The 121,155-nt window shown below is 40.3% G+C and overlaps 6 protein-coding genes and 1 long non-coding RNA gene across 9 annotated transcripts; 4 read left to right on the forward strand and 3 right to left on the reverse strand.

Annotated features, from left to right (window-relative positions):
- Positions 1 to 532: 532 nt before the first annotated feature.
- LOC109635385 (protein shisa-4-like) lies at positions 533 to 4,201 on the reverse strand. The gene is made up of 5 exons (XM_069535097.1): positions 3,853 to 4,201; positions 3,454 to 3,613; positions 2,982 to 3,115; positions 2,108 to 2,257; positions 533 to 1,475 (listed from the first exon to the last, which is right to left on the reverse strand). The coding sequence occupies exons 1-5, from the start codon at positions 3,917 to 3,919 to the stop codon at positions 1,312 to 1,314; spliced, it is 675 nt and encodes a 224-aa protein (XP_069391198.1). The 5' UTR covers positions 3,920 to 4,201; the 3' UTR covers positions 533 to 1,311.
- Positions 4,202 to 4,829: 628 nt separating this feature from the next.
- Positions 4,830 to 13,610, reverse strand: LOC109635623 (protein shisa-5-like). 2 transcript variants are annotated; one of them, XM_020096933.2, is made up of 6 exons: positions 13,305 to 13,610; positions 13,027 to 13,202; positions 11,745 to 11,901; positions 10,642 to 10,784; positions 7,813 to 8,067; positions 4,830 to 6,894 (listed from the first exon to the last, which is right to left on the reverse strand). In XM_020096933.2, the coding sequence occupies exons 2-6, from the start codon at positions 13,091 to 13,093 to the stop codon at positions 6,716 to 6,718; spliced, it is 801 nt and encodes a 266-aa protein (XP_019952492.2). In that variant the 5' UTR covers positions 13,094 to 13,202; positions 13,305 to 13,610; the 3' UTR covers positions 4,830 to 6,715. The 2 variants fall into 2 exon arrangements, with proteins under 2 accessions (XP_019952492.2, XP_069391206.1); XM_069535105.1 differs by lacking the exon at positions 10,642 to 10,784 and having other exon boundaries at positions 13,305 to 13,362.
- A 2,352-nt stretch (positions 13,611 to 15,962) lies between these two features.
- Positions 15,963 to 21,756, forward strand: alas1 (aminolevulinate, delta-, synthase 1). The gene is made up of 11 exons (XM_020096866.2): positions 15,963 to 16,337; positions 17,549 to 17,786; positions 17,946 to 18,128; positions 18,220 to 18,366; positions 18,568 to 18,787; positions 19,290 to 19,474; positions 19,647 to 19,826; positions 19,945 to 20,109; positions 20,665 to 20,933; positions 21,064 to 21,226; positions 21,428 to 21,756. Exons 2-11 carry the CDS (start codon positions 17,579 to 17,581, stop codon positions 21,586 to 21,588), a joined length of 1,881 nt encoding a protein of 626 aa, XP_019952425.1. The 5' UTR covers positions 15,963 to 16,337; positions 17,549 to 17,578; the 3' UTR covers positions 21,589 to 21,756.
- A 2,665-nt stretch (positions 21,757 to 24,421) lies between these two features.
- Positions 24,422 to 25,218, forward strand: LOC109635463 (uncharacterized). Its single transcript, XR_011244643.1, has 2 exons — positions 24,422 to 24,525; positions 25,013 to 25,218. It is a non-coding gene; the product is annotated as an uncharacterized lncRNA (long non-coding RNA).
- Positions 25,219 to 32,967: 7,749 nt separating this feature from the next.
- Positions 32,968 to 66,524, forward strand: poc1a (POC1 centriolar protein A). The gene is made up of 11 exons (XM_020096898.2): positions 32,968 to 33,155; positions 36,404 to 36,488; positions 36,587 to 36,758; positions 36,967 to 37,146; positions 37,358 to 37,465; positions 37,985 to 38,100; positions 40,548 to 40,681; positions 44,088 to 44,156; positions 44,346 to 44,495; positions 56,250 to 56,519; positions 64,651 to 66,524. Exons 1-11 carry the CDS (start codon positions 33,150 to 33,152, stop codon positions 64,780 to 64,782), a joined length of 1,422 nt encoding a protein of 473 aa, XP_019952457.2. The 5' UTR covers positions 32,968 to 33,149; the 3' UTR covers positions 64,783 to 66,524.
- Positions 34,605 to 35,445, reverse strand: b9d2 (B9 domain containing 2). Its single transcript, XM_020096899.2, has one exon. It carries the CDS (start codon positions 35,286 to 35,288, stop codon positions 34,761 to 34,763), a length of 528 nt encoding a protein of 175 aa, XP_019952458.1. The 5' UTR covers positions 35,289 to 35,445; the 3' UTR covers positions 34,605 to 34,760.
- Positions 66,525 to 79,221: 12,697 nt separating the features above from the next.
- dusp7 (dual specificity phosphatase 7) lies at positions 79,222 to 89,873 on the forward strand. 2 transcript variants are annotated; one of them, XM_069535148.1, is made up of 4 exons: positions 79,255 to 79,413; positions 79,715 to 80,152; positions 81,793 to 82,221; positions 85,024 to 89,862. In XM_069535148.1, the coding sequence occupies exons 2-4, from the start codon at positions 79,741 to 79,743 to the stop codon at positions 85,338 to 85,340; spliced, it is 1,158 nt and encodes a 385-aa protein (XP_069391249.1). In that variant the 5' UTR covers positions 79,255 to 79,413; positions 79,715 to 79,740; the 3' UTR covers positions 85,341 to 89,862. The 2 variants fall into 2 exon arrangements, with proteins under 2 accessions (XP_019952480.2, XP_069391249.1); XM_020096921.2 differs by having other exon boundaries at positions 79,222 to 80,152; positions 85,024 to 89,873.
- The last annotated feature ends 31,282 nt before the right edge of the window (positions 89,874 to 121,155 follow it).

Below are 121,155 nucleotides of genomic sequence, written 5' to 3' on the forward strand. Positions count from 1 at the left end.
GTATTGATTAATGGATATAGAGGGGGGATGCTATAAGAGGGAGTGGCCGGAGTTATTATGGAATTAAATGCAAGCATGGCCACTCTGGCTGTTCAACCGCACATGATCCCAGAGTGGCTTTTTGTGGGTAAAACTATACAACTTTATGGATCATATAACAAACACTGACTTCATTATAAGATGATTTATGAAGTAAGCTTATAGATTACAGAGTTTCTCCACTGCTTTGATGCACTGTTAGAAAATAAATTTGCTTTTACGGCGTGAAAAAAACTCTGTTTCCATGTGTCCAAAACTGCAAAGCTTCAATCGATGTTGTGTTCTGTTTATACATTTGTGTACATTTGTTGTATACATGAAATATCACAATACTGTTCAGTTCAAACTTGTACTTGTACAGTGGATGAAAACAAGAGAAAACACATGAATTACAATTGGACATTAAAAAGGAAGAAATCATTAAATATTTAAGTATTTATGAATAGAGGAAATATATCAGATGTTGAAGAGAATAAATGGAAACACCTCATTCTCACACTTATATATTTGTTCTTTATTCTCACAAGTTGCCATTCTAGTAAAACCTTTAACTTACTTTAACAGCAGCTTCACCAATGCTCAATTGGTAAAGAATATTCACTCTCAGTACCCTTTATCACCGATACATGCCAGCAGTGGGAAACACATTTCAGATGACTCAAGACTTAAACCTCTGTCATGTCTCTTGTATTGTGCACCCTGGCTCAGTGACGTCTCAGCAAATAAACTTGCAATCCTGTGTAGCGGCTTCTCTGTACAAAAGTGGGGTGGTGGCGACCTCTAGTGGTAGTTTGAGTTCATAAAAAAAAGGTGAAATGGAATCGTAGGTCAACTGAGAGAATCTATACTTCAGGGCATCACTTTTAATTATGATTCTAATAATATTTGTCAAGCAATATGAATGAATCTGGGTATTACTGATAAATAATTAGCTTGCCTTGACAATGCTCTTCATCTGACTTGAAGTGTGTGTTTGATACTTATATCTCTCTTGAAATATATATTTTTATACATTCAACACTAAAATACAAACATTATCATATTTTAAAATTGGACGCTGCTGAACAAATATAGTTTCTGAATAATTATAATAAGGGGTACACAGACAAAAAGGTGCAGCAATATGCAGCAAAGATTTCTGGTAGTTAAATTGCACTTTTACTCCAATTGAATATATTTAACTTGAATATGTTATCGCAGCTCTAATACACACATCCACTCACACACTCCCATGAGAAAGGTGCTGCAGTCCCCATGCGTCTGTTTATCTGGTTAACTCTTTGGTTCAGCTCCCGTTGGGCCGTACGATGGGTTGTAGGGTGGATGTGCCATGTCGTCTGAATATGGTGGCGGTGGTGGATAAGACTCGCCAGGAGAATAAAGGGGGTTCATCGGGTGTCCCAGAGGAGATGGAACTGGAAAGTGAGCTGGATGAGCTAAAGAGGCAAAAATACACAGTTGGTGAATTGTTAGCCTGCTAAAAATGGATTCATTTTTTTGTTCTGTAACAATCATGATAATAAAAAAATCATGAAAGGAGAAGGGTGTTGTTATTCTTTATTCTTGCTATTGTCAACATAGCCAATACTTCCCTACAGTGTCAGTAAACCTTCTATTCTCCTGTAGATGTTAATCTATAAATCAGTTTTAAAAATGACCCTAAACACCGGGGCACTGTAGTTTTTGGAAAATATTAGTCCATCAGCAATAAATAGTGAATTTGTTTGGGATTATTTTAAAATGCAGATTAATCATATTAGCATTAGTGAGTCTTTACAGTAGAATGTTTGAGTGAGATTGATTTAAAATAATCTACGGTGGTGATGGTGGAACATGGCACTGGTGTGTTTTTAATAGTTTTTGGATAATATTTAAAAAGGTGATAATGGATATAACAGGCTTAAGTTACACAGGCACTAGATGTTAGCTGGATCAATTTATTTCTGGTTGTGTGTGTGTGTGTTTGTGTGTGTGCGTGTGTGTTGACCGTGCAAAAATATACTATATTACCACGCCTTTATAAGCAACACCAACACTGACTCATTAATGGGAATCAAACAGCACTCACTTGCTTCCATGTATGAATGTGGTGGTGCTGTGGGTACAGGCAGGCCTCCATATCCATGCAGGGCAGGTACAGGCTGGTAGCCTGGGTAGTACTGATAAGGGGGGTGTGGCTGCCCAGGTACGTTGGCTACATAGGTGGTGGTTGCCACAGCTACAGGTGAAGTCATTGATTTAGTTTGACAATAGAGTAAACTGAGACACATTGTCATTTGTTGGAGAGATTCAACATTTTGGGAAACACACAACTATAACTGGTTTCTTGCCACTGAAAGTTTATTCATCCACACTGGTTGAGCAACTGATCCAAGTCAAGGATTGACATTAACCGCTTCTCCTAAAATAGGCAGCATGTAATGTTATCACCTACAGCCATTGGGTTAAACGTCATATTTAGCTTAGCATACAGGAAGTGGAATCAAACATTTCATGTAGTATTTCCAAAAATGTTGAACTTTTCCTTAACTGTAACTGTAGTCACCATAGACTCTATTCAAAGATGGATGACACCTCTCCCCTTCTGCTCACTATCCAGAAATAAAGCTAAAATAAGAAACGAATGCTGCCATCTTACTCATGTCTCATGCCAATAGACATCAAACATTTGAATAAAAAAGCTGAACATGCATTAGTGTGGTAAGAACTACCAAAATGACAGTTACCATCTTTGAGTAAAATGTATTTAACAACTCCATATTTAATCCACTAACATGGAGGAGGATTATGACATGTACCACAGCCAGCCACTTTTGGGGTGCAGTAATGTGACTCATCTTTAGATACAGTCTATAGTAAACAGCAGCACAGTCAGTACATTATAAAGTTTTACTGTGTAGTTGCCTGCACAGAGTAAACTCAAACAAAAAGAGTGGTCTTACTTTGGTTGCGTCTCTTTCGACACTTTTTGTAAATCAAGTAGATGATGAGAAACAAACACAGGACTCCAGCAAGACATGCAAAGGCGACTCCAAGGACTGCAGCAAGGTTGAGTGTTACTTTCACACTTCTAGAGCTGGGGGGGGGGGCAGAAACCTTTAGAAATGTTAATGAATGAATTTGATCTTTTTTTTAAACCTTTGACACATAGAGGTCACTTCAGAGGACAGCTATTGAAAAGATATTTTACAGCATATGCATGGGTATCCGTCCAGTTAAGTACATGTTTCTTCAAGTAAATACAAAAATGCATGGAAAAGCTGTTAAATGCCTAAAGAGGAGTAAAGATATAGAAAAAAATCCAGACTGAGGCTGTCATTATTCATGAAAGGGTTAATACTCAGAGTAGCCAGTGAACTGAAAAACTTTTAAAATCGTTTTATCAAAAAGAGACACTCATGTAAAATAACACACCTGCGGCTACAGCCTCCTTGTTGCTCTAGTGTGAGAAGGTTGCTTTCTAGTCCACTGCAGCAGTATCTTGTGGTACAGTCTCCACAACAGTACCACAAACCACATAGCTGAATTTTATGGTAGACACCATCCCTGTCCCAGTAGCTTCTGCACAAATCAGCTGAAAGATACACAGGTGTTGAGAGTGAGAGATTACATAGTTACAGAACAACAACTCCACAACTTTCATTTACATACAGTACATGTGAATACAAGCTCAAAACAGGTGTGATCACAAAAGTGTGGCACCCGATTATTATTTCACGTTGCTTCAATGGATCATTTTCACTTGGTGACTATCTATAAATGAAGAGTCCTAATACCTGACACAACCTGAATAAATATCAAAAGAGAACTCACCCCATACAGACGGGAGCAGGGTTAAACACAAAATACACACACGACTGGACAAGACAGTTGAAACCATAACTGCAATACTCTGACTGAGACAACCATGCAGCCTGTCTGCCTGTACCACCCTGTAGCAAGTGACCCAACAGCATTCCTCAGTTCATGTGAAAGACATGCTGGAGAGTTCGTTCCAACGGCCAATGTTGCAATAAAATAATGTACAACCGACCTAACCCTCTTGTTTTTTTATAGACTTTAATTTAATTTTAATTTAACTTTGTCCTTTTTGCTAAATAAAATGATCTGAAGACGTGAAACTGAAAGCAACTCATTCAGTGGAAACTCATTTGAATATTTCAGTTTCTCTTCCTGTGAAATGAAGCAATAGGGTGAAGTAACCCAACCCAAATGTCTCACCTGCCTCACCCACTCTCCTCTAATTCAAGCACTGAATCCCATGTGTCCGCTTTATTCTTCATATACTGTCTTAATAAATTAGAATACTTGATTAATCATTGCCTCTATAATTATCACTTAATTACAAAGTACTGTATGTTTGCTTTGTTTTCATATATATTCATGTTTCTCTTTTTTATTTACACAGTGTTTGCATATTTGTTTCTGGTTTTAAGTTTGTCTAATTTTTAGCTTTATGTTGGTTTATATTTTGTATTTTTAAGATAATATACATTATTTTATGTTTATGTTGCATTTCTTTGTAACAGTCCTAAAAGCAGCTGGATTCCTAAATCTGGATCAATAAAGTATCTACATGTACCCATCAATCAATGAATCTTAAACTACAGAGCCGTTAGATGAATCCTGGTCGAAAAGTTAATTCATGGCATTAATGTGAGAGTAATTAATTCCCTCAATTTCAGATCAAATCTCTCAGTTCAGTAGCGTCCTTTTATTTGTTATAGTGTTATACTTGACACAAATCTACTTTCTGTTATATGCTGAAAATTCAATGATCAAAGTTGGGGGAAGCAGAAAATATATATTTTATTGAACTCTGCAGGATAAGCAGTTTTTTTTAAACAAAATAAAAGTCATACATATATTCTCAAAGTTGCATCAATGGCAATTATTCTTCAGTGGGACACAGATGGAACAAGAATGGCTATAATTCACAAATACAAAAGAGTCAAATTGCAGAATCAACACTGGCCAAAGGACGAAGTTCACAGACTTGAAACAAAAGTTGAGTCTATGATGAAATACAGGCAAAATGATTGGTCGAGGAGGGAACAAGCACATTCTCCACAAATACTACTTTGGATATGTCTGGCCACAGCATAGATGTGACATTCTGAAGAAAAATACCTGTGATACGAACATATTATGGAATTCTACTACTTTCTTTGACCACAATCAAAAGTAAAAAGTTGAAAAGTCAGGCATCTGGTCTGTCACATGAGCTGTGACTTCTTACAAGAAAAAAGGTCACTTTAGTCAAAACTATTTTCAAGTCATTTCAGTAGGCAGAAAGCAGAAGAGGCGGCTTCACTGCAAAACACAAATGAAAACAAAGGGACAAAGCAAGAAAGGCCTTTTTTTAGATAGTTTTTTAGATCTAAACAATAAAAAAAATGACTCTAAAATCCTCACTGTAACATTGGTACTATAAAATAAAATCTATGGTGAGAAAACAGCTTAAAACTGATGTGACGTGGCTAAATAATAGAACACTAAATATAAAAAGTGATAAAAACAGTTTGGTTTGTAAGTAAAGGAGCAGAAAGGCTTCATGACTTTAAAGTACATGTTGAACATGATACACTGCAAAACATCGCCAGTTTTTTTAAATTGAAGCCTTTATGAGGACAATTAGGTACAAGTAACAGAACAGTAACAGAAAAAGCAAACCAAACACTCCAGAATAAATAGAAAATTTGACTTTTAACATGTTCTTTATGACATGCACACTGTTGTTTGATAAAGGTCATATGGCTAAGAAGGCACAGTTGCTGCTTGAGTTTCGCAGAATAGCTTTTATGAATGTTTGGTTGATTGAGTCAAAGCTGTCAAAGCATTTTACCTCAGTTAGACGTGCACGGCCGTAAGATGAGCAAACTAAAATGATTTAAAATAACTTGAGACATAAAAACACATAAGGGTTCAATGTAAAGATGACCTCCCTTGTGAGCAAGGCTTATTTTTGTATGATGAATGTTCCCTTTTGTGAAGCAGTTAAACAACAACCCTGAAACCTCTGAATATCGGTAATTGACAATGACATGTTTCTTTTCTACGTCCTCCAGTGAGAAATAATACATATTTTATGGTCAGTACGCTGTACTAACATATATAAAGCATTACACATCTACCAAACACCAGAGAAAGTACATGAGGAAAGAAAGGCTTAAAGCAATTTATCGGTCTGCAGTGAGGTCATGGCAAAAGACATAAAAACTTCTCCCATATTTGAATGTGACGGATATAACTGAGGATGTTGGATTAAAGAGGTTGAGCAGTTTCAGTCGGTGCACGTCACAGACGAGGGAGATGTTGAGGCCTGTTGAGAAGGCTGGAAAAATTACAAAGCACTTCATATACTTTTTTCAATCAGACTCAGTGGTTTTATGTTTAATTCATTAAGATGACTAAGTTGGAGCCATTGAGAAATAAAAAAAATAAAAGTAATCTCACCACTTCTCACCACTTCTATATCAAGTCCATGCAATACGAGGAAAGACGCGTCAACATTTTCACATTACTCTTCTACAACGACAAATTCCCATATTAACACATGGATGAAGACCCTCTGGAACAACTTTCATCTTGGTTCAGATCGCACATTTCAAATTATGCAAAGTTCCTAAATGCTGCAGCATGTTTAAAGTGGCTGAGATTGTGGCACTGTGGTCCGTTATCCAGTCCTGGGTGCGATATATTCTGGGTTGTATGCAGGCTGCATATGGAAGTCTGTGTTGGCGGGTGGAGCCGCGGGCCCCTGCGTGGCAGGAGGCTGTAGAGGGTACGCTGGCTGGCTGGGGGAGAACGCAGCCTGGCTGTAAGGCATCGGGTTGGGAGGGTATGTGGGACAGGCTGCACAGAAAAAGGAAACAAGACATAAGAATGAAGGGGTTGAAAATGCTTATATAGTAACCACAAGTTCAGTTTTGCCCAGAGAAGTCACCATAAATGTGTAATTTCCTATTTTACAAAGTCCAGACATGACTAACTGTAAACCAGCAGCAGTTATTCCACCTCTGCTTCCGAATTCAGCTATTTAGGAAACGAAATTGCAGAATGAGTTTACTGTAATGTGTAATTTCCTTGTGATAAAGACTGCTTTCCTATAGCATGCTGTGCGTTACTAAAACACTATACAATCACCAACTTTGTGTAATGAGAATTTTAATCCTAAAACTCTCTTTCTGTCCATTCCCCGTTTGAGAAAAACTGCCGTCTTAAAATCGCAAACAGACAGCGATCATAAAAAACAAATGTGTTTTAACTGAGGAACATGAGTTTCATTTTTTTCCCATCATTTGCAACATCAGAAAAGCCAGGATGTGGCCACCTCTAAAAGAGTTGAGGAGTAGGTCTTCATTCATACTGTAGGTGGAGCCTATGTATTGAGTCATTTCACAAAAAGGCCAATTTGCCACACCATGCCACTCTTCTCTGTAATCCAAAAACACTTTCATGTTGGGTAACATTACAGGCAGGGGAATTTTGTTACTGAATGCATGATGCTGCCCATTTATGTAGAAGGTTGAGCAGCTACTGAAGAAGAGGCCGTCTGTTTTTTTGTTTTGTTTTTTTAAATAGGAAAATGTATAACTTTTCACTTTTCTTCTTGTTTTCAAAGGTAATTTTTTTCTTTATCTTATCAATTAATAGTTTTCATCATTGTTTTTGCTTATGTTTAAACAGGACAACGTCTTTACCAGGACAACAGGCTGTTGTCACAATCATACCTGTCTCATTTTATCTAGGTCATCAAAAATAAACACTCACTGGCTTCCTGATATGTTGGAGGTGGCCCTGGTGTGAATGGCTGACCCTGGTAGGTTGTTGAGGGCATGGGTTGAGCTCCATACGCATGGGGCGTGGGCTGGCTGCCATATCCTGGCTGCACTGGTACGGGCTGGTAGGGCTGGTACTGGGGCCCCTGGTAGGACTGAGGATGGCTGGGTGTTGCAGTCTGCTGTTGAGGGTAATTCTGAGGAGTACTGGTGACCAGTGTTGTGTGGGTGGTAGTAGCTATCACAGCTGTAAGCAAAGTCAAAGCAGCAACAGGTGAGGACAAACATTTTGGAAATATATGCAGGCTTAAAAAGATCACTGGGGCTGACAGAATAAAACTATCCCCTAATAAAGAGTATGAACAACACTGTGATAAATGATGTCACTAGACTGACCAGCATTTGATTTTCAGATAATTACCCCCACTCCAACAGTGGTGGTCAGATCTACTCATACAAAATGGAAAGTACAAATATTTACAAGAAAATAAAGAGAACTTCAGCTGGGGAAACAAAACTATAACGCGGTTTCAGGTTTCAAGGTAGATTTAAAACTTTGAGACTTTTTAAGACCGTGATGAATGAATTTTAAGACCGATGTCAAGTACAACAGATATAAAGGAATATCAGTCCCAGAATTAGCCTAGTAGAGAATTGCCCCCAAAAACACCAAATTATCTTGCAAAGTACATGAAGTCAGTATGTATCCATGGTCTTTCCCACAGCCCAAATGGGTGCACTGAGATCAGTTCTGACCGGGGTATTTGTAGACTATTAGTTATTAGTTCCACGTGTTTAAATCTGTAGCTATGAGAAAGAAGTACACTTAAAAAAAACAACAGCTACAAATATTAAGGCCTTAAATTCAAATGATTGAGTTTTGGAATCTTAAGACCCCACAGAAGTCCTGTATTAAGCCAGCAAGAGAGTAAAAAAAACGAGTACTGTCCTATTAATGTTAACAAAATTCAGCATTTCTAAAATTATTGCACGCTTTTTCCGTTTCATTTAAATTTCTGCTCTAAAATTTCTCAACGTTTATCCAGTGCAAACTAGACAAGTGAGACAACAAAACGGAAAAGAGTGTGTTCAGATTTCATTTTGATTTATTAGTTCAACTGTCTTTTACTTTCATGTGAAATAGTCTCTCAGTTTGATAATCTATTCTCACAGTTTTTCTGTTATGTTATATACCACCAGTCAGAAAAAGGATGTTACTGCAGTCATAAACATATAAATAAACACACCACCAAAACAGAGCAGAGACACAGAGAGGGGGAGCCATTACGACCACTTCCTGTAAATGACGTGGGAGGTTTTCCCCTCTGCGGTTGTCATGGAATCAATGAGTCAAACGAGGTGGAGCTCTCACATTCCTAGATGTGATCCCAACATGCATGAGCCCAATTCAGGGAATCCACATACTTGCTTGTGTAGCATGTGCCAGAGCACAGTGTCTGCATGGCACAATGTGAACAAGCTGACAGGGGTTTACATGACAGAGAGCCAACACAAATACACACACCGTTCAAGTGCTTTAAATAACATAAAAGTTCATGTATGTCTTTCTTAATATCTTAAACTCTTCGAAAGAGATTTGATGGACAGAGACAAAATGAAGATATAAGATCTGCCTCAGAGATGTAGATGAAAGTAAGAAAGAGGCTTTGTTACAAACCTCGAGGGAGTAATTTTCCGATTTTTCAGTCACCCTTAATGATGGGGTAGGTTGACTAGTTTGATTCTGACGTCTTGTCTAAAAAATAAAAACCTTCTTGTGGGAACATGCAAGTTGCTCAAAAGCAGGAGTGGTCACAGCCAACAGCAGCAGTTGTTAAAACATAATGTCTGCTCAGATACTTCTTCACAGCCCTTGACTTGAATGAAAAACGTCTGCTTTGCAACTTTTGCTAGTGTCTCATTTAGTTGTGATTTAAGGAACGTTAGAGCCGTTTGTTCTCTGTGTACCCAAAGTCTGTGTTGTTAGTAAGACCTAGTTACTGCAGTAATAAAAGTCATGTGGTGGGTAGGCCAACAAACCTCAAATGAGTTCCCTCATGTTCCACAATGAGACAAATACTCATACGGACACACTGGAAACCAAGAGTCTGACTTGGAATGGAGGGGGAAAAAAAATCAGACACTGCATGTAGGATTGAGAAGCTCTCAACATCCAGACAGCAATTCAAGAGATATGTTGCTTGTGTGAACCAGCACGTGTGTAGCATCATTTCGCAGCTGCAGTAGCAGCACATGTCTACAAGCTGTCAATGTATTTCTTATAGCTGTGAGTGAGTATTAACTGCCTGTTAATCGTCATCATTTCAGTTTTGGCACATGGATGTTTGTCACTGACTCTAGTCTTTGAGTAAACACATGGTCAATGCTCAGACAACTTTCCCATTCAAATGAAAGTGAAGGGGCCTCACACCTTGGACTAAATTCTCTTAAAACAGATAAAAAAATGGAAATATTTACATTTGAGAAGCTGACAACCCTATTTTTTCAATATTTTGACTCAGCAGCTAGCTAACCACCAGTTAGCGATCAAGATACTTTGGCTTCACTTTTGAAGAGCAGCCATGTTGTCGATCTTTATATAATGTCTATAGCAGCATGCAAAATTATACCTTTCTTACATCCCTCTAGATAATTGGTTTTGGTGTTCACAGTAAATATCGACACTGCTAAGAAAATCAAAAGACAATTCATCAGCACCTCACTGAAAAATGTTTGTGCATGTATCAAAAAAAACCAAATAGAAAACAAGCATTCACTGTTGTCCATTTCAAGGCTGAATTGTTGGTGACGGGCTACTTACGTTGTGGCTTGCGGCACATTTTGTACAGGCAGCAGCAGGGACAGACACAGCAGCAGATGAGGGCGAGCAACGCGATGATGAGGCTGACAATACCGACGATCATGTGGACCGGTGAATAAAAATTCAAAATAGGCTCGACAGGACTGGAAAAAAACAAAACAGAAAAATGAATCACAGAAACATCCAAGTTGCCATTTCTTTACTGCTACAGATTGATGCTGAATGACGTCAATTCTACATCATCGGTATAAGCTACACAAGCTAGCACTCCATGCATCAGCTACGCCTGCTGCTGCACACTAGAGAATAGTCGGCCTGACACCGAGTCCCATTCAGCGCTCCTGACAATCGCAGGGGCGTCGCTGATTTGAGGCTGATCTGAGCAGAATATCTGGCCAAATGATCCTGAAGACTGACGGGTTGAGAGTCAGAATCTTCAAGTCATTGACTGAATCTGAGCCTCCCTGATTTCGAACATGTTTGATATAGATGACTTGAAACCAGGAAGACTCAAGTAGTTGTGAAAACAACAGCGACTGAGCGAGGGAGCTAAAGCCCACAATAGCCAATAAAGCAAGCTGATTGGGAAGCGTCACCAAACAGCTGTTGCGTTTGCATCCTTGTGTTTAGAACTAAAACATGGCTGCCTAAGACTGTGCCGGGTGCAGTGTAGACAAGGATGACAAAATTTGAGTGCTTGTTTTATGTGTCCTAATGTTGACACAGGACATTACACAAACAAACCCAGCTACCTGAGCAATCCGGCTTCATGTTTGTTTTTCAGTCACTGGAAACGTCACAGAAAACATTTGTATAAACACAAGTGACTGGTCATGCGTCTTGAAGAGATCCTCCGTGCATTCTCACCATAAAAAAATTAAAAATCAGTATGTTACTCTAGTGTGAAGCAAGCATTAGTTATAATGTGAAAGACTGCTGGTGCAAGGTTTAGCTGATTCACCCCAACTTCATGCTTGAAGACACTACTTCCTGTTTTTTAAGTGCATAACGAGCCGCAACAACACATCTCTACTATGATCACACAGTAACAGAGACACAATACAAAGACAATTCATAATAAAGAAGAGAATAAAATACAATACCAGTCTTCTTGTTGGTCCTCAGAAAGCTTCAAGTAACTGGTGTAACAACAGTATCTGTCGAGGCAGTTTCCACAGCAAAATCCAGAGTAGCATGATTTGTATGAGTGATACACGTTGTTCAAATCTCTGTAGGACAAGCAGTCTGAATCCCTGCTGGCTGTAACAGAACAGAGACAGAAAGAAGAGAAGGGCAAGAAAAGGTTATTGTCGTTACCACCAAGGAGATGTCAGAGATGGTAGAATACACACACACACACACACAGATTAATGAAGCACGCTCTTGCCCAAAGCTGTTCAATGCTCATTTAGGACTTTATTTGATTTTCAAGGACAATCCAATAAAGTTGAAATGAATAGTTGATTAAACGACTTCCTGATGGAGAGAAATTCATCGCCAAATATTTTTTCAGAGACATGCCGAATAAATGTTGTGGTTTTTTAGGAAGGATGTAGTTGTCAGTGCTGTCCACTGTATTGCATTATACACAGATGTTGATTTCCTGTACTAATACAGCAACCTGTTCACCCTGTTTACACTAAATTACAATTTCAACAAGCACAACAAGCTAAAACTCATAATAAGGCTCCCTTCTTGAAGCTTGATTTCCAGAGTCCACTCAGCTGGAAGCTTTAGTTTGTGGTATACCTTCAATACGAAATATATCACAGTAGAACCCAATGACCACACAGCTGAATCAACACAAAGAAAACTAAATAAAAATCAAACATTAGAACTTTCGTAAGGACAGGGTTTATTCCATGGCTGCTGCAGACGTTATAGGCTGTTTTCTATTATTGTTGTTCAATACACTTATCCCCTCTTTTTAACTCTTTTCTCTTCGTTCTTCAGTGATCATTGATTGATTAAAGTCTCGAGACATCATTAGTTCCACTTTAAGTGATGAGAGGTCTTTAAAAAAAGGTTTAAGATCATTTGAAATAACACAAACACTGATTGCCAGCGAGTTGATTGGTTTAAGGTTAACCCTGTAATGTTTTTCTTTCTCAACCTTCGTGTCACAAAAGAAGAGAACTGGGTTCGGTTGTTAATTAGTTGACAATCTAATATTTTTTTTAAAACAACCATTAGTTCCAGGTTATCTTCCCCCGGACAGCCCAGCTCAGCTCCGGAGCTAACGTCACTGACATCGCCCTGATTCTAAATATGGTGCGTTTGAATCCGCCACCGTTAAAGAAAAACACACAATGCCCGAGTTCACGAAGCAGCACCGACGAAACTGACGATAAATACATGTTTAAAGTTTCCTAAATCCTCACTTACCGAACACATGAGGGGCCAGACAGGCACAGAGGACCAGCACCACAACACCGCTCAGGCCTGACGCCATTTCTTCTCTTCGACAATCCCGGAATCAGGCTCAAAGGTGGGGGTCTCTCCGCGGAGAACCGAGAGGAGGAGCTCCGGTCCGTTGGGCTGCTCCGGAGGAAAACCTCTGCCTGAAAAAGAATATCGAATTAATTCTCTAACAAAAGCCAAACGCCACGTTTTCACCAAATACTGAAACATTCTTTCAAAAATATGATCAATAATAAACTTACCGATTTGTTGGTGAGAGAGCGATGACAAAAAAGGCGCAAGACTGATCACAGAAAGAGAAGTTTGTGTTCATGTCCTTTTGCATTTTCTGATTCGAAAGGTAACATTTATGAAGGACCCAGACTTTGTTTCAATATTCTCTTTTTCTTTAATTGAGCTTTACATTATACAACAATATACGGTGGCCGAGAGGCTCTGTGATTTAAGAAAACACGTGCAAATAGAAAAAAATAAGAAAACAGACAACAAATTTGCTGCAAAACGTCACAACACATGCAAGTTTAATGGAAATGTTTCCAGGGCACCCAAAAAAGTGATGAACTTGTCTGTAGTTCACTGCTTTGGGAAGTTATTGAAGTCTGCTGCTGGTCAGTGGTGAAGGAACTTCCAATCTATCTTTATTTATTAATTTACATTGTTAATTTATAATTATTTTGGTAAAAAAAATATACTCTATGCCTTACTGTGAGAAAGCTTTTTGGATGACACAAAAGATTTAGCAGGCCGATTATATACAAAGTTATATCATGTAAGCATGACTTTGTTGTCATTTTGCATTTCTTTGTTTTCTGTCTCTTTTTAGTCGTGTCTCCTTGTATTTTGTGTAGTAGCTAGTTGTGTCCCTGAACATTTCCCACACTTTATGTATGCATTACTAGTTTGAAGTTTGTAATTGAAAAGAAAAGAAAAACTATTTGTTTAGTCACAGAAACAGTAAATATGTAAGCACAATAATAATACTTTAAACCTACATTTTAAGTCAGTGTAGAAGAACAGGCCTCAAGGTAACAACGTGGCTGCCACTTCAAGATTCATGTTATAATTTATTTCAAACTAATTTCCACATAGTTAACCTGATGCCTACAGGTCCTTCAATGATTTAGGACCTGAGAATAGTTGCTCAGTTAGCCGACCCTGTCCAAAGGTGACTCTCTTTATATGTGTGCTTTACCTGACCGTCCAAAACACAAAGAGGTTATAGTTTTACTTTAAGTCTGTATATGAGCTCTTACACATTAAAACAGCAGTTAAAGACTTATGGCTCTCTGAGCAGTGAAGTCACACATGTAACTTGTAATCTGAGCTTCTGTCCTCTTTGTAACCGTTCCAGCCGTGCATGCATGTGAGAACCCTCATGTGACCTCTTTTTTAACTCGAAAAAGTTTTCATTTGTGCTTTTTGTTGTGTGTTTATTTTACTGGGCTTCACAACTTTTGTTCTATCGGGGCCCATTACAATTTTTACTACACATAGGGCCACACTACACATATAATCACAATAACTTCTGTTATCCTTCTCATTGGTGAGGTGTTTGTTTTAAGAAGATGGTGATGATGTTGCTCACAGCTGGTTCTTAAGTTTTTAGGTAAATTATAGATAGCACTTTTCCAGTCTTATCGACCACTCAGTGCAGTTTACAGTAGAAGTTGCATTCACCTATTCACAATATATTCATACAGCACTTCAGACACCACTCTTCCATGTTGTAACAGGCATCACTGGAATTTGAAGTTCAGTGTCTTGCCCAAGAACACATCAGAATGCAGACTGTACTTGCTGTGGATCTAACCACTGACCTTTCGGTTACTGGACGACCCCCAATACTTCCTGAACCACTCAAGACTGTGTGTTTGCAAGAGTCTGTTTTGAAAAGTCTGTTTTGAAAAGAACTGCTCACAGTAGTAGGTTGTCTCAGAGATGGAAGCTTCAGTGCTCGTCTCCTCAGTGTGGAGACATCAGCAGTTGAACCTTTGAACCTTTGACATGATCTGTGCAGACGGAGGTTGTTTTACTTTATTTGGAGATAGTTGTTGTTTTGGAGCCCGGTGATGTAGGTTATCAGGCAAATCAGCTCTTTCCACCTAAAATAGCTTAATAGACTTTTCATGTCTTGTCACCAGTTGCCTGAGAATAGTTTTGCATATCACCAGTTTATTTGGATGTCACAGTAGGCTATTGTTCTAGCAGAATTTGAAAATGATTCATAGTGTTGCCACACAATGCACAATTATAAGCAGCTGGGAGAAATTCTCCCTCTGACCTTGTATTTAACTTTAACCCCAAAAAAAGTATCTTGGATAGGACAACATTCTCCGTCTACTTTCTTCCTTGACAGTCGCTACAATGCACATCAGCAATGATATGTGTAGTTAGGGTTTTACTCACCCTGGCAATGCCCTGATAGGCTTGCTAGGGACCATCCTAAAGTCTACAACTTATTTTATCACAGAAAAAAAAAAACAATAACTCTCATCAATTTCTTGTTTTTCTGAGTGATTTAAAACATTTTGAAAAACGAAAAAATCAACTAGCCTACATGAGATTTGACATTAGATTCCCCCTATAGTGTATTAAAGGATACATGTATATAGTATGCAGTCTGACTGAAGTATTCTGGTGAATTTCAACAAAATACAATTTGCCACAGGTCGTCCAGGTAACATGGAGGCCAATTGTGCAAGTGTCTTAAGAGATCGGTAGGGGGCAGCAGAAGACAATGGCTGTCCATGTAAAGGAAGGAACTTGAAGGTGAAGTTCCAAACACACAAGACTCCGTGAACAGATTCAGAGAGATAAAGATACAAACAGAAAGACACATGAAATAGCAAGTCTATAAAAACGTGTTTCAAGAAGTGATTCATTCATGTGTTCTTCCGGAGGCGTTGCATACCTGTGAGGTCTTTATTTTGTTCTTTATTAATTCACCTGAACTGAAACGACCTTTAATCTGAATTGAACTGGAATGACCTTTAATCTTAATTGAACTGGAATGACCTGTCCTCCCCTGCGTGTGCCTGTGACGCGTTCGAACGAGAATCTCGCGAGACTCGAGTTTGGTAACGCAGCTGATATAAGCGCAGGCGCGTCCTCGTCCCCTTCGTTCGTCCTCAGTGCGGGATAACGAAGCTGCTGCTCCGGCTCCTTAGACCCACCACACCCGAGTCCGTGCTTTTAACACCTCCACACACTGCTGCTGCCTTGACCGCTGCACGACCGATAAGCAGCACTGTGAGGTTTTTTTTCTCTTTTTACCGGTAAGTTCCTTCTTAATCGCCGCTTCATCTCCACTTCTGGTTGTAGCTTCCGGAGCTAATGCTAGCAGACTAGTTAAGGTGAAGACGGGGGGGGACGGGTTAAGGCGAAGCCGGGGGAGACGGGCTGATCGCCGGCTCATCTTCCTCCAGGGTCTCCAGACAACAATAGAACTTTAAATGTGTGGGGTTTTTTTTATGCTTCTCGTTGTGATGAAACAGACGAGTCGTGACTCCAGTTCTCCTTGTGCGTAACAGCGCGTCAGAGCCAACTCGCTGGTGAACGTGACTGATACTTCTTTTTATAACCACAGAGACCGAGCTGCCTTTAAAGCTTCGGTTGTTGTTGTGAGGATGAAACGACACCTTTGATAATGAAGGTTACATAAAATGTGACAGGATACAGTCTAAAGCGAAACACATGGGTCGAATTAGAGGAAGGAAAATATGATTAAAATGAGCCTCGAGCTGTTTGGTTTTCTTATTGGCTCTAGTTTAAAGGGATCAAACTGGTTTGTGTCTACGTTTTATTTTTCATTACTAGTCCTCGAACATTGTCTTATAACTTGAAAAAGGGGGAAAAGTGCGTGTGTGATTAGTCTGTCGAGGAATGTGTGGACCTGGCTCCAACTGGGGGAAAGGGTAAAACACTACGTAAGCCTCGTAAATTTCCATTTTTACGCAATCAAACTTAATCTGTAACGTGCTTTTTACACCGTAATGATCAAACACTTGTTGCAGCAAGTAGTAATTCATGAACTCCATGTGTTAATGGATACGTGACCTCAACTGGTATTCACTAAGCCACAGAACTATTCTGAAAATGCATTAATCATGATTTCTTATTAATCCTTAGCAACACAATCTCTTTGTATAGTGTGTTTGGACTTAGATTAAAGTTCTCATATCAGTCGATATCGTTATTAATCATATGTTAATTTCTTCTAAAGTTAAAGAGGTTTTTTTAAGGTTGTAGTTTTTAACTCTTCTGTATGAGCAGGAATTTATACATCCCTGAGGTACATCATTCATGTGTAATGACTGTGCTTGCCCAATGCATAAGCATTATTTAAATATGTATTTGACTTGTGCTATTTTGCCTTTGGTGAAAAATTATTTTTTAAATAAAATTGTTTTATTGCCCCGTCCTTCATTTGAGCCCGTAGGAAAGTATTTTTTACTACTTGAAATAATCTTAAAACTATCTCATTCAGATCTCTGGACAATCATCACGACTGCCGACTATGGATGTTATTTTGCGCCGCTGTCCGTTCCTGGCTCGTGTGCCCCAGGCATTTCTCCAACAGTCCAAGACATCTCTGGTTGTGTATGCCCAGCGATGCCCTATCATGATGGAGCTGGCCTCAAAGCCTATGGCTCCTGCGATGGTACGGGCCCTCTGCTCATCCTCCTCCAACCACAGGACTGAGGACACCACATCTGCTGTCGAAGGTATTTAGCATTATTACAATGTAGTTGCATTATGTGTAAAGTAGTGAATTATCCAAGTTAATATAATAAATAGATTATTGCTGACTATTGTTTTTAGGTTGTAAGTTTAGATAAACCCTAAGTTTTATAAAGTTTTAACTTATTTTTGTCAATTTGCAGGCCCCAAACAAGAGGCGGAGCCCAACCGGCCTGCTGGTCACCCCATGCCACCCCCAGGCCAAGCTGTGGCCTCCAAATGCCCTTTCCTGGCTGCTGAGATGGGCCAGAAAAACAGCAGTGTGGTCCGCCAGGTTGGCATGGAGTTCCAGGAGGATGTTCAGGAAGTCCGCACTGTCCAGAAAGGTGAGAGTTGTTAAGAGATTTATTGGACTATGCTGTTTTACTCAATACTTTCGTCAGTATTTAATACTCTTCTGTTTTTTATTTTATTTAGAAGTTTCCCATAATCCGCTGAAGAAGCCATCCTTGGCCAGCACTATGCAGGGCACTGGAGGGGAGCCGACTGACATAATGAAGACCCTTTTGAAACAGAGACCTAAAAGGGTCTCCCACTTGCTCCAGGACAACTTGCCAGGAAGTTGTAAGTTCTATGTAGGGGTTTTACCATGTCATAATGGAAAGATATTGACACAGACCCGTTTGTTAGGCAGGGAGGTTTGTTTACCAAACCCACTCGTCCAAGGGCTATATTTTCTATTCAATATTTAAAATTGTTTCTATGTTTTGGTGCCTCTTGAATTAGATAAACAAAAATTGTCATCACTTTTTCCTGTTCTCACAGTGTCCCGCTTCCATTATGATGAATTTTTTGAGAAGAAGATCGATGAGAAGAAGAGTGACCACACATATCGCGTGTTTAAGACAGTGAATCGCCTGGCCAATGAGTTCCCCATGGCCGACGACTTCACTGGCTCTCTTGCGGAAAAGAGGGAGGTGTCTGTGTGGTGCAGCAACGACTACCTGGGCATGAGTCGACACCCTCGGGTCGTGCAGTCAATCATGTGAGTATTTGGGGTGGGGGCTTGTTTGTTTTTGTGATGCAGGGAAAAATACACCCGAAACAGTCCCTTGGGTTAAGATGGGTTGATATGTAATGGAAAAACCTGTTGCCTTTTACCTTTCGTCCCACTGAGAGTGCAGACAGGAAGAACCTGATAGGAGACACAACACCTAATAATTGAATACAACCTGACACCCAGTCTGTTGTTTGTGTGGTTTAGATCGTACGTGGCCATAGTTCACATCTACACCCCATAGGCCCCAGTGAGGGTGTTTTGTTTTTCTCACAGCTTGCTTGAGCTTGCTCAGATCATATTCCCTGTGCAGCAGTAACACCGTTTCTATAATCATGGTGTCAATTACTCAGCATCTCCTGTGCTTAATCTAAAAATTTCCACCAGGTACCCTTTCTCAAATCTACATCTGACTTTAAAGTGTAAACCATCTTCCAAGTGATGCCTCAGAAAAATGGGACAACAACAATGTTCTTTCCTCCTTTTCCAGGGACACTTTACGAAAACATGGGTCGGGGGCCGGAGGCACCAGAAACATTTCTGGGACCAGTAAATTCCATGTGGAGCTGGAACAAGAACTGGCCGACCTCCACAAGAAGGACGCTGCGCTGCTCTTCACCTCCTGCTTTGTGGCCAATGACTCTACCCTCTTCACCCTCGCCAAGATGTTGCCTGGTATAAAAACATTCCCATAAGTTTGCTGTACAATAAATCTGACATTTCCCTAAATATTTCTAGCTGTCACTAAATAATGGTGGTCCTTTATGATTGAAATGGTCACATTAATGCAAACCCTTTGAAAACATTTCCCATTCTCACCAGTTCTCTCAACTTTTAACTATTTTAGGTTGTGAGATCTACTCAGACGCAGGCAACCATGCCTCAATGATCCAGGGTATCAGGAACAGTGGTGCTAAGAAGTTTATTTTCCGCCACAATGATGTTGCCCATCTGCGAGAGCTCCTGCAGAAGGGAGATCCCAACAAACCGAAGATCGTAGCCTTTGAGACCGTCCACTCCATGGACGGTGAGTTACAGATGTTGACCCACACATTTTGTCAATAAAACCTGGTTGTTGATAAATGTAAGAGATGGGATTTTACTTTTTGTAACTTTTCTCTCTAACCGTCTCTCTTGTAACACAGGTGCTGTGTGTCCGCTGGAGGAGATGTGCGACGTGGCCCACGAGTTTGGTGCCATCACGTTCGTAGATGAGGTTCACGCTGTGGGCCTGTATGGCGCCAGAGGCGGGGGCATCGGAGACAGAGATGGTGTCATGCACAAGATGGATATCGTCTCAGGGACACTCGGTCAGCATTTAATCTCAAATAGATAACTCATGGTATTATATGAATCTTTTTGACCGTCAAGCCGAACTAAATGTTACAGAAACATTACTAGTTGTGTCAGTGAACGTGTCATGATCTAGGTTTTGAAGTGTTCTATATTTTTTATGAACCAAAGACAAATGCTCTGAGAAATCCAGTTGATAGTTCCCTCATTTGTTGCGACGCTGTTGCAGGCTTTAGCTGTGTCACACATTATGCCAGAGGGCTCAAAGAAGCTGGAGCAGCTCTGTCGTTGCTAGGAGACTGTGGGCTTTTGTTGTTCACTTATTGAATTACCCGCTGTCTCTGTGTGTCTTTCAAGCTGAGGGGACAATTATTTCTGACTGAGAGCTCCACAGCTCTTGTACTTCTGCAGCAGCCATTTCACAGATCTAGTGTAGGATCAGAGTGGGAGGTTGGACCACTACAGTGACCTCTTCAAGAATCGTAGTTCGAGGGATAGAAACCAATGTTTGTAGTGCTGTTCCATCAATTAGAATGAAATGATAACCACCTCTATGTCACGTCCTCTTCCAGGCAAGGCTTTTGGCTGTGTTGGCGGCTACATCGCAAGTACCTCCGCTCTGGTTGACATGGTGCGTTCCTACGCCGCTGGTTTCATCTTCACCACCTCTCTGCCTCCCATGCTGTTAGCGGGAGCCCGACAGTCCATCCAGGTCCTCAAAGGGGAAGAGGGTCGCACTCTGAGACGCAAACACCAGCGCAACGTCAAGCTGCTCAGACAGATGCTGATGGACTCAGGGCTGCCTGTGGTGCACTGTCCCAGCCACATCATCCCCGTTCGGGTAATTCTAAATCTAGAGCCCAATTGAGCTCGTAGACAAAGATTAATAAATCAAAAATTAGGAAGATTATATTTGTGTCTTCCAATTGCCTCCACCCTAATCATTCGATTTGTTTTATTGTAATTTTCAGGTGTCAGATGCAGAGAAAAATACAGAAGTGTGTGACATCATGATGAGTCGTCACAACATCTACGTGCAGGCCATCAACTATCCCACCGTTGCCAGGGGAGACGAGCTCTTGCGTATCGCGCCAACCCCTCACCATACTCCTGAGATGATGAAATACTTTGTTGGTAAGATGGTGTTCTCGTCTTATTAATATCAAACACGTTCAGAGAAATCTAACCACATGCTAATTTACAATGGCATTACATCTGCTTTTAAATGATGGTCCTGTTTGAACAGTGCACCTTTCAATAGAAGTAACTGTAGCTGTCTGTAGCTTTATCTTAGTAAATGTTAAATTAACCTTCTTCTCTGTCTCCCCTCCTCAGAGAGGCTGGTGCACACATGGAAGGAGGCAGGTCTGCAGTTGAAGCCCCACTCCTCGGCAGAGTGTACGTTCTGTCAGCAGCCGCTGCACTTTGAGGTTATGAGCGAGCGAGAAAAGTCTTACTTCAGTGGCCTCAGCCACCCTATCTCGGCCTGCGCATAACCCTGCTCACCACAGCTGGCTGGAGACAGCACATATACACACAATACCCATTCCTTTATCACTGTCATAGAATGTATTAACTATCTTTGGTAAGTCCTCCTACACATATTATTTAAGATATTCTATGTTCAGATGTTCTATATACTCCAAATAAAATATGAGAAGAAAGATTCTCTGTGTGATGTCTTTTCTTTTAAAAAGCAAATGTAACCTGGCAGAGTTGATGAGGAACCATGAAAAGAATATAGGACAAGATGGTGAATATCTCCTGTATGTGCTACTGTCTTAAAGGGGAAGTTCGGTTTTTTGTCAACCTGGTCCTTATGTTTGGAGTAACTTGGAGTCCTTCGGACGCTTTTAGATCCACACGCGATCGGCGTATATCCATACAACGCAAGTGTTCGGGGCATCCACAATACAGCCTCTAAATAACGCATTATCTGCTGTGAAACTCTTTAAGGACTATGAATCTCCAGCACTAGTCCCCTGTGAGTCTCGCCAGCCTCGGAGCTAGCGTTAGCTTAGCGAACCGAGAGCGAGTTGTCTTCCTGTTTAATCAACAAATCGGTTCGCTAAGCTAACGCTAGCTCCAAGGCTGCTCGTTAGCCCGCTGAAGTTAGCTAGCCTTTAACCGGGTGAATACGCCAAGTATTCTGCCATGTTGCGCAAAACTAGCAGCAGCAAACACCGTGTAAACAAACACAGCTGATCGTCAGCTGATCTGTGGCTGCACGCCTCGGTGACGTCACCCCAGTGAAAGCCCAGGATGTAAACAAAGCAACTCGCTAAGCTAACGCTAGCCCCGAGGCTGGCGAGACTCACAGGGGACTAGTGCTGGAGATTCATAGTAAATAAAGTCCTTAGAGAGAACTTCTCCTTTAAGTTCTTAATGCTACCACTGGTCGATGTTTTTGTATTTCTAATGTTGAATGGTAACATAGATGAGGCTTATTATAAAATGTGTTCAGATGATTGAAGATCATTGATGTAAGTATCTTCTCTATACTGGGTTAATGATGTTATGATCACGTCACAACAAGGTAGACAAAGTTACTGATGCTGACAGAAAGACCACTTACAGAAAAATAGGACACGACAATTTGTCTGATTCAACACAAACGGCAAAATCTTTGTCACTGATGTTCGTGACCTATTTATTTCGACCCCCTGGCCTACTTTTGTTTGTGGGAAATTTATTTAAAAAAAGAGTGTTTGCTAAAAAAAAAAATACTGTTTGTAACAAATTTGCACTGTGTCCATTTGGTAATAAAATTTCTGATACCCATTAGGAACTGTAATGGAAGAGGCTTGCATATTACGGCAAACCAACTTTAGGTTTGAATGGGACTGGCCCCTCTCAGAACAAATTAGTATAATATAGTTGTAAATTATTTTTAGATATATGTTTTATATACTACGGAAACACAACACAATATTAATCCAGAACAGACGGGTTATAATAGTTTAAAAGAATCATTTCTCTGAGTAAAACGCAGTGTTTGTGCATTTTTTTCTATCTAGTGAAATGACCTGTCTGAGGGAGACCTACTAACCCACCGACCTGTAAATTAAGACAGGAGTGACATAAATGCAGCTATGTCACTTAATATGACCCAGATCCACTGAATAAAAGGTTGCACTGGTAACAGCAAAGCAAACGCACATCCTCCAGATCCACTTAAGCCTCGCAGCGACTCAGGGGTCTTATGTTCACCATCGACCATGTGTTTGGACATAAAACCACACCAGCCTCTCCGTCCCTCACCACACAGACCAATTGCAATTGTTTGTCTCTCGCTTTTAACAGCTCTTATTCATTCAGATGAGACGCTGTTGTAGAGTTTGCATATTCCAGTTTCCCAAGAATGAAGTTCAGGTGTTGAAAAGCCACAGTTGCATCACAGAGAGTCAGAGCTACTGTGAAAACAGAAGTAAGACTACTTTTTGTAAATTAGGTGACTTCTGCTTTCAGGTTGACTCTTGCATGACCTGTCTGTAACATCACAACATTTAATGGGATTTTTATTATAGTGTAATAACAAATGAAGATGATGCCTCACCTGCATCATTACATTGTAGAATTTTATAATTATAATAATTATTTTATTTATAAAGCAGACTACTACACAAATACGTTTCATATCAAAGTAACATGCAAACACAACAACGAGGGAAACTATGAAGACCTCATTCTTCTCTCTGGTTCAATAGTAATGTTGTATAAATATTCAGATTCACTCCTGTCACAGTTGTAATTTTGAAATACAGCAGTGTGACTGTGTACAGTAGAGCCACACTAACACAGTATTTCAATATCTTCTGGTTAATTGACTCCTCAGCTATTTTTATGTTCTCAACCATGTGACTCACACCACTCCTCCTTCACACATGGATACATAAAAATAAACCCACGTGTCTAGTGCCAGCATTTAAAAATAAGATTCCAAACATTTAATTATACATGCATTCGCCATAAAATATTTGTTTGTTTGTGCAATAAACAGTCATAGAATTAGTGAAAGTAATATCAAATATCTTAAAAATGTGTTTGTGGCTGTGGTTCAGGAGGTAGAACGGGTCATCCACCAACCAGGAGGTCAGCAGTTTGATCCCAGTCCCAGTCTGCATACTGAACCCCGGTGTATACATGATAAAGTGTTGCACGTAGATGCACTGTATGAGTGAATGGGTGAATGGCAAAACTGTACTGAACGTCACCAACTAGAAAAGCTCTTACAAAGAACTGTCCATTGATCTGGTGGTGAGGATCCTTCACAATCCTTTATAATAATCCCATTTTCACCACTGTCCATTTGTTTGTTGGTTTGTCTGTAGGTAAAATTACACAAAAACTACTGGACAGAAGGATGGATGTGGTACATCATCAAAGAACCCATTATATTTTGGTGCGCATCTGGATTAGGTGGCAGGAGACTGGTAATATTTCATTTTCTTTAATATTCCAACATTTTCACTCATTTTTCTGAGAATAATTCATGGATCTTGATGAAAGAACTAGATTGAATTCAAAGGGTCTCTTTAGCTTTGGCTAATATGTCTCTATATGTCTCTGCTGAGTGTTAAGGTTTGTTGTTTGGTTTATATATTGTTGGTAAACAGGATTACGCGAAAATAAAAACTATTGATTTCAATGGAATTTTAAGGAGTGTTTGAAGATGACCAGTTTGGATGGTGTGGGTCCACGGTTTCTAATTTTTTTGGTGGAGGTACAATTACTGAGTGTTATTCTAGAACTGTTACCAAACTGAATCAACGTTTTCTGAGAGACAGTGTGGTTGAAGCATCTTCGTTAATTTGCAGCAGAGCAGGAACTGGCCTCAGGAGCCAACTGTTCTGGTCTGGCAATGTGACTGACAAAAATCTACATTTTGAATGGTAGCCTGTTGCCTCTCCTGTGTTGCAGGCAGGAGGAAACAGCCCCTGGCTACCGAGAAATGAACCGTGCAGCTCGACTGATTGAAAGATTTGTGTCTCTTCTACAAAGGTCACTTCCTCATTACACAGTGACAAACAGATGCCATTTAACTAGGCTCCACTGTACGTTTAGCAGATACACACACACACATTATGAATACACAATACATTAAACTTAGGAAATCTCTGTCTCTATCCTTGTCATCGTGTGTCTTTGTAGTTCTCTGGTATTGTATGAATCTGATGAAAAAAGAATTACATTTTTTTATCTCAAGGATTTAAACATTCCTCAGTAATTTTCACGGAGTCGCCCTGGTCCCAGCTGGGTTTGGAAAACAATACATTCCTTATGAGGATTGCAGAGTCATCTTTCCAAATGAATTGAGTTTGAAATGTAACATGAGCGTCTCTTCCCTCTGTGTTCCCCCTGGAATTCAAAGAAGTAAAGCGGAGGTGTTATACTTTATTGAGGTCAGTAACCTCAGCTCTACATTTGATAGCTTAAAAATAGCTGCAAACAGACAATACATAATAACATCAAATCCAAAAAGACAGTGATGCAGAGGGTAAACAACATATTTCAATGATTTAATAAAGTACCTCCATGGCTTTATTTAAATGGATATGACTGATGAATTAATATACTGCTGGTTATATGCTCTAGGTCTTATTTGAATAGGAGTGGTAATTCTATCCGGTCTCGTGCTTCAGTTGTCTATGGCACTGACCTCATCTCTCTTTATCTGCCTCAGTGCAGCTGTCAGGGTCCAGATAACTGCAGGTCCTTGAGGCCTCCTGGAAAGCTACCATGTCACTGATTAGTTTGGAAGGTGAGGAGGGCATGTGTCTGCACCTAATGCGTGCAGTCATGTGCATATTAGAAAATGTACCAGAAGGATACACGAAGACTTGGGACAAAAGTTGTGGAAATAATGTTTTTCTATGGAGGCCCAGGGAGTCTGATTGTGTTTGTAATGCACCACGTACATACAGCACAGAAACCATTCGAATCTTAACATGCTCACTTTTGCACAGTGACCAACTGTGTATGAGTTCAAAAATAATGTGCTATACAGTTTATGAGCTATAGAAGATCATTATCAGACCAAACAGTGCCTGTATACAGCACAAACTCCAATTATATTCAAATCTGAACTCTGATCAGCCATGAATAGGTGCATTGTGGTGACACACACAATGAGTTATATACACTGATGTAGGCCATTAAATGCTTATTTATGCAAATTGGCTGATTATCAAATAATCAACAAAATACATACAAATTAGACTTCAGTGTAAGGAAATGACATGGAAGCCCAGAGTAAAACTAAAAACACTCAATAATTCGTCCTTGTAGTGCAAATGTGTTGACATTGACCAACAAGGACAAGCGGTTATTGCACTGACGGTTGCACAATTGTTTTTTGAAACACTGCTGCAAAGAATGAAAAAACCCCAGGAGAGCTGTAATCAAGACTTCCTGTTAAGGAAACCAGAAAGTTTGATGCACTAGATGATAAAAGCAAGTTACAGCCACATCAGACATTCTTATTTTATAGCCTTGTTTCATCATTGCTTACTCGTCAAACAACTGATACCAAGTGCGTGCCACATGTAGTATTTACTGGGTGCAGCCATGGACTGTATGTGTGCAACACACAGCTACAATGATAAGCTTTGTTTATTTACTGCAGGTCTTTTTGTTTATGGCGGCAGAGGTCTCCTCTTTAGCATGAGACCCCAGAGGAATGAAACTCGGAATTCTGGCTGCTCAATGAACCCCACCCTGAGTGCATTGATTGAGGAATGAATGAGAATTATCTGTTTCACTTATTAAGTGAGGCCTTTTCCAAAGTTTACTGACAACTGGATCATTAATTCAAAGAAGAATTATATGCTTCAACTGACAGGTCCTCAATTAAAATGAAATGTAAATTGGACTGTGTTTATGTATATCAAATAGTTTTACAGTACAAGTCACATTCATGCACACATTCACACAGCACTTCTGTATGCAGCACACCATCTATACACTGTAAGCACAACAGTCAGGGGCATATATTTGGGATATAGTATCTTGTCCAAGGACACTTCAGAATGCAGACTGGAGGAGCAGGAGATCTTCTGGTCAGTTGACAACGTCCTTCCTCCAGTTTAAATGAGAGAGAACTATATAATTCAGTACATAGTACAGGAAAATTGAGATTTTCTGTGGAAGACCCGTATGGGTCAGAAAATAATCCATAACAATTTGGCATGGATTCAGATTAGAATTTTTCTACATGGGACATTGTTTTTTTATTTTGAAAATCAGACACATTTAGGGGACTGATCAACTGTGGGACTGTCAAATTAAGTGCAGATCCAAATAAAAATCCAAATATAGCAGATGTAAATGTGGTTTCTTGGAGCAATGTCCAAATTAACATGATAGTTTTAATGTGGAATTGACTGTTGGGGCTAAGCAGGCATTCAAGTTGGCAAACTCTGAACATGTTGGATCATATGTTGATTATAATATATGTCTATGTCTAGTATACAAATCAAAAGTTCTTGCATGTCAACTTATTAAAGATTATTATAAAAAAATATCAGAACTCCCCAGAACTGTTGATAATCTGTCACAGAGCATGAGATATAGGGGTTTGAGATTGAAGCTGGCCTCATTCCTCGCTCACAGATATGGACATAGATGGCCAGTGTCCAGAATCACCAGCTGGACATTCCTCTCCCTCTGTGGCCTTTCACGTCCACTGTCCTGGTTTAGAAACACCTCTACAGACACACAAGGTCATGTTACAGATGAGGGCAAAACAGAGCGAACCTGAGAAAAAGAAAAACTCGAAAAACTTGAATATTTTCCAGTACTAAGCAATCTGTCATTATTATCGTAGCATTAGTGGTCATTGCAGGTAGGAAAACCTTTTATTAAAAGTTTACCCTTGAGTTTTGTAAAAGTGAAATTGTATGTTAGTCATTTCGTGTTATTAATCATAATGGTAGTAGTTGTTGTTGTAGTATTTTGATATACTTCCTGTTTGGTTAAACAAGTCTGACCCTGGTGAACCCGAGTCAGACTTGTTTCACATCAGGAACAAGGATGTGTAAAAGTAATATAACTCTGGTAAAGGCCACACCTCCACAGTGCTGGTAACTTGTCAGTATTTAGTCCACACCTTCCTCTGCAGACTTCTGGTGTTCAATTCCAGTTCATTGTATTTTGGTTAACAAAAGGCAATAGTATTTACTCATGCACATAAAAAGTTTTGGAACTAATAATAAGTAAGTAATAGTAATTATGGAATTTGACATTTTACGCTTTAAAATCTTAAACCTTGAAAATTTAAGAGAAATGTCAGAGTCAAGACATTTCTCCTATTACACACAGTAAAGTGGTAAAACAAACACAAACACAAGTTGTGTATTCTATTGTGTGTTCTCAGTGACATAAAGAGCAGGAGTACAGTGTACTTGCATGTGCGTGACTCCAGTAGCCGAAGCTTGGATAAAGTCAGGCCAAGCAACATACCGGTCTTCCTGTGTTTTATTATTGCCCTGCTGATAAAAATCAGTTAATTGAACAAATCTGTCACGCAAGTAATGCCACTACAGCTAAACAAGAGGAGTTTGATTTCACAAAATGCCCTTTTAGGGGCAGTGTGGTCTGTGTTGGTCCTGTGATAACACTGTCATGACTTTGTTCTCATGACTGCTTCTCCGTGTTCCAACTTGTTTCAGATGAAAGGGTATCTGGCAAGAGACGCTGAACCTTTGCTACTATAACAAACAAGGCCACAGATGAGTGTGTTGGATCATTGACTGACTTTATTTTACTGCTTTGTTTTCCATGTATCCAACTGTTCTTCCGCCATTCCTTCACAGAAGTCTTAACAAAGATAAGAAGACACCCTTCCTGGAAAACAGACATGAAACTATGCCTGCCTGGTAAGGTGGTGACGCCCTCATGCTGCACTTTAATTGTCACGTTTAACGTTCCCACTGCCAGTATTTTCTTCTTTCATCAGCTCTCAGTGTGGGAAATGAGAAACTGCAAAATGTACCTTCAAAGAACAAATCATAATTCAGTTCTGTAAATTTAACATTATCATTTTTCAATTATGTTAAGAAGCTAATTATGCTAACTTAATATAACTGTGCTTCAAAGTTCAGAAATGATTCAGTGTGACTCTGCTGCAGCTGATGTGTTTTAGAGACAAAGATAAATCCTATTTTGTGGTTGTTTGTCATAGATTTCTTTTCTCCTTACTTTCATAAAGCAGAATCACTAAAACAGGATCAAAAGCACATTAAAATTCACTAGTTCCAGATTTTTATTTGGATCTACACACATAAATATCGTAAATATCAGTCCCCTAAACATGCCCGATTTTCTTCATCAAGATCCATGACGTCCCCGACTCATACTGCATTCATCCACCAAGTTTCATGGAAGAGGGGATGATCCTGTGTAATTATCACTTAACACTGGTAACAAAAGTGAGGCTCCTTTTCTTCCTAGTTTTCTTGAATTTCAAAAATGTTACAATTGTTCACCTTATTGCTTGTTGGAGTCACACATCCTTCAAACAAAAAGCTCGGTTTGAATTTCATGAGCCCGGAAAAAGAAAAAGAAAACATTATTTCCTAACTTAGACAATGCAAACTGTGTTTTTGACACTGCAACCACAGTTATAGAAGGTCATACACTGAGCAGGTGTGCTGTGTGTCTGTAGGGAATACCCACATTATATATTGTATTTTCAAGTTATTTCCTTTTGTGCACAACTACTGAAGAAAACCGTGTTGTGACAGTGCAGGTCAGGAGCAGTTTAGTGCGTCTGTGAGTGTTGACATTTCCTCATTCTTGAGTTGTTTTACTTTTGTATCTGAAAAATGAAGCTAAAATAGATCACATTGTTGTGCCTTTAGACTGACACTCATGATTTAACATGTGGAACAATGGAGTGAAATACCCTCTTTGCGTTTGTCAGGCTCTAAAGCAGCTGACAGCGTGCCTTTGAGCAAACGAGGAAGACGGATGTTGTGGAATGTTTCTCTCACGTAACTTATTCATTATCCAAATCTATTGTTAGAGACAAAGCAGCTGTCAAACATGGCAGATCTGTACTTTTCCACAAGAAGCCACCATGGGTGTGAGTCACAATTTGTTTTGTTAGAATCCAACACACCTCATCCCCAACATGCTGTCATCAGCAGACACTCATCTGACAAACAAGGTTTCACACTAATTATTACGGAGTGAGATGAGTTGCTGTTTGAAGAACTACCAGTTAATAACATTTCCTCAGTCGCAGCTTCTATTTTAATGTCATTTTGTCTTCTGTAGCAAAATAACACCAGGGACTGATGATCCCAGGCAACATTGGGTGAGAGTCTGTGCTCAAGAGAGAAAAATGATAACGTGTACAATCTCCTGCCTTACTACGTTTGGCCATGCTATCAGAATTTCATTTTTTTTCAAGATCAATTGCTTGTCTAATGTTGTCTAAGGTTATCGAGACGTACAGTTGTATATCATCAATGGTAGAAAACCTTGAGGGAGCATGTATTGATTAAATTATTTTAGGTTTGTAGCCTATATCCTACACTCTGGCCATTTAAAACAAGATGTTGACACAGGGTCCTGCTACAAGACAAGTCCACGAGATGGGGGAATGAGGACCCATCATAGTTGATACTGGACTCCATTGGTGTTAATTTCTGACAACTTTGTGTTTCATAAAAATATTTTGACCTGAATTCATTTAGCTTTACTCTACATCATAATATGGAGCAAAGCTGAGATCTGGGTGTGTTCGCAGAATGTGAATGATTAAATTGTGGCTGACAAGATTCCAGTTACTTTATCTGCTCTTCCTCCCTCCTCCTGCTCTTCCTCATTCCATTCATCATCTACTGGAAATTAATTATTTATAGTCATCAATAAAAAATATTTTCATATAACAGGTGTTGATTTATTGACTCGAATCATTTTGAAAGTTTCACTTCATGTTTATTGACATGAAAGTGATGATAACAAAAACAACAGCCTGATATTCAAATCACGTTCTGCAAATCTCACGAGACCAGGTACCACCAGGTACGGTATAACAACTGTGTATAACAGCGTTGTATTGCACAATGTTGTTTTCTACTGTAGTGTATCAAAAGTATTTATACTGCTTAACTATGACTGTAACGATGAAACAACAGAACGTAAAGACATGGCTCAGGCAGAGTGTAAAGCGTCCACTGTCCATTTCAATTATCTGTGTGAGGCTGTTATAACTTTTCTTTTAATTATTATAATAGTTTTTCTTCCAGGCAATTGTATTGATTAAAGCCAAAACCGGTTGTGATTATATGTTTTAAAATGTCTGACAGTTGGGTTGAATTTGAATAAACACCTTCAACAAACAGGGAATATTTTCAATGGAGATTAGGGTAAGGAAGTACTTATGATTCAGAGAAAATTATGTGAACAAAAAGTTGTACGACTCATTAGATCAGAACAAGTCCGTTAGGTTTGGTTAACATAAATTGCTGAATGCCTGACGTACTCTGAAGGAAATATGTTAGAACGTAGAATGAGTTTTTTAGATTGATAGCAGATGCAGCTTGTTTCTGTAAATCTATCCTAAAATCAGATATGGGTTAGTGTGAAGATAACATGAAAACAACCTGTTAGCCCACAGTCTGTCATAATACACAAATACGAGCGAAGGAGGTTGACGTATTTGTGGTGGGTGAACTGCTGGATATGTGACATAACATTCTCACAATGGAAAAGGCCCACAGGGGATTTAGTTAAAGAAAGGGGTTGACATTGGACATGCAGCTAGTTAACTTGTGAAAACATTGTGTAACTCCTGTAAAGTAATAATAAATTATTTTTAAATTCAAAGTTAACAATGAGAGCAAAATATCAGCATGGAATGAGAAATCCAACTAACTGATGTTGACGCCGACTGTATGTAGGGTGTGATTTCCAAAGTATATGTATTAACCATGCAACCTCACAGCAATTCTGGTGTGGGAGGTTTTCAAGCATAGAAAACTATACCAATGCACAAAGAGTGTGAGGGATAGGGATTTCATTGGGGCTCAGCTGCTAAAAATTTTTGTGTCTTACCTTTCTATGTATGTATTCTATATGAATGCTGAATTGCTGGAATGTAATCTTTCAGCAGAGGATGAACTTATAGGGACTGTGGAGAAAATACTAATGCATCATCATCATATCTTATCACACCAGGGCCGTATCCATTATAGGGCACTGTTATATGTCTCCTTTAGGGCCAAATATGGGACCCAGTGGGCGCCCACAGAGGATCAGGGAGTCTCGCCAGAGGAATACTGAACACTTCCCTGTCAATTCCCTACTTTTGTACGTTGTCTCTGGTTTTGCCTTCTTTCGGCCTTCGGGGGCAAGTAGCAAGCATTCTCACGTTGCCCCTGTTAATTTCTACCGGAGACCAGTTGCTACAACACGCACTGCGCCATATCCAAACAGGGGCGGTGAAGGTCAAACCCTCGGCCCCTGGACAAGATGTTAAAGTTAAAGCAAAGTAGAAAAACCACACGAGTACTTTGATCCAGATAAACATATCAGTTGTGCAATACTAGAATCAAAGCAAACAGTACAAAGGAAAGGTCACTGTCAGTTTGACATGATGTTACTGGAACTTTCCCAACCAAGAGCCTGACGTCAGTGCACTCCTGACATCTGGCGGTGAGAGTTTGTCACTGCACTTTGAAAAAATGGCCTGCACGAGGAACTTTAATCGATTATCTAGATCGATCGACTGATTCGATCATCTCTTTAATGGCCGTGGAGCATCTTCGTGCCACCACGCGTGTACACAGTTGACATGCGTTGTTTCTGTCGTCGGGGACGCTAAAGGTGCAGCGTCCCCTTTAAGAAGTCTGTCAGCTGCTCAGCGCGTGATCGCGGCGCGTAAACTGAACTGTGTTGTCGGCGGCTAGCTGTTAGCTGTTTGCAGTTAGCTTACATTAGCGCTGCTCTCGTTCTTTAGCGTTAACGAAGTAGGACGCCGTTAAATTTCGGTTGTGACGATCGGAGGAAACAACAAGAGGCTGCCTCTCCGGGTCTGTCTGCAGGAAACATGACGGTGAGTGTGTCCACGGAGCTGAAGCTGGTTTGTGACCGGTAGTTTCACTACTTCAGTTCTAATGAAGAGTTAAAATCACTGAGAGTTAATATACATATGTGAGCTTCCTGTTCAGCATGATCTTCCTGAGTGCTAGCCTCGGTTATTCACTAATAGACTGATTATATCATATATGATCATTCTATTATATTATAGCAATTATAGAAATTACAATTATTTATCTTTTTCCCGGAGCTGCAGTTTCTTTTCTGTTGAACAACAAAAACACAAATAGAGTCCAGCTGTGAAATTCAGAACTTGCCATTCAAAACAAAAACAACCGAAACAGTTTGAATCAACCTCTACTGCAAATACAAATCCTGTTCAGATGAAAAGCATCACATATTAGGAGCCTTTCTATTAGGTACATTATAAATGGACCTTTAATCACTCTTGGGTGCAATGTTTGTTAGAAATGAGGTTGTTGTTGATGATGTGTCTATGGAGTTGATTGCATATTAATAATCATGTTATAAGTTTTCATACAGTTTCCATAAGTGCTCCACATGAATCATAGACGAACTGAACAAAACCATGTGCAGGTGCTGAGCAACAGAACTGTCACAGAAATCAGTCCTTTGTTTCATGAAAAACCTTGTCTACTGTGTCACAAGTGAATTTCTACTTTTCAGCTGCACATTCACTGCAGTTGACGCATTTAATAAAACACTGCTTGTGTAGTTGTGAATTTCACACAGGTTGTATGTTCAAACGTTATTTCATAAATTGTGCTTTTGAGAAAAGTCTCACACGTCATGTATGCTGATCAGTTAAGTCATTTTTTACTGATGGAGCGTTTCCAGCCCTTGGAAGCACATACACCTGCTACTGCCAAGTTGTCAGTGCAAAAGTAGATACAGATAAATACAATCTGAAAAAAAGGGAAAGACATAAGATTGTGTTTAACAAACTGTAGGAAACAACTTTAAAGAACCAGCTAACTGCAGCAGAAATCCTGTTGTCCATGAAGATTATCTTTGTGCAAATTAATCAACACTGTAATCAGCTTAGATCAGATTGTTACCAGGTTTTAATCAGTTGTCTCCATAACGTATGTTTGCTTCAGTTTGTTAAGGTCCAAGTGTAATTTACGATCAAAACGTTTTTTTTATATTGATCAATTGTTTTGTAATGCTCACAAATAATGATTAATTTCCCACAGAATCCAAATGTGTAAAGTTAAATGTGATGTGTTATAAAAAGCATTTACTTCTCATTTCTAAGAACATAAAAACATTAAATACTTGATCAATTTCATTTTAGAAATGCATTTAGATCAGAATTCAATCATCAGTATAATTGCTTTTATTTTCTGTGGAATGATTGATCATTGCACTTCATTCTGGTCATCTAGTGGTGTGATAGTTATTTTTAGGTAATGGACTGAAATGATATGAACGTGGAATCAAGTTGGTGGTTTACAATAGTTGTATTTAATGTTTTGGAATATAAAAACACAAAAGCATTTTAGAAAACAGTACAAAACTCTGATATAAACAACATGGCCCTCTCCCTTCACAACTCAGTTCATAACAACTCTCCGAGGGTCCCTTTCATTTCACTGCATTAACTCTCGACGCCATATTTGTCAAAGTGTCTCATGATGACTCCGAGCTCCAGCTCCACGGTCCCCATGGCTTCGGTGTGCAGTCTGTATCTATCCGCTCCGCTGTACACGAGCTCCGGACTGCGGAGCTGGGCTCCTCCGCCCACGAACATTTGTGCGACCTGCTCCTGCCAGGAGCCGAGCGGCCTCCAGGTCACACAGCTGACCCGGTGGTGTCCGGGGCTGGACGGGACGTGGCAGTACCCGTACCCGAACAACTGGCAGCGTCCGAACGAGTCCTGGTGCCACACCTGGAGATGAACCTTCGGCCAGCCTTGGATTCCCTTGGTCGCGTAGTGCAGATCGATCGGGTGGCTCCAGTACGCCATGTCTCCGGTTTGGGGGACATCCACCTGGGTCTGACCCTCCTTCAGCCCGGACAGAAGCCGCCATGCTCCTCCCGTGTGAACTCCCCATTTGCAAAACAGGCTGTTCTGTGGGAAACCACTTGCCCCCACGATCTGGCCGATAACATGCAGCTCCGCCATGTCACAAGCGTCCCTTCGCACAAAAACATGCGGCGACAGAGAGCCTCTTGTCCCGGCTTTAACAGCTAACTGAGATTAGCAGCCTGCTAGCAACACAGCTCGCGTCTCCTTGGCAACTCTGATATCCTTGTACCCTCAGTTTGGTCTGTCAGGCAACACTTCCTGTCAGGCTGTTTTCACTGCAGGTAGTCTGAAGTAGGGTATAAAAGACACGAAGCCAAATTTGTGCCATATAAAGTCACAAACATAGTATATTTGGATGTTGGTATTCGTTTGGAGCAGTTGAAATTTTTATATTTTTTTTGTATTGTGCCTGACAGGCATTTGGCAGGGCACATTGATCTCTATATATGTTGTCCTTGTTATGCACCGTTTCTAAAACATCACGTGGTCTGGAGACAAAACGACACATCACAATATGTTATTTCTTTATAATCAAACACTGACTTTGGCTTCAGTAGAAAATTAGAGCCAGGTTGTTGGTTTCGTTTAAACAGCCTTTAATAGAGCATAAGAACAAATACACTGCGAAACAGCGCCCCCCCCGCGGCTTCCCAGCTTCAACCAATGCTCTGCAGCAGAAAATGGCCAATACATTTGAATGCAAAAGTTTAAATGAATTATAAATGTTCCTCATTTCTAAGAAAAATTATGCACTGGTCCTTTTTTATTTTACAAACTTACATTACATTTAGCTGATGCTTTTATCCAAAGTGACTCACAATTACAATTAGTGCATCTGACAAAGGCTGGGATTCAAGCTGCTGACCTTCTGGTTGGAGGACAACTGCTCAAGCCCCTCAGCCACAGCTGCCCAGATTACTTTAAAACATGTAAACATGGATTGTTTCACATGCAAAAGTTTGTTCAACCTTCTAAGTCAGTTTTTTAAACAACAAACATTAGAGGAAAACTTATGTCCAAACATAAGGGCATGAAGAATCCAGGTCCAGGCCCTCAACGTGGTCTGAAAAATGTAAAAGGCCTTTATTGAAACAGGCTTGAAGCACCACCTCTCTCTTTAAGTCAGTACTTAGTTGGAACAAAGCTTTCTTTCTCTGTCTGGCTTTAATATCTCACGACTGCAGTCTCTTTGTCTCTCTTTTCCCACATAGTCGGATCCGACACTCGAGAGACATTTCAAGGGTCACAGGGACAATGTGACAAGTGTGGACTTCAGCTGCAACATGAAACAGATTGGTAACTGTTACCTCCGTCTTCTTGTTTTATTTTCTTCAGTGCTTTCTCTGGTCACACACTGTGTTCTGCTCCCTCACCTGTGCCTCCTGCTCCAACAGCCACAGGCTCCATGGACTCCTGTGTGATGATCTGGAACATGAAGCCTCAGATGCGAGCGTATCGCTTTGATGGACACAAAGATGCTGTGACTTCTGTTCAGTTTTCTCCCTCTGGCCACCTTGTAGCGTCCGCCTCCAGAGACAAGACCGTACGTCTTTGGGTGCCCAGCAGGTAAGTTTTTATTTTGAACTTTTTCTGTTAGAAAACTGCCACGAATGACAATTCCTCTAACTCATAAAAGCAACAAAATGAGATGGTCTTGCAAAATTACAGTTCCCCTCTTGCTTCTACCAGCACAGAGGAAGGCTCGCGTTGCAGAACACTCACTGCTTTTTATTGTTGTCTTAAACTTTAATGTTGTTTTGGTGTTTGTGCACAGGAAAGCTGAGTCGACAGCTTTCAGGGCTCACACAGCTACTGTGCGCAGCGTTAACTTCTCTGGTGATGGACAGACTTTGGTGACAGCCTCTGACGACAAGACTATTAAAGTGTGGACGGTCCACAGGCAAAAGTTCCTGTTTTCTCTCAACCAGCACATCAACTGGGTCCGCTGTGCCAAGTAGGATACAAACACACATACACACTGTTTTCACAATTAGCCATCAACTGCTGCTCCAGATAATTCGACTTTAGTTTACATATATTAAGATTCTATACATGTCTGAATTGTTTTAAATCTTAAGTTAATAGGCCTACATGTAATTACTACAATTGTAGCTGGACACTTAGCTGAAAGTGAGTTTTTGATTTCTAAAATGTATTTCTTGCAGGTTTTCTCCAGATGATCGTTTGATTGTGTCATCCAGCGATGACAAGACTATTAAGTTGTGGGACAAGAACAGCAGAGAGTGTATTCATTCTTTCTATGAACATGCCGGGTGAGCACTTAAGACCAGGCTGATGTGTATCTGTGTGGGTGAAAGAGATGCCCTAACGAAAGAGACCAAGGAGACCTTATATTCTGTGTTTATAAATGAACAGGATGTATAGGAATATATTATGTACTGTAGATCATCTATGTTTGATGTGGTGGATGGTTAGGGAGTCCATCATGTTAGATGATTTCATAGTATTTGCTTTTTTAGTTGCAACCAGGAATGTAATTTTAAATTGACTTGCATTTTTTAGCAAAAACAAGGACCAGAGTTGACTCATGATCAAACGTCCTCATTAAATACTCAGAATCACTCACAACATATTTCTGTTGGTATTGGTTTTAATTAGATTGGGTTAAAAAATATTGCCAGTCAAAATGTCCTCTGCTGGTGTTTTCCATCAACATTTCAGAACAGATGGTTTACGTTAGTTGAATGAACCTTCTGGAATGATTAATGTTAGATCTGTAAAAGTTTGACCAAATGCCTCACTACATTATATCTTGTGTTTTCTTCCTCAAGTTATGCAAACCATGTGGACTTCCATCCCGGTGGAACTTGCGTTGCTGCTGCCAGTACTGACAACTCTGTTAAGGTGTGGGACATCAGATCCCATAAGATGCTACAACACTACCAAGGTAAAGACAATGAAGAAAAAACATATCTAGGTAGTATGTAGTTTATATAGTGGAGTCCTTTGCTACAGCAAAACCACAATTAGCATCCAATCAAAGCATTTTTGTAGTTTTGATTTGAAGTTATTATTTGTTTTAGCTAGTGCCCTTTTTTTAAACCTGTCTGTTTGGAATGGGCTGTGGTTATGCTGCTTGCAGCTTTCTTTCTGAAACTGCAGTAACTGAGCCGTGACAAATAAAGACCGACTGCTGGATTCACTTCAGAGAACCCTGATACCTCTGCCGCACAAAGAGCTGCTCACCTGTGTATTCAGTTTGGTGAAGCTTCATTCAGTACACAGGGCCTGCACTGGAGAATCAATGGTGCCTGTCCAAATTGCACCAAATTCCACACTGCACTTTCTTTGACCTTTAACAAAACACATGTCAGGTGAGAAACTGATAAGATGAACTGTTCTCGAGATATGCGAGCTACAGACAGACCAAGAGATTTTTAAAACTTTTTAGATGGATTAGATAGATCAATGAAAAACCACATCAACCTCAAGTTTATTTAACTCTGTTGCCTTATACTCAATACATCAGTGAAACCACACGTGCCTATTTCAGATTGCTATTATTTGCTGGATCACTATCACTGTAAAGAAGGGAGATGTCTCTTTGATGGTGTCTCCTTTTCCCAACCCCACTGGAAAAGCTTATGTGCAAATGAATAACTGAAATAACAGCAAGATAAAATAAAGATTAAAGCTCACGACTAAAAGTGGTAATCGATCAATCAATCAATTCATTTTGTCCTGCATATTCAATGAGGTAAATGTTGATGCCTTTTCTAACCTGCTGCCCGGCCTGATTGTTCTAATCAGCTCTTTTAAATGGATTTAAGCAGCGAGATCTAATAATGCGTAATCACATCTGTCTGAGGAGATGGAGCATGATGTTAAGAGCTTTTCCTCTGCTCTCCCCTGCACCGAGCTGCACTTCACATGCTGTACTTAATTATCTGTTTAACCAGCCTCAAGTGTTAAACTGTGGATTAGATGTGGTGTGGTTACTGTTGGATACCCATGGGAATTATAACTCATAGTGGTAATGGCAAATGAATGTGTATAATGTAAGGTTAAAACCTCCTGATTGGAAAAGCCTTGGAAATACGGCCTCTTTCAGGAGTCATGTACAAATAGTCTGTGTGGTGTTCAGTCCTCTTTGTCCTCCATCTGGTTTGGGTTAGTTGACTTTGCAAGGAAAATTTATTTTTGTAGTGAAATCATACACAGAGGTTATTCAGTGTGTACTACAGAAATGAAAGAAGCATAAAATGGAAAGAAAATTAAAAAAAACAGTAAAAACAATAAAAAGCAAAAATTATAAAACAGATTATATCTAATGTAAGTGTAAGATTAAGTGAAGGCACCACAGAATTAGTCATATCATAGACTTTTCAGCCTTTTAAGCCTTTTCTTGCAACTAGAGGAACCAGGATGGTTTTTTTTGTCGTGGCACGTTGCAGCCAGCAGAGGGACCGTGTCGCTTGTTGAATGTATTTATTTTGTCTCCTTCAAGAGGTCGTTCACCACATGTTCGAACAACCTCAAGTCTGGGGAAGTTTTCCTCACTTTCAACAGGCTACTATAGCTGTTGTAATTTGTGCTAATGTAAACTTAATGATAAATCATTCTCTTGTTACACAGCAACTGGGGCTGCGGAATGTGCAGCACTGGGATCAGGGCAGCCATGTTAGCAAGCATCTGGCCTTGGCTGCTTTTGTGTCCTTGAGCAAAGCATTTACCTCTCAGTGCCTGAAGGGCTGGATATGACTTGGTCCTCAGATTTCCTGGAAAAAAGCATGAAACAGAAGCAAAGTACTCTGTGAGAATTAATTAAGTAGCTTAAGGTTGAATATGACCAACACTATATTATATATCATAATATTTTAAAGGATATTTATGGGATGATAATAACAACAATAACAATAATAACCTTTTTGATACTGCACATTTCGAAATCCACATTACAGAGTGCTTTACAATGGGAGCAAAATAAAACAGACCAGTCATCAGATCCTCATTAGTGATTACATGATATAATACTCCCTGTAATTATAATCTGTAATGATTAGAGCTGCAATGAAAAATTGATTAAGTACTTTGATGTATTCTAACTTTTTTTAAATACCAAACATTTGATTATTCCATGTTACTAAATGTTTTGGAGTGTTGCTGGACTAAAAAACTGAAGACTGTAAATTGAGACTAATATTTGTTATTAATCAATTATTAATGAAAACTTTTTTTTAAAGTAGCGCAAGTAAATATAACTGACCATGATTCAGCAACAATTGTCATTAATAATGATGTTTAAAATTCTAGGACTAGGTTTCTTTCTCAAAATGTGAGTCTGATGTGGTTTTATATATATATCATATAGATTGTGTGTGTGTGTTTTTCCAGTGCACAGTGGTGTGATGAACAGCTTGTCTTTCCACTCAAGTGGTAATTTCCTCATCACTGCATCCAACGATTCCACCATGAAGATACTGGACCTTGTAGAGGGCAAGCTGCTGTACACACTGCACGGACACCAGGTAGATACATACACAGACACACATGTGAAGACTGTTGTTATCCTACAGGATCAACTGCTGATGACCCAGTCGTGATCATGATAGTTCATGTCTGAAGTCTGTTCTCTCCTTCTGTTCCTGTGTATTTCTGTTTTCGTGTGTAGACAGTTTTGTGTGTTATGAGTGTGTTTGACATCTCCTTTGTGCATGTTTGAGTCCCTGAAGTTTGTGTGTGACTGTGTGCATATGATGCCTTTTTTGTAAGAGGTGTATTTTAGTACTTGCCAGGCGAGCGGGCGGCCCACTCATGATGACTCATCTCAGGGTTGTTGGAAGGAAGCAGCACTGTTTGTGCCTCTGTTCTTCTGGATCTTCTCCTCCTCCTCCTCCTTCTCTTCATCCTCCTCTCTGTTTCTGTCCCAGGCTTTTAACATACCTCCCTTTCTGTCCTCGTGTTTTCTGGGGATGTTTTATTGTTGCCACCTTGATTTTCCTCTTCATCGTCGTATATTTGCACCTACAGTACATCCTCGCTTTCGCCTACATCTGATGTTAATGTTTGGCCCCCTTGGAGTAATTGTCTGGACGGCTCACTGACGGTGCCAGTTTGTTTGAACAGCTGATGAACTGGCTCGTTGGCTAGTTTTGGAAACTGGTAGCTTGCCAGTACCACATGTGGTCCGTCTGTTTATCTATCCCTCTCTACATGTCGCCTGTCTCTCATTGTTGTTCAGTCTTTTTTTTTTATTTGTCTGTGTCACCTGTGTTTCTCTCCATTTGCCAAGACTCTTTGTCAGATAAAAAAAAAAAGAAGCTCTTTTCCCCTTCTTTCTTCACACTTCCAAATTTGCCATCTCCTGCATCGTGTCTCCGTTTCTGTTTTTGGCCAAGTGGTGACTCCGCCAATCTGTTGGTGCTGGGAGCACACAGGGTGTTAATTGTCTCTCCAGTCGCATAGCTAGAGATGGAAGAGACCCCCATCTGTTCAATGCGGGTATGTGGGTTTATGTGTATTTATTTGTCGGCTTGTACGTGTTCTACTGTGTTTGTGTGGTGGCCTATGTGCATGAAATTTCCACAAAAACACACAACGGCTCTGGGGGAGTGTTTTGCTGTTGGATCTGACAAATGTGTTGTTTACGGAGCCTCAGGAGGACCTTACCTGGCTGAATACAATCATGTTAATCTGGGTTTATTTGTCTCTCTGCCCCTCAGTCTCACAAGTATCTTTGCAGTATGATCCAGATCTTTTCAGGAAACTTCAAACATAAGTACACTTTAGCTTTGAATTAAAATGGAGATGCTAGTTTTTCATAATAAATGTGGTGATAGGATGGGAGATAAGACAATTAGGCATGACAAAAATAAAACTGACAGTCTTTATCTAGCTACATATAGGAAGAAAAGTTTGTTAGAAGCACTATAGACTAACGGTTTTTAAAGTGGGACCCATTTTTGTGTCATTCACATGTTTTCATGCTCTTTTTACCACCACGGACTTATTAACATGCTAAAAATACAATGTAATGCACAAATAAAGGTAAAGTGAAACTTCTACTGTGGCTCAGGGGGTAGAGCAGGTTGTCCGCTAACCGGAATATTGGCGGTTCGATCACAATCTTCCCCATTCCAATGCTGACGTGTCCAAGATACTGAACCCCACACTCTTTGTTCTTCTCTGCACATCTCTATTTCCAATGTAAATGGAGACTTAAATAATCATTTGTTTTTACACTTCTCTAAAATTTAAATCAATTACTTTCCAAGCATTAAAGGTCTCCATCATTGCAGCATAATCGCAACATTGGCGACGAAAGAGTTCTTCATGTGGATCAGTGATAAATCTGAAGTATTTCTGACTTTTCTTAGAAGTATATTATACATGAATAAAACAACTTGTTATTGTTTGTGTTAGTCACATTTTTATGGAGAACAGCATGTAGGGCCTGTCTGGTTATTGCAAAGTCTTTTCATTTATCAGTACATGAAATGTGCCAGTTAAGTTCACTGCCCTGTCAGACTGTGTGTGTGTGTCTGTTTGTCTGGCCATGGTGAGTGCCAGCCTGGCAGCAGGCATTAGTCAGAGCAGAGACAGAACATGCTGTCTGTCAGGCCGTCACGTTGCCATAGTGACACTGTCTGCTTCTCTCAGGTGCTTCTGGGAAACCATTCCTCACCCAAACCAGTCTGTCTGGGTGCCAGCCACAGGACACGGCTCCTTTTTCCTTTCCTGCAGAGTCTCTATCCATTTCTTTCCCCTCCTTTTGTTTGCTCTCTTCTTCATCTTCTCTTTGAACACAGTCAGAGAGCTCCGGCTGTAACAGTTGACCCCGTTGTACACTGTGAACCAGAGAAAAGAAGAAACCTCAAGAGAGTGCGATTTCTGAGTTCTTAAAGCCCAATCCTGTTTACGCTGCAGGTTAGAGCGCGCACATTCAACCACACGCGAGCAGCATGCCAAACTCCTGACATCCCCAGGTGATCCTTTTTGGCTCTGACCAAGTGTGACCTTACCCCACCTGAGTCTCTACCGTCTGTTATTGATTGCTCTGCTACAGTCTAGCACAGACAAACACACACAGGCACCTTTCTCTTTAGAGCAAGTTCACTTCCCTCACATATTACAAGCGTTCATTTTATTTCACAAGACCACAGATTCAGAAAACCTACCCTCTTAAAAATGTTTGTATGATGTATTTTGTGAAATTATGTAATGTCTATTGTCTTGTATGTTTTACATTAGCACATACACTTGAGCATCAGCTCTTGTAAATTACTTAGCAGGAAAATACATTTTATTATTCATATGAATCAAGGTCACTGTGTAGAGGTTGAAAATATTGAATTCTTGAATTCAACACGTTTATGGCACAACTTTCATGGATGTTTCATTTCATAGAACTGCAGTTAATCATTAAGCCCATAAGATCTTAAAAACCTGCAATATAAAGAATGTTCATCACCATTTTCTAAAGGTCAAGGTGATGTTTTTAAGGTCTGTGTTTTTTTCTTACCAACGGTTCAAAAGCCCCAAAGATATTCAGATCACTTTCACAGACAAAGGCAAGCAGCCAATATCCAGCATTAATTTGTAGCACAAGTTTTCTAATTAGTTTCTGATTAATGAGTCTGTCGATTGACTCATCAGTTATTTTAGAAATTGTTAAACCTCCCATTTGTACTGGCGTGGTACGAATGAGGTGCAGATCTGCCCATGTTATGCTTTTGCTCCTCACGATCTATTTGACATTGATCTGGAACTCAAGGCATTGCAACAGTGAGATTGCTTTTTATCTTCAACTTGAATATTGAGCAGCGCAGCATTTCAAGGTACGTGTCTTTGTAAGAAAGATAATGCAGAACTTGAGTATAATTCTATTTTTCTCCTCCATTCTCCATCTCTTTATTTCTCTTACCCTCACTTCAGGGTCCCGTCACCTGTGTGGCCTTCTCCGGGACCGGAGAGTACTTTGCCTCTGGAGGCTCTGATGAACAGGTTAATGACTGATTCTTTTTTCTAACTGATCCTAAAATATTTAACTTCATATTCCCAGAGTGATTTGCCTGCTTGTGTCTTGGTCGACATAGTTCCTGTGCCTTCCTCATAATGCTTGTGTTGATATTTACAATCTCTGAAACAAGAATAAAAGGAGTTGTTAAATAACATTTTATATTCACCCAACAGGTAATGGTGTGGAAAAGCAACTTTGACAGCAGCGACTGTGGTGACACCGTCAGGCTACAACATAAAACTACCTCCAGAATTCAGGCACCGCCGGCCAGCTCCACGGGTCAGCCAGACTTTAGCATGCAGCCACGTGTGCTCCACGGCCAGGTAAGTTCAGACAGCTGGAGACAAACACAATGAACTACTTTAAATTTGGTTCCAGCATATTATGCATCCCTCTTGATCTTTTACATAAAAAAATGTTTTATCCCAGATTCCAACACATACCTGCACATAACACATATCCATTCCTTTCCCTTACATACCTAACCCATTTATTATCACAATACTAATGTCCTCAGTAAAATATCTTCATTCACTCTATTTAGAGTTTATCTTGCCATGTTTATGTTTATTGAAAATTCAGTTTTGATTGTTTACCAATTTAAAGATGAGGTTTGTCAAATTTTGACTTTTGTTGAGCAGAATCATTCATATTATATCAGGAAGTATTTATGTATTTTTAACACTTCGTACTTCATCGGATACTTGGGCAGTGAAGATACAGTACAGACTGTAGGTTGCTGTGGACCTCTTATGCAGACTTTATACTCATACAGCTTTGAAACGCTCTCTTCCACACCTTTCCAACATCGGATATAGGAGGTCTGTGTCTGACCATCTCTGTGACTTTCAACTACAGACGTTTCGACAGTCACATCCACTTCACTCAGTGACTGGTTATCTGTGTGAATGTGATAAAGGAGTAAATGATTGGACTTTTTTAATTTGCTCCAAAACTATTTGTGGCGCATGTGAACAACCAAATGCAACAATATGGTCTTCCTTTATTCCTGCTTTCAGGCTGTTTTCATAAAAACTTAATTTCTGGTGCAGTCTGACATCATGTCTTTAAAACTAGTTCTGAGAGACCACGAAGTTGCCTTTTACAACATATTGTCTCATATTTCAGTTGATTTAGTACTTTCGAAAATGTTCAGTGTTGAACTTTCTGATTTCTAGGATTTCCATAAATGCAGCTGTTCTGAGACCAGTTTAGACCAGACACTTCAGTATGTGTCTACAATAACAACCAACAGTTTGGCGGTAATGAACAACACACTGATGATTTACATATTACGTCTTAGTGTTGATTATAGTGCAGCCAAAATGTAAACCATGAAAATCTCTCATAAAGACTTCAAAATGTTGTGTGAGGGTCATTTAGTTGTTTGTTCTATTTTGTATGTTCAAACAAATGTACACAGAATACTGTACGTATGAAAGTACTCACTTCAGCGCAAAAAAGACTAATTGATTCATTATGTACACATATTTCCATGCCTGTGTGCCAGCTTGGCTGAAAAACAAACATAAAGAGGCACGTGCACAGATGCCCTTCAGTATTTCATGCTGCCAGTGTGACTGGCTTATTTCCTCGTGCATTTCCTTCATTTGAAGTCTGCAGTGTAGCCCGAAGCTACATTCTTATCTCACATGCAGAGCTAAAACATGCCTACTTTATTCTATCTACACTTTGATACAGAGGAAGTTTTATTTCTACAAGTACTCGTTACTGGTGCTAAGTTACTCCTTATATTCATGTATGAAATGATTTTAGATTATTGATTTATTGTCCCATACAATCTCATCTGATCGTCTCTTTTTAGGGATTTGTAAGTTAATAATAGATTGTTCTTATTCCTAATGTCACTGTAGCACATGTGAAACTGCACTATCCTTAATCATACGGTTTTTATTACATTTGACAACTAAAAGGTTGGGGTAATATCATGTGGGTTAATAAATGCCAAACTCAGTTAAATTTGAAAAATATTCCGATGGAAATCAAACCTTCCGGACAACAAAGTCCATTAAGGGGCAGCATCTCCTCGATTTTCATGGCAGTAATTTAATCAAACATCATTCTCTGTTTGTTTTTTGAAGAGTCTGTTTCACTCACTACTGTGTTAATGTGTCCAGGGAGAAAGAGTAGTTAATATACTGTCAAACAACTTTCTCCGGATCCATTAAAGATAATATAACTTCTCAAACAAGAACATTTGAATGAATATACAGTTTCAAAAACATGGGTTGAAGAAGTTGTACACTTTTTTACTTGATGATTGGTGATTCAGCCCATTTCTTTGGGTTTACTTCAGCTCTCTTCAAGCTGAATGTAATGCCAGAGTTAGATCTGATAGAGATAGAGCATGGTTACAACCACTAAAGCTAGCTCAACACGCACTCGGTACACTAACATGCAAATCCGATACAGAGCTGCTGAGAACTGAGAACGATACTTGCCGTATCAACAAGCGCAGTGAAAGCATTATAAGTGATAAAAATTAATTGATGGTTTGATGTGCCATGGCAAAGTGTATTTTGTCCACATAATAATACAAAAGCATGTATTCAAACACACACACACACACACACACACACACACACACTTGACATACTTACAAACAAACACACACACTCAGGGTTTCAGAGGCTAAGTGGGAAACCTCAAGGAAAAGTTTCAATTTCAACCTCTTTGACATCTAGAGTTCTACTTACATCAGCAAGGACAGAGCCAAGGTCCTCATACACACACACACACACACACATACACATACACACACACACACACACACACACACACATGCACACACTCATCCTGTCTCTCCTTTCTGTTATTGATCGCGCTGTTAGAAGTATGCATCCACCCGCTGCCTTTCCTGATCACTTTATCGGAGATCCAGACAAGCCCCATAATGACTCATAATCAAGTAATTTAGGGTGGTGTGATATTAAACTGGCACTGAATCTTAATTTCTCTCAACTCCTTCAGGTTAGTTTAAGCCTCGAAAACGTCTGACTTATCAGCAAATCTTAAAGACCATAGTACATGGTGCAGAGGATTAATCAATATATAAACAAAAGATGAATTTGATTGATGTGGATGGAAATTCCTCTTCGTCAGACTCATGAATTGTTGTGGTTGTTGAAGCTGCATAACAGCAGTAAAATGTTGCGTATACATCTACTAAGAAATTACAACATTTTCTCGCAGAAAACAGAAGTAGATATTCCTCATTACGTTCAAAAACAAAATCATTTGCATCAGAAATCGTCATCAGTTTTTTGGAAGCATGTGTTGAAACAGCATCAACTACGTGATTATGTCTAGCATCTACTTATGATGTACTTGTTTTCTTAAAGCCGTCTGTGGAGCCTGTGGGTTTCGTCTTTTTCTCGCTGCTGTGATACAGGATTGTAAATGGATTTTATTAGCTCCTGCACTTGACAGCGTTTATTACAGCCTTGCCTCAAAGGGTGATTATCAAAGGGGCAACTGAACCATGTGGAGAGAGATGATGAATGCAATGTATGAAACGTATTCTCTTATTCTGAGAACTACCGTTCTTGTAAAAACCCCACTGAACCCTAACAGCAGTCTGAACCTTCAATACTAATGGAAAAAAACCAGCACTTTACATCTGCCGTCGTCGGCTGTCTGTCTTCTAAAAAAGATATGCATGGATGAGACATGTGCTCCAGATATATTTTTACTGTATTTGATGTTTTTGAGTTTCACCCTAAGCACCAAATAATCACATTCAATGTTTTTGGCAGAGCAGATTCAGAAACCAATATTCTTTAAAGCCTGCCAGACAGAGAATGTTACTACCAAAGATAAAATTGCTATTAAATTGCTGCCATATTCAAGGCTATATCGTAGAAATATAGTCCTCCAGAGTCCTTGTATGTCTACTACTGTAAATAAATGAGAACACACTCAGACAGGTATAAATGAAAATGAAACATTAAAAGGAAATTATGCTTCTGTAAATGGGGAAACAAAGTTCTTTGAACCGAGCCACAAAATCCCCATTTCTGTATTTAGACAACAGGGGGCGTTCCTGCTTGTTTGCAAGAAAGGCTGATGGAACCAGATGTGCCTCTCAGCTTCTTCCTCTGGTTCTGCTGGCTGCTCTCCCTCTTCTTGATTCTCGCCCCTGAGCTACACCATGATAGTAATAAAACATAAAAAACATCGAAAAAACATTTTATTTTGCCAACTTCGTATAATAATATTTTTCTTGTTTTCCGTCGAAATTACATGTCTTCTTCAGTATAATTTACTCGTTCCACTTTTCCATTACAGCTACACCACAGTAATAAGTAATTCTTAACGTCAGAGATATAATGGAGAAATATTGCCAATATTCTTCCTATCTAAATTAGCAAAACACAGTGTTGCTCCTTGTATCACTTGTGGTGTAGTGTTTATTACTTTTACTTATTGACGTTACTTTCCACAATGTTACAGATACAGACTATTTAAATTTAAAAGGCTTATTGTTACTTTCTACATTAGAACAGTAACTCATAGTACCCTCAGGCTATAGACGCTCTGGATATTTCACACCATATTTCATGTTTGGTCAGCTAGCCCTGTTTTTAGTGTTGTTGGCAATATGTGTTCATGAATTTGGAGGTTCATTTGGTGTCTAACTTCAGATATTAACAATATTTCTCCTGATTCAATTACTTACTGTCAGTAAATGTGCCCATGTGGGTTTTCTGTAGGTTGATCAATTCTTTCATGGCGACATCATTTCTTAAATACATCATCTCATTCTGGCAGATGTTTTTTTCTTTCTGAGATGGATATTTTTTGCAATGTTGAAGTTACACTTAACAGTTTAATTAATCAGTTTTTTGTGGATTTTGTTTTCTGTGTCAAGTTTAAACATTGATTATGATATACTGTATTGTATATATATATATAATGTGTATATACATAATGTGTATTGCACCAAAAATTGTCAAGTCACATCTATTTTCAATCGTGATAGACAGGAAAACTTGCAGTTACACAATAGCTTAAGAAATTTGGTCTCATGTCTGTGATGAATGGTGTAGTGTCTCTTCCATGTGGATAAGACAAATGCACGGTGTGAAGTAAACAGACACACAGAGCTATGAATGCATAATGTAGAAAATTAATGAATGCGAAAGCCACGTGTAAACAAAGTGTTTGTTTTCGATTCCATAACCATTTGAAGTTAATCAAATTTCTGCATAGAGCATTCCCTTTTGGTGGACCTTTTCAGTGTGTTGTGTGATTTAATGTGTAACATTACTATGACTAATGTTCCTGTCACCCTGAAACCTTTCTTACTCAGTGGCAGGCAATATCCAAACACATCCTTCAGCTTTAACTGAAACAACAACATCATAAAATATATGTTCAAATGATTGATACAGCAATAATAGTTCCAGCTTCCTGACCAAGACCAAAAAATACATGAACTCCTACTAGAACTACTCGCATAATGTTTCAATAATACTGTATTTACTAAAATGACTGATTGTATACACACACACTGAGATAAACATCAACTTAAGTTACTATTGACATTTGTTTCATCCTCTTCTATAAATTGTTATGTGCAACTTGTTACAGATTAGATTATGTTGGCAGCGGCACGTGGAAGTGGCAGCTTCCCAGATTTGTCTTTTCATGTATAATTTATCCATCCATAATTAATTATTAATACAGCCCCTTTCATCTCTCATTAAGTCACACACACGTCTCACACATGTGTTGCCTGAGAAGAAAATGCTACCAGCTCATATAAACATGTTCATTTTCTGTGTTAGAAACAGGATTCAATGGCATTTATTGGGAGAGAAAAAAGAGGAGAGGTTGTCTAGTATAGGAAAACTGGAACTAATGTGCTGTTGTAAAGAAGCAGAATAAAGTTAACAGGATGTTCTTTGGTGAAATGGAACCAAGAGTTGTGGGACACGGCTGCCACATATACAACTGAACACCACCCTGATGTGGCCTGATTAAAGAGACACACAAAAGTGAATATTAGTCTGTTTACTCTCAAGATTGAGCTTTATATCAGAAATCTGTAACCCTATTCTGTATTCTGTAATCCTGTACTGTCTAAAATAAGCATTATTTCGATACCTTCACCACGTATTTGAAATCTGAAATGTTACTCTCTCACAAGGAAACACAAATATAAAATTGACCAGAGAGACAGTGATGCTGCGTCTATTCATACAGAAGCAAAGGCCACCCATGTCTGCTGCCCTGTCAGAACCATATCTACAGGGAATTCATAAGTAGCTAATTTGATGTGCTGATCCTTTAACGTACTTGGAAGCTCACTAATAAGTTGCCGATGATGGACACTATGTCAGGAACATGTTGTTAAACACAATAAGCCTGCTTCAAAATGAGGTCTTTCTAGCTAAAGACTGAGTATGTGTGGTTCAGTCAGGCTCTACCTGCTCAACAGAACCAAGCAAATCTGTATTTGCCCATTTTTCATGGAGTGCAAATAGACACATCGGCATGTATACGTGTATTTGTGTTCATGCGCTTGATTGCCAACCATTGCTGACAGGCAGTTCAGCTCTCTCTGATCACATCCGCCCTAATCCCTCCATCCGCCCACCCACCCCCATGCCCTCCTCCCTTCCTGTCTCTAGCTTCACATCTGGGTCTTTCTCCCACTCACGTGTGCAGACAGACGAGCTGCACACTCGCAGCAGGCATCCCTTCACAGCTCAAAACACACACACACACACACACACACCACTGCACTGCACCTCTCAGCTTTAGGATGTGGATTGGTGAGAGGGGAGGGGATTCGGGGACTGCAGTAGCTGTATGAACTTCTAACTCCTTTACATTTATTTTATTTAATTACAACAATATGCTTCCATCACGACGCTAAACATAACAGACACTTTCCTTAATTAAAGATGGAAGCAATTACACCAATTATGAATGTATTAAGGACCAAATTGCATTTGACTGTAAACTGCATCTTTAAGATGCTGGTATGGAAGGGCAGGTGGTATTGTTGGAACAGCAGGAGTTGAATCCATGACAATAGGGGATAGAAAGCGAGCAAGAGAGGGAAAGGCAGGGGGTGTGACAAGGGAGTGTTGAAGACGAGATAGAAATGGAGTTAAAGAGAGCCTAATGGTCTAGTGGAGCGAGAGAGCATCAGGGAGGATCAGGGAGAAAGAGTGAAAGGTAGTGAAAGTGGAAAACAGGGTGAACACGTGAGTGAGCATGAGCACACCGAGCCATGAAAAAAATCAAGATGGGAAGCAGAAGAAAGGGAATAATAAAAAGAGTAATCTGAAAGCCATTATTGCCATTATAAGTGCTACATCTGTTCAGTATGACAAGCTAAAGAAGGAGAGATAACTATGGCCTGTACCAATTAGTCATATAAAGACTGGTACAACTGGGAGATAGATGCAACGTGTTCTGAGATACATAGCTGCTGATTAAACTTGGCACCTAGATTTTTTATAATTTTGGTTGGGGTGAGACAATAAAAGGCTTTTTTGATGTTGAAAGTTTGATGGAGAGATTGGTCAGGATGAACGAGTTCATTCCTCGAGAGGTTTATTTTAAGGTGGCTTTATTTCTACGTGAAAGACAAGCCCCAATCTGTGAGTGAGATCGGAGGGTCATCTGGCTGGAATGATGGGACAGTTGGGTGTCATCTGCGTAGCAGTGAATTGAGAAACCATTAAGGCAAAGGAAGTAGTGTATGCTGCAAAGAGAGGGGAAAACCAGCACAGAGCCTTGGGGCACCCCTGCAGGAAAGGGATGGAACCATCACCTGATTACTGTATTTTAACAAATTATAACTTTATAATGCTTTTCCTCACTTGCTCAGAAATTGCTTTTTACACAGTGCACAGTAGATTGACAGAGCAACGAGCTCTGTTATCGCCAACTTTACTATCTGTCCAGCTATGTTATCTGTGTAATGCAGAGGAGGCGGGCCTGGATAATTGACATCAATTTATAGTAAAACACAGACATTTATCTTAAACGGCCAATTAAAGGTCCTGGTTCAGTTGAATAGCCACAGCTGGTGTGGACACACTTGATCCTACTGTGTTCATATCGTTGTTTCTTTCGAAATTCTTCTTCTTACTATCTATAAGTGAGTGCAACAGCACATTTAAATATATTTACTGATGCTTTGGGAATAATATGAGGGAAATATCCAAGAAATATAATTCTGGCCAACACTGTGAAACAAACTAAATATCTATATTTGTGGTCCACGTATTATTTGTATTTGTTTTCAGTTGAGGACTTCCAGTGGTTCAGACAGAAAATCAGCCAAATGACCAATTTACCTTATACTTTATTGAAACATAGGATGTTTCTTATGTGTTTACTTCAGTCCTTAATATTCAAATATAATGATGATATTCAAATGTGACACCATATCCATTTATAACATCTATAAATGATATGGTGTCTATGGTCATGATTACAAACCTCTGGTAAGCCACTGTTGCAGTGTAAGCTAGCTGTGTATGCTAGCTGTGTGAGTTAACAAAACTTAACAGATTGACAGGACAGAGAGTTTTGCATGTCACATTTCATAGTTTTGGGGGGGGGGGGGGGGACAAAGCGATTGAGTGCCAAATAAACTGAACTTTGGGGGGGGAGAACACGATCAAGCAGAAAAAAACACATATAAGCTTGGCACGTAACAAGCTTCAAAGTGTGATAAAGAAACAGGCCATTAGATCCTGTAAACATTAAACATGTTATAAGAAGAATGCACTATAACCTGAAACTGAAACAGCTAAATGGAATTCAGCCATTATTCATTTTATTATTTACACCTGTGTTTTTCATCCTGTGATATTTCAAATACACAAGGGCACCTCTGAACCTGGAAGGGTTTCAGGATGGATTCAAGAAAAGAATGTAAGCTTGCCAGATGGTTGCTGTTACATGAGGTTGAACTTGGCCCTTCAACTATTAGCACATCACCCTGCTGCTTCTGTAATGTGCCTCTGTGCCTCTGTAGTGTCCTCAAGTCTAATCAGTCCTATATTACCTTAATATTCTTAATTGTCTTGAAGGTGCACGAAGTGTTTAAGGTGAATTTCTCTTCAATCTGGTTCAGATACAACCAATGTTCTCTCATACTCAGAATAAACCTTGATGAATACATTAGCTGCTGAAGCACATTAAGAAAATTTCATTCCACACATGTCTGTCTCTCCATGTGCATATTTCACTTCTCTTCACTTTCCTGCTCAGAGGGTAGGGGGGCCTACTCCGTATAAAAGTGTGTAGTTAGGTGAATGGTTTTTCATGCAGCTTGCAGGATGTATTGACGGCGGGCTGTGTCTGACCAAGAGTTTAATTTGGGCCTCAGGAAATTTTCCACTGTTGGTTTTTCCACTCCAGGTGATTCATTAGGAGGGTGGTTACAGTGTGTGCTGTGTTTGCTTGAGCATGTGTGGACGCTTAAGCATATCAGGGTTTTCCCTGGCCCCACGTAACACTACAACGGGACAGGATGTGTTGAGTTTGCAGAGCAATTTATTGTTTTATCGTCATTGTCACATTATCAAAGATGCTATGTAATAAGACAAATTAGACGCTCAATGGTATAGTCAGTGTATTTTACTGCATAATTGCTGATGACAGCTAGAAAAGATTACATTTTATGACTAATCTGGAATATTTAGTCATGATGATAACATTTAATTTTGATTGTTAAAATTTAAAAAAATCTTGTCGACTTGTGGAAAAGTTGGAATCTAACAGTGTAAATCAGGTGAATAACCTTCTTTCTATCAGGAAACAGTTTTTATGACATCCTTCATGGTTCATACAAAATTATTGAAAACATACCAAACTAATCTCTCTAACGTGATAGCTGGGAGTGAAACACTGATCATTGGTGAGGGGTCTGATGTCAGATGGTAGTGATGGTGCAACTGATGGTGCAACTGATGGCTGGATTTAGCCAAAAATAACTTCCTTAAACAAATCCTCAACTTTGGTTGTGCCATGCATGGTTATAGAGCTGTTAACCTAGAACTTTTGTTTTGTACTTTTGAATAAAGTAATTTATTTATATATTTTGAATCTTGATGAATTGCGAATTACAGTGTTTCGATATTGTTATTACACTGTTCTATTAAATGTGTATGATTGTATTATTTTCTGTTTTACAAAGTGGCATGATGGAACACACATTGTTTGCAAAAATCTCATGTTGTTGGACATTCAGGTGTGAAATTGTCTGACACTCCACCTATTTAATGCACTTATTGAATTGTCTGAGATATTTCCTCACTAAATTTATTCAAAGTCTATTCTATCAGGGTTTTTTTTAACAGTTTCAGCATGAAAAATAATTAAAATAAAGGCCATGAGGGGTGAAGTGCTATTAGTTATTATGCTGTAATTATTCCATTTAAGGACTTTTCATGAAAAAGTATGCTAACACACAGATGTACAAAGACACACAAACACAGATGCTAAAAAAGAAAATTCCCAGTAAATACTCAGAATTCAGGTCTGGTAACACAGCTGAGACACTGGTGACAGCTAGATAATAACTGATGTCACACACAATGTCATGGACACATTTTGATTTTGAGTTAAAAACTCTTGCTGAGTGTTTGGACAATTTCTTTCCTCTTAGAAAGTTAGAGCTAAGTCCTCTGTTTGCTTAGTCTAGGCATGCACCGTGCACTGAGACAATATTGAGCGCTGGACCGATTGCAACTTGGCTGCAACATATTTGAGGGCAATGAGTTCAGGTTCTGCCATTTTCTGCTTCAGAATACTATTGATTCTGGCCCTGTCATCTCCTTTTCCCATTTTACACATTCTGGCAGAGTTTGCCTTCCTACAACCAACCTTTATTATTATTCTTTGTTGCTTTCATGCAATATCCAAAGGCTACGGTTTTATCCTTTTTTTGGTTGTGTATGTTATTAAAGTTTCAGTCACTGAATGCCATATTTAGTCAAATGTATTTTCATTAATAGTATATTCTGTTTATTTTGTTATTTTGCCAAAAATCACAAACAAATACTGTGATCAACCAAGAAACATGTCACAGCTCACTGTATGTAGCTGCTGGGAACCCTGGACCCTGTTATTGTGTATTTATTACTTATTGTCTGTGGCGACCGCTGATGGCTCCGCTCATCTACCTTTATAAGGAACAGCACAGTTTGACACTTCGTCCTTAAACATGTTTCGCCGACTATAGATAGATTTGAACTTGTGTGGTGAAGTAAAATAGTTATTCTCTCCCAACTTAGGATGCAGAAGATATGTTGCCTTGGAGAGATGTGGTCACTGACGCTCATGTGTTTATGTCTCATTGAATTAATCACAACACAAGCAGACAAGTGGCAACTGTGTGTGTCACGTGTGGGTGTTTGTGTGAGACTGATTCAAAATGTTGCCTTCTTTAGATTCCATATACTTTCTAAAATCAGATTAACAAGCGCCTTTACTGAAACAAAATTCATCCAAGCAATTAGATTGGTTTCCATTTGCTGGAAACATTTTAGGTTTTATAAGAAAAGTATAAAATAGAATATTAGGTTTGAAATCAATTCAGCACCAGGTCCAGCTTCTCAAGTGTTAAACATCCGTGTCTTATCTTTATGACAGAAAGGCAACTGCATTATAATTTGGTGAAAGTTATTATTATTCAATCGTCATTCTGATACAATTATAATGGCATTAGACATTTTCCATATTGGACATATCGACATTTCCTCTCCATATTATGCTTATTGAACATTAAAGCCAGTCCTTTGGCAGATAGTCAGCAGAGTTCCCAAACACTGACACGTTCCAGAATTACCATTTTGTTTGTTTATTGGTTTATGTTGTTGATGAAAAATAAAGTGAACATGCATTTGAAGAAAAACACAAACTAAGTTAATTTGCACAGGGCTGGTCAAACTTTGACAACTATGTTGATGACTCACTGCTCTACAATTGAGATGTTCTTCTATTGATAGCATTTTGTGTGAGAAGCTCTTCAGACACCATCTGAATTTGAACAGCTCTTAACCTTTCTTTCTCTCTGTTTTCAGACCTCTGACCCATCAGAAGATTTTAACAGACAGGATTTCCAAACCGCCGTCCACCCCCAGAGCAGCAGTCGCAGCGGCATCCAGAACAGAGCGACTCAATCCCACACCTACAGAGATCCCACTTCTTCCTCCACTCATCAGACACAGACCCAGGGTTTAAAGCATTCATCACATGTTCAAGCACAGTCCCAGGCCTCAGAAGGAGGGGTCCCCCCTGGTCTGGCCAGCACTCTGGAACACATCATAGGTCAACTGGATATTCTCACACAGGTGAGCGGAATATTAACAGCACACACTGTACTTTTCCTCTGCCTCCCGCCCACACTGTTGAGAACACAAGCTTCCTTTTGTTTTCAACCTGTAGGCCAGAGATGCACAGAGACCCACAAATACTAAAACAGAACAACCTTTTCTCTGCTGTTTTTACTACATCAGACGGACACAACAAAGTCCTGGGCATGTGTGTGTATCTCTCTACTATATTCTACTCTTCATGTTTATAATAAATTATTTTAGTTCATCAGGAACAATTTCTACAGATGGTAATAAACATTAATATAAAATGTCCATCTTATCTAAACAGGGACACTGTTTCGCTGAAGCTACTTTAAGCTGCTGAATGGTAAATCTATATCATCTCCCTCTGTAATCTGAAGTAAAAACTGAACTGAAAAAACACAAATTAAACTTTCTGCATGGAAGGATCCACAGATTGAGGTAACTCCTTTGTAATTATGTTGAACTGAAGCAGCTAAGTATTCATTGTAACACTAAATTGCACTGAAACAAACACTTCATTCATTTATTCATTTATTACGTGACATAAAGGTAGTCCTTTTCTTTTCTTATTGAATCCCAAATAATTTTATTGTATCTTGCCTGTAATAACGTGCATAATTGCTAACTATATTAATGTCATGATTCAAGTTGAGACATTACACTTGTTGACATGATCTAATCTGAATTTATTTATATTCTTAATCTTGATCTAATCTTATAAACCTAAATAGGATATTGACACACTTGGGACAGAAACAACTATGATTGTCTTTATCCATCATGGATTTCATAATACACACACACACACACACACACACACACACGTTTGTGGATGCTTTACTCGCAGTGTGACTGTAATTTCAATATCGCAATGTCACCTCAGGCCTTAAGATGACCGATCTATCAAGAATATGCAATTTAATGATTTGCAAATTTTATTAATCAATCAATACAGTGGATTCACTACATGCAACACTTTCTGCAGATGTTTAAAAGCCACGAAAGAATCGCCCAATTATTTTATACTTGTTGCAGTCACTGGCATTCCTGATTGAAACACATAAACTTATTTTTTGACGCCAATTCAAAGTTATATACCAGCTGGAGGAGGGCAACATTATCATGTAATTGCTGCATTTTATGTCCCAAGTATTAAGTTTAAGCTTGTTAAAGGAATCACCAAAAAATGAATCACAAGATGTGTGATGTTTTGCCAGGAACAGTTCTTAGATGTCTAATCTCAGGGCAGCATCCAAGATCCAGTTCTCACCAAATACCACAGAAGGCTTCTTGCACAATTCTTTATTCTTTATTGAACTGAGGATCTGCATATTTTTAGTGTGTGCTGTTTGTTCATTCAAAATTAAAACCTCAATTTAAAGGTATACCAATACACATTCACTGCTTTTTATTCTCTCTTAGTATGAATACCACAGCAGTAAAGACTCTTTCGGAGATACGCTTAGCGTAAAAGAACATTTCGCTCTGCCCAGGCTCAGCAAATAATACATTTACATCCTTAATGTACAGTGATAGTAAATATAAATGGTTAATGGCGTTGCAGAGATACATACGGAGATACAGTCTTGATCATGCTGCAGTCCAGCATGTGGGAGCATTCAGCACTGGCCCTGGGCAGCCAGGCATCTAACTAACCTCTCCCAGAGTGGTTGTGCCAGCCTTTTCCTTTCAAGCCCCACGTACCCCAACCCTGATCCCAGATGGACAATCTGACAGTCCTTGATTAATAGGTTTCATTCTTCGGTGGTAGATTCATGCATGATATCTTTTTTAGATCAGGTTGATAGCCTGAGAAAACAGGTAGAAAACTATGTGAATGCAAACTTCTGATTTAATCTGCAGGCTGTCATTGATAAAGCACTGTACTCCCCTTGTAGTTGTTTCATACCTGTGTGTCATATCTTTTGTGGCTGTCATCAATTCTCTCTGTTGCACATTTGCTCCAAGTATTTAATTTGCTCTTGTTGGTAAAACCCCTGACTATCCGCTGAGTAATACTGTGCTAGAAACATCTATCCTCAGTGGGAAGTCTAAGATACATTTTCCTTAGAATTACCCACAGCTTAGTTTGCCTTGCCTCATTTAAATACACCTTGCCTCTGTTTCTGCCTTTTTGTCCCACCTGTGCACTTTGCACTCTGACATTAGCGTCAAAATACCACACAAACAAGCAAAGTGTATTTCAAGGTCGTGAAATCATACAAGGAAACAGTTAAAGTGCTTCTAGCGCTGGTTGTTGCAGAAATATGTCCCGCAGACATAAAACGATAAGGGAGAAAAAATAATAATAATAATCAGAGAGATACTATAAAAATACTGGAAAATGAAAGTCTCTATCTTAAAGGTTACCTTGTGGAGTTTTTTAATCTCTTGAGTATGAATGAGTTCACATCTGTTTGACTTGTGCACACGTGTGTGACGCAATTTACAGTTTTGGCAACGACTGCACATTATTCCGCTGAACTACAGGTGGTGGATGATGCAAGAATCATAGTAATGCATCCAAAAATAACAGAAAAATACAACTACAAGCTACTACAAGGAAATACATTTAGAAGGTTTATGTATGGAAAGAGTTTTGGTGCTTGTCACTAGAAAAGGGCCTTTAATTCGTATACCTATCTAAAGAGTGTGACATTAAAAAATATCCAAGCAAGAAATCCTGTAAAAATCAATAATCAGTACAAATTCAGTAAATAACAAAGCAGGTACTGGATTTGACACCTTAGTACTGGCAGGTCAATCACCAGCAGCACTTGATCTGTTTCCTACAGTATGAAGAATACTTAGTAAAATGGTTCCTATTGAACACAATTTGGTTTGGATCCCTGTTAGTTACATTTTATCTGTATTATCATATGGGAATCAGCAAATAACAACTTATTTAGACAACTAGAATTTGAAATTGTTATGTAATATAGCATACTACCTAAGAAACTGTGCTTGATGAAGCACTTAGTTGTTATTCTGAAATCCAAATCTTTAATAGTCTGGAATACTAAGTTGTTTTGTGCTTTATTGAGCTTTCCAGGCAAAGTGTACCCCATGATATAGTATATCCCCTAAAATACAGACTCCATAAAACACTTACTTTAAATGCAACCCTGTAGAAGCATTTGTCAGACTTTATTTTGCACTCGTGCAGGTTTTTAATGCACAACAGTGTGAAGAGACTCAAGCTAAAACTTTTGTTCTAATTTCTGGCTAATATGGAGGCTTAAATTACTGCTGCCCATTCTCTGGAGATTAGGCTGACTAAGGAACGTTATTTATTTCTGCACTATATTCCTGCTCCTTTAATGTGTCTTTTCCGCAGCATTATTTTTCAGTTTTATAGCTCTTTGTAACTCTAATAGTCGAGGAGACTGAGAGGTGAGGGGATGAATTATTCAACGTTTAAACTGAGTCTTCCAAAGCCACAGTTTGCTGTGTTAGCTTCTTTTCATTTCTCTAACTCCCTAACCCTCACCCACCCATACCTGTTTCTTTCATGTTATTATACCTTGCTCTTACATAAAAGCCTGAAGTCCCGACACCTATCCCCTTCTTTCACACCCCCACCCTCAATTATGAAGAATATTAAGTAAAGAATGGCTCTCCTCAGTTGAATTTCCTAATTCAAGTGCAGTAGCCCCCTTTCTTCCTCAATGAGACATGAGTTTACTGAAGGAGAGTTTGTGATTTTTCTCTGTGACATAGGTCATAAGAGAAACTGTAACAGAGCAAAAGCAAACGTGTTAGATTTGAACTCACTGCTCTGAAGCAGCATTGTTTTCTAACTGCCAAATTATGCAGCAGCAGCTCAGCCCTTTGTGCTTCAACCATGTTTTTGTGACAATAGATATGATGGATAGAGACTAGTCCACTGAACTCATCTTCCTGATAGAACAGTCTTATGTGGCATTTCAAGGAACGTGGCAGAAAGTGAAAGAAACATATTTCAGTACATTGATGAGGAGTGAAGGTGTTAATGATTTTAGGAAACTTGAAGAGGAAAAACAGAAGCTCAGACATTAATCACCAACTATTTCAAATATCAATTTGCAAAACTAATAGAAATATGAGGAGTTGCTGCTGTTACTGTTTAATGACTTTAAACTGACTATGTTTGGATTTTGGACAATTAGTCAGACAAAAAACAAATTTGCATTCGTCAACTTGGACTCGTAATTTGCTTCTTTTTTTTTTTACCATTTACTGACCAACTATTAAACAAATGATTAATCAGTTAATATGGAAATAATGCTGAATTCAATCCATAAAAAGATCATTATTAGCTGCAGCTCTACCAGTATTTGCAGTAATTGGAAACAGTGATGTTACTACTTAGTTACCAGAGTACCAATAATGGAAAATTAACCTGAACACCAGACCAATCAGAGAACATCAAAATCAAATCAAATCCCAAATGCATTTAAGACAGGGCGGGTTTGATACAATGACTGACAGAGGAGCACGAGATGAGAGAAAGTGTTTGGCCTTTTATCGGCTATCTTCATATGTAATGGATTTAAAGCTGGTTATGGATGTTAAAATGAACGGGTAGTACGACTCGTTCTACACATTTGCAGGTTCTAAGTATTTATAGTCTGTCTAGGTTTCTGTTTTTCTAATTGGTAAATTAGTTGGATTGATCGGATCACCCTTTCCACAGTGATGATCGGTTTAATAAAGACCTGCTTAATAACTCAGATCACTTAAGATGCAAGATTTGATGTGACGAAAAAAGAACTGACAGTGCCACCCATCGTCAGCATCACTTTGTCGTCCTCTGACGTTTTACGCTATTGTAGCAAGGGTCATACCAAAGCTATGAGACTTTGTAACACAGGCCAGTAATGCTCAGGGCAGTGGAGGGTATAATGTGTTCTGGAGACAAAAGAAAAACAGCTCACTCTATTTTTAGGAGCATAAAGGTTTGGTTTCTACTCCAGATGAAAACTATAGGCCCGTATAATGTTGCCGTTGCCTGGGGACACGTGCAGAATCAGACACACACCAACACCAATAGCTGGCTGAGCTGAGGACTGGGCAGCCATATCAGGTTGGTAAGACAAACAGGGTAGTATTGATCTAGAGAATGGAGACAGGCCGAGAGAAGGAGGGAAAGAGGAAATATAAGACTTTTCTTTCCCATGATGCACGAAATAGCAGGAGATGTTATCTGGCTTGGTGACTCAAAAGAAAACACCACTCACTCATACGTTATTTGGTTGTGTGGTGTGTATGTTGGAATATGAGGTTATCTGATTCAAAGATTGGCGTCACTTCCTGCTTGATTACATGTTTGTAGAAGTGCAGCGTGGTTGAATCATTTACACTCACTTCTGATTTCTTGATCTGGGAGATAATCTGTTGAGGGCTGAAGTGAAAGCAGAATTTCTTCCCAGAAGTAAGAAAATTACTTTCAAAATCCGACTGACATATGTAGCATGTCTTATGTTTTCAATATGGAGGATGTTTTTATTTAAAACTTGTGTGGTTGATTTGATATTTCTGCTTTTTCGTGGACTCTCACAAACACAATGTCCCCCAAGGCCTAAATGTATGTCTGCTGGTTGAGTATCACATCTCGATGGATGTGAAGAGTCTACGAGCGAGCGGAGGGGTCGTGGTTTGTTCAGACATGTCTGTAAGAACAAGACAGAGAGGCGTGAACACTGTGAGACAGACAGAGACACAGATTACAAGATGGACTGATGAGAGACATAAAAGATAGAATAGTAAAGATAGTTTGCATGTCACAAAAGTTTGATCTCTGTTAAACATTCAAATGGATCTTAAATAGTGAAACGTTGATGGTTTAGTGGTTCTGGAATGGATGAATTTGGTCCACCAACTATAATACATCTGTACTGAACTGAAACTGAAGTATTGACAAAATACTTAAAATAACCAACTGAGATGTAAAAGAAGTCATTTAACCTGACTTTCCAGAGCTTGTACAGTTTGTTTTCTTGCTCCACTTCCTTATTCTACTTTGTCTCTTGCTCTGTCTTTTCAAATGATCAAAACTATGGAATTTGAGGAAAGTATTTCTTGGCATGATGATGTAAACATGAACTTCATTCTTCGCCTCGTCAAACAATAGATCTTGATATAGATCTAGAGTTTTGTTCGTTGAATCGGCTAATCAAGCCGCCTTAAGAAAAACAACAATAAGATGATAGATGATATGATAATAAGCGCTGGCCTGATTGTATCAAGTGGCCATTAAATTATCATAAACGGAGACGTTCCTGGAATAGAAAGGAAACAAGAGTACCATCAAGATCATATCATAAGACGTGCATATCATATAATAGTGTTGAGTTACCCACCATGTTGTTGACATATCAATGGGTTGTTTTTCAATGAAACGATGTAAACCTGAAAGCTTGTGAGAGTTGATTATTTGTGAGGTAAACTCATGTGTCCGCACAGGGCTGGTTATGTTTTAAGGAATGCTCGGTGCTTTTCAAAGTGCTTTACATAAACATACAAGAAGCATCAGTAATTTATAAAAGAGAGGAAAGAAACAAACAGAGACAAACTGTTTAAATCATTTTCAAAACAACAAAGTGGCACCAGGAAACACAATGGAAAGCATTTTAATGTTTTAAGCCTCGATTTAAAAGTGAGGAGGGACATAAACTGTACAGGTCAAGACACCGGCTCAAATCTATCATGATTTGAGATTTTACCATTTGGTTGTTCTAGTCGTAGACGAAATATTTTTTGCCACGACCAAGTATCCTAAACTGCTCACAGGCTGGAACTGAGTTTGTCACGACACAATATTAGCTCAATATTAAGCAATTTTTTTTTTGTCAGAGATGCAGAGGGAACTGTTGCCACTTGAGTGTCTGCAGAAGAAGACTCATTGAAATTACTGCCTATTCCCCTGAGGATGCAGCGGTGTAGAAATATTCTCTCTGGTTAATAAAACTATTAGACTGCCAGGAGGCGCATGCAGAGTAGAAATGTTACCTCCAGATTCTTTCATCTGTTTTCTATCACGTTGGAGAAATTCTGTCCCAAACTTAAGCAGTAAACAACGAATCCTCTCATATTATTCAGGTGAAGGCGGAGCAGCCAGGTGAAGCAGACAGAGGCAGGAAGTGACATATAAATAGATTTTGTTTACAACACATCGACACTGAAGTCAGCTCCCATCACCACAAACTCTCGAGAAATCTTCATCGGTGTCTTCTGTGTGTATGACTCCGCTTTTCAACCAGACATAATTATAAATACAAGCCTACATCTAACTCTATAAAGTGCTGCTGTTCATTTACATATCAGTCTCACAGAATTCTTTGCACCAAAGAAGAACTGTATGCTTGCATTTTGGTGATAAGTCAGTCCGGTCACATTTCTTTTATTGCTGCCAAGGGTTTGTCTTTTTAAAACTATTATGCTGCCGATACAATTAACATGCTCAACCCTCCTGCTTGTTTTCAGTGATGAAAGGCTCATTTATTTGTCCTCTTGTTGTGGCTGCTGAAGCGTTGCTGGAATCAAAGCCAGAACATTCGGCTCAGTCCTCAGTGGTCGGTTCATTCAGACGGCGACAACACGAAAATTACACCTGGAGGCTCCTCTGATAAACAGCCAGAGATGACACGGCTGCTCAAATGTACAAGCACAAGTAACATAACAAACGCTGTACTGTAGGAGGATGCTGTGAGGAAAAGTATGTCGCACTGTGATCTCACTACCCACACACGCCGGTCCTGTGTCGCAAAGTGACTTTCTTGTACTCTTTGTGTGCGTAAGTGTGTTTATGCAACTGTGTGAGAGAGAGAACAAGGAGAACAAGAGAGGGTGCGTGCCAGACACAGAGACTCTGCTGTTTTCAGCTCAGGCAGCAGATCTCGCTACGATAATCAGCTGGATTGTATTGCACGCACAACATCTGTCCCAAACACACACTAACTGCCTCTTTCACACACACAAACACGGCCATTATGTAGTCATTACTGTCAGGCTGATGCTGTGCAGCCCTCTCTAACATGCTCTGTCTCTCTCATCCATCTCCTTCCTTCCCCCTTCTCTCTCTCTCTTTTTGTCTTGTTCCTCTCCTCAATTGTCGCCCCCCCCCCCCTCTTTTCTCACCCAGACGGTTTCAATCTTGGAGCAGCGGCTGACGCTGACTGAGGACAAGCTCAAGGAGTGTTTGGAGAATCAGATGGAGATCGGTCTGCATCTCCAGAGACAACGGGAGGAGGAGGAGGAGGAGGAGGAGGTCTAAAGATGGCGGCATCCCAGTAAAAGAAACAGGGTCGCATCAACACCAGAAACTAACATCACTGTTGTTAGATCACAGTAAAATGTGAGATCAAAGTCCACAGAAGAAGTGCAGGGACTTGACGTGAATAGTTTTCCTGACTGGACCTTAAACGCACCTTGAGCCTGACTGCTGATTTACCCTGTCTGGTTATTTTGCTAAGAGATATCAGGAGTGAAGGAGGTGAATATTAGAGAAGTTGTTCCTCTACTACAGTGCTGAGAGCGCAGTCCCTTTTCTGCTGACGAAGGACCTGCTGCAACCAGCCACTGTGTGTGTGTGTGTGTGTGTGTGTGTGTGTGTGTGTGTGTGTGTGTGTGTGTGTGTGTGTGTGTGTGTGTGTGTGTGTGTGTGTGTGTGTGTGTGTGTGTGTGTGTGTGAGAGAGATGGCTGCCTGTACAAAAGTGTAGACACACACAAGAGACTTTGTTACTTGCCTATGCACCGCACATGCTCGTTTTTCTCTCTCTCTCTCTCTCTCTCTCTCTGTGTGTGTTTGTGTGTGTGTGCAGGCTGGCTCAGGACATCAGCTAAATGATTTCGTTGCACTCAGGCCACTACATTGATTTTTGAATCGTGACAGAAACTCAAAGCTTTTTTTTAATCCGCCCGATATTGACCTTAGTCACTTTGTTGCCTACAGATACTTTTTTAGATTTTTGTTGATTCTCCTCAAAAGTAAAAGTTGTGACAGTTTCAGATGAAGTGAAGCATCACTGCAGAGGCCACACGGTGCCTTTACTTTGTCGTACACGAGGAAACTTCTCTGTTCAATGAACTTTCAGGTCGTTTGTTGAAGGATTGAGCTGCTGATGTTCTATATTTTTCTTATTGTCAACAAATCTCAAAGACCAACACCAACATTTTATTTGTCAAGTCCTGATGTATCAGTCAGCGAAACATTTGCCCTCCACAAAAACAATTTAAAGCACTCTTCACCATTTATGACACGTTCCTACATGACAGTAGTTCATTTTCAGTCATTAATATTCACCAGTAAATACCAGGGATGAACAGATTCCATTTGTGTTGCTGGTGACACTGAGCGTATTACACACCATGGTTGTGACATAATTAATCCACATTAAATACAATATTTTTATCCATGTCATTTTAAATATTGTGATTCAGTTTTGTCTTCACCTCAAGCCATTATATAAGTTTTAGTGCAACAGTCATCCCTGGCCTCATGATGCATTACATGGAAATAAAGATTTTACAGGAACAATTTTAAATTGGGGAAAAGGGGCCACTTTTTAGGATTTAAGGCTCATTTCTGATTTCATGGTTCATCAGTAAAGACAAATTGGAATCAGTGCATCCCAAATTGATATTGTATAATATACTTTACTTTGATTAATGTTTGTTAAGTGTTGTTGTATGTAAAATAATATATAGAAGACCCTATATATGTATTTGTGTCAGTAGGAGCGACAGAAGGGCGCAGACAAAGTCATTGTTGGTTTTGCTCTCTTATGATTTGTTGACAGGGAAAATATTAAGTTAAATACCAGTCTTATACTTGAAATTCAAATAATGGTACTTTTTGTATTGGCTCCAAGTTTTTTTAAACTGTAAACTCCTGATTGTAGTAAGAGCTGTCTGAAAGTTTAGAGTCTTCTTATGTCCCTTTCATATCCTGTGTCTTCAACTTTTATACTCCGACAGTAAGTTATTGTGTCCTTTCTTAATAAATGTTTTCACCCTTATCTCTGACTTGACATTAGTTGATGAAACCATTCCTCTTCCTCTTTCATAACTCTGAGGTTGGTTCGTGTTTCTAGTGAAAGTCGGTTTATTTTCATAATCGCTGCCAAAAACAATGAGGTCACCCTTTAATTTTAAGAGAACAGTTTCCACTCTGATTGGTCCACAGAGCCCGAGCGGTTCCAGAGAAACCGGGACTTTCCTGTCTTCATTGTCCTCGGCAGAGACGTTGCGATCAAGAGACGGGAGCTGTGTCATCCATCGATTACAGCGAGTCACTTTCAACCCGTTCTCTGCCAGATTCTGATGGATTTGTTACAAAAGCATGGGGGCGGCAGCGAAATATTCCTGCTCCGCTCATGTTCAAAATCCTCATGTTTCACCCCCTGAGTATTTACGCAACCTGACCACTGATGCTGGATCAGTAACTATTATTTTTAGAATCTTCAATGAAAATGAACCCGAGGCTGCGCTCAGCCGCTCGCTGGGATTTCTCGAGGAGCAGAAACATTTGAGCCATGAAAGAGCTACACATTCATTTGAGTTTTTCTTTTATTGGGCAAAGTGGTTATATGTTTACATACTGAAGTAATGAGTCACACTGAGGCCTGTTGCAGAGGACTCAGTCACTCTCACAGAACAGTGTGGCGTCATTAAGAGGGGGAAAAATATTAATGACTGTTTCTTTAAGACCCGGCGCAGGCTCCGCACTGATGGAAAAAGAAGAAAAACAAAACCGGAATTCTGGAGCTGTACGGCCGGGCCCACGCTCTTCCTTCCTGTCTGGGGCCCATGGACACGCACATGCACACACATACACACACACACACACACACACACACACACACACACACACACACACACACACACACACACACACACACACAGAGACAGACACTCATGCCAGAAAAAAAACGGTTCCCTTTACTATGGGCCTCAACCAGACAGCCTGCCAGGAGCTCTAGTGTGTGTGTGTGTGTGTGTGTGTGTGTGTGTGTGTGTGTGTGTGTGTGTGTGTGTTAAACTAAAGGGTAAATCTTATGCTTATGTTTGGTTCGGTTAAATACTGGAATAATCAGTCACTGGAGGATTGTAACTAACTTTTATCAAGTAGTTTAATTACAATTTCAAAGTAACTATATGTTGTAACTATGTTTATACTTTGTTTATACTTCTACACTACATATTGTATATTTGAAACTATGTATACATAATAAACACGCTAAAGTACTTACAATTATCCCCAGCTCCTACTTCATATTTAATGCTCACACTTAAAAACACTTAAAAACAGTTATTAGTGAATAGCAGCATAGATCATATATATCATCCTGAAGGGGTTCTGCATAATTAATACTCTTACTTTTGGTACTTAGAGAATATTTTGATGTCAGTACTTTTACACTTTCAAGATAAAGTATTTATTTGTATTGTATTTCTACACCGTTAAACTTATAAACTCAAACGTCCTGAATCCTTTGTTGTTGTCTTAAACACGCCTCCGACAGAGCAACCTGCTAATGGCTGTCCTCAGTGATTTCCATGTGGTGGTCCTGTCCTCACAAGTATAGCTGTGTAAGAGCGTGTGTCTCGTTGTGATCATGACAAAGAAAGAAAAGAGAAGTTGGAGAGCGGGCCTCTGTAATATGTAGCCCATGTGTGGCCTACAAGTGTGTCTGTGCGTGTGCGTGTGTGTGGGAGGGGGTTACTAATCCTATGCGGAGAACATCTGGATATGTTTTTCCTGGTGCGCTGTGGTTGCAGCCTGTGTGTGTGTGTGTGTGTGTGTGTGTGTGTGTTAGTGTGTTAGTATTTTACTAGTTCAGTGTGTCAGGCCTTTGTACTCTGGCTCGTCTTGGCTTTTTGTTTCCTCAAACATTTCGTCATAATCTGTCAGATTTATGAGGTTGAGTTGATACCCAGCCGCTGCTGTGCCCTGGTGCCACAGGTGGAGGTTACACATCGTTTCACCGTGGCTGAAAAACAAGCAGTTTTCCCCGAAACATTCACTGCCAGTGTGTATTCTTAGAAGTACGAGTTGTACCAGCCTGCGTTATAAACTGTCTCTGCTGACCTAAACACTGCAATGATCACTTCATCAGCGTGGTCAAAGTACTTTTTGTTGTCTTTGGAAGTAAATCAGACGCAGTGTGAGGACAGGAAATACACAGCACAGCTTTTGAGGAAACTATAGGGTGGGATGTACAAGAGTTTCCAGTGAGTCATTGCAAAGTCAGACACGGTTGCGTAAGTCAACTAACACATCCCCAGAGAAACCTCAAGATGTTTGTCCAGCATGTTTAAAAAATGTAAAATTAATTCAGCTGTTAGTTGCAAAGCTCCAAACATGACTCTGATTCTGGTGATTTTTAAGCAGTCGTATCATGTCCAACAATGCTCTCGACCTTTTTACATTAAAAACATTCAACATCTGAGGAAAGATGCAGAGATGCTAATTCAAACATCAAATTGATTGTATTCACTGGGTGTGGCTACTTTAGACCATGTACGCTGTGAATGCATAGTTGAGAAAGATGTTTGACGTGTTTGACTTTTTAGTTTGGGCCATGTCCCATCCACTAACATGCAGGAGGAGGCGGGGTCTATGATGCATAACGCAGCCAGCGTTGGGGATTGGGGATCGAGATGGTCTGGCTTCACTTAGGGAGCTGTCATGTCGTCCATCTTAATTACAGTCTATGGTCCCCACACAGATTTGGTGCGCAGCTGAATGAGGAAAGGTGACGGACTGGAGACCTCACATACTGAAACAAAACAATGTGCTGGGAGTTTGATGTAATGAGTCAGAGAAGACTGAAGAAGGAAGTAAAAAATACTTTTAGCTCTTTTGCAATGTTGTATGGTTTCCCCTCTGGCCATCTACAAACTGAATCATGAAACACGGTGTGTCTTTATGTGAACGGCCTCGACTGCCAAACCATTTTCAGGCAGAAAGCCCAATGTGGTGTTTACATCATGTTGTCTATCATCTGTCTTTCACTAGATATTAGAGGATGATCCAATGTAAATCAATAGATATGTGTATAAAATCACATTAGCATGAACCAGTCCATGTGTTTAACTCTACACAAAGTTTTGTGTTTGAGCCTCCGTCCCGTCACCTCCTCTCTGACCACTGCTGGATTTTGGCGAAACTCCCCCATGCCTCATTTCCTGCTTCACCCCTCATCTCCCCTCCTTTCTATCTTCTCATCGCCTCCCCCCTCTGAGACTGCGCCGTGGTTGTCGGCAGTGGCTGAGGTTTGGCGCTCTGCTCCTCCAACCCACGCCTCGGCTTCTGCTCCAAAACCAGCTTTTCCATTCGATCCCAATGGGAGTGAATGGATGGAGGGAGTGAGCTTTCTTTTTTTTTTCCCCCTCTAAGACGATACAACAAGAAAAGGATTTTAATCTTGTTGACCAAGATGAATGGCAAAAAAGAAGAAGCTCCCTCTGTTCTACATTAGATATCTGGGTTTAAATCTGTGGTAACGTAACTTTGCTCACAGGCGTCTCATAAAATAATTTCATTCGAAACACATCTGTAATTTGTTGTTTGATTCACTAAATATATCTTTAGTTCTGAGAATATAAAGTAGAGCATGAGACTTAAGTGTCAGTGCTCCAAGGTCAGTTCTAAATCACACACGACTGCAGAGCCACTGCTCAGGTAACACAAATAAACCAGCTCACACGCTTCGAGGTGTGTAAATGTGTGCTGATGGTTTCAAATTGATGACCTACTTTACAACGGGCCAACCCATAAAACAAACGTGGCGATAAGTCGAGAACACCCGCACCCTTCGCAAACCCTCGTGTAGCCTCAACCTCACCTGTGTCCGACTCACCCCCCCCCCCGCAATTTAAAGTGACCTCCATCCGGAAATTTGAGCTGGTGGCTGAAAGCGAGACGCTGTGTTCACTATAGGTCTACTTCTAATTTCTGTGGCAAAATTTTTATTACTTAACAACGTGTCAGTGATAACTTGAAAACAGGAAATAATATTAGGTTTGTGTGTGGTTGCGTTCAATGAGCTGTTGAATGCAGGATTTCAGAAAACTTTGAGCTTTGAGGATGTTGAACCAGGTTAAGCTGGTGGCAGATTGTGATTTGTGAGTATTGGTTACACACAAATCAAATTTAATGATCAATTTCAATTTCCAAGAAAATAACTATGTCAGATTCAGTATTCACAGTTCCATATTCTCAGTTGTGAGGATTTTTGTTCTTATGAAACAGGAAATCAATGCTTTTGGGGATTTTTAGACATTTGAAGAAATACATTTTTGGACTCACATTCAGATATAACACGCCTAAACCTTCCTCTGATGTTTTACTGTAATCCTGAAGCGGCAGTGGTTATGTAGTCACTGATACTTTAACTCTGGTTCATTAATGTGTCGACATTGTGTGAGTCAACTCCTGCTCGTCTGGAACAAGCTGAACTGAAACTGAACACAAGTAAAAACTCCTCAGGAGATCTTTAGTGTTATTTCACCACCTTTGACCATCTGCCTTCGTGGCCCCACCCATTAGCCATCATAGTGATATAATGGGGTTAGAAAGAAGGTGTGTGTGTGTCTGTGTGTGTGTGAGTGAGTTAACACACAGTGACTCACCTTGATGCTTTTACAATCTGACCGTACGTGGATACAGCTTGTTTGCTCGACAGGTTATTACAGTAGGCAGGGTGAGGATTACAGATGCTTTTAAAAGAAAAAGATTTCACCTTTCAAATCAAGAGTTAAACAGAATTAGGTTTTTGTCTTGTCGGTCCGTTGATTTGTTCGATCATCACTTGGACTGAGAACCAGTCAGATGTGTTTCCAGGAGCTGATCCAAACTCAGAGCAGCAGCGCAGTGATTTTCAGACGACAGTGGGGTGACTTGGTTTAGTTTGGATTTCTACCGTTGACTCAAAGAGCACATCCAAACCCTGATACCATCATATCGGCTGATATTAAACCTCCCCCAAGATCCAACAGTCCTCTTACATTCAAACCAGCTGCACCAAATTGTAAACACTCATAAATATCAGTTTCTTAAATATGCCTGATTTTTTTTTCATCAAAATCTGTGAATTTATCTGGGAAGTAAGTGAAAACATTTCCTTGCAATTCATTTTGAAATTCTTGCGTAATCTTGCAAACCAACCAACAAACAAACAGACAGGGGTGAAAACATAATCTATTGGCAGAGGTTCAAAATAAATTGTCAATGATTCCTAAGATGACGTTATCAGACCCTCACACACAAATACAACCACATATATACAACCTGAATTAAGAAAATATTACATCACAATCATTAATGTTTCATGTCATTGTTCTTTTCTTCCATTTCATCCGGACGTACATTATCTGTCTCTCAGGATTCTCATCTCTCTCTCTCATTCCGATCTGTTATCTTAGTCTCTCTATCTCTTTCTATCTTTCTTGTTTGGTCTTGAATAATGAATCTAGCCGAGAGAGATTCACAGCGCAAGCACGTGTTCGCTTCTCTACAATAGATAGACACGCACACACACACTGTATTAAACCTATCCACTCACTGCCACACCTGGACAATCTCTGAGATTCCTGAAAGATTCATGGCCCCCAGTGTTTGCACGCTTCCACTGAAGACCCCAGCGATAACACTGGCTTTTCTTTCCACTGGTGTGAAACAGTGAGCGCTGCACCAGTTCACCCCATGATCTCATCCCAGATGTTTCACGCTGTTTCAGCAGCTGTCTTTGAGAGAGAGCGTTCTGTCCTTCCATCACATTTGTGCAGAATAAAAGCATCAGGTCCATGATGTTAGCTGCCTCCGGGTAATTTAGACCAATACCTAGGCACACGTGAAAGCGTCAAATTCCCAATTTTATTGTTTTGCCTTAAACATCCTTGTACAAATTTGAGTATAATAATTCTAAAATCTTGAGTAAATCTAGAATGGCAAGCAGAGAGTACATACTTCTACCAATAGTCCCCACATGAACCCACATGTTAATTTACTAGATCCAAATTCAGGCTCAAAGATATCATCCACAAAAATGAATGGCTTCTTCTCTAACCCATAATGCATCTCTCCACTAAGATTTGTGGCAATCCTTCCTGTAGTTTTTGTTTTATCTTGCTCACAAACAAACAAATGAACAGACAAGGATGAAAACCTCCTTGGCGGACATAATAATGTCAAAGAGAGGAAATCTGCACATCCTTATATTTTAGAAATAAAATTAGGATTCTTTTTTTTGATTAATGAAAAATAATGAATTTTCATTGACATTTGATTTTCTGTAAACTGCCTAGTTCCTGGAAAGTGAAATTGTTATTAATGATCCGATTACAGCCACTCTATATTTTCATAAACTGATTCTGTGTGTGTTGGAGTAGATTGTGAGATTTTAATGATCACGTTTCTCTTAAAATAACCCGACACATGCACAAACTGGAGATCTTATGGTGGGTCTCTCTATTAATAAAGCGCAGACTGAGGTTAAAAACCAGAGAAGCTTTTTCCGTCCTCTCTGGAACCACACAGACTCGGTCTTTATCTTTCATTTCATTTCATTAATTTTTACCAGTAAGCTTTATCACTATCAGTCTTGGTGCCTGCACACAGTACGTCTGGCATATTACTGAAGAGATACAAAGCACAGAACAGCCGAGCAGAGACGGAGGCAGATTTTCCTGATACGTTTTCCAGGCCTGGTTTTTTTTTTATGTGTTGTCGACCTGCGTGTTTGGGGGCAAAGGAAACAGCAGAGGAAATGCCAGTGTTAGCGTGGGAGAGGGGTGGCCACCTCGCTCCATCACTGAGGTGAGTGGGTTTAAACCACAGTCGGCCTTAAAGAGACATCAGACACAAACAGAAACGAGAAGAGGTGCTCAATGCCAAGTTGGTATTTTTCCCAATTTTCTTTAGAAGACAAGGGAAAGAACTTACATTGTAGTGGTGCGATACATGCAACACATTTGTATAAAAGACATTGTTTAATTGGTAACATTGTTGTACCAGGATAAAGCACAACAGATCCTGTCTAATCAGAATTCATTTGAGCTACAAATGTCAAACTGAACAAACACAGTTCAGTCTTGTGAACATGAAGTTGAAATCTCTGCGGAAGCCTGAAACGAGAACATTTTAATCTCTGAAAAAAAAAGGGTTTTGGATCCGTTCCACTGACAATGAATGGGAGACTTTTTCTGAACACTGGATACAACCCAGGGTGATTTTCCAGGGATATGGGCAGATCTTCTGCTTCAGAAATCATCAATTTACTGCCTTTCATAGGGAAGAAAAACCCCAGACGAGTCCACAAAGAAATATAATTCCCTCGTTAACCAATCGGAAATGACCATTATTTCCAGAGACATTCATCAAGGCAGAGCTGAAAGTTTAATTCTCCTCACTTTTTTGCGTAAGGGAATGTAAATTATTAAAATGCTGCAGTTATCACGCATACTCCAGGCGTGCTGCTGCCTGGAGCACATCAGAGCATTCACACACAAAAATCTTCAACTGGTTTAATATAGTCACACTGCAGATATTCAGCTGTTTCATATGGAACATGGAAAGGTGCAGTGGATACCAAAGCACCTTTTTTTTTTTGGCCTTAAAAGAAGGGCTTACAGGACGGAACAAATTGTTGCAATGCTCTGTTTAATAAGCACCATATGTCGGGTGTAAACGTGTGCAGCCGTCAGGTGCTTATCAAACCCTGCTTTCAACAGAAAGGCTGTAAGGAGCCAGGTGAGGTGATGTAAAGAGTGACACAGTGTGAACGTGGAAAAGGTCATGGTGGATTTATGGTTCATGCACTGGACCTTTTCTGAGGAGGCTGCACTCACTGTCACCAGTATTTCTGTTCCTGAAAGGATCAAAGCAAATATGTAAATATTTCCTGTGATTTGCGTCGATGATCCTGCAGAGAGCAGAAGCATTTGGATCTCTCCACGATCTTCAATCGAACTTGAGCCCAAGTTTTTGTCGAGTTTCAGCGAGAAGTAGATTTGCTCTGTTTGTTGACCATGCAGCACCAAGACATTGTGGCGTGCCTCAGAGCCGAACTCCTCCAAGCCAAGGGTGAGATTATGGCTCTCAAAGAGGGAAAGGCGTCTCTACAGGAGCAGGTCGAGCAGCTCCAGGAGCAGCTGAAAGTTAGTGATGATCTCTTGCGAAAAAAGAACAAGAAACTTAGAGCTCGCCTCAGGGCCTACATAGACTGCCTGGCCCAGCTCACTGAGTATCAGGTCAAGTGTGAGGCTCCGGAGGCCAGTGTGCACCAGGAGCCAGCTCAGCCTGAAACAAGCTGGAGCAGAGAGTTGGGGGTCGACGAGGAAAATGAGGCTCTGAAGGAGCAGGTCAACGTGCTCAAGACCGGACAGAGGAGGCTCGAAGATGAGCTGAAAAAGAAAGACGAGCTCATTGTGACCACAACCAAGAGGAGGGGTATTCAAACCAACACCTACCTTGACTCCCTGGTCATGCTCACGGTCAAAGAAAACTAGGTCAAAAGGAGTCAGGCAGAGACGCAGGAAGCGAAGCTGCAGCGGCAGACAACTCCTACTGAGGGAGTGAGCAGCAGAAAGGTGGACGCCGTCGAAAAAGAAAACAAGACTATGAAGGAGCAAGTTCACAAACTAAAATGTGAACAGACAAAGCTCCAGGAGGAGGTCAGACATAAAGAGGAGCTGGTGAAAAAGGAAAGCAGGAAAAGAGCAGCTTCTGTCAAGTTGTACCTCGGCTGCCTGAACAGGCTCAGTGACATGGAGAACAAGCTAGAACATAGAGAGATCAGGAGGAGGAGACGAGTGGCGCAGCTGGAGACTGTAAAGGTGGAGGACCAAGATGAACTCCTGAACCAGGAGACAGATTATCCTCCAAAGACGAGAGGAACGAGAGGACGTTTGCCCTGAAACCTCTCAGCATTCACCCCTTCCCCCCTTCTGACCCCGTACACTCCCTACTCCTCCCTCCTACTCTCCCACCCCTCAACCCATTCCTACTCCCCAAAACAAACCCCTCCAAACCAATAATGTAAACAATGTATATCATAATATAATATAATAGCCTATGTATAACCTCTACCTGTGTGTGTTTTCTGAATATTAATAAATGATTTATGGTTGTAATCAAATACTACAGTGTTGGTTTTGTTTCTTTTTGTATTTAAATACGTCACAAGTCGACAATAGGAGTTCACATATTGCTGTGAATCATTGATGTGATGAGTTGAGTCTGCATGCTCGTAAAGAGCAGTGGGTCAACACGCTTCACACAAAATTAAATATCATCAACGCATCTGATGTCGAACTCGCTTTTCAGAATGTGTGTGTCAGGTTGTCGTCTTTTACCCCGGCCGTGATCCAGCTTCACTATCTGCTCCTCCTCTTAAAGCACTGCCAGCGCCAAAGCTTGATCGTTGTTTTGCTGTAGGTTTTTGAAACACGAGAGAAATGCAGATGAATAATGGCAGTGGATGAAATGTGTGTGTGTGCATCAGTTTTACTGATATATCGTAGCACAATAACAAGGTTCACCCTGCATTCATCTCACATAGCCCCAAAATTTATATCGTGCACATCCGACACAGATGGCGACTGACACTTTATCGTCCTGTCTGCTGGTGCCTTTAAAGCGACAGGTTGTCTTCATCCGATGAATTCTGATGGAGTGTCACCGTGAAGAAAGTCACAGTCCTCCGTTGTGAAAGTTTTAGAATAAGTAATGATAGTTTTTTTTACCACTGGGTAGTAGACAAATACAAACACACACAGTGTCTACACACACTCTCAGAGAGCCTGTTGTTGTCCATGAAGGGAGCTGAAACACAAGAGGCCTAAAGTCGGTGTGTACCCGTTTGTGTACGCGTGTATGTGTGCGTCTGCATTTTGTCAGTAATGTGTGTATGTGTGTGTTTGCGCGTAAGTCACTGGGGGGATAAAGAGCCATTGTCTGCAGCTGGTGCATCCCCCGCTCCTCCTCTCTGCAGCTGTGAGGAAATCAAACACTCCTCTTTTCCTCGTTTCCCCCTCTCTGCCTCTGTCACAACCTGCTGATGTCCCATTAGGTCATTCATGGTGAAACATAGCGATGACCCAGTGATGGGTTGTGTTGTGCAGCAGCTACACAACTACCACTGAGCTGTGACAAATAGACAGAGGATCCTGCAAAACATCACCGTACAATATAAATATCATTTGTCTGGTTGGGGACTTAGGACTGAGGATTCACAGCTATTAACTAATTCAAAAATCGTTGGTAGAATTAACTGATTGACAGAAAAATAATTAGCAACAGTTTGTACGATTTCTGAATCGATCAGAATATATCATCAAGTAGAAAACATAGTTTCAAATCTGAACAATCGCTGTAACAATATTGTTTATATAGTTGAGAATAATTTTCCTGATTATGATTAAATTAACAAATAATGCGACAAAAATAAATAATACAGAAGCAAAAATAAGTTTTGATAATCAAATAATTCAGTTAATTCAATTAATCTTGTGTAACATCATTATAAACAGATTATATTGTGGTGTCCTGTGTGGTGACTGTTGTTCGGGTAAACCAGCAATGTAAAGACACCACTTAGAAGATAAATACGTTGTTGCACTGGTACTTTCAGCTCCATGACCCTGAACTAGGATGATACTTCAAAATCAAGCTTACAAGGACAACTGAGCTGCATTATGCATTTCCCCCAAATGTGTTTCTAAATAATTAATGTTTTTATTTCATGCGGCTCTGATTTGGAAAGAATTTTGTTCAAATAAGAAAAAAACCTACTTCCACTGAATGGCTTTTACGTGATCGTTTCTTTTTTCCTTTTCCTTTGCCATTCATTTCAAATGAAGTTTTATTTGAGATCTTGTATCATATGATTTACTGTCATTGATTCTAAACGCTATCGTGTTATTGTGCTTCCTCTCTTTTTTTTGTATTCTTGATTTTATTTGTCGTCTTTTTAAAAGCACTTTACAAATAAAGTTACTATTTTATCATTATTACTAATATGAACACAATTCCAACAAAACCCCTTAAAGTGTGATGCAGCAGCTGTTGTGTCACCAAGAAAAAAAAAACAGGAGGAAAGATTTGGCTGAGGTTTTGCTGCGCGATAGAGACATCAGAGTTTGTGCGGACAGAGATGAGTGTCGATTTGTGTCACTGTGTTAGTTCTGTGTGGTTTGCAGCAAAAAGCAATTTTCAGTTGGGAACGTGTCCAGTAATTGATTCGTAAGTGAGTGTGTGGAGGTGTGGATGAGATGTAGGTGTTCAACTGAGTGAGGCTTGTGTAGACGAGAGGAAAATGTACTTTGCACTCCTGCTATATGAGCCAAGAATTCTGTGTTACACCACTAAAACAGTATTACATTTAATGACTGAACATTAAGGTAAAAATCCCTGATAAACTACTGCTCAGTGAATGTTAGTAAACACTGAGTTGTGATCACCACTAAATACCTTTAAAGATGCTGAGAAACAATCAGTTTCACATCCCAACAGCAAATATCACACATTTTCCAGAGAGGCCTTGACAATCTGAAGATTATACAACACTCCGACCTTTGACCCTCAGTCCAGATAAGGAAACGCACCAGAGGACATATCCCTCGTCCAGTGAAGACACCACACTGTACTGCCCATAGGAACAGCATTGGTCCCTATATGTGCTGTCAGCTTGTTGCATGGGTTCTATGGATGTGGCCTCATGTGGCATCATGGCCCAGTGCAGGAGCATATAGGAGCTGATCATTGTAATTATTCAAATAGACTGCTTGGCTCAGGGGGTAGAGCGGTAGTCATCTGTCCAGTAGCTCGTGGATTGAGTCCAGTCTTCACCATTTCACATGCCAAAGTGTCCATGGACCCCAAATTGCCCCAAAGTGCTGCACATAGATGCACTGTATTAATGTTAACGGCAAAAACTGTTCTGTGAAGCCCTTTGAGTGGTCATCTACACTAGGAAAGCACAATACCTACACAATTTTCATTCAGTCGAATATACCAGGCTCATATTCACATTTTGATGATATTGTTGTGTGTAACTGTGATTGTACTGAGGTGAGTCTATGTTGGTTTTTTCCAAACATGAAACTGCAGACCTCAATGCTGACACACATGATTTCATGATCACCTCTATGACGGTGTCAACAAAGACTGAACATTATAAACATCATACAAGTGGAGTTGATGGCAGTCGTGTTGGGTCATGTTGAACTGTACAGGTGAACCTGATCCATCCATTATCTTGACTGCTTTTCCTTTGAGGGTCGTCGGGGGAGATGGGGCCCGTCCCACCTGACATTGGGCGAGGGACAGGGTTCACCCAGGACAGGACACCAACGTATCACAGGGCAAATATCAATTTGCTAATATCCATTTTTTTAATTATTTTTCATTATTATTATATTACTATTATATATTGTACTGCTGTCTGGTCAATCAATGAATGGACTGAATAAATGGACGTGTCTGAGACAGGCAACATGATTGAATTCTGACTTTGATTTGCAGATTTGACCATTTCTGATCATTTGAATTATCATCATTTATTATCGTCAGTGTTATTATTGCATCTTTATTATGTGATCATTATCACTATATCACTAATAGACTGCTGTGTGCTCAGTCAATGAATGGGCAGCAGCAGTAATGTCATGAAAACACTGTGTTCATGTGACTGACTGCTCTGCGCCTTTAACCGTGTGCGCTCCTCCCTCCTCGCAGCGGCTCAGCCTCCTGGACGCATCCAGAGTCGGGCACAGACCACAGAGGCTCCCCGGGCCAGCGAGTGGGAGAACAACCGAAGTCATGGACTTTAACGGCGGCAGCTCATCCCGCACACCGAGCTCCTGAGACGCTATCGAGGCTTCTTCGGGGCCGTGTCGTTGGTCTGCGGGACGCCTCGGAGCCGGACGCCTGGATGGACGTCGATGGGCTGGAGTGACAACTCCGCTTCTCCTGGTGGACTGAAGGAGGGAGAGAGGAAACCTCTGCATGTTGGAGCCTCCTGCTCCGGCCAGAGGGGCATCGGTGCGCGCGTGTTGGATGTGTGTGGCAGCGTGTGCTGGGTGCGTGTGTGTGTGTGTGTGTGTGTGCGCGCCCTCAGAGAAGCGGCGGTGTCCGGGAGGGAAGTTTAGCGCCGTGATTTCCTCCTCTTCTCGCTGTGCGCGGTTCTTCATGTCACGGCAGCGGAGCGGCGGAGTCACGTTTCCCCGATGGTCATTACTCACCAGTGGAGCGGCTCCGTGATCGCGACCACGACGATGATGCTGTCCGGTAAGAGCGTGGAGTGGCTGCAGGAGGAGCTGGAGTCCGGGGCCGGCGCGCTGCTGCTGCTGGACTGCAGAGCCCACGAGCTGTACGAGTCCTCGCACATCGAGTCCGCCATCAACCTGGCCATCCCGGGCCTCATGCTCCGCAGGCTGAAGAAGGGCAACCTGCCCATCCGCTCCATCATCCCCAACAACGAGGACAAGGAGAAATTCGTCAAGCGCTGCAAAACGGACGTGGTGGTGCTGTACGACGAGGCGACCTCCGAGCGGCAGGAGTCCGGGCTGGGGAGCTCGGTGCTGGGGCTTCTGCTGCACAAGCTGCGGGACGACGGGTGCAAGGCTTTCTACCTGGAGGGTAAGACTGTTTTTATTTAGTGACTATGAGGAGCTGGATGTTTGTTATTGTCCATTTAATGACATATGGTGTCCGAATACTGTCCCAATTAGAGGACACATGTAGATCATGTTAGTGTCACTTCACCTTGAGAACATGGGGTTATGATCATCTAGTTTTGATTATTTATAATGAAATGAATGGATATATGTATTGGGTTTTATCTGCAGATGTTTGCTGTGTGGGACAGAACACTTAAAAATGTGTCTGCTTCATCAAAAATAGAATAAAGCCTCTGATATTAGATATTCAAAAGTGCTGTCACAGATGATAACATACATTAGATAAATCCAGGTGTTTCCTCCAGAGCTGTTCGTTGTTATTACTGTGTCCTAATGAGGTCTGTTTATAATCAAGAATGATTATATCATCACAGACACACTGTAACTGTGTGAAGTCAAAATGAACTTTCATGTTCCACAGGATCACTTCTCTTATCATACAAACTGCTTTATTCTCACTGTTAATTATCAGAGAGAAACACCGAACAGTTTTTATAGAGCTGGGTCAAAGATGTTTTCAATTAAATGCTGCAACAGAAAAAAAGCAATGGCCCCGCCATGTTGTGTGTTCCTTTAGGAGAAGACAGCCTCTTTTTTTTCTTCATGAATGAACAGGGAAACATAGACACACTCTGAAACAATCCACCAGCGTGTGAAGAAGAATGAGTTATGAAAACACGACACACACGTTACAGGGAGCCGGAGCAGCAGATTGATTCTAGAGTATCACAGCAATGTTTGAGTGTTGTCACAATTCCTGCTGCCATTCACAAAAAGTCCACAGCGCAGAGCTGTGATGAAGCAGAGCTGACTGTCTGTCTGACTGTCTGACTGTCTGACTGACTGATTCCCTCCGGGCCTCAGCTTTTCTCAATGGAGCACATCTGTCCAGCCTGTTTATTCAGAATGACATAAATGTCACGTTATTTTAAAATCATGTGCCACATCAGTGTGTGATGTAGTGCTACATTAAACAGTGGTAGACTAAGAGGAATACGACTGAGGCTGGGTGATGAAACAATCATTATCGCAAGATGTTTTTCATTAATCGCGATGTATCAAAGGTTCGGTCTGTATCGATATGATTATTATTATTATGCATTGGGAGGAGGTGAATCAACTCACTGATCTCCCTCAGATTGGTCAATTTCACCTAAAATAAATAATAATGTGATGTTTAACGTGATGATCATCAATATCAACTCAAATGAAATGTTTTATCTTGATATTATTTTGTCCATAACGTCCACTCCTGAATAAGAGTTCATTCTAATTGTGAACTTCATTTGACCTCCACTTATCTGGTTACAGTTAAAACACAATGTTATTAGAAAATGAATTTATTTGTAGTAAAATGTGTGTCTACTTAAAATGTGAGTACGTAGTTTTTAAGTATGTATCTCATTGTTTTATAATTATGTTATTTACTAGTATAGCTTCTTTTCCATGGTTTCGCCTCGTGTAATGTGCAGCTGACATTTTTAACACGTTCAATTGTGCATTTTACCACAAACAATACAACTGGCGGTATTCACTGATCATTTTCTTTACACTATCTGAATGTTGACCCTCTCCTCTGGTCCTCTCCTTGTTCTCCAGGGGGCTTCAACAAGTTCCAGTCCGAGTACCCTGAGCACTGTGAGACCAACTTGGACTGCTCCTGTCCCAGCAGCTCCCCGCCGACCTCCGTCCTAGGTCTTGGGGGACTTCGCATCAGCTCCGACTGCTCCGACGGGGAATCGGACCGCGAGCCGGGCAGCGCCACGGAGTCGGAGGGCAGCCCCCTCCCCAACAACCAGCCGGCATTTCCCGTCCAGATCCTGCCCTACCTTTACCTGGGCTGTGCCAAAGACTCCACCAACCTGGATGTGCTCAGCAAGTACAATATCAAGTACATCCTCAACGTGACGCCCAACCTGCCCAACATGTTCGAACACGAAGGCGACTTCAAGTACAAACAGATCCCCATCTCCGATCACTGGAGCCAGAACCTCTCGCAGTTTTTCCCAGAGGCCATTTCATTCATTGGTGAGTAAAGGTGGAGCGTGCTCCAGTTAATGTTGTGTACGTCAGATCCTTTTGTTCACAGCAGCTGCTCAGAGGAATTTTCCCGCCTATAAAAAGGCAGAAGTCAACAATAAACATACTTTAGGGTTAAACAACATAAGAACTTTCATGAGCTCTATCTGGATTTTTTATTTTCAATATTATGTAATGTTATATAATTACAATATAATGGTTGTTTCACTGGTTTACAACTTTAAAACAAAACCTGATGTATTGATGATCTCTCATCAGCACCCGTTTACCGGCTGTGACCAGTTCACCCAAAGAAATATAAGATAATAATGAAAAGAAATTATACAGTAATTTACACGACAAATGTAAAACATGTGAGAGTTTAAAAATCAGTATAATTTTGTGCATAATATAATTAATATGTTCTGCCTTTTTTCACCGTCTCAAAGGTTCAAAGCAAATGTTCAAACATCAGAAGCAGAAACCAGTGAATATTTAGTATTTTTCCACCAAAAATTATAAAAATGTCAAATAAATTTGCAGTGACTTTAGAGACGCAGTCAATGATCATTTTCTATCGATTCGTCGTTAGGTTTATAAAAATGTCATAAAAGGGTGAAAATGCACAAAGCTGTTTTTGCAAAGCTTATGTTCACATCTTAAAATTGCTGTTTTGTTCGACCAACAGTCCAAAACACAAACACAGAGAACGAAAAAACAACAGCAAACATTCACAGCACTTTCTGTTTCGACACTAGTTGTGTTAGATTATATTTCTCCTTTATAAAATCTATATAAACCAAGAAAATGTTGATCATGTTTTCAAGCTTCAGACAGAATTTTGTGCAGTTCTAAGTTGCTCTTTTGTGAGAAAATATGCAAATTTAAAATCACAAAACATAAAACAAAGTCCTGAATAAAACATGAAAATTGATTTTTTTTTCGGGAGGATGAGGCCACACTGAAGCCTCGTGACTTTCATCCGCTGCCTACCATGCTTCTCTGCACCATTTTCGGCGTTTCCCATCATTCCCTGTGACTTAACTCCTCGGGAATGAGTGAATTCCGTCTCTGATGACTCAGAGCCAGAGCTTTTATGTTTGTCTTAGATTGTCCAGACCCCTGACCTTTCTTCTTTTGGGGGGGGGGGGGGGGGGGGGTAATGTTTCTGCGTAGGTGTGAGGAAGTGTGACATATGCCAGAGCCAGAGGTCGTGGCAGATTGGGTTCATGCTGATGTTAAATGGCGCTGCCTGATTGGCTGTAATGTGCAGGAATTACGTCACATCTTAACAGCAGGGTAATTATGTGTAAAGGAGAGAAGCTCGGGTTTAAAGAGATGTGACCTGACTCTGCGCTGCTGTAAACTACGGATTCCTTAAATGTCTGAAATGATTATCGAAGCATGTTTTCAATGTATAGAGGGAGGGATTTAATACACTCTGTTATTTTCACCGCTTGACAAATGGAAGGATGTTGCATTTTCAGTACAGTGACGTAATGCTGAAGACCAGCTCACTGCAGATGAACTCCTGGTTACTTATTTGACTTCTGGGCCTCGTGTTGTTTGGTTCAAGTCTCCCGATGAGGATTTTTGGCCACTTTCTTTTATTGTGGAAAGCGAGAACACATCACATATGAATTTAATTTGGCTTCCGCTCGGCAGCCCGAGCTCGTGAGCCGTCTGACCCCAATCCTGCAACAAGAGATGCAGGCGGAGAGAGAGTGAGGAGAGGCAGAGAGCGATAAAGGAGAGGATGAAAGAGAGTGAGTGAAGGAAGAAAGAAAGGAAAGAAGCACTTAACTCTCACCCTAATGGCCTTTGGTGATGCAAGTGCGAGGGCTCAAAAAGGTGGATGGATGTAGCCTGTTAATAATGTAAGATGGTTTTTTTTTATTCATGTTTTTATACAGACTGAGAGCTAGAAAGCACAATGAAGCACGACTTGCTGCTGTCATTGAAAAAAGACACTGTGAATTGAACTTGTTTTTAAATGACTCTTCTTTTCCTTTTGAAAAAAATCCGTTCAGATTTTCTTTTTTTCATATTTTGCATTGGAGTTAATGTGTTATACAATAGATGTGTTGAATCAGGGCTGGATGATCAGTGTCAGTCTTCAGTGACCTTCTGTGGAACTGTAACTCATCTTTCTTTTTTTGACTTAAAAACCAAAAAGAGAAGAAATTGTTGAGTGATATTTAAAGTGATTGTAAAACATACAGATCATTTTCTCATAAATAATAATTGTCTGTGAGATCATTTCAGCTTGTTATCATACAGGAAGAGAAAAGCAGAAAATATTTTAATGATCAACTGTCAAAATAGTTGCCATTTAAATATTGGTCACATTGCTCCTTGTCATGACTTTGCGTGTGACCACATTTGGGATGCAGCTAACAAATCATTTTAGCGTACAGATGATTTTGTCTTCATTAATCATTTGATCTTCAATATCTCAAGAAAAAAAGGAAGCAGAACATCCATCATGGTTTCACAGAATGCAATTATATGTCTATTGTCATCCTGTTTTAGTACAAAGTACAAAACCAAAAAGTATTTTCACTTTTTTATGATATAAAATGGAGAAAATAATCACATTTAAGAAACTGGAACGACAAATATTTGACGTTTTTTGCCTGAAAAGTGACTCAAAGCAATGAATCAGTGAAACAATCAATTAATGGTGGATGAATCAATGAATAATTAAAAGGCTTGGGTGTATGATACATGAAACATGGGTTTTAACAGTTGTCTCATCATCTTTATCATGTTTTCTTCTGTTCTCATGCCCCCCCCCCCCCCCATCTTCAGACGAGGCACGTTCGAAAAAGTGTGGCATCCTGGTCCACTGCCTGGCCGGGATCAGCCGCTCGGTGACCGTCACGGTGGCCTATCTGATGCAGAAGCTCAACCTGTCGCTCAACGACGCCTACGACTTCGTCAAGCGGAAAAAGTCGAACATTTCCCCAAACTTTAACTTCATGGGCCAGCTCCTGGACTTTGAGCGGACGCTGGGCCTCAACAGCCCCTGCGACAACCACTCGACCTCCCCGCCGCACGACCAGCTCTTCTTCACCACCCCGACCAATCACAATGTGTTTCAACTGGACACACTGGAGTCCACATGAAAATCAGAGGAGGGGGGGGCGGGTCAAGCTGGTGTTGTTAACATGGTATCAAGTGGCTGCACTTGAGCCTGCTTAACGCAGCCAGTTTTAATGAATGTTTTAGCCTCCTGAGGCTCGTTGTCCGAGAGCCTGGCCACGGAGCAACGTTGGACGTTGCGGAGGTCACAGATGCCACGTTAACAGGGGGAAGGCGAGTGATTTTTATTTTAAACCTAGAGCGAGGAACTGAAAGACAGAGGCGTCCTCCTCAGAGTTGACTGAATCTTGAGGAAGAGCTCAGAGACGAGGAGACTGAACTGACTGAGAAACTGAGCGACGGGTGACAGCTTCATACAAAGACGGGAACACGGGAAGGTCTGCGGCACTCGATTTGTGAGGGGACAGCGTCCTCTGGTCCTGTCGTTGTTTCTGTCTCGGCCTTTGAGCCGAGCTGACTGGTGCCAAGTGGAGAATATGGGATTTGCTCGTAGGAAATCTCGCTCTACTGAATGTAGAGTTTTTAAAAACCAAGGAATTAAAACACACGCATAAACAGAAGTATGTATGTTTGTACTGTATGTATGTTAACGTACATAGCAGAAATTGTATGGGCAGTCCTTAACAAGTATGTCTATATGCATTTTTGTATATTTTTGTGTACATTTATGCACAAATCTATACGATATATAAATATTTACACAGAAATTTTATCTTTGTCCAAAAAAAAACAAAGTAATCCAATCCAATAATGGCTTAAGAGATTGTAAAACTAAAGAAGAGTGGGTGTGGCGACGCCATCAAAGGAACATTTTGTGAGTTGTCTTCGTTTGTTTAGTTTAGTTTTTCTTTTAGGTTCGTAATGACCTAATGCAGTTTGCACAGTGGTGTAGCCATTGACTTGTTGGCACTTGGAGCCGGTGCTGGAAGCAGGCAGATAAAGAGACATTCAGAGGGGAGGAGGGGAAAGAGGAGAGGAGAGGCCAGTCCCAGGCTGCGACGAGTCCAGACAGCTGCACCGTGCAGTGGGGAAGGAGCAGGAGCTGGGTCCAGGGCAAAGGACCAGGGTTCAGGGTTCAGGGATGAGTGAGTCACACTGTGGGTTAGACCAGACACAGGGTCAGGAGTTGCCAGTTGAATAGTGGTCAGGTGTGGGACCAGATTTGACGTTGCCAAGCGTTTTCAAGTGCAACTTCCCAGTTTCTACTTCCTTCCCCCACATGACTGTTCAACCAGTTGCCTAAGTTGTTTTGATTGTTTCACTCGTTTGTTTCATTTCAGTCTGAAACCAGACTCCAACCAAACTTCCTTAGTTATTTCATCATATCGTATTGTCTTACTATGTTTTTGCCAAACTGGTTTTCAAACCGCCGGGACTCTTGTACTTTGAGGCAGGGACTTGGGCGAGAGCTCAAAGTTGGCTTCAGAGAATCTTGGGTAGTGTTAACATTTCTGGGCAGCTTACTTCAGCAACGTCGGGCAAAGAAGTGCCTCAACTCTCTTGTATTACCTACATAGCAAACTTCTTCTTGCCCAAGAAGAGCTGGTTTGATTTGTTGGTCTATCTTCGGTTCCTTTCAGGTACCAAATAGATGCCAAAAAAAGGGACTCGTGGACAAGGGACTGTGATTGTAACTTAGTTTCTGTGTCAGGGTTGTGGACGGGGACTGGCCTCAGCTTAAGACTGCACTTAACCTACTTAATAGCTTCATGTCCCTTAGCTGCATTGGAGAAAATGGAAAGGAAGGTCTTTCTGGCGGGGGAATCACCTATTTCATCAAAAAAAATGTCATCAGTTGATTCACCCTTAAGCCTCCAGTATATTAAATGAAATAAATGATTAATGGGATGATACAGGTTGGATGTTGATTTACCAAGTTGGAAAATGAGCGCTGAGGACTGTTTTTTTAACTGCTGTTGCTGCTGAACATGGCGGCGACAGCATGTGGTCAGGGAGTTTTCTGAGACCCGGTCCACATTAGTAGCACTTCTTAAATAAGATTTGAAAAACAAATGACAGAATCCTGCAGTGACTTCAAGAAAAATATCCCAAAAAAGTTCAGATTTCCATCCGCTGCATAATTGTGCAAAAGTGTAAAGTAGGTTCCGTTTTATAGTTGCAGCACTTTGACTTAAGGCAACACCTGTAGATACACCTGGGCTCATGCAAGAACATTTTCTTATCCAAATTTTTTCCATAAAGTCAGATTTAGAAACCTTTAACAAAGAGGTACATTTTCAGAGAATTGTGGCCATTAACTTAATGGTCACCCCAAAGTAACCACGTAAGGCAACTTGTCTCACTCCATTTGTAAAAAAGTTTAATTCACAAGTATGTCAATGCGATTTAAAAAGCAGAAGTTCATACCGAGGACCATATCAGAGATCAGGAGACCAAAAGACATCAGTCAGTCGTGCTTAGGGACCCACAAATAGAGAGAAGGTAGTTTATTACTGTGTTTATTCTACACTGTCATTGTTATGACACCAAGTTTGATCCTAAAAAGCATCTTGCTGCAGCAAAAGAGGTTGCTGATGTTTAAAAGAGAGACAGGGAACACCATCAGGCTACAGGTGAAGTTCTGTGCCAGGTGGAACGGTGGATGTTTGGCTCTGTGAACAGCAGAAAGATGCTGAGGCAGCTGAGTGTGAACTCTTCCGCCAAAAACACTCATGCCAGTCAAAACTTGAAGTCAAGCATTTATGTAAGTCTGGAACACATTCAAACCTTCAACTCATTAACATTTATATTTCAAACGTGTCTCTCTCCGCCTGGGGAGAAAAGCAGACTGTTAGTGACTCACACGACAGGTCCAGACTACTCATGAGTTTGGTTTGTATTGAAGAGGAAACAGGAGGTGAATGTAACGAGTTAGAGACGTCGTTAGCAAATCCAGGAAAACCTCAGTGGGATAAGTGCTGGATTAAAACACTACAATTGAAGAATTACAGCTGGTATTACAGCTACAGCATTAGTGACAAGACCTCTTCAGACCTAAATCCAACTTAATTCTCATAAGTTACTCACACCTGATAATAACGGATCTGTTTGTGCGGGTGGTTTTTGCATGAGGTCCAGTGTCTTACAGCAAACTACAGAAAGTTAGTTTGAAAGTGAAAATGTGGACGGGGTCAAAGCAGAAACAAAGAACTGGGTTTCAGAGGGGACAGCAGCAGAACAGGGTTGGTTTCAGCTGGCCTTATATAATCTTTCTAACTTGTTTCTAATGCTGACTGTTCAATACTCTTTGTATCTCACTTTAGAAGAAAGCATTGTGTAAAAAAAAAAAAAAAAAGAGAAATGTTTGTTAACTGTTATTTGAATCAGAACATGGTAATAACAGACAGCCAGCTGTCGTTTTACTGTAACGGGTCACACGAGGTCGTGTTTGTTACTCTGCAATATATCAAAACACCTTTTTTGCAGTATTTTGTAGACTCAAGACCTCAAAAATTTTTAAATTCTTCTTCTTTTATACTATATATATCTCTTCTATATGATTATACAACATCCAGTTCGATTATGGCTTGTGGACTGAAGTAACATTTCTCCTGGGGTGTCCAAAAATGTAGGGCGGCTGTGCCCAGTATTAACCTGAAAGTGGCCCTCTGTGACACAAAAACACACAAACACACACACACACAGACAAACAAACACATACACACACACACTGCTTCACACAGCCAGAGCTGTGGTTCAGCATGCCAGTTATATTTCACAATAGAAGATTACACCACCTGGCTTAAATAATTACAAGGTCTTTTTCCGTCTTGTTTTGATATAATGTGCTCTATGCTATTCCTGTGGCCTTTCTATATGAATATATATATAAGTATATATATGTTATGAATTTATATGCAAAAGTTCCTCTCTCATTATAGCATCAGAGATGAAAATAATACTACCATGCTTGAATGGACTTCCCTCATCCGGAGTCATGTCCCATTTACAATAAGAAAAAAAACACTGAGGACTTGATCACTTGCACCCTAGGATTGAAATATATTTCAGTACGGAGCTTTTCTATTTAAAAAAAGGAAATGGTGGATTTCAAGCTGCTTTCTTGAGTTTTTGTGTCTTTGTAACAATGAAAGAGAAATCGAGTCTTTTTCTCTGTTTGTAAATTTGCCAGATCACAGGAACGGCAGTTTCTGTGTCCTTAAACTTGTAGCTACATCTCGGTAAGAATGTGCTCGGGAGGTAAAGACATGAGCGAGAGGGAGCGGCGGCGTAAAAACACAAAGTGAAAGAAAAAGTGAATGATTTAAAAACGTTACCTCAGTGAGGAATTTTTCAGGGATTTTTTTGACAATGCATCTTGCATCGTGTTACAGCTTCAAACACATGTTGAATAGCTGTTTTGTATTGTGCTGTAAACAGTTTTTAAAAAAGATGCAATCTCTGTGTATAAAAACAAGGGTGCGTGTTAACCGAGGCAGCTTCACCTTTCTGTCCTCTGAAGGAAATACGACTGACCCTATGTATTGTACAGTGTATGGAAACAACATGACACATGTTTATACCGCAAATAAATATTGAAATATTTTTTTCTTTAATATGTGCTTTCTTCTTATTTCTTACGACAAAGAGCTAAATCCAGTTAAAGTCAGTGAATTTGTCATCTGTTTACCAACATATCGACAGTGTCTATGGTGCAGTATTGATCAGGTCATTGTTGGGGTGATTTATCAACATGCCATTCTGTAAAACAATGCTTCCCAACCTCAGGCTCAAGTTAAATCTGATGATTTAGCAAGAAACAGGAAATTGAGAAGAAAAAAATATTGCTACACAAAGTTGTTCACATCCTCTAACACTGACCTGCAGTTTGTTGCGCAACTGTATTCATTCAGTTCTGTATAATTATTTGAACAACACAAAAAACAGATAAAAATCACTTCCAACACACAGAAAGACAAATGTTAACAATGTCTATCAGTGATTAATAAGTTAACTGCTTATAGCTACATTCTAATAATGGAATAAGTAACGTGTAGTGGTATTATCTGTATTATTTCTAATACAAGTTTGTTTGGTTTTGCTTTGTTTAAGACTTCCTCTTAGCTTCTCGAACACACACACACACACACGCAGACAGACAAAGAGTCATTGTCTGGTTGCGTCTTTACTGTGGAGTTTAAGGTTTCTGACACACGTTTGATTGCTTAAACTGAAACTTTGTCACTTCCCGTCTCATGCACTTCTGTGAGTTAACGTGCAGTAAACAAGGAACATGTTAGTGTTTGTCGTAAAAGACAAGAAATACTTAATAGATCTATTCCGTTATGTTTATGTTCTTAAATATGAAGCTATGGCCTGGGAACACGGGGAAGCTGCTACTGCCTGGCTGAATTCAATGCTGAGTTCTAATGCTCCATATTTGAAACATTATACTGAATCTCATTTGTTTAATTTGGGTGTAAGGTAAGAGTTACCCTTACTCATGACTGGAGTCGGGGATTGTAATTATTTCCATGAACAAGGAATTCCCAGTAAGGAGGGGTTCTACATTTGTGTTGATTGGGTGGGAGCGGTGTATGTTTAACAAAATAAAATGAGCTGTTTCCATTTAGTTTGCTAAGCTAAGCTAAAAGGCTTCCCACCCCAGCTGCATATTTCCCGTACAGCAGTCAGAGTGGTATCGATCTTCTCATTTAACTGTTGGTGAATTAGCTCACTCTTATATTGTGATTCTTCTTTTCCAAGAAACAGTGGTTCTCTCCCTGATTTCCATGTGTCAATCAACTGTGCTCCAACATAACCTCTCGTGTCGTTTCCCTCTTCTCAACTAGTGTGGGGTAATGGTACATATGCAGATGAGCCGACAGTGAAGGAGCGGAAGAGAATCAGCAAAGTAAGGAATCGAGAAGGAGGGTTGATACAAAAAGAAGAGCGTCTTAAAGACAGCGCCATGAGCCGAGCGGAGCTGAGCCGGCTATAAATATCTCCCTGTCTCCTCCAGTGTTGTTCTCGCTTCTCGTCCTAACCTTGAACAAAAGCTCTCCTTCATTTCTGCTACAACTTTCACCGCAGTCATGTGAGCCGTTCACCTCAGTGTAATCCAGACAGGAGAGTAGCTCAGTTTGTGTCGTTACTCACATGTAGGTGCACACTGGGTCGACAGTACAAGGAAACGTTGTTGGAAGAGATAACAGGTCAGATCAATGACTAGAGCACTGTTAGTATGAAATATAGAATATAGGATGACAAGATAACATATGAATACAACATAATACTGTGACTATATAGGGATTTATGTTGAAATGTACAGGTTGAGGATATAGGGGTCCTGGTTCAATGGCAGCAGTAATAGTTGCTCCACCCTCTCTGGTGCCCATTAAACACAATGAAAGGGTTTCCCGCATGACAATCATCATCATGATATTTCAAGTATCACTCAAAAGCTGAGGGTTTAACAAGAGCTGGGATAGTTGAAGGAATAAATTGATGGCACTGTGCCACTTTCTGTTTTGTCTACTGAAGCACGTCTGGGGGTTTGAAGAGATGCAGACACAACACGCTAATGGAGATACTTCACCCTGGTGTCCAGAAAGATGTATCTAAGATCTGAAGACTAAAGGTTTTATCATAGAATACATCCGCAGGTGTGGAGTCAGAAAGATGTTAAGTTCCTGTCATCTTCCTTTGGGAATACGTTAGCCAATGAAAGACTAAAGTTGTGTCTGAAATCACTCACTCATTCAAAGCTTCATACTCAGTCTGGGGCGATCCATGTAGAGGACTTTATCTTTATCTGTATATAAAGATGGACAAAGCGTCTCTACTTCTTCTCACTGTCCAGAAATCAAGTTAATATATCCTGGATACGAACGCTGCCATCTTGCTAATTTGGAGCCAGAGTCTGCAGAGCATAGACTGTATGCTGCAGAGTAGTGATCAGGGGAAGGAGCCGCTGGAGTGAGATCCCATTAAAGCTTGTGCTCTACCATCGTGAGTCAGTCTCAGCTGTCAATCATGATGTTTCACCCTGTTATTTACAACATCATATAACTAATTAAAACCACATTTACCAGAGTCAAAGTGTAAATGTATTTTCCAAAATCAATATTAGTAAGTAAATGAAACATGGCAGCAGGAAAAAAAACTAAATCATCTACCTGTCAGTCAATAATGAGCTTTTGGTAAAAAAAAAAAAAAAAAAAGAAAAAAGAAAGGGGTGGAAAGTGAAACTTGGTCTTTGTCTGTTCAGGAATGTGTTTGATTTGCACCAGTTGTTCTAGACGTAATCCTGGGGGGTGACTGAAGGGTCACAGCAGAAGGGGCAGAAGCTGCAGGTGTCGACATGCCCTCCAAAAAATGTGTGCTTTTGAAGAAAGATCTGTGAATATATGTAGGTGTGTGTGTGTGTGTGTGTGTTCTGCTGGCTGCCATTTTCACGCCTCTAAAGCATCTTTGTCTCTTATAAGATTCTCCTCGTGTTCTCTGTGTGATTGACAAGAGCTGAAATTCTAACAGCTAAATCACATAAGCTGCTCTGATGCTGGCTCTTTGATTGGCTCAAATAATTACAGAGAGACGTTGCTGCTGCTGCTGCTGCTGCTGCTGCTGCTGCTGCAGTACTGAGGCAAACACTGTCCTCCCACTGTGAGTGCTTCTGTTACTGATGCACTGGACTCTCTCTGTACACACTTACATAAAGGACCAGTGCAGCACAGTCTCCAGCTACTCACCACTTCAAGAGCATAATAAGAGGGGGATCTGGGAGAGAGACGGGACGGGAGGAGCGAGGGAGCGGAATGACGCAGATGTTCATGTTTCATCATGTTGAGATCCACATACCTGTCGAGTGGAAACTTTGACAAAGGACAAAGGAAGCTGACGCAGATGCCTCGCTCGTGCCTTCATCACATCGACATCATCATCATCATCTTGGATTCTGAGCGATGTTGTCTTTGTATCAGTAGATTGAGATTGTTTTCTAACCAAAGCACCATCAAGTCTGTGTCAGATGCTTGGAGAGCTCTCTGTGAAGCTGCGGCTCAGGGGGAAAAGAGAGTCGACCACTAACCGGAAGGTCCTGTGGTGCTGATAATGTGTCATAGAAACAAATCTGTATGAAAGTGTGTGTGATGGGTGAACACCAGTTGTGCAGTAAAGAGCTTTGAGAAGTCGATATTATTACAGTTTATTTACACATCGTCAGTGATGACTCTTCAGCAAATCTGCTTCATGTGTTGCTGTTATGTACACTACTGTTTGTTGTGTCGTTTCTCTGGTGTGATAATTATTGACGACAGATTACATTTTGATTTGACAGACTTCACAAATTATGAATTTATTGGTTCAGACCAGAGACTTTATTAAAAGATGAATGATGACAGCTTCCCAAGAGCCAAAGCATCTTGATTCTTGTTCATTTTTCTGCTGCGTTTAGTTAGAATAGTTATTTTATTTTATTTTTATAAAAACAGGGTGTGACAGCTGGCCTGAGCTGTCAGGGACCTCACTGCCACGTCTTCATCCCCACAATCGCTACTGCTCAGACTCCATCTCCAAATATGCAAGATGGCAGTGTCCGTGATATTTTGGAGTCATTTCTGGACAGTGGGAGAAAGTATATAGTTTATGTTTCTCTTTCATTTATCCTCATAAAACAAAAAGCCAAAATATTGAGCAGATAATAAGCAAAAGAAAGAAAAAGGCAAAAACAATCCGAACATCTTTACTGAGTGAACGTAGTAAAAATACGTGATGAAATTGTGAATCGTCACATTGTGGATCCATCTAACCTCCACTGTTCACAGATTTAGTCCAAATCACCCAAAACAATCGTCGCGATTCTTATTTGTCACTTGAATGTTTTGCGGCATTTGCTGAAAAGCCTGAAGCATTTCTCAGGGGATCAGTCTCATTACCTCTCAGCAGGAGATAACAAAGTGCTGCCAGGTGTAGTGTTTTCTCTCTGCTGCCTCTCACACTGAAATAGTTCGGCCTCAAGTTCAGACGGTTAAACGCCAACTGTGTGTGGAAGAATTAATTTCTGATGACAAACTATTGTATTTGTCTGATCATTGAAATATTCGATATTATCAACCACATGGAAAGATTTGACCTTTATCCTCATGTCTACCATTGGTTCAGAAAACAGTAAATCAAGTTCATTGGAGCTAATAGATCTCAATTAGTATTTTATATAAATTCTTTAAAGTGACACTATTTGTTTTTACCAGAAATCGTAAATGTGCAGAATTGTATTTATGCATTTCCAATAAAAACACATATGGAGGGAGTTGTCACTGTTATTGTTTATGTTCACAGAAGCCAATAGTGCCCAATGCCAGATTTGTCCATAGCAGCTCAACATGGAACGCCATGATGACGGCCTATTTTCAGTTGTGGGGGATTTCTCACCACCAGCTTCGCCTGCACCTGCGGATTGTTTGTTCTCAAATTGTTTTTGAAATGTTGCTATTAGAAGTTCAAGGCGATATCCAAAACCATACATTTTCATCTGAGCCAAAATGAGTGCAGGATGAGTCACCAAACACTTGAAAGCATTTTACAGGGAAAGAAAAGAAAGAGGTTTTGACATGAAGATACTATGATCTTGAAAACTGAAGAAAAAAATGTTTTATTTCTTCAGGCTTTTAACATTTCAATCCCAATCAGACACAAACCCTGAGACTTTCCAAAGCGGTTCTCAACCTTTTCTTTCCAATCAAGCATCAAAATAGAACAATCCAATTACTGTCATCTCCACACCTCTCAACATATATGAGGACAAGTTGTGAAATAAGTAATTATATGCAGGTCAGTGGTATATTGTGAAAAACCACTGGTTTGACAAAGAGTATCTGGAGAATACACACACAGTCAGTTCATCTGTGTCAGCTGATGGACTTCCTATAATCACAAACACACACAGACACACACACACACACACACACACACACACACACACACACGCCTGAACAAAGTCCTGACAGGTCACTGACATCATCTTTAACAGTGATTGGCATCATAAAAGCATAACATTACTTGAACTAGTCTGTCCTTCAGGGAATTTTGATCAGTTGTCACCTGGACTCAAATGAACATTACTTTTAGGCAGAATACAGATAATAACAGACATTCTTTTACACTATACTCTCAGCTGTTATTACATCGTGTGTGTGTGTGTGTGTGTGTGTGTGTGTGTCTATCCCAGGTGTTACTTCCTCACTAACATCAGACCAGCATTGACCCAAGTGATTGAAAGTCTTGTTGAAGATCTTTCTGGGTTTTGTTCCGTCCTCGTCACAATCACTGAATTTTAAATCCCACAATCAGCGATCAAATGACTCAGGGTGCTCGATGACGGCCGTGTTGTTCAGTCGTTTCAGATGAAGGTGCAGTCACTAGCGTGGTGGGATTGTTTGTGGTTGTAAGGTGCACGTTCAAGTTCAAATCCTGTCTGGGATTTTTAGCACTTGCGACTTCATTACGAGTCTTGCTGCGGGGGCGTCTGGTGCCTGTGGGTGTGTTCATGTGCCCATGTGATTGTTTGACTTTGACCCCGTCTGTGCAGAGCAAACACAGTCTGGACTCGTCCCTTTGCCCTGTTTGACACAACCTCAGAGGCCACTGCTGTGTTTGCTTGTGTTTCTGACCATGATGTTTAATGGCAACAAATGTACTTTTACTTCTAGGGGGCATTTATTTATTTTTTTTGTCTCACTTCTAATTACTTTCAGCTGAAATCATTCCATGTTTCTAACGTTCAGTGTAACGTCTCTCCAGTATCTCATGACCTGGTGTGATATGGCTGCTGATAGAGTGAGGCGATCAGCAGGATATAATAAAGTACATTATGCTGGTGCTTCAAAGTTAAACAGTAACAATAGGTGATTACCACATTACAGTCAGTGACCATCATGTGTACAGTATGTGTGTGAATAGGTTTACACAAGTCACGTATAAAATATATTATGATTATTTATTATTCAAGTGATTTTGAATAATGGGCTTAATGGAGCTTTGGAAGTTTTTCAGGAGTGCTCAAAAACTGCTGAACCGATTTCCATGAAATTGTGGGGGGGGGGTGGTGAGGCCTGATCCATTAAAAACCCCAGATCCAGATAAATGATTTTCACTTTACTTTTTCACTGTGTGTAATAAAAACTATGTTCAGTGCAGAAAGTAATCCTGCATGTTGCTCATCACTATACTTTCCTATTACTTTCATAATAATGGCCCCATGTTTGACTGTTACCACTCGTATGGCTGAAAATGTGCCTGTTTATTTTAGATTGAGATATTATGATCAATGTCCATGGAGTATTTTTTGCTGTGAGTTGAACTTGACTTAATTCTGAGTGATTGCTTGTTCATGTTCCCTGTTGTGAACATGTAACTGTGACATGAACAAAACTTACACTGCTTTATGTGACATTAAAGGGACAGTGTGTAGAATTTAGTGATATCAAGTGTTGAAGTTGCATGTTGCAGCTGAACACCCCTCATCTCACCTTCTCCTTCCAAACATGAAAAATAACCTGTGGTAGCTTCAGTTGTTATAAAAACTCAAAAGGTGTTTAGTTTGTCCAGTCTGGACTAATGTAAAAAACATGGCTGCCTCCGTAGAGAGGGTCCCCTCCATGTAAATATAAAGTATTTAAATATAAAGAGCCTTGTAAAGAAAACTACAATTAATACAATTTAGATGAACTAGTGAAAACATCATGAGGATTATTCTCCATTAAATTTCTGCCAATAGATCCCTTTCAGCTAAATCTTACACACTGGAGCTTTAACTGATAATCAGAAGTCTCTCCTGCCAGTTTCTCCTTTATTTTTACACAGAAACCCTGAACATCCTTTTAAATGTGCAGTAAATCACACCTTTCATTCACATCTAGTCACTCATGTATATCCAGTCATTTTCCAGCCAACAGGTGACATGAACCCATAAAATAATCAGTGATTAGACCTGCTCTCTACTCTTCATGAATGATGAATGAAACACTGTGGCATGATCCCCAGAGTCGGATTAGAGATCCATTAGCACGTTGACTCCTTCAAATTGCCTGATCTCGTCTCAGGCCACACCTCGCTGGCATGAGATCAGCTCGCAGCATTGCTCTTTCATCCCGGCGGCTCCTCAGAGACAAACGATAAGATTAGAAGTGACTGTCGGATGTGAACCAGATATATCGTAGGTACGAGCCTCTGCATCAGGATCATCTTTACTACCACAGCAGCATTTATATGCAGCTCACACATCGGCTGTGATGCCCCATGAAGCACATTTTAAATCTGTATCAGTTCTTTTATTTCACATCTTGCACTGAACTCTGGAGACCCTCCAGACATTCTCCGGAGGTTTTGTATGTATGAATGCAAATGTCAATTGAGAGCCTTCGCAGTTTCTGCAGATTTTCTCCATCTGGCCTAAAGTCTGCGGAAAGATGTTTGGGGGGAAAGAAAAATAAAAAATAACATCTCAGGTAGTGCCACACATGTAGAAGACAGAAGATGTCAAGAGAGTTTTGGGTGATAAGAGACAATGAACACATCACGTCCTGCCTCTGTCTGCTGCGCCCCCCCTCACCTGAACACTGCGGAGATGTCTGTGCTGCTGTAAACACGTCTGAATGGAGAATCTGCTGCTGCGTTGTGTGAAGGGAAAACTCCACAGAAAGTCCAGACCCGATTCTCTGGACTGTGACTTATGTTTTCAGCAATAGCTGCTCAATGCACAGTATTTGAAGTTAGAAGTACCTTAAATATAATTAAGGGGGGGCTGCATCTGCACTGGACTCTCACTACCTGTTTACTTAGTTTTTCACTCACTCTGTTCATAGACTCCAGCTCTACAGGGATTTCGTTTCTCGCCACTGCGCTAACCACACCTCACCACGGATCCAGTAAATACACACACCCCTTCCCTACCACATTGTCTCTGTGCTTCATGTCGCACTGTCCAGTGTTCATTCCTCGTGACATCTTTATTACACACTCGAGAAAACACAGAGCACAGAACACTTCCTGTCAACATTTGTCCTTTTGCTCTGTGTGTGTGTACAATTGGTTATTTGTGAATATCAGAAGCTTTCAATAAACATTCACAAAATATACAATATATAAATGTTAACATGCATCTAGCTTCCGCCCGACCGTCTCTCTGTTATCTCATTTCAAACTCCTCTCACTTTATTGTTTGAAATGGCTGCGCATACTCCAGCCGTAGTGTGAAACCTGCGAGGACACTCAGTCCCCTGGCTATATGAGGCAGAGAGATGGGGAAGTGGAGATAAAAATAATTTGTGCGGCCCGATCCATCTGATGATAAGAGTTCTCCTTTGCTGTTGCCATGGTAACCGGGCACAGGAAGGAAGTGGATTTGTTGCCGAGCTCAGCAGGTCCGGGTGACAGAACCTTGAATAAGTGATTACAGGTGGTAAACGACCCTGTGTGTATGCGGCGGATTAAAACGCTGCACAACTGTCGGAGCAGCTGCAAAGTGGAAAGCCTCCTATTCCTGGATCCTTTTTATAAGTGTGTATAGGATGTTGTGGTTGTGGTGGTGAGCTCTTATCATCATGCCCTGGACTCTAGCCACAGTCTTATCTGACCCCATTAGATTATCTATCAGCTTGCATAATCAGCCTCTGCAAACTCCCGCTGACCTAAACTGCACTGTACTGAACCCACATTAACTGAGACTGTGCAGCCGCCTGTGCAATGGTTATAGAAGTGGTCAGCAGGGGGGCACAGCAGTTCAGTATCTCTTCACAGTCAAAATGCCCCCCACCGATGTTTACGTGAGAAACAAAGTTAGCTTTTCCCTCATGTGATGCAGTTCTGTGTCGGATGTACTTTGATCACAAGGTAGAGATTAATATCTCTTTCAGGGATCAATAGTGGAGCATGAAATATCTTTTTAGAGTATTTACTGAGGAAAGAGGTCCCATAAGGTCACATCCACCAGAGATTCACTTTCTAGTAAAAGTGCAGAATAATAAAATAACAAAAAACACTAGACCTCCAATAATGATAATGACTGCTTTAAAAATTCTATTTTTCAAGAGAAAAAAAAGAATCTCATGTGATGTAGGAAGTATGATTTCACTAATATGTTGCTGTGACAGATGTGACTGTTCCTTTGAGGGCTTGATCTCTCTGACTGAACTTCAGGAATGTGTCTGGAGCTGAAGTCAAGGAGAATGAAAGCACTGGTAGTGTAACTGTCTGCCCACTGAAAGATGGAAGCATAAAACCCTGATCATAAAACCACTGGCAGATGAAAACTCACAAAAAAACATGTATTTTTGAGACCATTTATTTTTCTTAAACAGTTAAAATCTTAATATCAGATTGGAAAATCTGGGTAGAGTTAAGGCCAAAGTGCTGAAAAAGTACAATAAAAAATCGATGGATTCACAACAGTAGTTGGTATCTCTAAAACCATTTAACTTCTCCAAACAAAGCAACGACATCAAGTCTCCAAGAGAAACAAATCACATCAGCACAAGTTACATCAGCGCAACAGTAAAATGGTAGTGAAAATTGCCGAGGCAGCACAACAGCCTCAGACAGGGAGTACGATGTCTACATTTTATTTATCGGCCCATCGGTCATCACAGCAAAACATAATATGGAAAAATAGAAAAATCTGATCCTCATCATCCTGTGGGTGTATGACTCTGTCAACCAGTGCAGTACAAAGATTATTTGAGTCCAGGTGACAACTGATCAAAATTCCCTGAAGGACAGACTAGTTCATATTCAAGAGGCCAAAAACATCTTTTGTGAGGCCGACCTTGAACTTTGACCTTCGATCACTCAAATGTCAAAAGTTAATCTTTGGAGAGCAGATAAAGCCTCTGTCAATATGTCTAAGAAATCTTGTTTCATAATAAAGATAATGATGCTAATGTGTTTTTTAAGATACTTAAAAATGCTATGATACCATTCTGTCTAAAAGAATCTTTGGAAATAAAAGGCCTGTTTCCCCTCCAGTTTCCTGTCTCTATGTTGAGCCATAGGCTCGTCGCTTTATTACAGTTCCATTTGTTATCGTCCATTATCAATCTTGTCATCGATCTAAGAAAGAAAGAAGATAAACATATTTCCCAAAATGTTGAACCGTGGAAGAGTTTAACTGACACTGCATCCATCGTTATAGGCTTAACTTCTGCTGAGGTGCTCTTGAGCAACAGCCAGACTCTTATTGACGGAGTTAATTTGCCCCTGGGCAGCTCCATTTGTCTGGGCTAGAAAGAGCTCACGGTGTCCACTGCTCCCTGAGTGATTAAGATTTAAGAAACTACTCTTAAATCCTCCGATAAGAGCTTCTCCCTCTTGTGCTGAAGCTGAGAAACGATTCCTCTCGTGGCCTAAATTTTCAACTCCACGTTCTCTTCTTTGTGTGAAAGCTTGAACTACATCAGGTTGTGTTACATAATGTGAATGGATTCCCAGTAGAGTAGACAAAATAAAATGAATGCATATTAAAACAGCCTCCACTAATTATTCTGATTTTTTACATTTCAGTTGTATGTTCTGTTCCTCTCTTATTTAAATTGATTCAAATACCAGAGGTCGAGATTCATGCTTGTAGAATAAATGCATTTCTTTTGCATAATATCGGAAAACACTGAAATCATTGCTCCTGTTTAAAAACCCTTCAGCAAAAGTGAAGCAAACCAGCACAGTAATTCAGATGTCTTTATTTACATTAGATGTGTTTCAGTGATCACACCATGCAGCTAAAAGCAACAACACTGAATGAAAAGCTCATCCTCAGCCATGTGGACTCATTGAAGGCTGTTTATTCATAGTGCTGTTTTAAAAATAACACCTCGGATGAAAAGAAAAAATGTTGCGTAATCAGCGCTCTCTCAGCTCCACTCCACTCCAGCTCCGCTCAATGTTTGCTGCATATACAGAAACGGACAGAGGCTTCTGTGCTCATATTATCCGTATTTGTATATATCTGCTGAAAGCTTAAGGATACAGATGAAACAGAGCAATTATTTTTTCTGTAGGCAGCATTAATGAACCTTTAGACAAAAACAAAACCAACGATATTCGCTGGTTAACGAGCAACAAAACTTGGACCAGAGTCCTTAGTCAGTCTCGCTACTTTGTCTCCAACTTCTTATTTTCTACACGTGCTGGAAGCAGTCGACCAATAACAACAGAGTGGATCAGCTGACCAATCAGAGCAGACCAGGCTTAATCGTGACTCTTAAAGAGGCAGGAGCTAAAGCAAAGTTTGTCAGACAGAGGCTGAACAGAGGAGCTGCAGCAGTGGACAGTATGAGGAAAAGTGATGTTAACCTTTTCATGTGATAATCCACATTAAAATGGTGAACCTGAAAATGAGTATATGTCTTAATTAAATCTGTCTCTTTAATGCTCAAATGTGACGGTGCTGTTAAGACCCTTTTAACCATTCCTCCTCTTACGGCAGAAAGAAAATCATGTCTGTCCTCCGATCCAGTGATGCTGCAGGATGTCAACACAGAGGTTTCCTGCAGAAAACACTCAGCCGATCATGCAGAAAAGGCCAAATATCAAATATGTGCAAGCAGATGTGGGAGTCTAAGCGATAAAATGAAATCGATAGAATGCACCTATATTACGTCAGATGACAAATGATGTGGAGAGAAAGCCGATATTTCATTGTTCAGTATTATAATTGAGTCCAAAGTGTGTCAAATGATGAGTCGGTATCACTTTAAATTCCACTCCTGTCTCAGCCAACTCTGCCTGAGTTGTTCAGGCTGATCAACGTGCGTGTCAAGTGTTTATTATTGAGGCGTACATGCGTTCTGGAATCATCGTGGATGAGAGCTCTCTGGTGGATTCAAAATAATCACGAATGTTCTTTCCACATTGTAATCTCATTATGTGCTCACAGGGTGTTCTCGTTTCATTCAAACACACTTAATTGTCTGTGTAGCTAATTCATACCGTGTCGCATTTTCCTCTCATCCAGCGAACACTTTTGTTATGAGTCTCTCTCTCTCTCTCTCTCTCTCTCTCTCTCCAGTCCCTGTCTTCACTTGTCTCCCTCTGACTCTTCTTCTCTTTGACTGACTTCATTAGTGTCCATTATCTGTGGGGAGAGCTAAAGAGAGCAGCGTTTTGTGTGTGTGTATGTGTGTGTGTGTGTGTGTGTGTGTTCATATGTGTGTGTGTGTGTGTATCTCAGTTCTACTAATGAGCTACAAATCCGCGGGTTGTGTAGCTGCCCAGGCTGCTACTTATTGGCGAACATGAATCTGGGATTTACAGTACAGCAGCTGAAACATCTGTGTGTTATTGTGCACACACACACACACACACACACACACACACTCACTCACACACATGCACACGGATTAGTTTCTATCATCATACTAAGTGGAATCCCTTCAAGTAGAAGAGGGATTCCTGTTCTGTAAGTAATAGCTTGATAAATAACGCCTGCTGAAAATAGCCTGCGTGGCAGAAAAAAACATTTGACGACCACAGAGTCTTGAAAGACAGATTAGTGGAAAACAACTCCTCATCATTGTTCGTCTTCAGTTACATGAACAAGATTATTCCTCTTCCACAGTGACACCACAACCTGTGATGGCAGCGAGACATTGTCCCATTTTAAAAGAGGACGACTGTCTAAGGCATCAGTGTCTGAGATGTAGCGTAACCCTTAATCATTAATAACTCGTTGTCTTCAGAGGTTTTTCATTTCAATTACAACAATTTGGACGATAATCAATCCTGTAGATTATCTTTGAAGTAACTCAGTAGTTATAGAGGTAATTCAACAAATTGAACAAATATAAGGATAGCATATAGCATATATAGCATTTATAGCATAGTGTATTTATATTTCTTACTTATTTTTTACCATACACACTCATGAGGAAGTCCATTGGTATCTATTTCGATGAGTCCAATCATATAATACAATCTATCACAGAAGATGAGGTTTCTTTTTTCCCTTTTCAATCTTTTTAGCTAATGAAAAATAGTTTTTGAAAAACATCATGATTTTTCAAAAGCTAAATTGACCTTGTGTTGAGATTTCTTTTACCCAGCTGCTGATTCCAAGGACAAGGACGAACTTTCAATCTCACAGCAGTTTGTCAGTGTTTGAGTTTAGATTTTCGTCGATAAGTTGTTTTTTATGAGTCGATAGCGGCTGTAGTGAAACAGGAAGTATTGCTCAGTCTCTACCTCATGTCTCACTCAGAAGTGACTCTCTCTCTGTCTCTCTCTCTCTCTCTCTCTCTCTGTCTCTGGTACTTCTCTGACTGTGGGAAAGTCTTGGCCCGTCCTTGGCCCGGCGCGATAGATTCCACCATGTGATCATAGGTGACAGATTCCCTACATGTCAGACAACTCGGGTGTCCACGTCCGCTTCCTGCCCTCCTGGACGCAAACCACAACACACACACATACCGACACCTATAAATCCCCGGTGCCCAGTCGGCCTTCCTGTGCTTGCGCTCGGAACTGCTGGCCCAGTCCAGGTCCGCACAGCTGCCAGTCGTCTCAGGTTGCAGCGATCGGCCTGAAAATAGATGCTGTGACCATTAACATCCAACACGCTAACCACCCAGCTTCCTGTTAAAGCAGTGATGGGCGTATGGGGTTACGGAGAGAGCAGAGCAACTATTCTTGCGGCATATGTTCAAGAAGACAAGAAAAGACAAGAAAAGAAACTGCACAGCAAAATATTGTTGTGTATCTAAGAAACTGCTGAATGCTGAATGTGAAAGTGAAGCTCACAAAACTCCTCCGCTAATAGAAAGTGATGAGACAAATAGAAAGAACACAGTAAAACGCTCGTCATGATGAAATACACTTCATCATTTTCACACACCTCATCCCTCTGTTATTCATCTGCCAACAAATAGCTCTGCTTGGGTCTTTGTTCCCAGCAGGGAAAATGCAGGTGTTGTTAACAACATTAACAATTGCTCAGTTTTGTTCCAGTGTCAGAGTAAATGACGTTGAGCCAGCGAGCAGAGTAACACGACCCTGAAACTCAAGCAGCTCAATGGAATTCACTGACACTGACACCAGAGACGTGTAAGAATATCTTCCATAGAAAAAGACTTATCACTGCACTCAACTCAGTATTTTACCAAATATTTCTGCCCGTCTGTTCATCCATCTGTCCAGCTGTCCATCTGTCTATCCACCCATCTATTCATCCATCCATCCGTCCATCCATCCAACTGTCTGTCTGTTGACATCCATCTATCCATCTAACTGTCTGTCTGTCTGTTGATATCTATCTGTCCATCCATCCATCCATCCAATTGTCCAACTGTCTGTCTGTCTTACTGTCTGTCCCTCCATCATCCATCCTCACTGCATTCACAGTTTCCTTCCTACTCCTCTGCTTGTACAACATTGTATTATTTTGCTCTGTAGTATAAAAAGAATAGAAACAGAATGAGAGGTGAGTCCCTTTCTCAGATCATTTAAACATTGGAGACCCTCGTGATTTTGTGTGTCAGAGTTCAATAAGATTGAATGACATGTGAAGACATCTCTCACCTTTCCTCAAAGAAATTAACCAGATCACAAATGTACTCAGCCTCACAGCACTTATGAGACTGTGAGCCAGAGACCCTGTGAATAAAATGGAAAAAAGATATTTTCAATTATTCAATTTTAAAACTGCAAAAATTCTTCACCAGACCAATCATCTCCATTAGTATGAGACACTGACTCTTTGTCTTCAAAGCTTGATCTGAACAAACTTTCCTGTTGAACTTCATGTTTTATGCAGTGTCAAATGAATGTCTGGGTCTACGTGTTTTGCCCATTGCAATAAATTGTCTAGTTTAGTATTTTCCTCAAACAAAAGTGACACGTTATCCACAAAAGTCATCTCTCAGCCGGTTGATTCACGGGGAGAAAATTTGTAACTTCTGAGTCAGAGTCATTTTCAGTCTGGGGCTCAATGGAAAAGAGGCTCTTATCTGGTGAGTAGGTGTTCATCAGGCCTATTTCTGGTTGGAGTGCCGACAGACAAGCTCAAGTGTTTCCTCAGTTCCACACACACACACACACACACTAGTGCTGTGCAGAAGCGCTGATGAAATCCTTGCAAATCAACACTCAACACATTGGTAGAGGGTGTGACAAACACACACACACACACACAAACACACACCTATATAAAGCTTGATATTCTGTCACCCTGTCACTATGGCAACTAAACCACAGCACTAACCAGTGTGGTGAAGAAGTGCGAGCTTGTTTATTGGTGAGAGGATCTCGATGCATTTGTTTGTGTACGTTAACATGCGCTAGTGTGTTTGGGCATCTGTGTATCTCCGGAGCTGGTGTGTTTGGATTAACCTTTGTGGATACACACTGACATCACACCTCTCCTCACGCCTGTGAAGGAGCTCATCGAGGGGTTTTTCACCAGATACAGGAAATCTTTTGAGACCTGGCAGAAAGTGCTGGACCTTCAGCTTCACCAGTGTCTTCCCCAGTGTGTGTCCTCCCGAGGCAGCTCTGCTGCTGCCTTTTCAAGTCTGAGGATCAATCAGCTAACAGCTCTCACCTGTGCTGACTGATCCTCTGTGGTGCAGGTGAAGGTGCTCTCTCCGCCCCTTCACCTCCACATATATATTTTTATAAAATGACTGATTACTGACAAATCGTATTATTATTCTTATGTTATTCTGTCACTGCTGCTTATACCCTTCATTAGGATGTGGCCACTGTAAACACGGCTGGCAAACATCAGCATATTAGCTTTGTCATTGTGAACATGTTGACTTTAGCTCTTAGCTCCCGTCACCACCGAGCATCAGTACAACCTCAAAGAGCCGCCAGTCTCTCTCTCTCTCCCCTGGTTTGTTTCATTCATCTAAAACGTCTTGGATTACTCTATCTAGCCTTTTCACTTCCATTAGCAGGACTTCATGGGCAGTGCACGTGTGATCCAGAGTGCATGAAACTGCCAAGGCTTTTAAACAAGGTGCATTAAAAGAGGGTCTCACATTGCATCCGTCTTGATTTCCTTAAACTGGATCACCACTGAACTCCGAGGATTTCTGGTGGGAAGCTGGTCAAGGATCGTGTTTGTGTTGCAGCACTGTCTGGAGACACTTTGTCTGCTGGGGTGAGGTGTGGAGATGTATGCAATCTATTTCCCATTGATATGCTCTAAAAAACAAAGAACACACTCGTGATTCCTTGTATATCAGAGGAGACAATTAGCTGTATGCACCCCCCAAACTATGTAAATTAGCTGTGATGAGAATGAGTGGGCATCTTCGTAAAGAAACTCCAGAACCTGTTTAAACCTCCTTTTTGGTTAGTGTTTACATTTTTATTTTAAGCCTGCAGTCTTTTTCCATCACGTCTGTGCATTTAATCTGTTTCTTTCTCCTCTACCAAGGTGTAATATTAATACATTTTACCATAAATAGACTGATATCAATAGATTTCAGATCATGTATCTCTTCCTCGGTCTGTCTGTCTTTACGCTAACAGTAAGGATATACGTCTGTGCCTGGATCATTGAAGTTCAAATGGGTGAGAGTGCTTGGTTTCAATGGGCTCTCCCTTCTTCATTAATAATCTAAGAGACCAGTTCAACTCCAGACGGCGGGAAAACAAACTAAACTCACCCATCTTCCTCCTTCTATTCACAGACTCTCCCTCACTCTTGCTCCATCTGTTCATGTGTCCATCTCACATGTCTTTGAGTGTGTGTGGTGTTTGTATGTGTGTGTGTTTAAAAGCATATATATATATATATATATCAGTGACCTCTAGACAAGACATCCTGTCTGGAGGTCAGCTGGGTGAGGTGGAGGATGTCTCTTGTTTGCCATCTAATAGGTTTGCTATATTTAGCGTGTGGGTGGTGTCGTATGAATTTCCCCTGACATGTATGTTGTTGTGTTAGGATTTTCTAAACAAACGTTTCAGTCACAGTTCACATAATCCATTGCATTTATTCATTATAAGTTATAAGTTACAATAAGTTATAATCTTTATAACGGTCTTAGTTGGGTAGATACTTGTAGTTGTGATACTGTAGTAGTGGCAATGCAGAAGTGAGGTAAGGGTTACGGATTCTACGGAAATCCATCAAATTGTGAGGAAATCTGTCAAGTAATTTTTGTGTAATCTTACTTAAAATCAAACAAGGCAACAATCGAACCAAAACAAAGGGGTGAAATCATAACCTGCTTGGTGAAGGTAAAAAACACAGTTATAGTCTAGAAGTAGTTGTGATGGTATGTTGGGTTCATTTCCCTTCATTAGCTCTAAACAGCAGCAGCAGCATTATTTATAATCGGTGGCCATTGTTGTTGACAAACACGCTGCTGGGTTTGAAGGTGCCCTGTGCTGTAACATCACACTGGACTGAACCTACGCACGTGGACGGATAAGCGGATGACATTAATGATTCATGGCCGGGGGTATGGTTGTTGTCGGTTACTGGCAGAGTGCCTGACGTCCCTCCAGACCCGGCTAAACGATGATGTCATGTTTTAGAGTATCGATTAAACCCTCTAACGTATCACTCGGCCTCTCTCCTCCTCTATTGTTCTCCCCGTGTCTCTCCTCGCTCCGGCCTCCCTCTCCTCTCATCTCCCCGTGCACTGACCTCATCAAGTCCATCATCAGAAACCAGATGCGGCCACTAAAACAATAAAGCTCCCATCCAGAGAACCGTAAAACACATCATAATCAGATGGTGCGTGCCAGGATCAATCATTTCCAGTCAGACTCAGGACCCTCAAAGGCAACTTTGGATGCTGCAGCAGGACGCAGAGGGGGCTGAGAGGACTGATGGAGGCCGAGAGTTGGGTTACATCTAAAGTGCAGCAGGGAATCGATAGTTTGTGGAGGCTTTGGCACCCAGTCAGTGTTATGGGCTGTTCTCTCATGAGAGCTGAAGAGCACAGGCCTGTTCTACAAAACAGCATCGACAAATGAACAATAGCTGCTGTTTCACTTTCAGTTTGAAATGCACGGGTATTGTTAGAAACACATGCACCTGCATAGGTCATTATTTTTAGAGGTTCACATCGTTTTCTTTAAAAAGCAAAAATAGCAATTCTTCTATGTAGGAAAAATCACTTACTTGTTATTCATAGCTCTTATTATGAAGAACGATCCATTTTGAAATAGTATATCTTCATTTATCATAACTATTATGCGTTTATGTGTGCATTGCCTAAATGATGGAGCTTGTGAATATTTTTCAATAAAAACACAAAATTTGTACAAATAAAAATTTGCATAGTAGGGATTTGTGAATACTTCTGTCTTAAGCACAAACAGAAAGTCAAACGAGCATCATAAGTCAAAATAACAGCCAAAATAGTTTATTTGAGATATAGACCAGTGTAATATTTATTAAACATGAAACTCATCAAGAGTCCAAGCATATATTCATATATACTGTATATATATATATATATATATATTTCTGTGTCATGTCAGTGTGTTTGGAAAAAAAGAAAAAGATACACTCAAAACAAAGAAATATCAGATGAAATTCCAAATAAAGAAATATGAAATATCTAAAAAATTAAAGATCTAGATTTAATCTAGGTTTCCTCCAGATAACTGGCTGATTGATAAGTTTCATACATAAACATAATGACAATGTGAAGCTGCTCTTCTGTAACAGCAGCGGTGACCATGAGTTGAAAAGAGAAAAAGAAAAGGAGCGCTGGTTTTGTTTGCTCCCAGATGGACCATGGCTTCTGGAGGAACTCGTACCTCAGTGCTGCTGCCTCTCTCACGACCTGACCACAAAACAAACACTCACAGCCCTCTGCCTCTCAAGGCCTCATCCAGGTCTGCTGCCACCACTGAAAGAATATAAGGTCACTTGTATTACACATGCTCAAGTCACAAAGACTTCACTACTTCATTATTTCAATTATTTTCTGAGCTGGTCTTGAAATTGCCTTGAGATGAGTAACAACACAGTTTGGATAATTATCCTTCTACCTCAGTCCAGGTCAGACTGCCCTCACATTTCAGCTCTTTTCATGAAAATGGTTCAGTGTGTGGAGTTTGTATGTTCTCCCAGTGTGTATGGGGTTTTTTTTCAGTTCAGGTTAATTGGATTGACTGTAGGTTCTGCTGAATAAGAGAATAAATCAAAACGTTTCAAGATACACAATCAATTTTTACATCATTTCAAACTGAAGTTTGTATTGTTGCCTTTCACAGTGTGGAGATAGGTCTCATTCGTAAAACCCAACGTCTATAAGAGTGTTTGTCGTCTATTCTCTCTCCCTCTCTCTTTCTTTAATAAGAGCCGATCTCCTGCTGTGCTGACAGCCAGAGTGTGTGTGTTCCTGTACTTATAACTTTTTGAGGACCATGTTAAGCATAAACCCTACAAAGTGAGGACATTTTTTGAATGTAAAGACATTTTGAGCAGTCTTTACTTTTTCAAAGGGCTGTTTGAGGGTTAAGACCTGGTTTGAGGGTTAGAATTAGGTTAGGGTTAGGCATTTAGTTTGGATTGTTAAGTTTAGGGTAAGGGGCAAGGGAACGCATGTTGATGAGTGTCCCCACTAAGATAGAAATACAAATGTGTGTGTGTGTGTGTGAGTGTGTGTGTGTGTGTGAGTGTGTGTGTGTGTGTGTGTGTGTGTGTGTGTGTTTGTGTGTGTGAGTGCATGCATGCTCTTCAGAGCAGAACTGATCATGTGACTTTTCACAGATCACTGTGTTTCACTCAGGATGTTTAGACACAGCCAACAAGTCCTCTCAACCACATTTGTGTGTTTGGGTATACAGAGGAGGTCAGATCCAAAGCGTGTGCGTGCACACACACACACACACACACACACGCACATGTGCGTACAAACAGAGTATGAGAGAGAGTGCCCTGCTTTCCCTCTCTGAACTGCTCTGCCAGCTTCATTCATAGTTAATCAATTCAGAGGAAATGTAAATCCTACATTTTGAGGTCTCTATCCTATACGCTCCTGTTTTCTCTCAATCCTCTTTCATCCCTCTATCACCTCTCCCTCAACCCTCTGCCTCTTTCTTCCTCTCTCTGGCTCTCATCTTTTTTTCCTCCGATTTTGTTTCATACAGCCTCGTTTCATCTCTGTCAGCTCCAATTTTCTGCCCGGGTGTTCTTCTTCCTCCTCAGCCCTCCCTTCAATTCTCCAAAGCTTGTTTTTAGTTGAATGATATACCAGTGTATATATAACAGTAGCTGCTGAATGAGAGAGAGTTGCCCCCCCCCCCACACTCTGTCTCTCTCACACGTACACACACACACACATCTACAGTACTGAGTGATTAATTCCACACACAAGTGCACTCACACACTCTGTGCTGAGAGCTATTCATTCATTAATGGAGTCATATGCTGCACATCTGAGTTTCACACATCACTGGCCTCAAGTTAGTGAGAGAGGCCTGAGTTGGATGGAGGGAGTGAGCTGGTTGTGTAGCATGCACTGCTGTGTGCACTCCATCTCTCTCAATATGTTGTTTCCTTCCTGCTACATGCGCTGAATTCTGTCTGCACATACACAGACAGAACTGTTTGCGCTCGTGTGGCCATGTTTGCTTTCATGCATGGAGAGCTACATTAGCATGGACACGGTTGCACGTGTAATTGTTCGTGCATGTTTCCTGTGCATTGTCTGTCAGCCTCGCCTGGATCTGCTGTCACATGGCCTCCGCTCAGGAACACACGAGGCAGCGGCGGCGCAGAGGAAAATGTCACATCTCACATTGTCAGGTCTTTCTTAACTTCTCCACCTAAACATGGGAGATGTTCTATGGAGGAGAGGGAGCTGGTATTCTCCAGTTGTGTTTCAAAGTGAGACTGATTCATGCGGTACGTGAAAAAAAGTCCAGAAAAGAAAAAAATCTGTTTTTTGTCAGTTCTGCATCCTCCTGTTGACTCCTACACATGCATCCTCCCACTCCCACCCACTCCCATGGAGATCCTGATCACTTCCACCTGCGCTAATGTTTTATATTGGAAATCTGTGCACATGCAGTCCTCATGGATTCAACTCCAAAGCGCCGGATCTAAAATTGGATAAAAAATGTTATGGATCAAGTCCCTGTTTTCTCTGATCGTTTGTGCTGTTTCCCGTAGCAGCAGATTCAAACCAGATGCTGGAATGTCTGATCTCTGAGAAGCACAGACGTTGTTAATGTGTGTGGATCAGATTTGGACATTGGGATTTTTGTCAGTTAGTGATATTTAGTTAGTCTTATCTTTATTTAAGCCTCGAAATGAAGTGGTTTAATAATCACATTAAACATTTGCTTGTTCACGATCTGATCGCTGTTTTCTGCCCACACCATGGACTTTAAATAAAGATGGAGGACATGACACCTCCCAACAAGTGAAGCCAGATCATCTTGGTCGCCCCCTGGTGGCTGGGTGCAATATAGGTCATAAACCCCGCCTTATCTATGTTAGTGGATGGGACATGGACCAAACCAAGAAGTCAAAGTAGAATCATTTGTAGTTATATATATTATCTTACTGATATTTGTTCAAGTTTTCAGTCAGTTGGGTTTTAATTTAGCAGACTCCGAATGTGTAAGATGACAGTATTTGTATCCAGGATATTTTTCATGTAGTTTGATCATGTGATTAAAAGTCCAGTCATCCTTGAAATTGAGAGAGAAAACAAGAGAGATTAATTCAATACCTCAAATTAGAGGGGTTGGAATAAGATATAGGTATTTTGATTTTTGTGCTACTTTTACATTAGAAACCATTCATTACACATATATGTGTTGGGTTACCAGATATTACTTTAATGTATTATGAGACCAAACTGCATGTGCCTTCCTCCTCCATAAAGTAGGGTAATCTGAAGGGCATGGAAGATTTTGGGGCTGACCGGAAAATCCTCGGGCAGCTCTTTTCTTTTACCAGTGTTTTTAATCAACACCTTTGTCTCGCAGTGAACTGTACGTGTTATTAACAAGATGAGAGACCTATTTTTCCCCATCACACAAGTAGCAGTGGGGTTCCAGCTGTAAGCACAGCTGTTGCCGTGCATCGAGTATGTGTGCAAGTGTGTGTGAGGCCAACCGCTGAAGAGCTTCAACTGTAATTACACACTCACACACACAGTGGATTAGTCCCTGGTACGAAAGAGAAGAAGCGAGCCGAGGGTGGAAAAATATGAAGTCGAGAAAGGAATCACCAAGAAAGATTCAGGTCGCTGCTTCAGAGTATTAATATGTTTTAAAATACTGTATTATTATGTAGCCAACCCCTGTAGCATCCAACAAAAATGCATGTTCCTAAAAAATCAACAATAAAGAACTTTGGATATGTGTGAAATACTGTTTCCCAAATGAGAGCTGTTTGAAAGTGAAGAAGTATGATGGATCATATATCATAGTATTATACTGTATAATACTATTATACTGTATAATATTTGACACAGTATTATACAGTGTTTTTGAATCTGTTAAATAAATTACTGTTAAAAATTCTGATGATGGAAATATGATATCTTGTTAGTTACAGAACAATAATCCAACTATCCAGTGAGAATTTGATTTGACACTGACAGATTTTTTGGTTTTACACAATTCTCAGTAGATGAGAATGACTGGATGTAAAGATGGACGACATGACAACTCCTCAAAAATGAAGCCAAAACATCTCAACCCCCCCCCGGTGGCTGGCTTTAGTAGTGGTCATAAACCTTTCGATCTTGACTGTACTGTACCTCCTTCTCTTCTCCATCATCATCATCATCATCATCATCATCATCATCATACTGTCCACGCTGTGTTTTTGTTCAGCTGTGGCTCATTTAGTTTGTTCTTTAATTGTTCAAAGGGCAGGGACTTCATCGAGGCCAGCACATTCCCCATCCATTTATTCCCTGTAAAACATTATCCAGGTGCTCATGCAGGACCTCGGTTCAGTTCAGTCTTTATTATTCTGTCTGAAATTTGGCAGCAAAACTAGACTGTGTCTTTGTACCAGCTCTGTGCAGGTTGTTAACAAAAAAGTAAAATTATTACTTTTACTATTGCTTATTTTGTTTGCCTACAACTTTTTTTTATTTTCCTGAGTTATCAAAAGAGGCATCGTGTATCATTGAAGTTAAAAATTCCTTTTTACTTTTGTACTCAAGTACATTTCAGAGCCTGTACTTTCTTACTTTTATTTGAGTAAAGTCAGGAGCACTTGTTCCTTGCTGAATTTTTATTCTAATGGCAGATTTGCTCAGGTTTTTCTCTGCCTCAAGGTGAAAGTTCAACTACAATGACCTGAAACTAACAAAGACACTTGACTGTGTATAATAAGGATATAAGGATATAAGGACAACGCATCACCATTGTCTCCCAATATCGAGAAATTAAGCAAAACTCTCTCAAGTATTACGTAACGTTGCCATCTTCTTACTAATTACAACCAAACTAACTGAAAAATTAGCAGACAAAGATACATCAGATAAGAACCACCGCACATGACCGTCTTTGAGAGAATCTATTATACTTGTACTTTTAACGATTTGGTCCATTCCCTATCTGCTAACACGGAGGAGGGTTTACAACCTAATCTGCAGCTGGCCACCGGGGGAGCAGTCATGTGCTCCATCTTTATATGCATGGTGCAGAGTATAACACAGGGCCCATAACCTACTTCATCTCTCTCTCTCTCTCTCTCTGTCTCTCTGAGACCGGTTTTTTCCCACCTTCACACAAACACAGAAAACAGGTCAGAATAAAACTGGCTGTCCCTGAGACACATATTGTGTAACACGCTGCCCAACAACACCATGTTCCAAAATACCCAATGCTGAGCTGCATTGAGTCCAAGTGTGTGTGTAGGTGTGTTGTGAGAACACATCTATGTATGAACTATGTGTGCAATAAATGTGTGTGTATATGTGAACGAGTGTGGCAGCGGTACAAGTGAGTCACCGGAGTTGATTAATACACTTTGTTTCCCGCAGTTATTTATGTTACTGAACACTGGATCTCTTCACATCATTGTCTGTTGCCTCAGTGTGTGATAAGGAAACGCTCCCATGAGAAGAATGACAGCATCAGTCATTTCACTGAGCCCCAATACAATTTGTGACAAATTTATTTTAAATCCAGTGATTTTTCCCTAAATCAGATTAACTTATTTTGTGTCTAAGGGCATTTCTTACAGCTGAAAATCAGAATTATAAATAAAAAGCTGAACCTCTCCAAATGAAAGGCCGTGCTCTTAAATAAAGATCAGGGTAAAAAAAAATCCCCATACTTTCCAAGTTCATAATCAATATGTGCATTCACAATGAGCCGGTGAACAGAAACCGATTTAATACAATTATATTTACTGGCTCACATTCATTTTCTGGCTGCTGAGTTTTGAATTATTCTGACTGAGAGCGGGCGGGTATGCCTGAGACTAGAACATTACAGTAATTAATACTGGAAGAAATAACAGCAGCCGTCCATTTTCTAGGTCATTTTTGCAGGAGACAGACATGTAGCTTAGCTTTAATTCACAGAATACTGATTTTGGAAAGAAAATGTTTTAGAGAAAGATTGTCAGGTTTTACAAATGAGTTCTGAGCTGTTTATGTCTGTTAAACATCTGTTCCAGATGAATCGTTTCTATTTTAAGTTGTATATCAGGGTTGTTAAATAAAAAAAGGTCTGCTGATATACATTGAAATAACATAACATCTCTAGATATTACTTTAATTTCCTACAAAACCAGTGACGGTGATTTTCTGTGTTCATGTGATTGTTTTGGGTTTTAAGATTATATAGTAGCTTTTTTGTCACATTTCTCTTCCTTACTCTCTGACTTACACTTGTTTTGTGATTTCGCCTGTGAGCTAGTTCAGGCAGCCAACCCAAGCTGCACTGCTCCAATCATGTGACATACATCACGTGACATACCTCACTCTCCACAATCATCACATAATACACACCTACTTTATTAGGCAGTCATGTTAAGCAGAGGTAATTTCCCGGCGGCCAGTTGCTTCAGCCCCTCCACCACCTGTAGGCTCCAACAGGGGAGGGTTACAAGTACTTGCTCATCACTCCCATCATATCTATGTTATCATAATAAGTGACTAAGTCGGAGCCTAGACACCAAACACTAACCTGTTCTACTGTTACTATAAACATTTGAACGTGAATGTCTGACTGAACTGGATTAATGAGTATGTGCAACATTCTGACTGACAGTAATGCAGACTGGTATCTATCAGCTATTGTGTCCATTTGTCAGGAGTAACAAAATCAAACAACATGACAGACAGTTAGAGCAAAGCTCAACGACAGACAAGAGTTTAACTGTGACTTTAAAGAGTGATAAATACTATTCTAATACGTTGAGCATTAAAGCATCTCTTACTTGTTCTGACTGAAATGAGTCAGCAGTACTGAGTATCAAGACAAAAACTATTTTACATTCTATTAATCTTTATACAATGTTATTCCATTCTATTGTATTTTTTTCTTTTTGCCAATATTTATGAAACAGATGCATCCAGGAAGCCACACGTTCACGCAGTGACTGTGAATTGATTGAAAAAAAGAACAGAAAAATAATACAAGATAAAAACTCCACAGTGGAGCATCAATGACCCACACCAGCACAACAGACCTTCGTTGTCATGGTTACATTAATAAACACACAGTTAAGGTTGTGCAACAGTCATGGATGAAAAACCACTGACCATTAGTCATGAACAGAAAACACGTCTTATCCATCACCCATCCAAACCCCCCTCGTCTTCCTGATATGGACTCTTTCGTCTCTTTCTTTGGAGAGGGTTGTCCACCAATCAGTAGGTTGGTGGTTCAATCCCCAGCTCCTCCTTTGCCCAGTTTTGGCAAAGATCCTAAAACATGATGAGTGTTTTTTACAGGGTGATTCCGTTATGTTTCAAATTCTAGGCCAAATTCTTTGGATTCATGACCTCGAGTATATAACTTGTATTTTTGACGGATCTATAATAATCACTTTTGGGATTTGTGTGCCAGCTGAGCCACAGTGATGTGAAAGATGGAGGGAGCAGAGAGAAAAGGACAGACTGATAGTTGGAGGGACAAAAGAGAATGACTCATACATCTCCACCTCCTCCCTCTCTCCTGTCATCCCAGAGGTGCATTGTCCCCTGATGCTCAGTGACACTTGGCCTTCCCTCAAATCAGCATCCCTTCATTCATCCCCTCCCATTAACCAGTAGGGATGTTCAATCTTTGCAGAGTCCGCCTACTCATCTTCTCCCAGCACCACACACACACACACACACACGCACGCACAGCTTTTCTATTCTACTTTCTCATTCATTCATCCTGCTTTTCATTCGGCCAGTCTGTCCTTTCACCACAGTGAATGAAGCAAACGAAGAGGTCAAGGCAACGTTAAGAGAGAGATAAACATGCAGAGGCTGAAGGATGGAGATTATTCAGATCATATTTTCTCTCACTGCACATCAGGAGTCCTGAAACCTCAAAGACTACATTTGCATTTGATTGTTCAGCTCAAGATGTTTATCTGGAACGAAACACAAACACATGCAGATGTACACAAGAAAAGCAAGAGAGTCAGTCACTGAATAACAGACAGCTTGAAGAGGAGGTGGAGACACATTACAAGTGTGATGGTAAACGTTTTTCTCTGACAATGGACAATCTGGGGTTTTGTTAAAGTCAGTCACAAAGACGGTGTTAAGATTGATGTCAAATTTTTAATTTGAACCTGGCAGGAAGACTTTTATCATATATGCAGCAACTGGTGATGGAGGATAAACGCACACACACACACACACACACAGACACACACACACACACACACAGACACACACACACACACACACACACAGACACACACACACACACACACACACACACACACATACACATCAGTGATCACCGTGTTGCTCAAGAGCACTGCTGCAGAAGCTGAGAGGAAATACAAGTGGCTATTTTATTTCCAAGGAGATTTGAAATCCAGGAAACATACTCAAGATATTCTTCTGAGAAAAGGTTTGCTTGTTATTAACACAACTCGTGTCCAGAACTTTTCAGTATTCAATTTTTATCTAAAAGTCTCATGAGAACTATTTCAACCTATATAGTGAAATTATCCCACAATTCAAAATAAATAGGTTTATAGTATGTATATGTTCAATTTAGAGAACTGAAAAGATCCAAATATCAACATACAGCCAAACTTGCCTGATTTTTTGGACTTGACTGTTTAAATAGCAATAACAAAGGAAATATCCTAGCATATTCATAATGATGTGAAATCTTCATTATCCTGGTGTCTATTTTCTCATTACATTCATTTGCTTGGATGCGACACTCAGCTTCATCTTCCACTCACTCTGGATGGGCCCACCCATAAAGCCTCCGAAACCCGGAGACGTAATGAGTCGACTTTCTGGTGTGTTGAGGTGAAGTCGGCCCCTGGGGGATTCACTCGAGTGCTGCTCAAAGGCAAGATTTCCTCTCACAGATGAAATGAGAGTGGGTGGGGAGTTATGCAAAAGAGAAAAGCAGGAGCGCAAGAGAGGGAGTCAGGGGTAAAAACCTTGATGGAGATGCAGAGAAAGAAAAGAGGAACAGAAAAAGAGGGCAGGAGAAAGTGGGTGGTTCGTGAAGAGGTTTGAGAGGATAGTGTAGAGACACCACAGGATGTATCCTGTACTGACTACAAGGTGACCTTCTTTCAAATACCACCAAGAGGCTGACATCTGTGGTTTAAAGTGAAATATCTCAGTATTATATGTTTTCACCCTTGTGCATTTGTAAGATGATTTGTTTGTTTGTATGTGAGCAAGATATCATAAAAACAACTGAACTGATTTTAAAGAAACTTGATGGAAAGATGCTAATTTAAATCTAATAAAAAATGTTTAACTTTCTTTCACATTGCGAGATGGTTTGATGGTGTTTTTCAATCTGGCACATTTAGGATTAGATGGTGTGTGTGAATGTGTGAATTTTGGTCTTGTGGACTCAAACACTTCACCCGCCCGTCCATGGGAATAGTGGTGAGTAGATGATGAGTAGATGATGAGTGAATTTTCATTTTTCTGTGAACTATCTCTTTAAGCACTCTGTTGGGCGTTGTGCTTTACTGCATGGATTGGCATGGTATGACACATAAAGAGGCATTTGATGGAGCTACTTAAGTGGGTGCAAGTACTAAGAAATAAAGAAATGGAAATAAAAAACAGAGGAAGATGAAGAAAGAACCGCAAGAGGTACAGTGATAATGACAGAGACGAGGTGCAGCAGCAGCAGCAGCAGCAGCAGCAGCAGCAGCAGCAGCAGCAGCAGCAGCAGCAGCATGTGATGTCCTCAGTTCTCTCCCAGGGAAGCGATTAAGCATGAATGTACAGCATCTCTGGAGAGGATGCTCATTCTGCCAAAGCCTCATTACACTGTACAAACTGTAGCTGCGTGATGGTACAGGACAAATGATACCTCCTGACATCCCATCGTGTGTTAGAGGCCTTGAAACGTTTGGACCCCAAGAAATGCTCACGACTTGAAATGAAGCTGCAGAAGTAATTGAATTTTTATGTGATATGAAAGGATATTGAAATCCAACATCAGGGGGGAAATAGAGCTCAGTGTTTAATAAACAGAAACAATTATAGTCATGCATGTGCAGTTTAGTTTTTCATACAGGGAAGTATGTCAGTTACAGACTCTCAGATAAAATCAGGCAGGACAGCATCACCTTTATATGCTGTAATTTATGTGTGTGTAGATAGATGGATGGATAGATAGATAGATAGATAGATGGATAGATATATAAATGGATAGATATGTTCCATATAGGTTATGGTCCAGACTATTTATAGACTTGCTGCAGTAACTTTCCTGTGTTCTTTTTTCAGGTTACGGAGCTTTATCTATGTCAGCAGTGTGTGTTTTTTTTCAAGCAACTGCAGAGACACACCTGTTAAAGTGCGGCAAAAAATGTAGGGGAAAAAACTGGTATGTGTTTATATGTGTAGAATAATTTTATTTCAAGAGAATTCACTTTTAAAGTACAAAAACCTTGGTCACTGAGTTTGAAATTAATTCTATATAATTCAGCATTTTGGGAAATGATCTGAGGTTATGAGAGCCTGTGTATGATAATAGTTATGTGTTCAACCCCTGACCATCTGTTTGCTCATTTGTTTGCAGGATTATGCAAAAAACACTTTATATATTTCCATGAAACTTTGTGTAAGAATGGGACACGAGCCAAGAAAGAACCAATTCAATTTTGGTGTGAATCAGAACAAACTGATGGATCCAGGATTTGTTTCTGACTTTTTAAAGATATTTTCAGTGATTAATTCATGGATCTTGAGGAAATAAATCACACCTATTCAGAGGACTGATATCTTTGCTGCTGCTTGTTCTTAATTAAAAACTGTTGGGCCTTGGCGGAGGTATACGCTCTCCTGAGTGTTGTTTTAAGAGAAGCAACTGAAACCATCCCACCTTTATTAATAAAGATTTCTCACAGAAAAAATTTTCATCAGGACGTGTTCATTTTTCGGTTCAAATTCACATTTCCACGCTGCCCAGAAACCACCATGTTGGAAAGACCGTAAGGAAGTGGGGGAAAAAACAGTGCTCCCTTGACCACTATCGGATCAAGGAGAAAATATGAAATAACACATGCACCCTGTAATTGAGTGAGCCGAGTGCTGCAGAGTGGAGCGGAGAGGCTCATATGATCAAACGCAGTCTAAATATAGGACGCTGCTGCATGATTTCTCCTGCTTGAGCAGGGATTCACCCAACCTCAGCTGAGACTGAGAGGAGAGAGAGAGAGAGGGAAGAACGGAGGGAGGAGACCAGAGGTTACAGCCATATTTAGAAAAATCCCTCAGTTTGTGTGTGTGTGTGTGTGTGTGTGTGTGTGTGTGTGTGTGTGTGTGTGTGTGTGTGTGTGTGTGTGTGTGTGTGCGTGTGTGCGTGTGTGTGTCAGAGAGAGAGAGAGAGAGAGAGAGAGAGAGAGAGAGAGAGGTGTTAGATCAGTAACATGGCCCTGCATCCATTCCCATCCATCACAACAGAGGGGAGGGCCAGCAGCGCTGTAATCTCTGTGGATCTGTCTATAGACGCTGGCTGCTTTTCAATCTGTCCATCAAGTCACTGCGCTGCTGTTGTCACTGTGCTGGGAAGTGACTTACAGGAGCAGTCCCTCCATCAACCTCCACACAGTGACGCTTAATCGTTTGACAGGTTGATTAGATGCAAACATCTCCACAAAGTGTGTTTGCTGTTGAATATCAGTTGGATGAAAGACCGGAAAGAAGTAGCTGCGTAATTTTCACCAAACGTTTTTGGTGATTTGGAAGAATTTTGTGCTCTAGTCTTGACTGATGTCTGTCCATGGTGGTCGTCCACTGCAGCTTTGATGTCCAGTGAGAACTGCATGTGTTCAACTCAGTTGGTCTTTTTCCAGATAAACTGAAGAAGTAAATGTTTCTTAATAGTCTGACATAAATCTGCAATTCATAGATTCTACAAATTCTCTCAAAAACTTGTTTGACTCTGAAAATGCATCAAAACAGAGGAAGATTAATTTATACATTATATTATATTTTGTGATTTCATTTATCGAGATCGTGAGATATTACATCTGACTGGCAGTGAAGTCTGGACATTTGCCTGAAAGTTTCCAGAGTGGCTGTTTGTGAGAACATGAATCTCTGAGTCAGTTGCCCAAGACATTTTCTGGATCTTTTCCTGCCAATTGAAATGTTCGGAAAATGAGTGTGAGTGTGTTGATGACGTTTCTAACGTGTGATGGACGTGAAACTGGAAGAAGAGGAATATAATAGAGGAGCCAATGCACATCGAAGACTTTGATGATGTTGAAATGGAAAGAAAGTGAGATTC

The sequence above is a fragment of the Paralichthys olivaceus genome, chromosome 2 (assembly GCF_024713975.1).
Source record: "Paralichthys olivaceus isolate ysfri-2021 chromosome 2, ASM2471397v2, whole genome shotgun sequence".
Classification (NCBI taxonomy): domain Eukaryota; kingdom Metazoa; phylum Chordata; class Actinopteri; order Pleuronectiformes; family Paralichthyidae; genus Paralichthys; species Paralichthys olivaceus.

Coding starts and splice junctions, on each gene's coding strand:
- dusp7 (XM_020096921.2), top strand. CDS start 79,741: ATGGTCATTACTCACCAGTGGAGCGGCTCCGTGATCGCGACCACGACG. Junction 80,153..81,792: donor CAAGGCTTTCTACCTGGAGG/GTAAGACTGTTT, acceptor CTTGTTCTCCAG/GGGGCTTCAACAAGTTCCAG. Junction 82,222..85,023: donor AGAGGCCATTTCATTCATTG/GTGAGTAAAGGT, acceptor CCCCATCTTCAG/ACGAGGCACGTTCGAAAAAG.
- poc1a (XM_020096898.2), top strand. Junction 37,466..37,984: donor TCTTTCTATGAACATGCCGG/GTGAGCACTTAA, acceptor TTCTTCCTCAAG/TTATGCAAACCATGTGGACT. Junction 38,101..40,547: donor GATGCTACAACACTACCAAG/GTAAAGACAATG, acceptor GTGTTTTTCCAG/TGCACAGTGGTGTGATGAAC.
- b9d2 (XM_020096899.2), bottom strand. CDS start 35,288: ATGGCGGAGCTGCATGTTATCGGCCAGATCGTGGGGGCAAGTGGTTTC.
- LOC109635623 (XM_020096933.2), bottom strand. CDS start 13,093: ATGGCGTCAGGCCTGAGCGGTGTTGTGGTGCTGGTCCTCTGTGCCTGT. Junction 11,902..13,026: donor TCTGGCCCCTCATGTGTTCG/GTAAGTGAGGAT, acceptor GTTCTGTTACAG/CCAGCAGGGATTCAGACTGC. Junction 6,895..7,812: donor TCCAACATATCAGGAAGCCA/GTGAGTGTTTAT, acceptor TTTTCTGTGCAG/CCTGTCCCACATACCCTCCC.
- alas1 (XM_020096866.2), top strand. CDS start 17,579: ATGGATGTTATTTTGCGCCGCTGTCCGTTCCTGGCTCGTGTGCCCCAG. Junction 18,788..19,289: donor CGGGTCGTGCAGTCAATCAT/GTGAGTATTTGG, acceptor CTCCTTTTCCAG/GGACACTTTACGAAAACATG. Junction 19,475..19,646: donor CCTCGCCAAGATGTTGCCTG/GTATAAAAACAT, acceptor TAACTATTTTAG/GTTGTGAGATCTACTCAGAC.
- LOC109635385 (XM_069535097.1), bottom strand. CDS start 3,919: ATGGTTTCAACTGTCTTGTCCAGTCGTGTGTGTATTTTGTGTTTAACC. Junction 3,614..3,852: donor CCTGCTCCCGTCTGTATGGG/GTGAGTTCTCTT, acceptor TGTATCTTTCAG/CTGATTTGTGCAGAAGCTAC. Junction 3,116..3,453: donor CAAGGAGGCTGTAGCCGCAG/GTGTGTTATTTT, acceptor CCCCCCCCCCAG/CTCTAGAAGTGTGAAAGTAA.